Source organism: Drosophila subobscura, chromosome U (assembly GCF_008121235.1).
Source record: "Drosophila subobscura isolate 14011-0131.10 chromosome U, UCBerk_Dsub_1.0, whole genome shotgun sequence".
Lineage (NCBI taxonomy): Eukaryota > Metazoa > Arthropoda > Insecta > Diptera > Drosophilidae > Drosophila > Drosophila subobscura.
Window position 1 is genome coordinate 13661433 of NC_048534.1, and position 129790 is coordinate 13791222.

Here is a 129790-nt window from a genome sequence, read left to right on the forward strand (position 1 = left end):
TTATTCATTAAATATTTATTGGCGCGGCTCTTCGCTTTGTATGAAAACAACAATGTGTTTCATCAGGGATCATGTTAAAAATCTCAAAATAAATCACATAAATCCGTGCGGCTGAGAATTCTGAGACGATGCTCCTCACAACTATTTTCAGGAAAATACAAACGAGAAATCAAGACATTTTTTATGTACACATGTATGTACATACATACATATGTACATATGTATGTTTGTATGTAATTCTAATTTCTAAACAAATGGCACATTCTCAAATAATTTAGTCGAGGCCGAGAGAAAAATGTTAAAAAACATGATTTGCTCACTCATTTCATTCAACTATATTGCCGATCACGAGAGCTAAGGAATCGTGTTTAATTCTTTTTATTTCTTGGGATATTCTTAAAATGATATTCATAGTAAGACATTCAAAAATTATATCTGCTTAGCTACATACATATGTACATACACATGTATTCATATGTATGAATGTAGGTATATCCATAATAAATAAACATCTGATAACGACGTAGATATGTATAAATGTATATGTAAATGTATATGTATATTCTGTTCGAAATTCTCTATTAAAATGTTGTTTGTTTTGTTTTTTTAAACAAAAGAACTTTATACGAATTTGGAAGCTTTCTTTAAATTATTTGTTCTTTTCAAATTTTATTTATTTTCGAGGCAGATCAAGATGCAAAACAAACTCGATCTACCTACTCATCATAAAAGTCGGAGTCTTAAAATGTAAATGATCACGTGAAATTCAGGTATTTATTCTCGTATTGACAGACAGACTAATATCTAAATGATGAGTTCCCACTTAATTTGTACATAATGTGGAACAAATAACACGTATGGAGATAATATTATTATAAATGATTTGCTGACCTTTATTCAATAATATTAGAGCCAAACTGGTTATAGATTCGTACTATGTAAGCATGTAATAGGATCAAGCACTACTATATGTTTAGCAAATTAGCTGTCTATTTGCTCAGGCTGGTCCAGCGGATTAAGTTTTACCGTCATGAATGAACTTGTGTTAAGAAGACTTTTCATCAACCATCAAAGCGATTTCCACACCATCAATTAAATTGAATACGACTTGGACTTGTAATTGTAGTTGGCTAATTAATTCAACTGGCTTTCCTGCTTGTCTACAGATAAAACGAAAAGTCTATTGAGTTAGATCAAGTTCAGACCAGACAAGTTTTATGATCACGTTTCGTTCACACCCCAGTCTCCAGAGTGCAAATAGGCGTGAATCTTTATCCTATTTCTCTTTGGTCGATGATTGGTTCGATTAAATCCAGTCGAAAGGGTAAGCACCCATTAAGTGCTTGCACTCATCGGAAACTACACTTTGAGAGGGCAAAGTTGAATAATGCAAATTTACGACTCGGGAAATGTCCCAATGGATCATGGTATAACGTGTCTTATACTGAAGATTGAGATAGGAAAGAACTAGTTTGAATTATACGACTCCCAAATGTTGTATCTTTATAAATCATTGGCAATAAATTCAATATATATTTCCCCCAAATTCTCATATTGTAATTTTAAAGGGAAAGTGTTATCTTCCGTAATTTTAAACTTGAATTATTCAACACGGAAGGTTCATCTAGTTTTAAATAAATACCCAACCAGGTTTCTCCAATATGATCTAATATCTTAGCAGCTGTTCATAAAGTGATTTATTATTCAAACAACTTAGAGTAAAAGCTACACTAAATTCGTTAGCATTAGATTAATAGCTCATGAGACAAATCGCACTCTAGCTGAATATAAAATTTATCAAAATTAGTTATAAGTAAATCCATCATCTCTAAAGGTTGTGTACAAGTTGCTTTATTTTTATTTTTAAATATAGATTTCTAGTCGTACTTGGGCCGTCTGGAGCATACTACGGCGGTTTGGCGGAACCGCAGTGCTGCCTGTAATGCCAGCCAGACTCAAGAGTAGGCTGTAATTAATACAGTTGATTCTACATCATTCATTTTAATAAGTGCTTTTCCTCAAACACTGTTGTGTATCACATTAATCTCGTGTCGCATGTCAGGCAAAACAAACGTTATTTATTAATTATGGATGCATGGGATTCTAAGGCGGAAAGATTTCTTCAAATAAATCTCCTAAAATTTGAAAATCTCAACAAAAATGTATTACAATGCATTGCAATGGTAGAAACGATGTGTGGAAATATTCTGAAACTACTTATTCAGATATTATCATGAATGTGGCAACTCCAGCTTGGTGACTAATCCCAGCATATATTCCAGTATTCTGGTTAAAACAAGTGGGAAACTAACGCGAAGCATTCCCACTTTTACCATCAGACAATAACCTAGGGCAAACCCACTTACGTTTTTAAACGAAATACTGGAAAAGAAATATCCAAGTTGTTCTAAAAATATAGCTTATTGAATCTTATTTAATTGAATTCAAATGCAATGTTTACTGCAACAGAAAATAAAGCAAAGAATGGTATTTGTGATCTTTGACATGGGATATTTGTTCAATGTTCTCCCTTTACATCTTCTTGAGGAATATTGTTATCATAATTTGTGCGGCAAGTCACGACTAGCGTTTAAACCTGAAATACAATACACGTGATTATAATGTGTGCATCTAACTACATATTTGTTCCCATATCCGGCTAAGGCAGATGCATCACATTAGACTATAATTTACAATCTTCGCCTATCAATTGAATGTACACAGATTTGTAAAATGTTGCCCAGTACGAAAATCTGGCAGTGACACAGTTGTACTTCGTGGACCAAATTAAATTGAAGCCCTACTTAAGAATAGACATTAAACCAGGTGGTTACACCCAGTAACAACAAGGTCTCTAATTAAAATCTTTATGGGTTAGCAGATGAATTGTTTGTTTCGCATTTTAATTACACGCACACAGTTGAAGGTTTTTAATTATTAGCTTAAGGTTGATAGCATTAAGATAATTGTCGGGCATGTCAGAGTAATCACACTTTTGGTAAAATTATAATGCAGCATTTAAAATAAGTAATTTAACGCGCAGAAACTGACGGACGTCATCCTCCCATCACCAATCACTTCAAGGATCTATTCTATCGGCCAGAGTTGGGAAAAAACAAATGTTAATGCACTCCACGGCTGATCGAAACATTTATTCAGTTCCTGTATGAGCAATATAGTCGTTGTAGTCTCTGCTTCTTTTTGCTGCAAAACAGATGTTACTTTATATTATACATATGTACATTTATTTGCACTCTAAAAGTAATCGAGTTCAATTCATTCAGAAATTGTGGCTAATAGTTTCAGCCGACTATTTGCATACGTGACTGCCATACGAATTGAATGGTTGTAACTATTGAAAATCAGTCACATTTACGAGTATGTTGGTACGTTGCCCAGGTCTAGAACACTTGTCAGATCATGTTACCTGACTGGCAGTTTTAGCTGTCTTCGATTGCATTCAAACTACAATTACTTACACGTAATGCACTTACCATATTCTACAATCAATTTGATCGGCTCCAATCACAATTGATTTGGATGAATGGCAATTGCTTGACTTAATGACGATTACGGTTAAAAGGAAAAGTGAGAACTTGACTAAATCAATTATCAATAAATATATTTGGATTTGTTTGTTTGGTTTGTAGCTGGATAAAATAAATGAGGCGACGTATTTAAAAGTGATCATCAGCTTATGGAATTCCCATCGCTTCCATTTATGGTACACATTAAAAACTAGTTGGATTTACAAGCAAAAAATCCAATGAAAAATATTATAAGAAAGTGAATCAAAGAAAAAGAGAACCAGAAAACCAACACACAAATCAAAAGTTGAATCATTTTAAAACCGGTTGCCAACAAAGTCTCTGCCTAATCGGATGTCTAATCACTACGTCATATCTTTAAAACCGTCGAACTTATGGGCTCTAAAACACTCTAATTCAATTAGCAAGTGATTCTAGCGGACTTTCCATTTCCTGATCGAAGTCTTGCAAGTTCTATTCAAACTAACATTTGATAAACAAATTGATGAAAGTATAAAAAGAGTAGATATACAGAAATAATATGTAAAAAACCAGTCTGCCTCGTTTTAATATTTTTGTGGCCGCTACTTTCAGAGTACAAAGGTACCTCTGGCATTTTATTCGACTTGGAAATGTATAAGGAAGATTTGCTGAGCCCAACTTACCACTTACACCACATTGATTAATAATACATTTACTTGTTTTTCTTAAAAGAAAAAGAGTTTTCGTTTGGCCAATAATAAAAGATCAAAGCATAATAGCATAATAAGATGTACTGACCCGGCATAGGTGTTATTCTGATCAATTGAGTTTATTTGCTTGCCTTGGGCTATAAAACTTGATACAGATGGAAGTGTTATAGATCTCGTTCGCCTTGATGCTTGCCATTTATGCTGATATGAACTAATTGTTTTATAACCGTTTCTGTTTCTTTCGATTCGTGAAGCCCGTTCGTTTTTATGCGAAGCAGCTCAATGAAATTTTCATCTAATGTGCGCGAATGTTCGATTTCGCCGAGTTCAGTCAACCGTGACGTGCACACATGTCCCAACCCGGCGCACATACAATCCCCCCAAAGGTCGCACAAGGCGTCATCGAACGCCCCGTAATAGAAAAGGTGTTTGAGGGAGTAAGACACAACACAACACACACACACAGTGAGTACTTGATGGCAAGGGGATCTTGGCGGGGTCATCGTCAGCGCCATTCCCAATGAGCTTTTTCAGGTGGTCAGCTTTTTTATGCTCCGCTTTTCGAGTAGCTGTTGGATGTCGCTGCCGCTATATTCGGTTTATTTAGATTCAGTAGGCTAAGAAGGCCAGCCGGTTGTGTTCGTTTCCATAGTTTTGGGAAGGGGGAAGAGACAAGACAACTTCTTACAGTAGTATTTTGATTGTTTTTTCATCGTTGCTTCTGCGCTCATAGCGTGTTTGTATGCGGCGTCCACGGCTTACGATGTTCGGTTTCAATGTCAATGTCAAACGCGATCACGATCGCATGCCGGATCGAAGCACGCAGCGAAGTAGTCGCAGTCTCAGTCGCTAGCGGCTTTTGGTTGTCTCTACTATTTGATAACCCATACTTACATATGTACAAATCAATATATATGTATGCACATACATACACATAAGAAAGAAGGAATAGAAACCACATGCATCGTATACCTATAGTCTCGAGTCTGGACAGACTCAGGCAACTTGATTTGTTTTATTGGCTTCAATTAGCAACAGGTTTCGTTTGGGTTTTGGCTAGTTCTGCCAGCTGCTTTTTCGCAAAATCTAAAAAATGAATAAGCCCAATTTGGGCAAAAATAATAGATTCGAATAGAGTAATGATTTGAAGCGATAGCTGGAAAGATGCAACTTTAATATTACAGATTGGAATTGTAAATACAAGAAATTATTACAAAAACTTGAAATTACATTAATGTGTAAACAATTTGTCCATATAACAATATTTAATAGAAAAACCTCTTCAATATGTACATATAAAGTCATCATTTAATTGAAAAAGAATCTCCATTGAATCCTCATAATAAATTAGTTACAAAAAACCAGCTACAGATGAGTGCTTTGCCGGTGAATTGCTTTAATAACCCTAGTGGGTTTTGATGAACAAACCCCGACAAAGCAATTAATATCGTCAATGATGTAATAGAAATTGGTCTATCAATCAAGAATCCCGGCGATCAAACAACTATTTATTAAAAATGCCACAATACAATTAATGGATTGAAAATAAATTAATGTTACGTCTGTTAAAAGTGTGAAATTCCTCAGATTGCTTGATAGAAATGCATTTCCATAAATTCTGTATGTTGATTTATCATTTAACTTAAAATTGATGATTGCACAAACAGGAAAAGTGATTAGAGTGCAAATGTTCCAGCAAGAGGGTTTATTTAATTCTGCAACTGACCTTTCTAATATAAACTTGTGTAGATCCAACTAAAATTTAAGATAATTCTAATTCAACTTTAATCAACTTAAAATCATCAAAAAATGTCAACGTACACGTGCCTTGCGTGTAATTGAAGCTCAATTATCTCTCCCATTTTAATATGTTCATAAAAATGATTCAATACAGTGAATTTAGAAAAATGTAAAATTCAATGATCATTAGTGTCCATTTGCTCATTAAGCATTTAATAAAGTTTTTATTTGCCAAGGCACAAATTGACTTTGATAAGACTATCAGCTATCAGTTGACGCACATCAACAATCCAATTTACTCTTAATCCGGAATGCAGTGCGTTTCAGAACTATAAGACTCAATATACTGATTAGGCTGAACAATTTCTTACTCAGTTTCATCAATAATGAAGACGGCACACAATTTCCCACCTAATAATGGATAACAATGAAAAAGTTAAGGAAAAAGGTAGAGCTGTTAGAAAATCGTGAGAATAATTTATGTTAATTTGGTGAACCTTCAAGTTGTTCCAGTACTCAAATTTAATTGCTTTTTTCCCACACTTATTAGCATACAACGGGCCCAAAGGAAGTGCGCACCAAAACGGTGACTACGCTGAAAGTTACAGTCAATTGCTTAACAAATCAATTAGCAAACTTTTAGATTATCAATTATCGATCATCGGCTAATATAATTGCTGAGATTGAGAGGTGAGAAATAATTTCTATCGAGTTATTTGAGTGGCGTACGTTCATTAATGGATTGTATCCACAATTACAGGGAAAATCTTCTCCAGTATCAGCCCCCACACAAAACAGAAGTTAAAAACAACTCTTATGCCAATATTTAGAAAGAATTCCTCTCGATGCGCAAACACGATCCTCAGCGTCTGTTGGCACTATTTCTGTTATCAAACAAAGAAAGCTATAGCTGTGGATGATTCGCCAGGGAAATGACCCTTACCCACACAGCCGTATTTGCATAGAGATTAGCCAACTCATGGCAGAGCTTATTATAATAATAAAAATAGGTTTCCATTGTCGCCAAAGCGTTTGTCACCTAAGTAACTGTCGGGGAAAACTATATCAATTAATGGATTTTCTACATTATCTATTTGTGTATGTATAACGCATGATAAGGGCATATATTCTGACTAATTTGTGGGTGATTTCTGATAAGGCTTACAGGGTTTTCCAACTGCTACTTCGTACAGGTACAGTCCCTGATCTCCTCCCCTCCTCCTCCTCATTATTTATCAGAAGCTGCTAGTAAGGACTATACATACATACATATTTATATATTGAAAAGAAAACAACAAACTAGAAAGCATCTCCTGGGTAGGGCGCATGCTAAAGAAGCTCCCGGATAGAGCGGCAACTTTAAATATGGTTGGACACCGATGACTGGTAAAATTAAATCAAAATACAAGTCAGCGAAATACGAAACAAGAAAATCGAATATGCAATTTGCACATTTTCCTACACAGATAAAATGTACAGTACAGCACAGTGGAAGGTATTTTGGGGAACTGCATTCTCAATCCTTTCTTTCTGTCATAGCGAACGCTCTCGTGTCCTTTCGGGAACACTCTATCACAGGCATGGATGCAGCTCGAATATAATTGGCCACACACCAAATAATTATTTGGTATAAACAAAGATCCACTCGTCTTCTCAGATACTGATTTTATTAATAACATTAGAAACAGTGGGCCCTACGAGCGTTCGCTCGGTCTCGTTCTCGGTCGCGTCGCTTGTCGGGGGCCGTTTCCCGTTCCGTAGTCGGCTGTCGCTCTCCAATGCGATATATCTACGGTGGGGCCGGCAAATGCTTTTTCAAAAAATAAACTATTCGAGCGCTCTGCGCTGTACTTAGCCAGTCGCTGTCTGAAAGTCGCCTCAGTCTCGCGTCGCAATTCGAGCGATTCGGAAGCGTTTTTCCCCCACGTTCAAGTAAAAGAAACACAATATAAAAACATACATACTCGTATATATGCGAATACATGCATAACCGTATTTAAGATCTGAAACAAATGTATAAATTTGGTTCACAGACGCGCGTGTTGCAAATCAAAAATTGTGCAGATTCCCCGAAATTATAAATAAATCTCCATTTTTTTGTGGGAACCAATTAAGTGCAAAACTGTGCGTTCCGTTGTCTGTGTTCTGGGTGTGTGGAAGTCTTCAGAAAAGCATCTTTCAACTCAAAGATTTCAAAATTCGGTGTGTTTTTCACGATCAAGTGCAAATTGTGTGAGTCAGCGTAAAAAGGAAAATTAACCGCAAATGGCAAAACGAAATGCAATCGGGGCGAACCGAGTCGAATCGAATTGAATTGAAGCAAGAAACCAATCTAATCGAAGCTATGTACATGTTACAGAAGTCGACACCGAAGTCGAATGCAAAATGCAAACCGAACTGAACTTTGTTATAAATTTGCTTTAATTTCCAGTTGTGTTCTATTTCCCCTCTGTGTATTTTTTTTGGCACGTTCTCTGACTCTGCCTCGGGTTTTTCGGGGCCAGTTTCTGGGTCTGTGTTTATTGTAATGAAATCATACAGAAAATAGAGCACGCACACACTGCCGCAGATATGTATTGCACATCAACAGAACAAATTCAGAAGAGCACAATTTATTCTCGGCAGTCTTTATAGATCAAAGTTCGGTTGAAGATTATTTTGGGGGCTGTTCGTACGCGAGTGCGCCCATGGGAAATATGGAAAAACTCTCCGCCAATCCATCCTAGATACACGAAAATTTTCCCCATTGCGCATAAGGCCTTTGTACTGTTAGATGGACTATCGCTGGCAGCAAATATTTACCACATATTTGGAATGGTTCGTGGCCTTTTCCTTGGCGTCGTGATCAAATAAACTGGAGTATTTATTTACATTTTATTAGTCAGCGATTATGCCTTGCCAAATTGTGATGATATCACCCGCCCACCAGCGGAGACATGGACATGCTCAGACCACCAACCACTATCATTGTCACATTAATGGCCAGAACAGGGCTCGGACCACTTGGCCCTCGAAGTGGGTGTGCAAAAGTAGAATTTGTAATGCAATACCCTCCGGTTCTCAGCCCAATCTAAAGCAAATACAAACGGAACCGGAGCCGGAGACAGTGCCAGTCCGGGACAGCTGGGTGCGGCTATGCCAAAGCTCCAGTCTGACCCTCCTTATCATGTATTGGGGCATACAAATGACTTATCGGAGCCCCAACAATCGCGAGGGGAATTGGAGTGCATTGCAACCAAAAAATTTACATGAATTGAACACGCTATCTCAGTCTCAGTTTTGGAACGTTCGGCCTTGAGTTCCGAATATTCTAATCAGTGACACAGATGATCACGAAGCACGAGCTCGAAACATAATTTGATTCCGTCCGACCTTGCCTCCACTTTAACCACCATGATATCTCTCGTCGGCGATTGTCTGAGCGCCTGTGAGTGTGTGTTTGTGGCCACACGTGTTGATATCTTTAGTTCGGCCACAGGAGAATTCTATTTGCGGAACATAAAAGCATGAATGAGTGTCACTCAGTGACTTACAATTGTCTACAATTGCATACAAATTCGCCTCGTTCTATCTAGTCTCGGAAATAAAAGTTTTCTTTTTCAAAAGACTTATCAGAGTGTGACCCGCTTTGGCTATTTGCGCCTTTGCTTTGTGTATGAGATACAAATGAGACATTATTTCGATTTGGATTAACAGTGGAAAAGTTTTTATTAATGTACTTAGAATGCTTAGGGCTTGGCTCTAAATTTCTGGATTAAGCTATCAATTCTCGTACATCGTAGTTACATTCATGTGCTTGTGCCACAGATGTACGATCAATTTAGCAAAATAATAAGCTTCGTCCGGGAAATTAATGCCTTATTAGAAAGTGGAAAAGTTAGTTTCAAAAATCTCCCAGAGCAAATGAATTCATTTTTGCGTCTCTCCACATCCACCAACCAACAGTTGAAAGTTTATTTTATGATAGAAAATACTTACATAAACCTTATTGGTGTGAAATATTTGCACCAGGCACTTACCACTGTAGTGCTGCTCTAGCCATAATTATTTTATGTTCACATTCCACATTTACATACTTTCAGGAAGTGATTCGTAAATCCATTCTAAGAACTTGTTATATCAGCTTAAATTTACGACGCCGAACAGCGAGGGGGAAGAAAACGTCAGTGGAACCGATGCCTCGAATACACTGACAGTTTCATAATAAGCTCAAGCGTTCCCATAGTGAACTACATACAAAAATATATTTTGCTGCCTGTAGCAAGATCGTGAAGGGTTCATTGCCCATACATAGTCTCTGCAATTTTGCAAGCTTTCAAAAAACTTCAAAAACAGTCAGAAATTATATTATGCTGACAGAATCGGAGAGAACTTGACACTTTTCCTGACGCTTTTGACAGGTGATAATTGAAGTGGCTTCGAGTCTTCTTAATGTAAACGTCGCATCGTGTCAAGACCGTTGTATGAATGAGCTAATATATACGGTTATGTTATGCAAGCTGCTAATGGAATGCAAATCTTGGATGCTAAATCACTAAAGGCTGCTGGGCTAAATTTGTGCGCGTTTATGGCATCAGCTTCTGCGATTAATTATGTCTTTTTACAGCACAGCGTACAGTGCCACAACAATATTACACAATTGATCGCGTACACGTGCATCGGGTTCAGGAACTTTTTTCCTATCTGATCGTAAAACGCTCAATTCCATTCCCGCAAGCTATAAAGCGATTGACGAGCGATACATTTCTCCTGCTGGAAACTTATAAACATGTACACACAAATGTATAAAGTTTGTTTACACGATTAGTATTGTTTATGCCAGAGACTGGTGGTAGAACGGATTACGACTGGAATCTGTTTACTCATCCTGAAATCGCAAGCAACATTTACTGTGGATTTTGCACGTGCAAAAGGTTATGTTAGGATCAGAAGCTGAGGACTTGCTCCCATGTCCGCCTTTGAGGTTAGGGAAACCTTGACAATGATTAGCATAATTAAGTGTGTTCGATTATCATTACCTAATGACACACATTTCCTCTAAAGATTAAATCAGTCAGGTTGTCGAGCCTTGCATTACTTGCCCGTGTGCGGCTGCGAGCGTGTCTTATCAGTTGAATATTTTGTTTTTAATTTAATTATTATTATCTACGTTCATACGTATGCAGAAACATATGTATTGCGATTATCAGACAGACGTTACTCATCCATTCCTCATGGAACCAAAATCACAATAAATTATGTGTTGAGACTCTGAGCGGATTACCACTTAAAAGGGAAATACCAACTTGAACCCCATGGCGTCACATGTACATACAGAATGGAATATATTTATTCTTGATATTGATGAAAAGTGGGCCACTGCCAAAGATGAGAAATGCCATAAGCCTGAAGCTGCGCAGTGCGCACCTGATTCTTGTTCGGTTGTGAAGTGACTCAACATAAGTAATTGTTTATACAAATATTCAAAAATTAGTTGTAGAAAGATTCACCCAGTGAAGTGAGTCAATTCAGATGGGGAAAAGTCAAAGGCAATGCTATTACAATTTATTTTAATTGATAGCAAGTGGCATTCCAGAATGCTGAGCTCCGAGCACAAGTGCTTGCTTTCCCAAGATACGAAAACACTTCAGAATGTTGTTGTTGCTGTTGTTGTTTTTGTTTGGCACGAGTATTTGATATTTGTTATTGCTGTTTGTAGGATAGTCGGGTTGCATTTGTAATTCATCGTCGAACCCGCAGGTCAGCCGTGGTGGCTCTTTGCCTCTGCGGCTCTACGTACGTGGAAAGGTAGCCGCAGACTTAATTGACATTATTTACAAAGCAGCAAAAGATAGCTGTGGGAACTCTGACAAGCCGCTCAATGGCCGGCAGCATATCGTAATAATGATAACCTCGTCCATAGAATGAATTTCTATGAAATATTCATTCGCTGAAGATTGGACTGCGCACTTTTCCGACCGCATTGTTTTCACCAATGCGAAGGTCCCTCTGTGCAGCGAACCGCTACACGAACATCTTCAGCCCTTAATTCAGCGGTCACTTACTCCTATTCCAAAGCCCATCCAGCTGTAGTAGCGCCAGAGCCTGGCTCGGGTCGGGCAGGAATTATGTACGAGTACATTGCGCAAGCGACGTGTAATGAGAGAATTAAAAATACAGAATGCAGAAGTAAATGCATTGACGCTCTGCCCTTCTGTCTGCCAGACGCTATCCGCTATCCGCTTCCCCCTTCTTCTCCTTCTCCTCACACCACTTCAACACTCTATTCAGATTCAATTTTTGTTGCTACCGCTGCCGCTGCCGACGCAATTTTGACGGCCGCGACCGACTCTCATTAAGCGCCGCTTGAGCGCTGTTTACGCAGCTGCAGTACAGTGGATCCTCTCCCACACCCACAAAAGTTCGCCTTTGATAAGCCTATACAAAAATGCTGATTCTAAACCCAATTTGAAAACTATTTTAATATATTCCATCAGTGGTTATGTTTAAAAGATCTTGAGAGATCTGACAAGCTTAAATATAAAGTGAAATTTAAAGGAAAATTTCTGAAAAATCTGATAAAACCGTTAGTTAGGTTCGACTTTATGAATTTTGACTGTAATTGTTCTTGTTTGCGTTGACCGCCGCAACGTTCTATTATTTTTTTTTGCCGGCTTCAGCTCTTTTTCTATGTTGCAATTTTGTATGTTGAAATTTTCTGTGTTCTCAATCTCGTGCAACTGTTTGTTCTGTGCATTTATTGAAGTATGTAGATTTTATCACCTGGCGCAATCTTGGTGAATGTTGGGGTGGGGGGGATCGGTCGGCAGTGTTTGATGAATCAGCCTAGCGATAGAACATTGATCTATGGGAGAATAAAAATTTGTAGAAAGGGTAAATGACGTGATAACTTAGTTCTGCGTATATAATTCAATCGTTCGAACATTATATGCATACTAATGGTATTAGATATTGCTTAGATAAATTTCCCTACGATTTTCCGCTTTATATGATTTGATTTACATTTGAATCAGCCTGAAGGGAGGAAACGATCCCATCATTCCAAGAACTAACTTTGAGACACACAATGACGAGAAAAATTATATTCACGATTAAATATTTATAAGTTCTGTAATTTTCAAAATTGTTCTGTGGCAGAATACCAATTAGCGGGAAAATGTTTAATGATGAATTTACTTTTTTCTCCTGATTTTGCGTACTCTTTTGCGGCTGAAATTATACTACGAATGCATACTAATATTTACGTTACTTACTCAACAAATTTCCCCAAGAACATCCGCGGTAATTACATGACACTCAAGAAAAAAAATGTGTTACCTGTGTCTTTCCTAGAAATGACTAATAGAAGTTCTTCATGGGAAACTTACATGCACAGCGGAATTGGGTCCAAGATATTTGCCCACGCATTTACATGATATTATCGCGTTAGATATTCTTTGCTTAATCATGATAATTCTAATATATTTTCTTCCATGGTTGTTTTGCTGATCTCAATCTCGATATGATCTCAAGGTCGTTGTTCGTTAACGCATATGGGTCGCACACCTTATTGTTTTTATTGTTTAATAATTATTTGGGTTTCAATTCTTTGTCGATTTCGTTGAGTCACACTTCGAAATACACCCCAAAAGAGAGCCTGTAAAACAGACCCTGCACAATAGGTTTATTAGCGACGCTTCTTGGAGCTTCTTGGTGATGCCTCAGCGGATTCCTTCATTGGGTAAATGGACCCATACCGAGGTTAACGACGACTACAATACACACCAATAAACTCCCATCGGTAGAAAACGTACCGTTTAAGAGCACAACATTTAATTAGCGTGACTTAAACTTGAAATCGAACGCCGCTCGGTCAGTCAGCCCCGAGTGTTGACTCCGTTGCGGCGTGCATTGCCAAATTATACGAGTATTTGATATGCGAATGCGTGTATGATTTTTGTTGTTGCTGCTTCATACATATAATTAATGGTGTGCCCGACGCGTCGACGCTCGTTTGTCTACTTGGCCAGAACCCAGCGGCTCCAACGTTGTCGCCTGCGCAGTTCTTCCGCAGTCGTCAGGTGGCGGTTTAGGCGAGCGTCGGCGCAAGCGCATGGGCAAAGATTTTACAAAAGTGAAAAGAAGACAACAAAAGTACTCGAGCATTTACTATAGAATGAAGATAAGAGAAACCGCAGAATACTATAGACGAAAGGGCGAATAAGTGTGTGTGTGTAGTGCCGTACATTGACGCAGTTCTGTTTTGCTTTCAGCTTCGTCGCGCAGTTCCGTTTTGGGCTTTGCATTCGCAATTTGATTTCTTGTGCAAGAAGCTCATCTCGGTTCGCTTCGGTTCAAGACGCGCTCTAATTGTAACTTTGGCAATCCCATGGAGTGCTGTGATAAAACCATTTTAATATTCCCCCTCCAATTAAACATTTAACTATTTGCCTTGAGGGGCACAAATTACGCTCCTGACCCCCGCACCATGATATAAACAGAAACTGAATTGTTTTGTTTTTTGTAATCCCTCGAATGTGAATTATGTTTATGTGTAGTAAAGTCGCCGTAAAGTGTTATTGAAATTCATTTGTTGTGTTAAACCAGTAAACAATACTAAATAATATTTTTTTGTTATACAGCAAAAAAATAAACAAAAACATTAAAACTCTCTGCTGTGCTTGATATGGGCCTGGAAATCCTACTCCTTGCCAAGCACACAAAATAAATCTAGAGTCTAAAACAAGAAAGTTCGTGAACGTAAAAGAACAACAAACAAAATGGATAGCAGCAAATTGTTAAAGAACGTCTACGGCATCGACATCCGCTTCGAAGATCTCGTCTACCAGGTCAACGTGCCCAGACAACACGGTAAGCATGCTCCACCCACACCCAACCCAAATCCAAGTGCAACGTGGAATTCTCATTGTGCCGGCATGTTCCCCCCTGGGAGCCACAGGTGTCGCAGCCTTTTGTTATTATTATTTTTGCCAGCTGTGCGTGTCGCATTCAAGACTGCCATAAGTGCCGCAGTGCGATCTTTTCGGTGATTGTCGTATCCCTGCTTTATTATTATAATGTGACTTATGTGACTTAGTCGTGGTGCCATTTAATTGAGTTAATGATAATTGCGCTCGCGATGTGGAGTTTCAATGTTTTAAAGGTTTTATTGGTTCACCTTTCGTCACTTCTAGCCTGTCGGCCTCGAAACACATAACTTAATTGCTATTACACTTGAATATTTAATAGGTTTAAACGAGATTAATTTACATAAAATATGTAAGAATGGGTACAAGTTGGACAGTCCAACGATCTGGCGAAAAAGTTCAAGCAGCTCGAAGAAGTTAAGCCGCGGAATGCGTAGGCTAAAAGTTCAAAGGTCCAGATGGTTGGCTATACGAAAAATGACTCAAAACAACTCTTAAGAAGTGTTCAAACAGTGGAATTCCGAGTTGCCTTGAAAACTGGCATTCAATCTTAGTGTCTTCTTTCGTACACATAAAATATATTTACTGCAGATACTAATTCATATTTATTTCTGTCTACACATTTGCCTTTGCAGAAAAGAAATCTGTGCTGAAGGGCATCACAGGAACATTTAAATCTGGCGAACTGACAGCCATCATGGGACCCTCGGGTGCCGGCAAATCTAGTCTAATGAACATCCTGACGGGCCTCACAAAATCTGGCGTCAGCGGGAAAATAGAGATTGGCAAGGCACGGAAGCTGTGCGGCTACATAATGCAGGATGATCACTTCTTTCCCTACTTCACGGTGGAGGAGACGATGCTCATGGCGGCCACACTTAAAATCTCCAACAAATGCGTCAGTATGAAGGAGAAGCGAACACTGGTAGGTGGATGGACAGCAGATTGACAGTTGATAGATCGACTAATCAAATCATTTGTTGTTTTTGCAGATTGATTATTTGCTGAACTCGCTAAAGCTGACAAAAACGCGGCAAACAAAGTGCTCCAATCTGAGTGGCGGACAGAAGAAGCGTCTATCAATTGCCCTGGAGCTTATAGACAATCCAGCAGTTCTATTTTTAGACGAGCCCACAACGTAAGTAGCAGAGGACCCAACCAGACCAGACCAGCATCAGTGATGCGGTCGTGGGGTGGGGCAGCAGGGAGCCAAACCAGTTGCTGACTGACATTCCACAACCTTGAACCATCCCACAGGGGCCTGGATAGTTCATCCTCCTTCGACACGATCCAACTGCTGCGAGGCCTGGCAAACGAGGGGCGCACCATTGTGTGCACGATCCACCAGCCTTCGACGAACATCTACAATCTCTTCAACCTGATCTACGTGCTCAGCGCCGGTCGATGCACCTACCAGGGCACGCCCCAGAACACTGTCATGTTTCTGAGCAGCGTAGGACTGGAGTGCCCGCCCTACCACAATCCCGCCGACTTCCGTGAGTAGTGTAGACAGTGCCCTTTCGCCAATTAGCACCACTCATCCATCACCATCCCAACACTTCATTTGCAGTGCTGGAATGCGTCAACGGTGACTACGATGATCACACCGAGGCTCTAGCGGAAAGCGCCAAGGACAACCGTTGGCGCTACGATCAGCAGCTGATGCAGGGCGAGTCAGCGGAGCCGCCTAGCGAGGCCCAACTTGCCAAGTTCAATGAGTCACAGTCGCCCGGGCATGTGCACAAGGTTGAGATACAAAGCCTGGACTCCTCCAAGGAGCTAACACGGCACACATACCCGCCCGCGGAGTGGATGCGGCTGTGGCTGCTCATTGGACGCTGCCATTTGCAGTTCTTCAGGGATTGGGTAGGCTCAAACCTACAAGAAAGCTCTTGACACAGCGAATTATATTAAAATATCTTTCTTACAGACACTCACATACCTCAAACTTGGGGTGCACATAATCTGCGCCGTATTGATTGGCCTTTTCTTTGGCGACTCTGGCAGCAATGCCACCAAGCAAATCTCGAATGTGGGCATGATTATGATCCACTGCGTCTATCTCTGGTACACCACCATTATGCCGGGAATACTGCGATGTGAGTAGATCAAACTGCTATCCATGCATTGACTTAACGTTTCGGGTAACCCTCCAGATCCATCCGAGATAGAGATCATCAAGAAGGAAACCTTTAACAACTGGTACAAGCTGCGAACCTATTACCTTGCCACCATAATCACTTCCACACCAGTTCATGTAAGTTTTCATGGTATCCCTTCTAATCTGGCTCCAATTAATGAATATTTTTTGTTTTTAGATCATCTTTTCCACGGTATATATCACTATAGGATACCTCATGACCGAACAGCCCGTCGAGATGGATCGATTTGTAAAATATCTGCTCTCAGCCGTGGTGGTTACCATCTGCGCCGATGGTTTGGGCGTGTTTCTGGGCACCGTGCTGAATCCAGTTGTAAGTTGGGGAATCGAGTCTCTAGGGGCCCTTTTTAAATTGCAAATTTCCACTCTTTTCCAGAATGGAACGTTTGTTGGTGCCGTTTCCACGTGCTTCATGCTGATGTTCTCCGGTTTTCTCATTTTGCTGAACCACATTCCCGCCGCGATGCGGATTGTCGCTTCATTATCACCGTTACGGTATGCCTTGGAGAATATGGTCATAGCGCTTTATGGCAACCATCGAGAACAGCTGATCTGTCCACCCACGGAGTTTTACTGCCACTTCAAGTGAGTGCAAAAAGCAAACGATTTCTGTATCATATATTAATGTGACCTTATCCGTTTAGAAACGCCGTTACTGTGCTGCGTCAGTTTGGAATGGAGCAGGGCGACTTTGGCTACAACATCATGATGATTCTTGGCCAAATAACGCTGTTCAAGGTGTTGGCCTACTTCACGCTGAAGCACAAAATCAAAAGGATTTGAACTGGGACTACTTGATAGTGAATGCTTGTAGTATTGGGCTTAATATGGGCTTAATCGAATGTGATTTTATGTTACTTATCGCTTAGTTGCAAGTAAACCCAACTCTTTTATATCGGCGTGTGATACTTTAACAAATGCAACGAACCCCATTGCAATGCTAATGCTAACTGTTGCTGCAAACAAACCCCCTAAACATAGCGAACCATAGTTTTTATACTGTTTATGTATGGCTTAACCACATCTGTATGTATGCTTATGTATGTTTATGTATGTAAATGTAATTATCTGTCTAGTTAACCTATTATTTAAGCGCGACCTGTGTGAACAAACGAAATAAACTATATGTAAAACGATTCTTGATGTCCTAAAGTAAACTTGTTTGATTGGGAAAGGCTCAACATTTTTATCGTTGATTTATACACTAGTGTCATGCGAACCACTCAGGAAATACCTTTTTCTACAAACCATTGGAGTTGTCAGTTGGGAGCTAAGAACCAATCCCGAAATAAGTAGACTGCAGTTCCAATAAAATATGCAATTAAAAATAACGTACATTGAAATGACAACGCGTTAGTGTATTCATCGGAGTACTTGTCACTCATACTTGCGTATCGATAGCACACGAATCGAAGAGCAAGATTTTGAATCTTCCTATAAAACATGTTCATATATTAGCTGAATCTGGTTGTCTAGCAACAATAACGTTATATTCCGAACAAACTTACCATTCATTCCGTGCCCTATTACATTGTTGACTGTTTATGGTATATTATGTATATACGATGCAATATTGCCGTATATTTCTGAAGGTATATTTTAATGATACATCCGCGGTCACACTGGTGGACAAACAACAAAAAATAAATAAAAACTTTGAAAAATTCAAAAATTGCGATACACCCATTAAATAATAGAAAAACATCGACAAGGGAAAACAGATAAAGCACAAAAATCATGTTTCGATCGAGCTTTGATAAGAATTTAGGTAAGAGTTTACATAAAAGCAGAGAACAAGTTAAATGAAGCCAGAAAAAGTGACTCATCAGAAAAGCAAAAAAAGAAACGAAATTAACAATAAAAGCGAATGACCTGCCAGCGCTTTTCAGTTGTTAAGATTGTGGTGCTAGTGCGCAACGCCTGACTCTTTTTTTTATGTTGCAGAGAGCGCCACGAGCCATCTACGCTTGGAGCCAGACTGGCCCTCCATCCTCCTCATCTGCGATGAAATCAATCAGAAAGATGTTACGTAGGTTGAGAACACCCATTGGCCTGTTATCTGATTCCTCTTAATTGCAAAATTCTCCTCCCGCAGACCGAAGAATGCCTTCGCCGCGATCAAGAAGAAAATGAACTCGCCCAATCCGCACTCGGCCTGCTATTCGCTGCTGGTGCTGGAGAGCATTGTGAAGAACTGTGGCGCACCCGTGCACGAGGAGGTGTTCACCAAGGAAAACTGCGAGATGTTCAGCAGCTTCCTAGAGTCCACACCCCACGAGAACGTGCGCCAGAAAATGCTGGAACTGGTGCAGACCTGGGCCAACGCCTTCCGCTCGTCGGACAAATATCAATCCATTAAGGTACGCCAAGCGATGATTCATTTATTATCTTATCTGGTCAATCCAACCCCACAAGAGTATCGCAACGTCGACTTGCAAACATCTGCCTTTGTTCGCTTTTTATTCTTAATTTATTTAGTGACTAGCCTCCGTTTGTGTTTGCTTGAACGCAGTGCAAAAATGAGCTCCGAGGAGGAACTTAGCTTGGAAGAGGCATCCCCAGTAGGCAGTAGACAAGCAGTTGAATATCTCACCAGTAATATTTCCTACCTTGCAGGACACCATGACTATCCTGAAGGCCAAGGGACACACGTTTCCCGAGATGAAGGAAGCCGACGCCATGTTCACGGCCGACACGGCGCCCAACTGGTCCGACGGCAAGGTCTGCCATCGCTGCCGCGTGGAGTTTACCTTCACCAATCGCAAGCATCACTGCCGTAACTGCGGCCAGGTGTTCTGTGGCCAGTGCACGGCCAAGCAGTGCCCGCTGCCCAAGTACGGCATAGAGAAGGAGGTTCGGGTGTGCGATGGCTGCTTTGCAGCACTCCTGCGTCCGGCTGGGAGTGTCGCCGTTGCCGTCAGCAGCGCCAAGCCTGGAGCACGTCCAGCGGATAGCGATTTGCCGGCGGAGTACTTGAACAGTTCCTTGTCGCAGCAGGTGCAGGTTTGTCAGTCGAACGAAACGCACACAAAAATGCTCATGAAAAAGTTGTTATTTTATTTTTGCAGACGCCCGCCCGCAAGACCGAGCAGGAGCTCAAGGAGGAGGAGGAGCTGCAACTGGCGCTGGCCCTCAGCCAGTCCGAGGCCGAGCAGCAGAAGCAGAAGCTGCAGCAAACGCCGCTGACATCAGCGGCAGCCGCTTACCGCATGCAGCAGCGTTCGCCCAGTCCAGAGGCGGCGCAGGCACCCAAGGAGTACCAGCAGGAGGAGGCAACCAACCCGGAATTGGCCAAATACTTGAACCGCAGCTACTGGGAGCAGCGTAAAATCAGCGAATCCTCCTCCATGGCCAGCCCATCAGCCCCAAGTCCCATGCCGCCGACGCCACAGCCGCAGCAAACGTTGCCCGTGCAGCCCAAGACCGCCGATGAGGTGCAGATCGATGAGTTTGCCGCCAACATGCGCACCCAGGTGGAGATCTTCGTGAACCGCATGAAGTCCAACTCGAGCCGTGGTCGCAGCATTTCGAATGATTCCTCTGTGCAGACGCTGTTCATGACGCTGACCTCGCTGCACTCCCAGCAGCTGTCGTACATCAAGGAGAAGGACGACAAGCGCATGTGGTACGAGCAGCTGCAGGACAAGCTGGCACAGATCAAGGACTCGCGTGCCGCCTTGGACGTGCTGCGGCAGGAGCATGTGGAGAAGCTTCGTCGCATCGCCGAGGAGCAGGAGCGCCAGCGTCAGATGCAAATGGCCCAAAAGCTGGAGATTATGCGCAAGAAGAAGCAAGAATATCTGCAGTACCAGCGCCAGTTGGCACTTCAACGCATTCAGGAGCAGGAACGCGAGATGCAGCTGCGCCAGGAGCAGCAGAAGGCTCAGTATCTCATGGGACAATCGGCGCCTTTCCCTTATCTCCCAGCCAGCGGCGTAGCTCCGCATGGCTCACCGTCGCATCAACCGAACAGTGTCTATAATCCGTATGTTGCTGCTGCTCCAGGGTATGCAGCTCCTGCTCCCAATGGCCACGGACAGTTCCAGGGCATTCCGCCGGGCATGTACAATCCGGCCATGGCCCAGCCACCGGCAAATGCAGCACCTCCCGGCATGATGCTGCCCCCGCACTTACAGCAGCCGGGCAGCATGATGCATCAGCCACCGCCAGCCAATGCGCAGCTGCAACATGCGGCACCTCAACCACAACAGCAACAGCCACAAATGGGTCATGTGATGCTCCAGCAGCAGCAGCTAGTTCAGCCTCATCCCCCGCCTCAGGTACTAGCCCAACCACCTCCCCAGGCAATGCATCAAGCACCCGCACAGCCACTACCCCAAGCACCACAACAGGCACCTCCCCAGGCACCACCGCAGGCACCACCAGTCAACGAGATCGCCAACAATCAAGTTCAGGCCATTGCTGCGGCACCCGCTCCCCCACAGAATGAGCCAGAGACGAAGCCGAAGCCCGTAAAAGCAGACGAGCCAGCCACAGCCGAGCTAATAAGCTTCGATTAATGCGAGAAATTCCCCCAGAGTTGAACGAAATATATTATCATATGGATCTTAAGACGAGTGAAGTTCCGCAAAATCCTATGCGAGATCAACAACTCATTTACCTAATTTTAGCCGCACTCATGTTATTCCACAATAAACCGCACTGTATTGTACATTATTTTAGTAGCAGTTAACAGCAAACGTAATGGACAAATGTAAACAGTTGGATTCAAACTGTTAAGTTGGTCGTAACCCAACAATTAATTTAGGCATCGGACAGCGCTGCCACACCAGGCAGAATCTTGCCCTCGAGCAGCTCCAGTGAAGCACCACCGCCCGTGGACACATGCGACACCTTGTCCGCGCCACCAAACTGCATACAAGCCGTGGCCGTGTCTCCGCCGCCAACGATTGTAGTGGCGCCACGTGCGGTAGCCCCAATGACCGCCTCCAACATGGCTCTGGTGCCATGGGCAAAGTGTTTGTTCTCGAACAAGCCCGGTGGACCGTTCCAAACAATCGTCTTGGAAGCGCAAATGGCACCAGCAAATATTTCAATGGATAACTTGCCAACATCAAGACCCATCATATCCTTGGGTATACCCTGCTTTGCATCCACGGTCACGATTCCGTTTGGGCTGCTGTCGATTTTCTTGGCGCACACAAAGTCCACGGGGAGGATTATGTTGACATTTTTCTCCTTTGCTTTTGCCATTATTTCGGGCACCATGGCGGCACCTTTCTCGTCGAACAACGACTTGCCAATCTCCATGGAGTCGAGAGTTTTCAGAAATGTAAAGGCCATGCCACCAGCCACAATCATGACTGAAACATTATTGAGAAGATTCGTTATGAGTGGGATTTTATCAGCTATTTTTGCTCCCCCTAGAATGGCCAGGAACGGCTTGACTGGTTCCTGCAGCGCCTTGGCAAAGTACTCGAGCTCCTTGTCCATCAGCAACCCGGCAGCTCGAGCTTTGTAGCCCTCACCCAGCATGGAGCTGTGGGCACGGTGGGCAGTGCCAAAGGCATCATTCACAAAAATCTCCCCCAGCTGGGCCAACTTGCTCCGAAACTGCCTAACCTTCTCAGGGTCAGCCTTGATCTTCTTTTTGTTCTTATCCTTAGTGCTGCCCGTCTCCTCGGCGTAGAAGCGAAGATTCTCCAGCAGTAGAACGCTACCCTGTGGAGGATTCTTCACCGCATCTAGAGTGCTCTCCCCCACACAGTCGTCGAGAAAGCACACCGGCCTGCCCAGCACCTTCTGTAGCTCCTTGGCCACCGGTTCCAGGCTGAATCTTTTGTTCTTTTTCCCCTCCGGACGACCCAAATGCGAAGCCAATACCTGATTGGATTATTGAGAACGATAATGAACGTTCGCAGTTGAAGATCTACTCACCAGGCACTTGCACTTCTTGTCCAGCGCGTACTTGATGCTGGGCAGAGCCGCGACTATGCGCTGATTGTTAGTTATTTGGCCATCCTTCATCGGAACATTAAAGTCCACCCTGTAAAGCAACCTAAATTAATAGAGTTTGGGAATTTCATTTGGAATATTCCTTACCGCATGAACACACGCTTGCCTGCCACATCAACGTTCTTGAGGCTCAGCTTTTTGGTGGTTTGCTGCTAAAAGGTTTGCCAGATGCAAATTTGAGAAGCGAACGCCCAAAAGCAATCATTTTCCTTTGCTTTGAAATAAAACGATAAGTTAACTGTCTATTGATATATCAGCTAAATCAATTTTAATGTTTCAGTTTTTGGTTTTTATAAACTTTAATATTTTTTACCTACTCATCTTCATTTGTTCTCTACCACTGGCTTTAACGGTGATTCTTTGATTTATAAAATACAACTATCGATTGTTGAAATAATCGTCAGCGAGAGAATCGCACCGATATCATCACATGTTAAAAAAACATCGTACACATCGATAAGAGAATGCAAAACACAACAATAGCGTTTTATTAAATTGTTTTGCAGTAAATACACAGAAATATCTCAAAAATGGGTGGTGGTGATCTGGTAAGTAGTGCTTCTATATATGGGAACGTCAAGAATCATTGGAATTTCCGCACAGAACTTGAAGAAGTCATGGCATCCGCACACAATGAAAAACCAGGAGCGGGTTTGGAAAGCCGAGGAGCAGGCCAAGATGGAGGAGAGAAAATTACAAGATCTACGCAAGGAAATCCACGAGGAGCGGGATCGGGAGGAGCTTAGACGCTTGGGCGAGAGCTCTGGTGTGCTGGCCAGCAATGGAGGAGCACCCGGCGAGGCCAAGCTGGAATGGATGTACAAAAGTAAGTCCTGCCCATGAAAAGCAGCATAATTTACGACCCTATACTATGTTGCAGACAGCACGGAGCTAATCAACCGCGAAGAGTACCTGCTGGGCCGTAAGATTGACAAATCCTTTGAAACACTGCAGGCCGAGGAGCGGCAACAGGAGCACGGCACAGTGGGCGTCAAGCAGTCCATCAATCATGTCGAGCACGAGTGTGTGCCCTTTTCCATACGTGCGTACCGCAACCTGCAGTCCACGGAGCAGGTGGACATGCAGCGCAAGACCATGGAGGACCCGCTGATGCTCATCAAGCAACGAGAAATGGAATCCCGACGAAAGTTGCTAGAAAATCCCGTCAAACTAAAGGAAATTCATCGTATCCTAAAGACAGAGCAGGACCTGAAAGCCGCCAAAGAAAAGAAATCCAAAAAGAGTAAAAAATCCAAAAAGAAGAAACACAGCAAGAGGTCCAGCGATGAATCAAGCAGCAGCGAAAGCGACGAGGATCTGGACCGAAAGTTGGCACGACAAGTCAGCAAGCTGAAGGGAGACGCGGGGAATGAAGACCTAAAACTGGACAAACTATTGGACGCCAAGTATCGAACCATATCCAAGCAGCTGGACATGGCCACAAAGCGAAAGAAGAGCAAAAAATCAAAACGCAAACGCAGCGACAGTAGCAACGAAAGCAGCAGCGATGAACACTCCCGAAGAAGGGAGACTGAGCACAGGAGAAGGGATGAGCGGAATGGGAGCTCGAGGCACAGTCCAGAGGAGCCGAGAGCACATCGTGGTGGCAGCAGCAGCCGCAACTCACGGCGAGAACCGCAGACACAGCGTCCAAGAAGAAGCCCGGACCGAGGGAACGCACGCAGGGAACGAGATCGAAGGGACCGCAGCAGCAGGAATCATCCAGTTCAAAGAGAACGCAGCAGAGACCGCAGTCCCATCCGTCGCCGTCGCAGCCCCATCCACAGTCCGCCGCCGAAACTAGCTTCACCCCCTAAGCGCCAGGCCGGCAAACCAAAGCTCAGCGAAGCCGACCGTGAGGCCCGTCTGCGAGAGATGATGGACAATGCCACATGGCGAGAGGCTGACCGCACCCAAGCCGTGCGAAAGCACCGCGAGGCATATGCCCGAGAAGAAGCGCAGAACAAGGAGCGCGACTTTGACAAGGAGTTCATCAACAAGGAGGTGAAGAAGGCCATTTCCAATCACAACTCGATTGGCGATCGCATTCGGGCCAACCTGAACAACATCCAGCGCACCTCCTCCGCCATGGATACGAACTTTGCACGAAAGTAGAAGCCACGCCACAGCCGTAAGCTAAATATTCCTTTATTTGCAACAAAATGATTCAACTTTGTGTGTTTTGTGGGACTTACAAGATAAACGACGCGATTAACATACATATTCGGAGAGTGTTGCCAGATGGGCAGAGTTTAGGCGTTGGAGAGAGCGGCAACGCCGGGCAGTGTCTTACCTTCCAGCAGCTCCAGGGAGGCACCGCCACCGGTGGAGACGTGCGAAACGAGAGCTTCAGTGTTCCATTTGGCGCAGCACGAAGCTGTGTCGCCACCACCAATGATGGAGACACAGCCGTTCTTAGTGGCTGCCACAACGCCGTCCATGATGGCCTTGGTGCCATTGGCAAAGTTGGGGAACTCGAACACGCCGGGAGGTCTGCGGGACAAATTGGAGTTGCAAAGATTGTAATTCAGAACTGACAACACTTACCCATTCCAGACAATGAGCTTGGCGCGTGCCACAGGTGCCGCAAAGAGCGCACGGGTCTTGGGTCCCACATCCAGGCCCATGTGTCCATCGGGAATGCCACTCTCGACGGTGGCCTCGCTGACGGCTGCGTTCTCAGCGAACTTGTCACCGCAGACAAAGTCGACGGGCAAGTGCAGCTGAACGTTGTTCTTCTTGGCCTTTTCCACTAGGTTCTGGACAATCTTGGAGCCCTCCTCGTCGAACAGGGAACCGCCGATCTTCATGTTGTTGAGGACCTTGAGGAAAGTGAACGCCATGCCGCCGCCAATGATCATCTCATTGACCTTGTCCAGCAAGTTCTCGATCAGTTGGATCTTGTCGGCAACCTTGGCGCCACCCAGGATGGCCAGGAAGGGATTTGGGGGCTTATCCAGGGCCTGGGAGAAGTATTTGAGCTCCTTGTTGAGCAGCAGGCCGGCAGCACGCTTTTCGAAGCCATCGCCCATCATGGAGCTGTGGGCGCGATGGGCTGTGCCGAAGGCATCATTGACGTAGACATCGCCCAACTTGGCCAGGCTGCTGCGGAAGTCCTTGACCTTGGCGGGATCGGCCTTTACCTTGCCGCCGCTGGCGTCCAGGCCCTTGCCCTCCTCCTCCACATAGAAGCGCACATTCTCGAGCAGAATGACGGAGCCAGGCGCGGGGTCCTTGCAGGCGGCCTCCACCTCACTGCCGACACAGTCGCTGAGGAATTTAACATCCTGTCCCAGCAGCTTTTTGAGCTCGTCGGCCACGGGGGCCAGCGTGTACTTGATGTTCTTGTTGCCATCGGGACGACCCAGATGAGACATCAGCACCACGGACTTGGCCTTCTTGGACAGGGCCAGCTTTACGCTGTCCAAAGCAGCGACAATGCGCTGGTTGCTGGTGATCTTTCCCTCCTTGATGGGCACATTGAAGTCCACACTGCAGGGGAAGAGAACGAAACGGAGGTTTATGCAACTCGGGGGCCAGACACAGGATCATCTCTGCTCCACAATTACCGCATCAACACCCGCTTGCCCTCCAAGTCCAGATTCTCAATGCTCAGCTTATTGAAGGCCATTTTAATACGGTTTATGGTGCGTGCAAAAAAACTTATGGGATACTTTTTACCACTGGCTTGGCGAATGTTCGCTGTATTCAGTATTCAGTCACAGCTGCTGTGCGGCAATGTCAGCGCAAGGTCATTAATGGGTCGGTTGATTAGGGTTGCATGTTGTGGCTGTAACGGCTCCATATCAGCCAGCTTTGTGCCGAAAGAAAGGCTGCGCATGGCAAAAATCAGACACCCTAATCAGAAAGGTCAATTCTTATTAGATTGTGTTGTATCTGAATAAACATTTTAACAAATTCGTATTGAAATGCAACTCTGACAAGTGGCGCCAATCAGTGCTGCAAAATGGTTTCTAGCCAGTGCTAAAAAGAGCGCAGGCGTTGGAAATTGCCGGTTTGTTTTAAAGTTTATACAATTTGAGCTAATCAAAATACATTATTAAGCCACGTGTATGGGATAATCAAATATTTGCTGGAGGTACTGAGGCAAATCGAAATGTGTACATAAACACATATCTAAATAAATCTGTGAAACTGCAGGCCAATGCAACTCAGCCGCTTGACATATCAGTGTTGAGGAATACTGATGTGGCCTTAGCGTCTGAATTTAAAAAGAAACAAAAAAAAATTATAATAAATAAATTTAGCGACGATTATATGACCATTCTATAAACACGTACTAAAATATTAATTTCTGACTCTAATAATCTCCCTGGGAATACCACACCGATCAGCATCTGCAGTTATTGAATAAAAAAAATTCTTTTTTAACCCCAGCCAAATAATAAATTCGAGTATCCATGAAACCATTTACATATACATAAATAAATGGGTTTTCAGCTCTGGGCGATTGGGCATACAGTTTTTTTTTGGGATGTTCAGTGACCACATCCATGTGTAAACAGATGCCCCGGCGCACACAGCCACACTCAGGCACGCAGACACACTCACACACTTACAGGGCAACGCAATCTGCCAATGATTCCAACATGGCTCTTCCCCAATGATTCATGCCGCTCACTCGCTGCTGACACTCTCTGCCGCCGGTCTCTTCGGCGGACAGTTCAAGCAACAACCACCACGAGACATCACCCACCGCCGCCTCCTGTAAGAGCACCACCATCACCCACCGAACGTACCCAGTGCAGCAAAATGCATGACGCAGATGGCAACAACGGCAATAGGGTAAGAGAGTGGATGAGAAAGAGATGGAAGGAGAGCAGAGTAGAGCGTGGCGTGGGCCTATTGAAAGCATTTCAACCACAGCACTGCACCATCGGTGGAAGAATGTGCACGACACTTCGGGATGGTACATAAACCATCTCTTTTTCCCCCATCAACCCATAGAAACGTCATAAGTGCAGGCCCACCACAGAGGACAATCTCACAATGAGCTGCGAGTCCCACCGTCCAGCCGCAGCCCGAGCCCCATCCTCAGGTACGCGTACGGGTAATATTGGAAATCGAAGACAATGGGACTGGTAAATGAAATTTTAATAATTGCGTGTGAAGTGCCCGTTGACGTAGGACAGCTGGGTATCGGGGACTAATCGCCGCACTCGTGTGGAAACATTAGCACACGCCAGCCAAACGCGACCCGAGACCGGAGATGAATGTCTGCCAGACCCGGTCCGGGCCACTCGACCAAGCGAGTCGCCTATCATTCTAACAGCCGCTCAAAACGACTTGTAAACCTGTTCTAATGCTGTTCTCCCGAACGATTTCAGTTACCTGAAGAGAACGGCAATCGCTATGCGGTACAGTATGACCTACAAGTATGATTCAGGTTCAAACGCAAGAAGATAACAATATATCAAAGATTCTAATAGATATTCCTCGTATAACCTCGTTATCGTAGTTCCATTACAGATCTATTAGCAGCGAAAACTGAAAAGACAACTTAACGCTATGAATAATAGGGTGTCAATGGTGTGCCATCATGTACGTGCACATATGTATGTTTATATGAATGTATGTATGTACATTATGTATGTAGAACCTACATTGTAGATACATATGTATGTATGAGGGGACAGGTATCGATTGTTTGCATTAAGATTTGTTCGCACCTCTTTGCTACAAAAACTTTATGACGCCATGCGTGCATATGTACATATGTACTTACATATGTAAATACAACCATATGTGTACATACATATGTTTTAATATTAGTAATGAAGGAGATTCTGAACTAAACTAAGCAGAAATCTTGGGTTAGGTTATGGACGAACTTTGAGGCAACGAGATTTTTTTATGAGAAACACCGAATGGCAGATGTTGTTACAACGTATTCCTGGAAATAGGACCCCTCTGCAAGGGTCTACATATAATCAACTTCCTGCCTGCCTGGCTATCCGCGACTGCCACCTTTCTTATCGCCAATGATCCTCCATTTTGAATCACGAACTAACCTTGGCATACGTGTTACCGGTCAAACCTTGACGATATCTTTGCGGTGTCCTCTTGAATCTAGATACAGCAGCCTATTAACCGTTCTATCGTCCAAAGACTTTCCGTCAAAGGCCCCCACACGGCTGATGAGAGCCACCGACTCATATTAAAACAATGCGCGAATGCCCCACGAACGACATGGCGTGCCACTCCAATGGGTACTACTCGCAAGAGCACAAAACCGCACCGCGTGGCGGCTCGCAAAACGAAGACGCAAATCGTCTTATCGTCAAAATTCAGGCCCAAAGGCAGCCAAGAGTCAGAGTTGTTTGTCGCGGCTGCCGACGGCGCTGCTGCTTAAATATGATAACTCAATGATTGTCCCACGATTACAGGTGTTTACCACGAATGCCTTCAACGTGAGCGGGCGAACAGGTTCGCTGCTTTTAATTAGCGAGCTGACTGGCGGCTGCTCTGTCGTCTCCCGTATTATTCAGATTACGAACTATAGCTACAGCTACACATGTATGCACGAACTGTACACACAAACATAGTCTGTACATATGTATTTACTATTGCTTATGCACGAAAATAGTTGAAAACAAGAACTTTTCAAGCAACAACCACGACTTATTGGTACCCAGTAATCGTTTCCTAAAGGAATTCAGCAGAGAATTTCTTACTTTTACTATGTTAGCAGCATGAGTAATGCAGACACAAGGCGACAAATTAATCAACTAGGTTCTCCTAGCTCTAGACAAATTCGTACAAATTCATACATACATACATGTATATGTACATACATATCTATTATGATAAATACATAATGTACAAACATATGTACGTACAAATGTATCTACCCAAACGAAATATACCCTTGTTTTGTTTGGATACCAGGTGTAACGGCTGCGACACGGACCGAAATAAGTACGACTACAATGCCAATAGCTCATCAGCCAGTTCCTGAACCAACATGGTTCGTGTAACGAACAGAGCCAGCAAATTGTCGAACCACAAATGCGGGATCAACGGAAGAAATGGCACATAAGAACAAATTAAGGGTGGACCATGCTCGAACGTAAGCTGATAAGCGACGATGGGTTCAATATGGCAATTAGAACCTGGAAATTTATTGGGGTTGTTATCCCACTAGTCATTGCAGAACGATCCGAGCAAGGTCTGGGCTGTGTCCTGAGGTGGATGAATTAATAGGCCCCAAAAATAAACGGCTGCCGAGCACCTTCTTCCACCACTCACATTGCTAATCAATTGACCCCAATACGCGAACATATTACGGCCCACGCTGGTCCACTCTATAAATACAAGCACTACCATCCGCCCAGTATGAGGCGCTATACACACATCTGCATCAACGGCACTGCAGCAACACTTCCCATGAGCAACAACAAGAAAGGGGAGCGACGGACAAGCGGTCGGTCTCACGCACGCGTCGAATGGCGATTTCAACGGACCGTCGGAGCAACGGAACGACTGCACCACACCCCCAATCCATGCCGCCCTAGAGTTCGCCAACTACATCGGCCGGCAATTTTCAAATTTAGCGCCAAACGTGCCGGCGACTGTACTCACGGAACCCAAGCAGATTTTGTATGGAATTAATCAAGAAACCCACTCATTTTGTCAATTCTGGATATAATTTTGATCGGATCGCCTTCGAAAAAATACCAAAATTAAGGGGATTGTTAGAAGTAGCCCCTCGACTTGTCCCGGATCCGATCTGAATAAAGGAATCTGAGAAATGGGCGAAAATATCGGGGCACAACTTTTTGTGAAGAAGAAGCTAGCGGCAATTTGTTAACGCTGCCGCGCGAGCATGTTCATTCTTGTTCGAGACTTCAACGGGTACATATCGTGGTCAGCAAAACAGAAAATATCCAGAGACAGAATACCCAGCAGTCGGCAGTAGTATCCTTCTTCCATGCAAGATGAATACTATCTGCACGTCGCAGGGACGCTGCACTGCAAATACTCTATTTAATACTTGATTCAAAATTATTGCAAAATATTTGAAAAATCTCTCGATTGCTTGGGCGCCAAGTCTGTTGTTGTTGCCTTCTCTCTACGTTGCTGTCGACTGCGGCTGTACAGATGCCGCAGTGGTTTTTCTTCAGTGTATAACGAGGGAGAGAGGCAACAACCAACCGACCGTGTGATAAGCCGGCCAGAAAGAAAGCAAGCGAGAGAGGGCTAGAGAAAACGAGAGCGAGAGTGTTATAGTGTGTGTGTGTGCGTGTGCGATTTGTATCTGTGTCGAGTCACCGCTTCTCTTCCGCTGCTTAAATACACTGGACGTACCACAAATCCAAACACTGTGTTTCTGTTCTCGTGCGGTGCGGTTCTCGTTTTCTCCCCTGACTATTTTGCGCTAATTTTTGTCAACAACCCACATTTTCCGAATACAGCAATAAAAAGAAATAAACGGAGTATACACACAAGGAGCATCAATCATTCAGCTAAAGCCCATATAACCGTTAAACGTTATCTAATTTACACAACTAAGTTTTTAAAAAGACTACAAAAAATCCAGAAACAAAATGTCTGCAGCCACAGAACAACAGAATAACGGTGATGTTGCCGTCGAGAAGGTGGCCGTCAAGGACGATGTCGCCGCGGTGAAGGACGATCTCAAAGCCAAGGCAGCCGTTGAGGATAAGGCAGCAGCCGATGCCGCTGGCGACGCGGCCGCTGATAACGGTACGGCAAAGGACGGCGAGGATGCTGCCGATGCCGCTGCCGCGCCCGCTAAGGAATCCGTGAAAGGCACCAAGAGGCCAGCAGAAGTAAGTACCCCCGTCCACCAGTGCCTTCCAGTGCTAGAAGAGGAGATCATCTTCATTGTACAGTTTCACGTTTTCCGTTTGTGCGCTTCCCAACACTTCACTCCTCCTGTCGCTATCGCTATCGATCGCCTTATCGATTGCCGTTGATTTTTGTTTACGCGCTCGAATTCCACGGTACCTAGTGATTCATTTGAATTCGTGAGTTCCACTTTTCAAATATTACAAAACGAAGAAAAGTTCTGGAAATAGATATACACACGTTTCCCGATTTCAAAGCTACTTCTGAGAGCGGGATTTCTACGCGCAGAGAGTTTGCTCTCAGGCGTTTATATACCACCGAATGAGAGAGAATGTATATACATATATATATAAATAAACACCATATATATATATATATTTATACAGAGAGAGAGAGAGAGAGAGAGCGTTGTTTACGATTAACCAAGATGATTGTCGGTCGGTAATCAAAGATTATTGTTGTTGGGTTCAAATCCAGGTTAGAGGGCCCATCCACACCACTCGACATCGGTACTGATGATGCACTCACGGTACAGTTATGGCTCAGATAGAGACATTCCGCTCCCGAGCGAGCGCGAGAGCGTGAGCTAATGTATTTTTAATAAACTTAACCAAATCAGATGAATACTAGAACAGGTCATTAACATTGACGTGAGCAAAGGAAAGACGTAAAAAGCTTAGCCGATAAAGAGAGCGGACAAAAGATTCATCGAGTATCTGAGATATGTATGTATGTATGAACATAGATAAATTGTAAGCGGCCTTGCAACACCTACACTGCATGTCAGTGTTTCTGTGTGTTGAGTTCAGAACAATAGATGCAATAACACTTCATTATTTGCACACTTGGCCTTATTCATCATCGGGGGCAATGCATTTATTGCGTTCGAAAAAATATTGGCAACGCCGCAACAACAATAACAGTAGTCTCTCTATCTCTCTCAGAAAAAACATTGCCGGCCGGCGAATGGGAGCGCGCGGTATTTAAACATCTTTGGTACTGTCTGTCACATTCCATTCTGCCTTTCCCCCTTTTGGGGCCATAATCGAAAAGCACATTTCTGATAAAAATAAAAGCCATGAGGTAGCACGCTAGTGAGGACTATAAATTGGCAAATCAAACGATTTGACTCGAAACGAAAATGTACAGTAACGGGTTCTCTCTGGCTCTCTCATCATTTATGCGCCTCTCTTTCTCTCTGTCTCGCTCTCTTGTAATTGGTTATGCATACACACACACACATTCATGTGTAGGATGTTTGTGTTTGTGCTTACATTTATCTTTCACTTTTCTCCCCTCTCCCGTTTATGCGTATTTATTTTGGTACATAAAACAAGGCCTGTACAGGGTGTCAAACTGCCGTTGTGACGTTATATAAGTGAAGTTTGGGTTTAAACAAACTTTTAGATTAGCCGTTACAGGGTATCGCCAATGAGTTTTTGGAAAGGAGCTGGAAGTGTTGTTTATATCATCCTTTTAATTTGGAGGCAACTGTTTTGTTTTGAAGAGGAATTCGAAAAATTTGACTCGAGAATGAAAAGCAGTAAACATGCACAATCAACAGTCAGTGTAACAAATAAGTTCCCACAGAATTCCATTGAAATTACCCTCTCTACATACAATCCTTTATGACCCTGTTTTATCCCATTTTATCTATTTACATATTTCGTATTTCTTTTGCATTGCACATTTCTCAAGTGCTCTGTCTCGTGACTTATGTATGCATGTTGTCCTCTAAAGAGTGGGGGAACGTGGGGATACGTAGGGGCCCACATATCCACATTGTAACAGTCGGCTTCGCCTACTAAATGTATGTACTACGGGTTTTTTTTGGAGATGGAGACAGCTTATGTACGGGGGCTTGTTGTTGGTTGGTTGCTGCTTACCGAACGTGAACCCACGCATGCGACGCTGACAGAGACGCTGACGGTGGCGTCGACGCTAGCGCACTCTTCTGCAGCAGCTGTGGTCTTCTCGGTGTGTGTGTGTGTACGAGAGACATTCATTCATGCAACTTTGTCGTTACGCGTTCTCAGGTACAGTTCTGCCTCGTCAGCGCGGCTGGACGCCCTCTCTCTCTCTCTGGCGGTGTCTTTTTCCCTCTCTTTCACGGACGCTCTCTCTCTTTCCCACACAGCTGCTGTGTGTCGAGCACGCTTGGCTTGGTTGTCGTATCTCTCGGATACGGATACATGTGCTTCTTTGACGCCAGCGTCGCTGCCGCCAGTCTTATTGTTTTTTCGTTATGTGTTACACACGTACGCACACCACAAAGAGAGGAGGATGATACATACGAATATGTAAAAGAGAGTGCACTTGTAATTTCCTGCTCTCTTTTCTTCTCCCCCTCTCTCTTTCTCTCTCTCGCTCTACACAACTGATTTAGCCGTATGCGTGCTTGCAGCGAATTACATTGGCGCGCGCATTTTTCAAATGTTTTTTACGGCGAAAATAACGATTTTCCCGCTGCTCTGTCAGAAGACTAAAAGAAACGAGCAGGGAAGCGAAGAGGTTTCCCGTTTTGTGGGCTGAAAATATACTTTTTATGGCCATGTATAGTGTGTGAGGGGGCATTCGATGAAGCTTTTGCTTTGCCCTTGATCAAGGAGATGTGTGGGTTTGAGTTGGGCGCACAGGACCAGAGGAGGAATCCGATTCAGAACCATTATGCTCATTCCTCTTCTCTGTTTTTCCAGGCCAAATCCGCCGAATCAAAGAAGGCCAAGAAGGCCGCTGACGGTGACTCCGACGAGGAGGAGGCTCTGGAAGAAATCATCGAGGGCGACAGTGAAATTGAGAGCGACGAATACGACATACCCTATGATGGTGAGGAGGATGACATTGAATGTGATGGTAGGTTTTTATATGGATGGGATTTTTCCCCTAATATTCGTACTAATCATAAATTTTCCTTTCGAACAGATGATGATGATGATAATGACGATGGTTCCGGCTCGGACGATCAGGCGTAATAATAATGTAGTCAAAAATACAACAAAACAAACAAACAATTTAAATTAATAATAAATAAAAGTTACAAGCAAAAACAAATAAGAAAAGCAACCAGAAAAAATAAACAAACAACAACCAACAAAAGAAAAACACAAAAAAATCGCAAAAGTATATAATTTTTATGTTTAAGGAATAATTTTTATTTCTTACTTTATTTTAATTGTATTTTATGTGTACTTTTTTTATAAAAAAATACAAAAACGGAAAAATTGTAATTGAGAAAAAGTTCGTATGGGATGTGGCGATCTATACGAAAAGCACGAAAAGAAAAGTAATCATCCCCTATATACACTAAATACGGCAAGAAATCCACAAAAACACAAAAAAAACTAAACCAAAATCTTTCTTTCCTTTATGTATAAGTACTAATTTATAGAAGTTTATGCTTAAAACAAATATACAAAGATTGAACATGAAGAAGCGTAAATCTATACAGACACACACATACACACACACAAACAAAAACTACAAATAATAAACAAAAAACTCATTATAAAAATTAGACGTTACATTTATGAAAGAATGAAAGAGACAAAAATACAAAAAATTGAAAAGAAACAGCAAATGCAATTAAATACAAAACAAATAAAACATAAAAATTGTATTTGATTAAATCGAGGCACTATTGAAAGCAAATTTCGACACACTTCGACACTCTCAAGTTTTACATATGGTTTCAAACATTTTGCGCCCTCTGTGGGCCACCAACACCTACATCATTCACACATACACCGACATCGACAAACGGTACTCAGCCACGCAACCCGCAAGGGGGAGTGACTCGACTCCACTTGACTCGACTGTGTGGGAGGTTTTTGATCTAGGGCGCGTTCGAGCAACGGGAAGATTGAGATCTGTTCGAGGTCCCCCCCCAGAACGGGGGAGACTCGGAGAGGCTTCTTTTGTTTCGTTTCAGCATTTAGCCCTAAGCCATGACTAATCTTAAGTATTTATGTCAGTATTAAACACGAGGGTTTACATTTTGTTGAGAAAATCGAATAAACGAAAACCCAATTCATTTGTAAATTGTATAAACAAAACTCGAGAATCGAAATATGGACAAGAATAAACTTTTAATGTTACATACTCGTACGTATATCTATTAGTGAGGGTAGGGCCAGCGCCTACCCAAAATACAATATACACAAAACATGCAATAATACCAAGTTCTGAAAATATAACGACTGATATTTGACAAAGAAGTGCGCACAGTTGGTCAATCAAAAGATAAACCGAATAAACCTAGCCTACCCTACCTAACCAATATCCCCTAATTCAACCGACACACCCACCCACTGACCCAGATCCTACAGCAATAGACACTTAAGAGCTTTAAGCTTAAGTTGCATACCAACAGTTGACTCAAACACATGCATACATATATCTATGTATGTGTGCCATTTGATACCGATACCACAGACCATGAAGAATCAAGCGTTTTTTGTAAATACTTACCATATTATATACTTCAATAGATCTGAAAAATTAGAGCATCAACCAGAATAAAATCAATAAAAACCCAGTAGTAGTGAAAGGCAGGCAAACAGAACCACTTAAAAAATAAAAAGAGAAGATTATTAAGAATTTTTGAACGATGAAATAAATTATTGTAATTACGTAAAAGCAAACAACCATACTCATGCTTGTGCATCCATCTATTGGCATTTCTCACATGTCAATAAAAAGTTTGTTTCAATTGGGTAGGCGAACGGGAAGTACTACATTGTTTGTGAGTGGAAAAAGAACCCCTAACTGGGATGCGTTGGGGTTGTTTAGTAGGGACCGCTCATGGGTACATAATTCATTGAATTCCCTCCTAATACACATGTGCGACCGATGAACCATTCCATTAATATTCTTGGATTGCTTAGAGGGTTGTCATTGCTGGCGTCTAGATTCTTTCGAAAGAATGGATATATGGATCCGCCATTAAGCTGTCCACATATTTAACTAAAGGGGTGTTCATTGGGTTAAGCTCGGTTTTTTTCTGCGGTACATGGTATTTTTGGAAAATGAGTTTAGTTTTAACCTTATTTTGCAATCAATCCAATAAAAACAAGTCATAAAAACCAGCCAATCTTGAGGAAAATTTATTGATGAATTAGATAAAATTCTAGTTTTGGCGCTAATAACTCTAACTAGCTAGTAACATCAAATAGAATAGCAACATAGAGGAAAATGTTTTATATTGTGCAGGTATATTTCGATATATTTTTTGGGTCATGCGGTATATTTGATCGATAAGTCCGCGGTCAACTGTTGATGTAAACATAAAACATTGTTTTTACGAATATAATTTTAAAATAATGAGCAAACCCCAATGCTGTATTGCCACATGTTACAAGTCAAGGCTCATCGCTTCGAAATTAAGATTATTTGAATTTCCTCCAGCATTTACTTACCTTGGTCAAGTCTGGCGCGAGAATTGTGGTCTACCGCGGGAGGATAAACAAAGTTTCTTCATTTGCGAACTTCATTTTGCTAGCCAATGGTTGGGCCCAATCAAATTGAATATGAATGCGATTCCCACTTTAAATTTGGATGGAATCGTGAACGCAAAAGAGTAAGTAAGAAATTATGCTGCTGGCTCTATGACGTTTCTATATCCCTTAAATTTGCAGTCAAGAGGATGTGCATGTGCTGGAAAAGCTACAAATGAAGTTAGAAATAGATGAGCTGCAGGGGGAAAACAAACGCCTCAGTCAGGAGGTTCAGCAACTTCGTACAATGACGAAGACATTCGATAAAATGCTTACAGCATCGCAGCTTAAGCAGCTTTCGAGCGATGGTGATCGTGCCTGCTGGAACACAGAAGACAGTGTCTATGCAGCCTGCCTACACACAGTTGGACTGCGTACTCTACAGCTCTATAAGAGCTTCCCACTACCCGACGAGCACAATTCACAGACAGCGCAGACAACCGCCGGCACATTGGATTTTGTGCTCAATCTTTTGTCCTACTCTGTGGGCTTGGATGATGAGGCTACAATTTGCGTTCTCTCTTTTGACAAGATGAGAGTTGATTCTGAGCATAAACCAAAGTCCAGGAAAGGAACTGTTCCGGCACCAGAGAACTATGTCCAAGTAGCTATGGTGCAGGGCCTAAAGCAGCCATGGAAGCAGCCAATCTACTTTGATTACAACACATCTATGACAGCAGAGATTCTAAATGAGCTCATCCGAAAGATATACACTGCAGGATACACTGTGGTGGCAGTGGTGTGTGATGTGGGGCCAACGAACTATAAGTTGTGGTCAGCACTTAGGATCTCTCCTGGTGAGACCTCGCAAATTTGAAGCTTTGTGTGACTCCTGTACAGATATTTCCTTTCTTTTTGTTCCAGAGAAGTCGTGGTTCCCGCACCCAGTCGATGCAGACTTGAACGTTTTCGTGTTTGCCGATGTGCCCCACCTCTTAAGCGACTTAAGGTTTCACTTTCTCAATTGTGGGTTTATGTGGGGCGAGAAATTAATTGGTGCCAGAGCCATTAAAGAAACGCTGCAGCATTTTTCACATTCGGAGTACTCATCAAGTTGGAAGCTGAGGCGCGAAGACCTGACCATCAGCGGACCAGAGAGGAGAAAAGTTGAATTGGCCAAAAAGTTGCTGTGCCACACCACGGTTTTTGCCATCAAGCGCTGCTTATGTCTTAAGCTTCATGTGAGCAACGGCGCGGAAACAGCAGAGTTTGTCGAAATGGTTTACAACTGGTTCCAGCTCTTCAACTCAAAAGTGTCCACCTCAAGCTGTGTGCTGTGCAGTGTCCTACAGCAAATGTCCGCTTGGATGACAACCCGCATTAAGCCAGGCCCAAAAGCCGAGCGTTGGCCCTTTCAAGAGGGCATTTTAATCAGCAATTCGTCGCTGGATGTTTTTCGAGTGTATTTAGCGGAAAAGTATGACATGGAAGACGTCGAAACCAGCAGGCTGTCGCAGGACCACCTGGAAGATTTCTTCTGTGCCATGCGTGCGGATACAATCGGAGATCATCCCACGCCCAAGGAATTTGAAAGTCGCCTCCGCAAATACATTTTAGGTAAGGAAAACAAAGTTTTGTCATAATTGGTGTTTAATATTCTTGCAATCTTCGCAGACAACACAAGTGTCAGAATTTTGAGGACCTTGCCCACTGGATCTATGGGCATCTATGGTACCTGAACACCTCCAAAACGTTAAGTCTGAGACGTTAAGGATAAAACAAGAAACTGTGAAGAAGATGTACATATAAATGATGCAGGATGTGCAAAGGAAACTGCAGGAAATGTGAATGCCATGACTATGATATTACTTTGGTGCCAAAACTTTAATGTCTTCCGTTGGCCAAGCCTTTGATTAAAGATTAATTATTTCAATAGTTGTCTTGACTTTGCTTTTGCTGTGACATGAATAACCAAAGAACTAGCAGACAGTTTAGGTTTGCTACGACTTTTGTTATAAACAAAGAAGTTGCTTTCGGCTCCTAGATCTGACACTGCACAGCGTCGAAATCTCAAGTTCCACGCAACAAAACATGTAAAAAGATTGAAAAAGGAAGCAGAGCCTATTTGTAAGTTTCAATTATGTTTCTGCAACTGCTGTTCTTTTCATTTTTTCAATTATATTGTTGTTTATACACCAAACAGAAAAAAAAATAAATATAAATTAATCGCGCCAAAACATTCCCCAGCTGTTCGATTGTATTTTCTGCTGCGGCTACCAACACTAGTTTATTGCTGCACCTCCCTTGTGTTGTTCTGTGCATATTTTCAGTCTAGTCACCAAATATTTGTTGTAACTTGTCTCGTCCAATAATTTATTTATAAATACATATTTGTTAAGCAAAACAGAGTTTATATTATTATGTGCATATGTTTACATATGGTGTCTTTAGGTGCTTAGCGTGCACTTACAGAATTCACTTGTGACAATTTTCATGACCAACTCATGACTCTGTCGACGTCGGCAGAATGTAGTGCAAATGCCCAACTTCGTTGAGAGAAAAGAATATAAATGTTGGATCTCTCTAGATTTGACGTTAAAAAGTAAAAACCGCCATGAACGCAGCTAGACAAGACGACCAGGAGATGGATGATGAGCAGCCGCCAGAATTGTTCATAAAGTTTGAGGCAGAGGAGGACCGTGAGTTTCTGTACATATAAAAAAAACGGTTAATAAATTGATATATTTTTGCAGCACTTCAGCAGGCGGACGATCCTTTGATTTCGCGTAAGCAAATTAAATTAGAATATGCAATTGATAAAAGTATATTTAATGCCACAGACTCGGCTGAAGAGCGCATTATCAATATGCTCAAAGGTGGGTTATCATAGATATTTAATCGCTCAAAAATCTCACTTAATAAATTGTAAATTAATGCAGAAATTTCCGAAGAGAACAAAGGACTGCGCGAGCAAGTTCAGATCCTTTCTAAAAAGCTCGATGTAATGGCGGACAAATTGTCGGAGGTATCCGCTGCTATGAAGGTCCAGGTTCAAAATGAGGCAGAGGATGTCAAATTCCCATTACAAACAGTCATGGAGCTGGAGTATCTTGACTCCTTACTAATAACTAAGGAGGTGTCGGATATTTATGTGAGTAGTAAGCTCCTAGCAAGGGGTCTATTTGTTCTCTAGATACCTAAAAAACTAAAATATTTATTTGTTTGCAGGTCAAAAAGATATGGAGTTTAATTGCATCTTGTAAATTATCAAAAAGTATAAAAAACGTAATGGAAGAGGGACTGATTTTATTATTTAATTTGGACGGAACAGCGGGCAAGATGTCCCTGAAAAGTTATAAAAAGTTTTACACTGTCCTCGAAAGTAAGTCTGAACTAAGAAACATAAATTCAAATATATTTATTTATTTCTTTAATTTCAGTGGCGACGCGCATGAAGTCACCCGGTGACTGCGCCGAAAAGGCTCTCCGAAAGGCCATACTAAATGTGAAAAATAATACGTTCCAGAAGAATTTGAGAGCCAGGACTAATAGTTAATAATAAACGCACCAACCATGAGGGTCTAGGAACGAGTCCATATTAAATTTAAAAGTTCTTTTTTTTGTGGCTGGGTTGCCCCTCGAAAATGCCAACCAAACCTTTGCAGAACAAGAACAAATATTTATTGCTAAAGTCATGATGGCATTCTGGTTACTTTTAATATGTACAAATATTCGCCGGGAATGCGCCGCTCCATGAATTTGACAGCCTTAAAATTTAGACTCTCCAATCGTTTGATTATTTCGTCCGGTTTGTTCTCTCGCAGCAGCAGCAAATAGAGAACTCCAAGCGGCGAGAGAATGTCATCGAGTTGCTGTAGTAGAGTGTCGGTCACGCGACGGCCATCCTTGCCGCCAGCCCACGAGTAAACCAGATTGCGCTCCGTCGATGGGTTGCTGCCTCCTGCGAACATCTGGCACTGCAGCTCATCGTCGCTGGTGACAACGTAGGGCGGGTTGAAGAGCAGCACGTCCACCGATCGCTTGCGAAGAACATCGGCCAGGTTGCAGCGCAGGCTGTCAACGCGAGCTTCATTGTGCCTTGCCGTGCGTCTGGTGGCGTCACACGCCTTCAGATTTATGTCCGTGGCCAGGCAAAGGGAGGTGTTGGCCAGCTGCTTGGCTAGGGCGGTAATGATGATGCCCGAGCCGGAACCAATCTCAACGCAAAGACGTGGCTGCAGCACATTCAAGAAGGGCAAATCGGCTTCCAGGGCGTCGAGCAGCAGAAACGAATCCTCGGCTGGCTCGTAGACGTGCTCATAGTCCTGCGCGGTGAGATGGTCGAAGTGTGGCGTCTCCATGCCTACGATATGTTGGTACTCAGTGCTGAGTCTAGTAGGGCCTGGCGCCTCCGCTGCTCCTTCTCTATGAGCTTGTGCAGCCCCGTCAGTCGCTCTTGGCTCGTGCACAACACGTTGCTGATGATTGTCACCTTGTGCTTGACGTTAAGCAATTCCTTTACCTTGTCTGCAAACTCGGGTATCTGATGCTGGGCCTTCTCGATGTCACGCAGTTGAGCGGCGAGGGCGTCCAGCTGGCCACGGAGCTCTGTCTGCAGCTGAATGGTGGACGCAACGCGTTCGTCCAACTTCTCGATGGTGGGCTTAAAGAGGTTGGTGATGCCCTCCGCCAAGACGTCGCGTGTGGGATTGGTGCAGAAGTTTTCTGTGTTCTCGTCCAAAGATGTGACAGTGCTATCAGAGTCCTTGTCCATTGCAAAATCTAATCGAGTTGAACATGAAATTTTTGCACTGAGCAGATCTGGTGTGGTATAGTGTTGCAAAACGTGAAGGCGAACTTGAAGGGTTGAAAAGTGCGCAAGTCTCCATGGAAAATAATCAAGTATAAAAAGCATATAAATGGATTCATTTAAGTAATAACAATTTAGTTAACTAAGAAATTAAATTTAGATACAGGATGTTATAGCACTAGACTAGGACTCCCACACACACAAACACGACTCACGCACATCTCTAGCCACCGATGCTGTTTCGATATATGGGTGCATCCAGGCCATCCATCGCTAATAAATTATAATAATAGCAAAATAGCACCGATTACAGCAGCCGGTGAAATGGATACATACTCAGTAGACGTAGTATATCAAGCAATCAGTGCACTCTTTCAAGGCAACAATCCCAAGGAGCAAGAGAAGGCCAACAAATGGCTGCAGGAGTTCCAGAAGTCGGTGAGTATCGGGTCTGACCCACCCGATAGTATCCGTGTCCAATGCGTTTATTTAATCTAATATTTATTTTCTATGTTTCCCTGTGTAGATATACTCGTGGACGATTGCGGACGAGTTGCTGCACCAGAAGCGGGATCTGCACGCCAACTACTTTGCGGCCCAGACGATGCGGAACAAGATACAGAACTCATTCAGTGAATTGCCCCCCCACACACACGAGTCCCTGCGGGATTCGCTGATCACCCACATCGGGCAGATTGACGCGCAGACGGACATTGTGATTGTGACGCAGCTGAGTCTGGCTGTGGCTGATCTGGCCCTGCTGATGGCCACCTGGCAGGAGCCGATAAACGATCTGTTAACGACTTTGGCGCCGCACCCGGCGGCCATATGGCCACTGCTGGAGGTGCTCAAGGTGCTGCCCGAGGAGATCGACTCACGTTATCTGCGACTGGGTGCGAACCGGAGGGAGGAGGTACACAAACAGCTTGATGCCAGCGCTGAGTGTGTTCTAAAGTTTCTCTGCATGTGCCTGCAACGAGAAGACCTCGACCAGCAGCGCGTATGGAACGCTGCCCTGCGGACCTACAGTGCCTGGATGGTGATCCACGTTTTCCCCATCTCCCACATCTGCAATAATACTCTGACCCAGCTTGCGTTTCGACTGCTCAACCAGCCCGAGACGGCTGGCAAGCTCCATGACAATGCCACGGAATGCGTTTGTGCACTGCTCTCCTGCATGACCACGCGCCATGGCAGCGACGCCGCCAACGATGCGCCCGTGGAGGCTGAAGTCTTCAGTGCCGTGTGCATGCTGGAGACACCCTACCACCTGAGTGTAGCGCACGAGGACACGGATAAAACTATAAACTATTGTCGCATTTTCACTTCACTCTGCGATGCTTTCTTCTATAAGATGCTGTCGGAGCAGCAGACGCCACACTACTCAATGAAAGGCTTGGATCTGGTGCTGCTGTGTGTCGGCCATTTCGACTACGAGGTGGCAGAGATTACCTTCCATTTGTGGTACAAGCTCAGCGAGGATCTGTTTCAGCGCTACGATGACAAGTTGACTGCGAAATTCAGGCCACACATCGAGCGACTGATCAGCGCGCTCTACCGCCATTCGCAAATGGAGAGTGACCACGAGGGGCTCATCGAGGAGAACAATAATTTCTATGTGAGCATTTAAGGGGAATTTCCCATGCGTTTACTGATTGTCTTTGATTTATTCCCAGGACTTTCGACGAAAGGTTTCAGACCTTATCAAGGATGTGGCTTTTATAGTTGGCTCTGGCGCGTGCTTCAAGCAAATGTTTATGATCCTGCAAGCACCAGAAACGACTTGGGAGTCCACAGAAGCGGCGCTGTTCGTCATGCTGAATGTGGCCAAAAATATATTGCCGTAAAGTTGAAATCTCCCTTAAATAATATTTGATAATAGTTGATAAATTCTCATTGCAGTGACGAGAACGATGTGATACCCAAGGTGGTGGAAGCAATTCTGAATATGTCGGAACAAACGCACATTGCAGTTCGGTACACAGCCATCCTGCTGATTGGAGAGCTTTGCGATTGGATAGAGAATCATCCGGAGTCCTTGGAGGCCGTTCTAAACTTCTTGCTTTATGCGCTGCAGCAGAAGAATGGCCTGGCACCAGCGGCGGCTATAGCGTTGACCTCGATCTGTGCGGCCTGCAGGCAGAAGATGGTGTGCCACATCAGTGGCTTGGTGGAGATTGCACGCAGCTTGGACAGCTTTCAAATCAACAACGATGTGGCCATTGGACTGCTCAAAGGTATTTCGTTGATCCTTACGCGACTGCCTCGCGAACAACTCCAACCTGCGCTGAGGGAGATTGTGGGCTTCCAGTTGCAACCGCTCGCGCAGCTGCTGGAGTCGAGCAGCGCCAGCGTGCAGAAGGGAGAGCGTGAAGATCCTGTGTATTGGATAGACAGAGCCTGTGCCATTATAAGGCACACAAATCCCGACGTGCCTGACAATGTGGAGCATCCGACGGTGGCCATACTCAACGATGCCTGGCCGCTGATATCGCAGGTGATGAGCAAATTTCAAACTGATCTGCGCATCATGGAGAGAACCTGTAGGCTCATACGCTATGGCATCAGGATGGTCAGAAAGCAGGCCATGCAGCTGGTGGAGCCGCTGATCAAGCAAATGGTCGTTCTCTATGCGGTTCAACATCACAGCTGCTTCCTCTATGTGGGCTCCATACTGGTTGATGAGTTTGCCAAGTCCAGCGAGTGCATTGCCGGCTTGTTGGAGATGCTGCAGGCATTCATCGAGCCCACGTTTGGTCTGCTGCAAATGGAGAATGGACTGCGCAATAATCCGGATACTGTGGACGACTTCTTCCGTTTGGCCTCGCGCTACCTCGACTGCTGCCCGCTGCAGCTGATACAAAGCAGTCTCATCACCCCGATCTTCCAGTGTGCCCTGATCGCCTGCTCCCTGGACCATCGCGAGGCGAACTCCTCGGTGATGAAGTTTTTCATCAATCTACTCGTCTGGGGACGCACCACGCACAGCAGGCATGCAGAGTGTCGCCCACTGGTCATTGATCTGGCCAGCCAGCACGGTGGCGCTCTGGTAATGAACCTCATCCAGGCCTCCGTCTTTCAGCTGCATTCGTACATGCTGGCCGATGTCGCCGAGGTGCTGAATGAGTTGAAACAGGTGGTAACCAATGAACAAATGCAGCCCTTTCTGGCCCATGCACTGGAAGCTTTACCCAAGAAGAACAGCGGCGGTTATGTGACGGTCACTCAACAGCAATTGGATGAGTTCAGCAACACGGTCCTGAGGTGAGTCCTCCACTCCCATTGATGCTTCCAAGCAGCTCTAACATATCATCTTTTATTCCCTCACAGGGCGGACACCACAAAGGCCATTTCCCAGGCGTTGAAAACATTTACGCGACTCTTTCGTTGAAACGAATCGGCTTCGATCCGTAGTGGGATCTGGGCTGTGGGAAAGCAACTGGCAATGATGGTAATGATTTGTACATTCGAAATGATGTATGTATATTAGGATGGGCGCAGTGTCACAACTGCTGCAGCAAACAATTTGTTGAAAACTCACGTACCCTTCTACACTTATTATAGTTGAATCAATTGTGTGACGTCTTAAGTTATAATTTGTATTTTATAATACTGAGTGCGGTCACGAGATCCTCACAAAACCCTAGAATTAAGTTTATTGCTAATTAGTGCACTCTTAGAATTAAAGTTCAGCCCCCCAATGACTCTGAAAACAAAGAAAAAACAAACCATAAAATATAAATCAAGCAAAGTTCAATGACAGAAAAGTGCAGTATCAGTATGGTATTTAATCATGGTATTTACTTATGAGTATGGTATTTAATCATGGAGAAAACGAGAAACAATTCGATAGCGGTAGGCCAAAGCCGCAAAACAAACAAAAATAAATAATTATGGGAGCTGTGCTTTCAATTTTACATAGAAATGATATTGTATGAGGATCTCCTTTCTGATATGATGCCACCAGGCACGTCACTACAATTTTCTTTTAGTGGCTAAACAGATTGAAAACTCGCACAACTCCACTTGGGACGACACAACAAGTAGACATCTAAGACATCAAACGTGCGAAAACTACGACTCAAAGAATCATTTTACGCTTAATACTAATTGCACATGTTGTCTAATTGCACTTTTCGCTTAGCTGCTACGGGGGAGATTTAAATGGTTTCGGTGCGCGGATCTATCTTGTGTATAGCCTGCATGAGGCTGGCTGTGTGTGCAGTGTTGATGCCCTGCTTTGACATTTCCGTTAGTCGATCGGTAATGGGCTTTTGGTCCTGGCCGCGTTGCCACCTGCAAAGAGAGAAGTACAGTCTGGAGTGGGTCAAATAGTTTCATAGTTCACGGCACTCACCACAAATGAGCACACGTGTGGAGCAGGGGGATATAGAGCGGCAGCAGATCAATGTCGCTTACGGTCTCAAAGCGACTCAGGGCCAACAGAGCCCAGCGCTCGGCGGAGTGGTGGGGCACTGGCGAAGAAGTGCAAGCCGCCACCAGGCGGCAGAGTATCAAAAGTACTGGACGAGCACGATTCATGTAGATTTTGTTCAGCAGACGAAAACAGTTCTCGAGTATGGGAATGGCGTTCTCGTGGCGACGCTCGTCCAAGAACTGGCATGCCCGGCTCAGCTCGTCGTTCTGCAGAAAGTGCAAAAAGTCGTCCGAATCGCGCAGCTTGGAGTGGCTGGCCACGTACTTAAGGAACTGCTCAAAGGCAGCGCTTCGTTCGCCAATCAACTCGGACTTGAAGTTGCCCATGAGCACCTTGTTGGGGAAGTACATGTTCGCCATCTCGGCGGGATGCTGACGTTTTAGTCCCAAATACAGCTCACGAAAATCGGTATAGCGACGCTCGACCTTTGCTGGCTGTGCGTCTTCTTCGGTGCCGTCCTGGCGCACGGTGAGCTCGTAGACCACATAACGCTTTATTTTAACATCCTCCCCGTCCGGGGGCATGATATGTGCGAGCAGAATGTCAAAGCGCAGCACAGTTCCTTCGCTGGGTGGCTCATATGTGGTGGTCGATGAGGGACGCTCCCATAAACCTGAGAAAGACTGCGTTAGTCAGACCAACTGCTTAGCGTGCACACTTCGAAGCGTCAAACCTTTTTGAAGAGCCTTATCTGCTACTTGCGGGGGTATGTCTAGGGCCGCCGCCTCTATGGCTGGGCTGTCCAGCTCATCGGGACCAGCCCCCTCGAACGAGGGTTCATGCGGCAGCAGACGTTTGGCCATCACAGCATGCACTGAAGAAAGAAATAAAAGGTGAGCTCTCGTCTTCCACAGTTGTGTGCTAATTGGAGGTTTTCTCACTCATAGAAATGGGAACAGAAGAGTGTTGCCCGCAGCTGTGCTTGTGCGATTTGCTTCTGGGTATGGAATATTACTTGGACTGCATGTTGTGTGCGGGAGAGTGCAGCTGCGTTGACTCAATATTGCAATGACTAATCCCGCCCCAAACAAAACTGATGTCTGAGTGCGGAGAGAGGAAAGTGGGCCGCCTTTGTCTTAATACCAGAAAAACGAACATGGCCGACCAGGAAAACACTCTGCAATACCAAGACTTTGTTTCAAGTTTGGCACTGCAATAGAGTTAACGTTTGCATATTTTAGTTGCATGCATACAAATCAAGTTTATAAATAGTTAAAAATGAACATGTAAATCCAAGAAAAGAGCAGCTGGGCAAAAAAGATTTATAATATCATTTAAATAGGGTATACACTTGTGCTCATGGATAAACCGTTTTATCCCATACACTCTTTCCTTTTATGCATGGGACGTCTTTTTAAAACCAAGTTTTAGAAATAATCTATTGAAAAAGAGCCCTCAAAGCTAGCCACCCTTGTCGAAAATTTAATTGTCTATTGTATAAAATTATATTTTAAGTGCTGAAAGTCCTAGATAGCTGGCAATATTCAACCGAATATCAAATTGATTTCCGAAAATGGACAGGGAACCCTTAACCCACTGTCGACCACTGGTTATTTTATTTTACAAACGAATATTGAAACTTGAAATGTTTTAACGCATTGCAGGAGAGAGATTTCACAATTTTAAAGATGAAAAGAATGTATGAAATTACAAGTATATTGTTTACCTTTTTAACTCAAGATGTTTAACTGTTTAAACAGAGCGGGCTTAAGTGGGCTAAGTTCGTATTTTTCTCGGTATATTTACGGGTTAAGGTATATCTCTGAGGGTCAGTCACAGTGCAAAACACCCACGACTGGGAGAAAATATAAACACAAGATTTGGAAAAGATGACTCTGCCCGAGTTTTTTGGCTGCACTTTCATTGCCTTTGGCCCTCCATTCGCGCTGTTCGTCTTCACCATCGCCAATGATCCAGTGCGCATCATTATACTAATTGCAGCGGCATTTTTCTGGCTGCTGTCCCTGTTGCTCTCGTCGTTGCTGTGGTTCGCCATAATTCCGCTGCGCGATGTCCTGGCATTCGGCGTGTTTTTCTCGGTGGTCTTTCAGGAATGCTTCCGGTACATAATTTATCGCATCTTACGCAGCACGGAACAGGGCTTGCAGGCCGTGGCCGAGGACACCAGAGTGACGGACAACAAGCACATTCTGTCGTACGTCTCTGGCCTAGGATTTGGAATCATTTCCGGCATGTTTGCGGTGGTCAATGTTCTGGCAGATATGGTGAGTGTGTTTGCACAAGAAAAAGCGGCTTTGGTTTTCTAATATAATATATTTAAACAGAGTGGACCCGGAACCATGGGCCTCAAGAGTGGCACTGAGCTATTCTTTGTCACCTCAGCAGCTCAGGCACTGTCCATCATCCTGCTGCATACATTCTGGAGTGTGATCTTTTTCAACGCTTGCGACACGAACAACTATCTGCACATTGCCTACGTCATAGGCAGCCATCTGTTTGTGTCTCTCCTGACCCTCCTCAATGCCAGTGAGCTGTACACGGCTACTTTGCTGACCAACTATATCATCACAATTCTCACGGGCCTTCTGGCATTCCGAGTGGCAGGCGGCACATCTCGCAGTTTCAAGAAATTCGTAACATGCCAATGAACAAACTTTTAGTATTAACAAATTAGATGTTAGCGTGTGGATATTATTAATTAAAGAAGAATCTGTTCTTCGACATTTGACTAAAACTAAAACAAAGTTTGAGTGAATTTATCACTGGCTGTAGTCCATTTTGCGCACATTGATGCCGTAGTCGGCCAGTGCTGGCTGCAGATCTTCCATGGTCAATGTAAATTTGCGATCCTTGGCCTACAAAAGACGTATAAGCTTTAGGAAACAAAGATCATTGGGCAATGCCGTCGCTTACCTTGGATCCACCAGGGGTGTTGGTGGTTTGCATGTGCGTACGCGCTTTGGAGTTCTGCAGAGCATCGTCCACAATCTCCGACATGTATTTCTGGGCTGCAATGCTAATGAGACGTACAATGCGTTTGTCGTCCGCGTGGAATCCACTTGAATTCAGGTAGTGCGCTGCCACGGCATCGGGAATCAACGGAGTGTAGTCTTCCAGCTGCAACATAAAGTCGCTCAGATGGGCTGCGGTTGAGAGGCGGTCGCGTTCTGCGGCTCCTCCACCAGCAGACATGCCTGCTCCTCCCTGCCCAGGTGCACCTTGGTTTGAAGGGCCCGTAAGTCCGTAGATTATGCCAAAATTGGATCCAACCATTTTATTATTAAGAAAAATACACAAAACGCAAACAATTGACTATTGGTGTGACCAGTGTGACAAACAGGGTGACCGTTTACGGTCATAAATTTGGTATATTTTCAAGTCGGAATTGAGGTGAGGCTATATTTGTATTGTATTGGTACATTTATTTCAATAAATTTCATAATGATGTAATGATAATGACATATGTACCACAGTAGCACCTGATAAAATCAGAGGAGCTTTGTTTTTTTCGCACCTTTTAAAGTATTTTTTAGTATCTTCCCGAATGCAAGGGATGGCAGCGCCATCAGCGTTGTTTCTGCATATCGTCTGGCAGCGCGGCCGTGTCATCATAACAAACAAGAAATAAATAATAATAAACAATTAATTATGGCTTCTGATGGAGAGGATATGAATGTAACACCTGCAGAATCTCTGGCCTCTGCGACTGACACGGAGGATGAGGAGCCGCCGTTAAGCCCCAAGCATCTCTCTGACCAGGAATCGGAGGATGACTTGGAAGTTGAGGAGGGGCCAGCCTCGTCCGAAGAAGCTGATTTGGATGAGCTGCTCCGACAGCTAGAGGATTACACGCCCACGATACCCGATGCCCTGACGGTCAACATGCTTAAATCTGTGAGTGCTCGAAAATGGGATTAATAATCGTTCTTGACTCTATTTGTGTGACCGCAGGCTGGATTCGCAAAGGTGGACCCGCAGATTGTGCGTTTGGTGTCTGTGTCGGCGCAAAAGTTCATATCGGACATAGCCAATGATGCACTGCAGCACTGCAAGACCCGCACCACCAACATTCAGCACTCCAGTGGACACAGCTCCAGCAAGGACAAGAAGAACCCCAAGGATCGCAAGTATACATTGGCCATGGAGGATTTGGTTCCAGCTCTAGCCGATCACGGCATAACCATGCGGAAGCCCCAATACTTTGTTTAGTTTATTGTACCTAATATATATGTATGTATTTAAGTGAACAGTGAATTCTAATAAATTTAAGTTCACAACGCATTTGTGAGCAACAACAAATCCCTACTGCGTTCATGATTGCTCCGAGTTGGCAGTCCTACTTTCGATGAATTTAGTTCGTGTTTTCAGGTAAGGTTATTCCCATTGGTTTTTCTTAAAATTCCAAAATCATTTGACCGCAATTGGAATTGACAATTCACAATAAACAACAAGTCGGCAGTCCGAGTGTCTTGCTTTTTTTTCGTGCTCTCGGGTATGGGTTGCTTTTCAATCAAGTGCAATCAAATAATTAATTTCTTTTGTATTTTTGCAGCTCTCGCACTTTTGCTACAACTTTTGCCAGAATGGCGAGCGAGGTAGATAAGGCTCAAACTGCCTCGGCAAGCGAAGACACCATTTTCGGAAAGATTCTACGCAAGGAGATACCTTGCAAATTTATCCACGAGGATGACAAGGTAGGTTTGGGTACAAAGTGCAGTCCCATACGCAATGATAAATAGTAGCCGGCTTATGTATATATAATGTGCAACCCTAGTGCGTGGCCTTCCATGATGTGGCCCCTCAGGCTCCGACTCATTTTCTGGTGATTCCCCGCAAACCAATTGCTCAGCTCTCCCTGGCGGACGATGGCGATAGCGAGCTGCTGGGACACCTCATGCTCGTGGGCCGCAAGGTGGCCAATGACCTGGGTCTGGAGAAGGGCTACCGCGTCGTCATTAACAATGGACAAGACGGAGCCCAGTCGGTTTACCATTTGCATTTGCACTTTCTCGGCGGTCGTCAAATGCAGTGGCCCCCTGGCTAAGAAGCTGCCCCCGAAGGCGATCAAATCTTAGCCAAAAGCTTCAATCAAATAAACATAAAATCTACTAAATATACATACATATATTATGGCATAAACATCTTAAAGTCTACTGCTCTGTTCAAGAAATTGCACACTTTTCCGTGATTGCGGGTTTTTTCATCTAATGAATGAGGATCCAGGCAATTGAGTAACATCTCCTCGGCCCCCAATTGGTGGGCAATAGTTCCATGGCGACGTAGCGGACGTTTGTCCAGCCTATCCAACATGGTGCCCACGACAAGGATGGGCACATGATGACGGTCAAGTAAACGTTTGTGTTTGCTGTGACGGTGCTGGCTAATCTCGAGCAGTGGGCCGTACATCCAGTCGTGCAAATGGTCCTGCGACTGCATGTCTTGCATATTATAAGCCAATACCATACCGTCTATATTCTTATATAAGGGATTTCTGTCCACACGACTCTTGCTTATTGAAGAGTTCTTATCATAGAATTCCACGAAATAAATCACTTCCGAAACGTGCGGTGGCTCTCTCGGGAGCTTCCATTGTATTGACCGCTCCGATGAGGAGGGCGACGTCCACTCCGGTGTGAGTGGAAGGTGTTCCATGATGGGGTACTTATGCAGACGCGCTTGAACGGTCCATTCGCTGTTTTCAACGGATCGGGAGGAGCGTGTTGGCGTGATGGCGCTGTTGGCAAGCAAGTTAGTCAAACTCGTTTTTCCAACACCTAAATATTTTTTAAGTTAATATCTTAATTCACCATCTACTATCGTCTATAGATTCCTACCTGGATCGCCCAATATCAGAATCCGAACCGTGCGCACGTTCCCTTCAATCCTCTGAAATTCCTGGAAATGTGTCATTGTAGTCCAATTTTTGGCTGTGTTTTAGCACGAACTGTAATAGTGGCGTGTCGGGAATATGCAAATGGAGCTGTAGTGCCAACCAGGAATTGAATAGTCGCCTACTTCGATTATAATTTTTGCCATTGCATTTTTCAAAATGACACTTCATTTCCTGTTGAATCTAATTTGTTATTTTATATTGTTGGACAACAAAATGTTTATTTGAGTTAATTTAATCATTTAAATTGTTCAAAGAATGCCAAAGGTACGAGCAATCCTATTTCACAATGCATCGAAAAAAGGTACTCATTGACTCCTAATGTCCTAATTTTAGTCTTGGATAAAGTTAAACAAGAAAACAATTTAAATTAATATAATTTACAAACCAGTGAAGTGGGTTATTTAATGCACATATGTACATATGTATGTACATATGTATGTATTCTGCATGGTGTCTGAATTTTTGTGAAGTACAGATACAGAAGTACGCTCTAAGACAGTGATTGCAGTTCGTGTCAATCGGATCGAATGAGCTCCTCTCCACTGCGGCCTAACACTCTATGACTTTGACTTCAAAATGTACCCATAAATTTAGAACGCAGAATCTCAATCTCGCTTATCAAAAACAAACATTCCGTGCAGTGCCGCACAGTTTTGCTAAGTGTCAGCATTAATGGCAAACATAATGAGAGTTTTTATGGACTTGAGCGCGTCTCTTGCTTTACAATTCAAAATAAGTAGATAACAGAATCGTTTAGCCATTGTTAGCCCTTAAACAAACGTATTAGGTTTGCCGAAGTATCGATTTGATAAGCCAGTAAAATGGAGCTCTAATATATTTAATCAAGATTTGTATGCCCTGATTTTCTCGCTCTATGACCGATGCCTTTGGCTTAAGCTTATTAACTGACTCCCTGAAAGCACACATAAAGATGCTATAGATGCATCTATATTTGATGTTCTCCAGAGCAACTCGTTTTATATGTAATGTATATTATATGTACATACATATATCAGCAATAAAGGGTCTCAAAGGTCGAAAATGCAATCAGATAAGATACTCTCTCCAGTGAATCAAAATGAAATTAAAGGCCGCTGTTAATAGTTTTCAAACATTTGTTTATTGTTTATAAACATTCCTCGTTTCATTTCACATATGTTAGTTCTTGAGTTTCTTGTGTGAGGGGGTTACATTGGTATCTTGCATTGCATTTGATCTTGGCACGGTGCGACTTCTGGAACCGTGTGTGTTATCGATCAGTCGATCGGCCGCTTACCGCTTACCCTAATACTCGTATGTTTGTAGGTGTGTGTATCTATAGGTGTGTGTTTGTGTGTTGGCCTGTGTTAAATTCATTTTGCCTTTGAAATAAAATGATATACTTGTCTTGCAATACAGTTGCATTTTAGTATGTTTATATATATGCAGTTTATTCAGTAATATTCATTCGTTCGACGCTTCCCGCAAAAGCCTCAATTCAAGATTCGTTTTTGTATTAGCATTTAAAACATACACACATACATTGCTATCTCATATATGGATTCGCACGTATTGTTTTTGCTTAGGTATTATTTGCCTTTGCCATATAGTAAATATAATTTATTTAAAATTCAAAAACATCTATAAACAGTTTATCATAAACAACAAAACTCCGCAAAGAGTCATTAAATGATATCCGCGTGGGTGAGTGTGGTGCTGAGTGAGTGTTCTAGGTAGGTATTGTGGATTCTGAACTGAGAATTGGCCTACTCTACTCCCCAGGTGGAGTAGTACTTGGCATTCATAGCACGAGTATGTAGTATGTTTATTGTTTATTTATGTAATTATTTATATATCGTATGGTAACTTCATACTATGCGGTGCTCTTGATGGTTATGTATAAATGTCTAGGGTACTTCCTACTCCCTGCTGCTCACCTGGCATACTCGTATAAAATGATTATGCTGGGGCTATTCTTCTCCTGGGAATGTACTCGAATTGTATGTACCATGTATACTCGTACATACATATACATATGTATGTATGCATATAATGCGCACGCTATGTGGCCAGATTAACTCATATCAACATCAAACATTGTCCTATATTTTAGGTGGCTTGTACCTATAACGCATATTTCTATATCTTGTATTTGTCGCTATTCATTTTCCTACACAGACACGGCATGTCTGCCCCAGATCCCCCTCTCGATCGCTTTGCTCACGTGCGCCCTACATAGATTCATATGTATGTACATATGTATGCATAACATAATAGTGAATACCCTTGAGATGATATCGATCGCTCCTGTTCAATTGTTCAGGTTCCCCTGCTATCCTCAACGATCGGTTTATGCTCTGGTTATGGTCTGGTTTCTAAATGCATTTATGCCTGATTTATCGATATAAATTACATACATACATATCTATAAAATAAAGATACATGGACTGCTACATTATCTTTATGGTTTCATCTTTTTTTTTTGTTATTGTTACGTTACCTATTTTATGTTAGTTTATTTTCGTTTTGTTTACTTGTTTTGTTTAGCTTCATTTCGCTTTTTCTACTGATTTGTGCTTTTCGTGATGGCTTTTGCGCTGCTTTTGAATGCTGCTTTGATAACGTTTATTTCGAATCTCTGCTTTCGATTTTAGGAAATAATAGTACAAGTACATATACACATTTTGTTGTTGTACATATAACTAACTTTATAATACATTTAAGTGTACGACTTGCATTTTGGTCAGTTCGTGTGGTCAGTAGTTTCAGTGTGTCTGTGTTTGCGTCTGTGTCACTGTGTGTGTGTATGTATGTACGCATGTTTTTATGTATGTACATCCGGATTTGAGAGAGGGTCACACTTACATTGTCGCACGTGGGGTTCGGGTTTGTGTGTGGCCCAGTGTAACGCTGTGCAACTAAAGATACTTAAACTGAAGAAAAACACAAATGAAATTTTCTGCTTTTGTCTGGTTTAATATTTATATATATGTATGTATATATATATATGTATAGGTGTATATATAATTTGTTTTATTCACTTTCTCAGTTTAAATTTAAATCAATAATCAACATCATTTCATATAATTTTTCATATAATTTGTTTAATACGCAAGTATATGTATATAGTTTGTTTCTTTGTTTGTTGTTGTTGTTGTTGTTCTTGTGGTTAGGTTATGTTTTATTTGTTTAAGATTTATTTCGTGTCTTTGTGTCTTTGTTCTTGGGTTTTGAGATAATTTACAGTAACTATTTGGAAAAGCAAAGTACTTTATTTTTTTATTGAAGAATACTCGTAATTTTTGTTATATCTTGGTTTCCTGTCTTTCATCGAGTTTTCCCCCGTTCGAGTGTTTAAATTTAGATGAATTATATTACATAAATATTTGTGGTGTTTTCCTTGCATCCTTGCATCTTCGCTTTACTCATATTTTATGCATCTCTGTTGCTTCGGTGAACATAACTACAACTGTGTAGGTGTGTGTACAGGGGATACACCGATCCCTAACTACGCATTATCAATACCATTATAATATACCATTTACAGGACAAAAAACATCTAATTTATTAGTGGAATTTGTTTACCTCAATATGGAAAAAATCAGAAAATTATGGCTCATCTCTAATAAATCTCCTTTAATGCCCGATTTTCGCTTGGAATGCGCTGCCCTTGCTTCCTATTCAACTTTGAGACTTTTTCTATAGGAAGGTAGAAGTGTTTTTTGTTTGCGATCCATATTAAAAATTCCGATTTCTTAGTAGGCTTGTGCAGCAAGAGCACTATGTTATATAAGTATATATATAAATGTATATTGTTTAGATGTCGTATATATACTTGAATATAATATAAATAGTAATAACTATTATTGTTCTTAATATTTCTTTTTCTGTTTTAACATTTTGCCATAATCATTTAGTTAGTATGTATATTTTCATTAGGTCCTAATATGATTTCTAAATTATTGAGTGTGGTAGAGTTCAAAACGAAAACAACGATCCGTAAATACATAGCTGTAGAAACCTCAAGACTTGAGTCGAGAAAGCAAAACAAAGGAATAGATTCTAATCGAAAATAAGTAAGGAGATAAAGAGAAGACAGAAACAAAGAAAAAAAAGGTAAAAGTTTGCATGAACAAATGAATTTTCTGCATTGAAACTACCGCTAACAGAACTGAGCCATTACTCTGCTCACATTCTATATTTGGCCTAAAATTATCCGAACATAAGAAACACAAAGATTCCAATCTGATCCACAGTGCAAAATGTTCGATATTTGTTTTAAAGATTAAACTGATGATATATTCCATTGAAATCACGCTTTAAAGTTTAACTTTTGTTATTTGCTTTTGGTTTTGGGGCTTCCTCTCTACTTACGAATATACGTCTGATTTCGTTAGGTCTTCAAAACTCAGATCTGTGTATACATACATAACATTAGTCTATGCAAGGGTTACATAATATTTTATATATAATATATATAATTTTATTATTCTGCTTTCATTACTCTTCTTCATATGTTTGTCGTGTTTTTTATCGTTTACATATCCTTTATCTATTATCCATATATGTTGATTTATACTTACACAGTTAAGTACATTTTTGTAATGCTCAATAAGTTAAACAAATAAATAATTTACATAACAGTTGTGATGCATTTATGTTCATTAGTAATATTATTCGCTAGTAATCCTTCAACAGTTGAAAAGCAAAGTGAAAACTGGTTAGATTCCGACATTCTGTCATTGGACTAATTTAAAATCGAATGAAACTTAACTTTTAAAATGATACTCCATAACTTTAATATTTTGTTTGTATCAATTTATCCATACATTGAGTATGTTGAAAGTTTCCGTATTCATTTCAGCGTTAATTTATTTGGAAAAAATTGTAATCAGTGACAACAATAAAGTCATGGACCTGGAAATTAACACTCGCATGAATACTTATAAGTGTGTCAAAGCCACATAATTTCAGTTGGTTAATTCATTTTATTAATTTGTGTGGTCTTCGCCATCGTTTTCATTTAAATTTCCTGTTCAACCAATGAGATAAACTTATTATCCTAAAGTTATTATTAAATCGGCTTTGATTCTTCTGTGTGTTTTTGGTATGTGTTGGGATAACTGCATAGATGAACAATTTGCTTTAACTACGATATTTCATTTGATTGTTGTTGTCGTTCCGGGTGAGGATCAGGAGGATCTGTAAGATCAGTTAGAGCTGATGATGCATCGATTTCTATGTTTGACGGCTTTCTTAGGTGTTCTTTGGTTATTTTCATACGTTTGATAGATGTGCTGCAAGTCTTTAATTGGAAAAAGAGAGCAGAGGAATATATTAGCATATTAAATAAAAAGTAAGACTCGAATGTTCGTATAGGTTGAAGCCTGTTAATCTGAAACATTTTCCATCAATTTAAAAAATTAATTATCTTAAAATACTATAATATTTTGAGGTTCTAATATAAATTCTTTTGTTCTCTTAGAACAATATGTAAATATGTCTTGCTTACCTGCATTTGTCAGCCATGTAGCGCCTTACTTCATGTTCTTCAGTATCTCGTCGGTTTCCTCGGGGTCCTTGAGTGTGTGCCACTGGGCAATGGGTCGACGCGGGGAGGCCAACATGTCCGACCAATGGCGCAGCTCAGTTCCGGTGCCCATACAGCCGAGTATGCAGCGTCCAATGGGCTCAGAGGTACCAATACGATCGTAGTCCACAACGGTCACAACGAGACAGATTTTCTAGATTCAAGTGTTAGCGGAAAGTGTTCAAGGGGAAAGTGTAGGCATTAGTATAGGGTATTTCGCTTTAAGTTGCTTCAACGGTCTCTTTTTTTTCTGAGGGGAGTGGGTTTTCACTTTTGATTAGAAGAACTTTTTGTTATTTTCGATATACGTGTTCTGTTTGGTTTTGTTGGTTGGGGCTGGGGAACAGGGGAGCTGTTGTTTGGTTAACAGGCAGACACTACAAATGCTGTTTTGGGAAGCAAGTCATAGACAAAGGTCGTATCTACGTTAAGTATTTCGTGGCGATTGAGTGCTGTATAAAAGATATTGTGCAGGCTACTTCAGACTTGAAGTTTTGTTGAGATCGTTGAGATCATTCGGTGGGGAATTTCTTCATTCGATGACTTTTTGCTTGCACAAGCTTGGGATTCTTTGCTTATTTTTTGGTTAACACATCTAAAGGCTTTCAAGCATTACAAAAAGCTCCTTGAAACGGAAATGTTTGCTGTGGAGTATATATTTTTTGTTGTATATTTTTTGTATGGTATTTTGGTGGTGAGGTATCAAGCAGAACATGCAAATGTCTAAAGCTAAGGATGAGCAGTATAAAACAACAAATATTTAAAACTCAAAACTAATTCCTAAAAGCTTTTGATCAGCGTTAAGGTGAGAAGCAAATGAAGCGATTGGTTGTCGAAGATGATCTGTTGGTAGATAAGAGTATAAATCTTTTCTTTTTAACCTTGGGGACTAATGAACAAATTACTTTTCTTTGAAACTTGATAGCATTTCATTGAAGCTGTGGCAAAAAGAAAAATGTTCATTAAATACGTGTAAACGAAAATGTATAATATTCAATCCCATTCGTCGTTGTTTCTTTTGTCAGCATGGGGGGTCCTACTTATAGAGGGGAGTTTCTTGCACAAGCACACGTAACCGAAACAGAGTTCTCCCTCGAGATTTTGCGGATCGTTCCAAATTGTTTGGCAAGATGTGGTTTATGATGGTTCTTTTTTTTTTGTTATGGTGATACGCTATACTTCTCTGTGGTGGCATTTGGTATTTATTGTGTATTCTGTATTTGTACTGTAGCTGTTGTGGTGCGATTGGTATTCGATATTCAAATCAGAAGACAGTGTCAAAATAATGTACCCACTTCGCTTCTGTGGTTTGGTGGTGCATTATTGACGCCGCTGAGTTAGGGAGTTTGCGATAGTTTGTATTATGGAAAGAGTAGTTTAAGTAAGTATTCATTTTGTATGGTATTCTTGTTGTTCTTGGAGTGAGCGTAGTGTGTGGTGGGCTCGTGCACATTCTTGCTTGGCTGCTTGACTGCTTGGCTGCTTGACTGCTTGAATGTTCGAGTGTTCGAATGCTCGACGGCTTGGCTGAGGGCGGCTCTACACGAGTCGTGAGAGCGAAGCGGGCACACTACTTGCTTGCTCTCCATTCAACTGTGTCTAGGACTGTGTGTACGAGGTTGGGCGTCTACAATGCTTTTAGAATAGAACCTAGACCTAGGGCATGCCTGCATTTCATTGCTACCAGATCCTTTACCAGATTGTCTTTCAAAAACACATATTTATCAACTAAAACAGAAAACCCAATCGGCTGCTCTAAGCACATATCGAGGCTGATACAAATCTAACAAAAAAGTTGTTTTTAAATTAATTTCACCAAACTACTCAAATTAAAGCATAACAACAAATTTTCAATCCGTTCTTTTCTATTTTTTTTTGTGTATGGATTGGTAATAAATTGTTTTTGTTTTGTTTTTTATATTTACAACCGTAAGAAAAGCGTTTTAAAAATAAAAAAGCTTAGAAAATTTTGGTTTAAATTTTAAATTACAACATTGAACATTGAATACGTTTTTGATAGGTCTTATAGAACACAAGGTTTTGGTTAAGTTTGTTTTTTGGGGGGAATTAATAGATATCTTTATGGGTAATACGAGAAATTGGCACTAAACGTGTTCGGTTTGTTTGTTTAGAGTTGTTGGTGTTGTTGTCTTTTGGAATACAAGTATTCAATATATGGATATCGTATATATATTTATTATATACATATAGTATAACGATAACAACAACGATTGCACGTAAGAGGCTGGTGTGTGTTGAGAGGGAGGTTGGGTACTCAAAACTCGGTTAGTTTGGTTTTGGTTTAGTTTGGTTTGGTTTGTATGATAGATAGTTCAGAAGAGGACAGCAGTAACAGTAGTAGTAGTAGTAGTAGGTAAGTTTGTATAGGTAGTAGTAGTAGTAGTAGAGTAGTAGTAGTAGTAGTTGTGGTTTTTTATAGGATAGTATAATACATTCTCGCATACTTGTATTTGTTCAAATGGTACTTCAAATGAGAACGACTCATTATAGTAAGGGTTGAGGGTGCATTTTTTGATACTTGTCTTCTTCTTTTTCAAACGTTTGCCATTTTGCATGATTGCAATTTTCACATATGGATCTATAATATAGGAAAGAATTGAAAGAAAGAAAAAGAAAACATTTTTTCGTTTTTATAACAAAGTAAAATTTTTGCAACAATTTGAGGAGCACATTTTTTCTTGATTTCTTATTTTTGGTTTTGCTTTACACACACATATAAGAAATTTACACAAAAACTTCGGTTAATTATATACGTGTTACATATAGAATAGGTTTTTGGCAATTTTTTACTTTGCAAACACAAAACAAACGAAAATAACAACGATAATACGTACGAGAGGAACAAACCAAAGCTAAAACTTTTAAACCACAGACTTTAGCAAACACTTGTTCACTTTTTTCATTAACGATAATAGCTCGTCAATTGTATGGGAGTAAAGTTTCCCTTTGGCTTGTTCTCTTTGGAAATTAATTCTCAAATTTAAAATCATTTACATATACTGTCTTTTGGAAACGTTTTGGAACACAGTAACTCTTTGAACTCAAAGCATACAAATGTGTTCAATTGTAAATTATAGAAAAAAACAGATTTGTTCCTTACAAATCTCATGACTAAGAATTTTTGACTTGGAATCCGATTAATGTCAGAGCATTTAAAAACATATTGGAAAATGTTCTGTTGTTTGTAAAAGCCTAGAAGAACTTTAATTGTTTGGATATATTTAGCGGCAACGTTTTTCTTCGGTCTGGAGCCACTCAGGGTCAGTCCGAGTGGCCCGAACGATGTCGAGTGTTAAGTTGAAAATAATTGTTAGTTTACATGCAAAAGTGAAGCTAGAAGCAAGCGAGATTTTGGTCTTGTCTTTTGTTTGGCAAGAGCTTTAATTGATTTTGGGTTCTATTGTTTGCCAGGCATACAAGTAAGTAAAAATTGTGCGAGATATCGGTATGGAAACGTTGCCGGGCGAAAATATATCCACTGATTTTGATTTGAGAGTAAATGAATTTAGTTGAATTTTAGCGTACGCGATTCAAGACAAATACGGGAAAATATGCAAGTCGAGAAAGTTGGCGCTATTTGATAGTTGAAAAGTTGACAAAATATTAGTTGGAATAAAATTGGTTGGACTTTGCTCTCCGAGCACTTTATCTGCGAGCAAACGTTGCCTTGGCGTTTTCCTTGCCATGGACGTTTGAAAACAAATGGGAAATCATTAACTAAAAAGTAAAATCAAACTAGGAACAACTCCACACATCTAAGTAATTACACAAACAGCAATAAAAACGCTGCCAGAACCGCCGGGAACCCAACAAAAACATCTTTGGCCCTGGCATCAGTCCTGACAGCGCATCGGTAGCACTCCATATTACCAGACAGTCCGCCCACGTCCATCTTCTTCAGGTTTTTGGCCTCCAGTATGACGACGGTTAGCTTGCCAGCAGTAGGAACGTAGCGCAGAGAGAAGCAGATATCTCCAAGCTTTTCCTGTGAGACGAGATCCGAAGAAGAGTTAGGAGAAACGAGAGTTGGGTGTGATTAGTAAGTTTCGCTCAGGGCTGGTATGGTTTGCAACAAGCAACATTTCACATAAAGACTAGAGATACAGTTACATACATATCCACATAAAAGTATACATATAAGTTTATAGTTTCTATATTCGTTTGGGTCTGCACTATGGCAGTGTTCAAACAGATGGACTTTTACTCCTTCCTATGCAGATTTTGCACTTTTATGTAACGTTTAAGATTAAACTCAGTTTGGTGTAGAAACAAATGGAGAAAACCCTACGCAGATCGTATAGGATCGTTGTACTTGGGTATTTAGATATAACCAAGGAATAGGAGAACTTGAACGGGTTTCAACCAGTTCATGTCGGTAAATTTGATTTCATTGTCAAGATATATTTCCTGTTACACATTTAAAGTTTACCAACTAATTTAATATCGATTTATACAGTTACACAATATCAAGTATATAAAAGAAATAACCAAGTTTATCAGGTAAAAAACATTAAGACACTTCATAAACACGAAAATCAGGATAAACCAAACACACTTCGTATACCATGAAGTTATGTGGATTTTGGGGGCAGGGTGAACAGTACAGTACAGTATATTATATTAATTTATTCGATTGGTAAGCAAATGGTACGTAAGGTTTACGGAAAGTTCATGGTTATATCGACACAAAAAGAAAACGCCACAAAAAATTACATTTAAACATTTACTGCACGTTATAGAGCTTCGATTCTGGTAAGTGTAAACATATATCTATATACACGCGTGTACGAGTATATATGTATTGGGGTATCGAGAGAAGAGTAAGAGTATTGTATCCAAACGAAGAGTTAACGAACCAAGGAAAATGATTCAACTGAAAGATAACTAATTCATTTTGTTCAAGTGTTGTTTCCGTTATTCTGGGGATCTCTTATTAATGTTTTTGTTTGTTAGACGAGTATGTTTGCATGTGTATATTTATAACCATACCAAAACTTACAGTTTTTACTTTGGGTTATAGTTTAATCAAGATTCTTGAGTGTCGTATGTCGTTGGTCTCGTTATATTATTTAATAACACCCAGCTCAAAACCGACTGCACAAAATGCAAAATTATTTGGTTTCAAAAATTTTCTTAGACATTATTGATATGAGATTAGGAGAAGATAGATAGAGAAGATAAAATAGTTGAAGTCAAGCATAGTCGAACCGATTTTGTATGTACAATAGAAACTAATTTGGGGTTCTAATGGACCCGTTTCGGAGGCATATCAAAAAGAGTTTAAAAATATATGTATATAGAGAAATAGAGTTGTGGATTCTTATGTACATGAAGAGACATACCATACTCTCATATCTTATAAATGAAATTTCTAGCTAGAATATTCAGAGTTCTACGAGTATATAAACATATATAAGACCCTAGGCTGGTTCGAACCACTTGCAGTCGCAGGTATTCATAATTTTCTTGCTTCTTTTCTTTCGACTTGAAACACAAACCAATTCAACTGCCAATTGCTCGTGCACCTCTCCAAGGTCCAAACTAGCCCGGGCAATAAAAATGCTAGTTGCTGGACTATATTTTTAGCTATACGGTTGTGGTATGTGGTTGAGTGTAGTTTGGATTACGATTATTTAAAAAAGTTTCAAGACAGAGCGAGCGAGCGAGACAGACAGAGAGCGAGCGTTATGGTGAAGTTATAGATTTTATATCGGAGTCACTTACCGCAACTGTTTAGGGTTTTAAATAGTTAGAGTCTTGGAATTGGAATCATATTCTGATTATTTTTTCTTTTCGATTTGATTTCTGGGATTTTCCAAATACGAGTTGTTGAATTGTTAAATGTTGGGTGAATGTTAAATGGAAACGAAAATGTACATATGTAATCATAATTGAAAGAAATCATAAGAACAACTGGAAAAACATTGTCGAGCATTTGTTGTTGAGGTATTTGACTGTCATCGAAGCTCTGCTTAAACATTACAGCACACAAACAAGTCAAAATGCAACCGAAAACATAATTACATAATACACATATCGGGCGAGACAGTGACAGAGAGCTAAGCACAAGAGTTTAGGTTCAAAGAAGCGTATTATATGTCCTTCCGCAGAAGGAGCAATCAGGATCCTGATTTGGATACCGGTAAATTTCAGATACTTTTGCTGGTCGAACAGAATTGTAACACAAACACAACGAACAGAACTGGAAATACATTTATGACGACAACAACCAAAGCAAATAACGATAATTATGAGTTTCTTCTCTCCATTCGTATACTTACATGTTTCGGGCCGATTCAGGTTTCGGTTTGATTTGATATCCCCATGGCATGAGTCAAAAATTTCGAGTTCGAGTACAGTTTTGGGAATTTTAAGTAATCGAATTTTGTGATAACAGATTTTGATTTGATTTTTTTTGGTTTTTAGCGGTACGTTCAAAAACAATTAAAGAGAAAAATGAAGAGCATATTAAAAATTTTTCAATTCCATTTCCATCACAATTTTGATAAGTACGAGTATTTCTTGTGGATTTTTGGCAAATGTTAAAAAGTAAAGGTATTCGTATTTTCTGTAACCAATTGCTGGTCGCGTGTCCGTGTTCAGGTTGTGTTGAGGATTCGATTCTAATACTTAGTGTGATTCATATATATGTATTATTAAGTCTTAAGCAAAAGGAAAACATGCAATAGGGTAATAAATGGTTCGAAAGGTATTTTGCAGTGTTGCTAACTAGTTATATTGTAGATATGTTTTTATTTATTTATATAGAAAAAAAAACAATTGTTATGGCTTTTTCTGGCCAGTAAAGCTGAGGATTGTTTTTCATTGTACCGCAAAATGCACTGAGAATTTACTTTATTGTAAAGGTATATCCACTTGCTGGATTCTAAATACATTCATTTTTAAATGATATATGTATGAGATCAGGAAATCGAATCCAGTAAGATTATATTAGTGTCGGTTTTCCGAAAAACAATATTATTTTTCTTGGTTTCTTATTAATTTCAATTTTATTTTCCAGTCTGGCATTCACAGGCGAAAATTTCAAGCTTTTGCTGAAACTTTGTGTGTGTTTCTGTGTGTGTAAGTGTGTGTGCTGATTGAGTTGTGTATTTGTATGTGTACTTGAATTCGTACATATATGTGTTCTGATCGTTTTTTTGTGTGTTAGTGTATTGTTTCCCATATTTTCAAAGCATTAATTTTATCACTGGACCAATTCAATTAAATCAATGCAAATATTTTACAACATTTCAATTTAATTATTTATTTCGAAGATTCTTTTGTGCGTGACTGTGTGTGTTTTAGATAGAGAAATATAGGGTGTCTGAGTGTAAGTATCAGTGTAATAAAAGTTTGACGGACTTTATGCAAAGAACGGGGGGTGCAAAAGTTGATACTACTTTAAGAAAGATATGCAAAAGTTTCCAGTATTTTCGGCGTTAAATTGTTCCAATCAAAGTGCAAACAAAAAGTATGTGATAGGTGTTCGGGGATACTTTCAGTTAGTTTCAAGTTAGATCAGCGTTGCAATGATTATAGAACTTGGGCCTCAATGAAGGCAATAAGATTTGGGAGAATGAGGGAAGATTGAGGGGGGTTTTGTGGAAGAAAGTTGTGTGGTTTGGCCACGCTGATTTTTGTTTTTTCTTATGCCACAGATTTTCTCAGCAAAATAATATTGCAGTGTGATTATTTGCATATGGAAATGTGAAAACATTTATCAAAAAATGCCTTTCTATTCGTTAGTATTTCATTGCAAACAAGACAGCTCAAACATAGATAAATTGCTTATATCAATACAAAAATTCAACTACAATATTAATGATGCGAGAAAGAATGCAGACATAACAATATATCAGGATATATAAGTATGTGTGTATGTATATATAGAGAGAGAGAAAGACATGGCAAGTCGAAGAACAATCGCTCAAGACCAAAGTGATTGATTATGATGATCAGAGGAATAAGTTTCGAAGTTTTAGTAGTAGCTTTTAGTATTATTAGACGTTTATTACGAACGAGTATTGTTATAGACAGATTTCATGTACAAGAGCGACAGTTCGGAGAGAAAGAGCAGGTTATACGGAGGATACAAATGATAAACTCAAATCAAGTATGCAAAAGTGTAATAGAGTTCTCTTTTGTTTGGTTTTTTGTTGTTGTAAGATTTGTAATCATGTTTTGTATTTACCTTCTACAAAAGTTCAAGAAAACAAGAGATTATATGTTTCGAAAACAATTATTGTTTGTTTTGGAGTGGGGATTGGAGAAAGAGAAATTTAGAGTTTTATTTTTTGCTGTAGTTGTGTTTACGTAAAAGAGAGAGAGTAGAGAGGGAAATAATAATGCTGTCAGAGAGTTGGGGAGAAGCAAATTCAGTTCTGAAGTTGATTTTCCCCACTGTTTTTTCTGTGGATTTTTGTTGTTGCGTTGATATTGAGTATTTTTATCTTTACGAGTAAATGGTAGGCAGATATTATTTACTTTTATTCATGTTTTTATATTTGCATTTTGAACTGGGTGTGTACAAGTTTCATAAGAGATTCAAAAAACTTTTGCTTGTCTGTTCCGCGAAGTTTTCATTGTTTTGTTGATATTGTTTCTGTTCTGGAAAGTTTTCTTTGTAATTGTCTTTGTTCCATGTACTTTAAAGAGGGGCGGGACGGGCGGCAAATACTTGGATCGTCGACTCGAAGGCATAAAAAACAAACAGTGAGTGGATATCACAAATGCTTTGATTGCTTTTTGCTGTCCGATATTCTATATCGGTTTGGTCATTGAAATTGCAATCAAAATACATATACACACAAAACACAATCATTTTAAGAACAGAAGTCATAAGTATCACACGACTTCACCGCTTGCTCAGCCGTCACTTTCGAGAAGACTTGCATAACTTAGAGAACAAAAATATGAAAAACCCAATAAATCATAAAACACAGATAACATCGTTTTTTAGTTGGACAAAAAGAACTTAGTGGCACACTGAGTGTTATACATAGACAGAGAGAGAAAGAATTACAGATAGTCTGCATAGATGTGGCCTAGCACCTCGACTGCCTGAATTGGTTGCCGTTCTAGCTCTACATACCTGTCCACCTTCACCCTCAACGCTGACCAGGTCGCGCCACTCCTCGATGGTTTGCGCCAAATCGATCGTACAGAGAGGTACCTTCACCTCACCGATCTGGTCGTGCTTGGAGAAGCGATCAAAGTCGAAAATGGCAAATACGAGCGTTTTGTTCATGGCATCGGCATAGGGTAAACTCTGCAACAAAACCATTAAATACACACATCATCTTAAGGAATTTTGTATTTTCTTCCCACCTTAAAAGTGAACGTCTCATTGAAGACCGGACTCAACGTTTTGCGATGCACTTTGGTCTCAAACTTCTTCTTCTTGTCCGGCAGCAGGTAAACCTTGACATAGGGATCCGAAGTACCGCCCATGTCCAGGGCGGGCAGCTCTTCGGCCTGAATAACCGTAACAGCCAAGCTATTCGAATTGAAGTCGTATTCCAGCTGCAAGATAAAACATCGAAAGGGGGCGCAACAGGGGATTTTGATATGGAGACAGAGGAACAAAGAGATTATGTTAGTTGGAGTTTGATAAATACGATTTTTATTTCAAATGTGCAGGCAGTTTCAGTCGAATGTAAAGTTTGTTCACACTAAGAGATATTCCCAAAGGCTGCTCAGAAATACTTCATGGTGCAAACATCTAATTTTGGTCTAATCTAATGTTGTTTTGGTGGGTGAGTTCGAGTGTAATTGAAACGTAAAGTTATACTTGTAGGAAGCAAGAGTTATAAGAGTGATAGATAGAGTCGTATTTCTGGTCCTTGTACTTTGTGTGAGTGTTCCTGTGCACACATTGACACCTATCTGAGTTTGGCTTTGGTTAGTTTTGTATTGGGATTAGTTAAGAGTGGTGGGCTCTGGGGAGTGATTAAGGAAACCCACCTTGAAGTTGAGGCGACCCAGCTTCTGCTCACTCTGCTTGTCCTCCTCGTCGCCCTCTTCGGCATTTTCGGTGAGTTCCTCCATATCAGGCTGAACCTATGGCATACCAGAACCCAATAACTACTAATATTTGATGGCACCTCAGATACTTACTTTCTCCTTGTATGCCGATCCTAACAACTGTACCGATTTCATATCGACACCCTTCTTACCCTTACCATCTTTGGTTCTTCGCTTCTTCAGGAACCTCCGAACACAGAAGAATATTATACCAAAGACGACGAGGAATACGAGTATTATGATGGCCACCACGCCCCATGTGGGCAGACCCGTGCGCTCCGCAATCGCCTCGGTGACAACTTCGCCGGCATGCTCAATCTTTTTGATGACTGGCAAGGAGGTGGTAGTTGATTCTGCAACATGGTCCGTATATAGCTCTGATTCCTCTATATTCTCTCCGGAGAACTCACCCTGAGCCTCTGTTGTTGCGCTCCTTGTTGTTGTCTCCACCTGTGCGATTCGTTGACTTTCGGCGGCCGCTGCCTCCTCGGCAGCCGACTCCTGTTCCTGCTTATCCAGCTCGCGGAATCTGGAGTGATGTGTTTCTTCCAGCTTCTGGTCCACGGACTCTAGTTCTGTGGCCGATTCAGGCGCTGGCTCCTCGTCCGGTTTGGCGTCCGTCTCCGATTTTGCATTTGGCGGCATTTTGTTGTGTTTTGGTTGCTGCAAAAATAAGATACAAAACAATAATGTAGTTGGTATTAACAGATATATATATATATGAATGTGTTTACTAATGAGATTCCTAAACAACTTAAATTCTTTCCTGCTACCAATTATACAGGTTCTTAATTTAAGTAAATTACATTCATTTTGCGTATTATTTTCATTAAGATTCTGTAAGCTTTAATAATTATTTAAATTATGCGCGGTCAGTTTCCATAGGGTATGCGTTTTAAAAATAGCCGGAAACTCAAAGTATTCACAAAGAAATCCCGCAAATGTCGCTATGAACTTTTCCTACACTTCTGTCCTTGAAACACTAGAAATGCGCTGACGGCGTCTACTCAGTGGAGGTGGTGGGAGAGAGCTGGGATATAACTCATCCAGTAAAAGTGCTTATCCTTAGCATGCCAAGGGCACGCACTCTGTACCACATAACGATGTAGATATGTATATGTATGCGTAGCTACGTGTGTATGTGTGTAAAAGCTTACATTAGTGCGGGTCTACACATTGTTCTTATTTCGTTCTTTCGCCTTTCTAATTTTCCCTTCTTTTTCTTTCCTTTTCTAATTCAATTCATTAATATTAATCTGCTTTGTCGTCCCACGTTGTGAATTTCCTCATATTTCATTTCAATTACTTTAACAATTTGAGCCTTGTTACTTGTGCATAATGGGAATCTGTTTGAGTCGGGTCCTTCGCTTCCACGCTATTTTTATGGTTGTTTGACAACCATTGACCCTAAACCGCCATTGTCGGGATACGCACCCACGGAAGGTTCGGTTTTTACTTGATTGACAATAAGCTGTCACTGATTTCGCTGTGGGAGATTGAGACTTTTGCTAACCCATCATACTCGTAAGATGAATGACACCTGTCGGCCCGAGGGTTTCATGAACCCTATTAAAAATGATTGGTACACCAGAGCTTGGAGCTTTTAGAACATTATCTGAATTGTTATGAATGGCATGGTCAAATTTGAATTAGTTTCTTACAGTTCTCGAAATGAAAAACGAGAAGGGACGTGTGAGACGCTTCTTACGCGTCACAACTTTTATACCCGGCACTCTGTACTACATCTGCACTTTAGCGGTTATTTGTCCAATTTTACATTTTTTCTTCATCTGTCATCTACATCAACAACACTACTCACGCCAACACGCTCCTTTAGCTCGCCACCCTCCCCTAGAAACACACACTGCAGAGTCAGGGCAGAGGCAGCGGCAGAGGCAGAGGCAGTGACGTGTCAGGGGCCAGGCCATAAACAGCGCGAAGCAGAGTGTGAATGCTGCGGGACGGGTTTGGCCACTGAAAATTTCTCCATTGTGGCTATAATAATGATCCAATTGGATCCCAATTTGGTGATCTGATAGATATGGTCATTCCCTACGGAATGGCGTTGTTAGTTTTTTGTTATCTTCAAAATTGTAGATTTGGGAGGTTTTCGCCCTTTTGCGGGGGCGAAAGGGGGCGGGGCTCATTTTTGAAATACACTGGTTTCAGTGTGAGCATACAGCCGTCTGGTGCCAAAATTTGGTGGCTCTAGCTCTTATAGTCTCTGAGAACTAGCCGACAAACAAGACGGACAGACGGACGGACGGACAGACGGACAGACAGACATGGCTCAATCGACTCGGCTATTGATGCTGATCAAGAATATATATACTTTATGGGGTCGGAAACGTTTCCTTCTGTGCGTTACATACAACCGTTATCCGCACAAATACAATATACCCTATTTACTCTTCGAGTACCGGGTATAATTATATTCGAAAAATCTAAGAAATTAGGGTAGAGAGAATAGAAGATATAGGCATGATTTATATCTTTATTATAGTGCCTCTATTAAGTGCCACAGGAAGAGTATAGAAATAATTGTTCAACAAAACATCGAAGAGGAAAAAAAGCAGGAATTCTTCTAAAACGGGTGGTCAAACTAACTGCTACTGTTCGTTTCTTAGCATTAAAAGCGGCTTCAGTCTTTTTAGATTAAAGTCTTTTTGCAAGCGCTTGAGATTAATACAAAATAGTAGTCACTGTTAGAGGCTGCTACATCCACACCTGCTGCAATTATTTTCTGGGAAGAGTGGCTTTAGTTTTTCATAAAGCTTCGCCCGCACAAGATAAATTATAATGGCCACCCACTTAGCCCCCCACTGAGAGAATAAAAGAGGAAGCCAACATCAAATGGGGATAAGAGCAATTTAGGAGCAAAGTGACTTCAAATTGCTGGCAACCGCGAGAAGCTGCTGCTGCTGCTGATGCCCGACAATTGTTTACTCGGTAAATGACGTCAAAGGACATATACTCGTATACCCTTGCTAAGCCCCTGGCAACCATCACACACACACAGATGCACGTATTGTATACGAGAAAAAACTCCGAGAAAGCTTCTTAAATGGAAATGCCCAAAGCAACTTTGCTCGACCGACCCCACAAAAATGCTTAAAATTCAAATGGTGCCACGTAGAAAGTCTAACTATGGGCTGAAAAAATGTGTTTATTTAACAAGAACTTCCTTCGAAGGCGCCCCTCGCAATGGGTGCGAAAAAACTCAATTTGCATAGAAAAATGTGTGAAATTAAGTTGTTTGCGCTTCATATATAATTTATGAAAATGTGATATAATTATACTGTTCAAAAGAGATACTGACCACGCCTTTAAGCTGTGCGAAGATCAAATATACGTTTAACAAAAAATCAATAAGAACTTTTAAATTCAGATTAAACAAGCTAAAAAGCTAAAAAATCCACTTGGGATTTGATTTTTGGATTTACTGAATTATGTTTTACTCTGGGGAAAACAATTACACGCGCTTTCTCTCCACGAAAAGTCCTGAACAAATTCGGGAGAAAGGCAATCAGTGTAAGCGCAGGACACCAAAGCCAGGATATTCGCGTCATATTTTATTAATGCACCAAAAAACTCGAGCTAAATAATGCCTTGTCATAAACCCAAATGTAATAGACGGAAATTGCAGGTTAATCAGAGCAGAGAAGAGCAGTCAGAAGTACAAAAACATCTCGAGGCACACACATAGCATTCCCTCTGCGGAACGGGCAGCAATTTTGTCACTCTGCCAGTTCTTGTTCCACTCGCTACCCACAGCTCAAATAGGTGTGTAGTTGGCGAGAATGTATTATTTTTCGGTGCCCATACGTCTGGGACCCAAGTTGCTCTCGCTCTTTGATGTTGTTGTAAGTCCTCGTTATGAGGACCTGTAAAAGAGCTTAAATGTCCTCCGAGTTTATTTCTGAGCCCAAAATTGATGGTAAAACATTTCCCATTTCCAAATTGGGTCATCAAATTTGCAAAATGCATGGGAAATCCTTATTGGTATTTGGAATTGTACAGATGATGGGCTTGCCATGGTTATAAAGACTGCAAATCTTTATTGTTGTGTACTTGGTGATGTTCCCATTTGCAGAAGGCAAGGAATGGCATCCAAAGGATTCATTCAATAACTTACTGTGAGATGCGTCATCTACATATCTATTCACCAACTTTGATACAATAGATTTCAATGTAAATATAGATTTCCTTCCAGGAGGCACGAAGTACACAATCTTCAGGTGACCTTTTCCAGCTTTTATATTACAAATGTCTAATGAATTACAAATGTTGTTTTGATATGGAGTTCTTTTAATTTAAAATCTCATTTTCTTGCATCCGTTGAGTGTTATCACAGTGAATTATTTTAGAGGGGTTTTTCTATCACTATGCGTAATAATTTCTGCGCTTTGACCTTTCTCGGCGTACTAAAATAGAATAGCTGTCTGCTCCGTCGCTGGTAGGGGGAGCGTACAAATGACAGATGTGTTGTCGGTGGGCGATGAGAGTGCAGTGAAAAAAAGGTACTAATACAAGCACTGCAGTGTCACCAAGACACATAGCTATATCGAAAAAATTGGCTGTTATTTTACGAGTAGATTAGGAATAAATTCGTTTAACGATAAGATAATTTCACCTCATCAAAAATTCGGTAGATAAACGAGCCCGAAAGCCCATCAGGGCAAAACACAGAGAAGGAGAGAGAATGTGTGTCAAGAGCTGACAATCAAGCTGTCAAAATAAATTAGAGAGCACTGACAGGATAGACAGCCGGCCACAACCTGCAATGGATAAACAAAAACAAGAACGAACTCCAACATGAAAAAGGATTTACATCTATGGGTAACATCTGTGAAACCCACGCATGTTACATTCGCACAAAAGAACAAAAATGAACCAGAACCAAACGGAAGGAGGCCCACGGTCTAAGCTTCCCTCGAAGTCATTTGGCTGAGCTTCTGAGCAGGAATCGGTTAAACTTTCGTGACGAGTCAGAGCGCGTAGAGGGCGGCCGCTCTCCGTGCTACTTTTCTCTCTCCTCTCTCTCTCTTTCTGTGGCTCTCTTCTTCCTCTACTGCGCACATAACCCAGAGAAGGCAACAAAATAAAAACTCTGCACAAAAAATAGGGGAAAATGGCAAATAGTAGGAATAAACCGAAACGAGAAGGAGAACAAGACGAAGCTTGTAGTCTGGAGAATGGCTGAGACATGAAGAATGCCCGAAGAGAAAAACCAATTTTCCACATCATTATGCTTTTCGCTTTCATTGAACAATTGCTTTTCCTTTGATAAAAAATGTTTTTAAAAATTAAACATTCTTTGCAATCATATTGTAAGAATAGGAAAACACTACAATCCGAAATCTCTCCGTAAAGGGTCAAAAGCGTGGAACTTCCCCCATATCGTCTCCTACTATGTCTGTGTGTTGAGTGGGGGATTGGCTTAACTTGATTATTGGCTATTATGTGCGTTTTCTATACTTCGCTGGAGCACTTTTATTGCATGGTTTGACCAATCCTTCATCCCCTCGGGGTCTGCATCACCTACATACCTCAAAATCTTATTTCCTCTCCTTTTGTCTGCCTGTCAAAGCTAATTAGCGAAAGAGATGCTTAATCAAGTTTAGCTGGCATAAGACAGAGATAAGAGCCACATAATGAATAAGATACGAGTGTCTTGTTTAGGCTTGAATGTTGGAAGAGGACGTGAGAGGTGTGCAGAGGAGAGGAGAGGAACTTTGATGGAAAATTCTGACTGCTAAGTAGAGGGAGGCGGACAATGAGTATCGTTTTATATTTTATTTAGTTTTTGGTTAACTGTAAAACTGAATAAACAAAATAATTAATGGATATTAGTGTAACATTAAATATTAAATACCAAATCATGACTTTTTCATGCAAATCCTACGCTAATCTTTCTCAACATTGATTTTGATCTTACGACAAAGTTCAATCTTATTTAAGAAAGTGACATTAAACCCTACCAAAGTGGATGTAAAAAATACGTTCGTGTCTAACTTTTGTATAACATTAACCTACTAAACCTACCTTCTAGTCAGACAATGTGGCCGCTCTTACGATTCCTCTCACCAATCTGAGTGTGAACCAATGTTTATAGCTTCCCGTCGCTTTACTTTGGATTGAATGTTCCTGTTTGTTGGTTAGATGATTAGATGATGGGTTTAGAGCAGCGTCTATCGAAGTGTGACTCCGGGGTAAGGGCGGCAGCAGTGGCGACGACTTGGCAGGAAAGATGGCGATGAGGGTCCTTGTCTCCTTTGTTGAGTGTGGGTGCGTTCTGTTGCTCCTGCTGCTGCTGATTTATTCGTGGCTAGCTTTGGCTAGAGGCCGCGGCTTGCAAGTCTCACATGAATTTTGTATAACTCTGATTTGTATTGAACACGATTTGGATTTAATTGGTTTTAAGTTTATTTTGTTAATTTATGACCATTTTGTGTATTTTGCACCAAACAATGGGAGAGGACCAAACAGTAAGAGAGAGAGAGATAAAGAGAGAGAGAAAACGAGACAAAGTAAGTACGTGTGGGGCAGAGTAAAGGAGCGAATACGTAATATCAAAATACAATGGTATGCGTAAATATTGATAGAGCGAATCTCGCATGTGTATGTGTGTGTGTGTGGGCGGGTGTGTATTTTGTCTCTTTGCTCAAAAGGTTACGTGTGTGGGTGTATGTGTGTAGGGTTAAAAAGAGAGAGAGAGAGAGAGGTTAAGTTGGCAAATACGCTTTTCCTTCAAAGACGACGTTGAAGGCAAATTCAGGATAGAGATTTTCTTAGAGCCGTAACGCCTGAGCTTTCCTCTTTTCTTTCTCTGGCACAGTCACACACACACACCCACTTGAAATTTATAAAGAACGCTCTTAGTTTTCTTTTCTTTCCGTATTATATTTAAAAATTATTATTATTATATTATTCTCGCTTTCGATTTACAACGATTACATTTTTATTAAATGTCATCTCTTTTCGCACTTAGACCACACTGCCACAGAAATCATGTGGAAAAATCAATAACCCAGCAAGTGGCTCATATGCGTTTTCACTTTCAATGATACCCCATTTAATATATCTCCTATATTTTTGCATTCCACATTTCAATTTTTAATTATAATCTCCGTTACACAGCTTCTAAATTAATTTTTTCTCGTCAGTTTACTCAGAATTTTTGCTTTAGCAGCACCGAAAAATACTGATACACAAAAATTGTTCTGCTTTTTCGTCAGCGCGTGCAAACACACACACATTGACAGACACACATACACACACACGCGCACAACACTTTTCGGTGCTTTCGATGGAACTTCCTTTTATATAACCGTCGTTCATCACTTCTCAGTTCTTTATTAATTTGTTCACCAATTATTTCAATAATTTTACTTGATTATTTCATCATTTATTTAAATTTTTCGGTTGGATTTTCTATGCGTTTCTCTTGTGTAGAATTTTCCTTTTCTCATTCACCTTCAGCCTAGCGCTTTGTACTGCTGCAGTCAACTTCCACGGTCGATGTTCATTCGCGTTTTGGCCCACACGTTCAAGGAACAGCGAGGAAAAAAGCTGCTGGCCATTGGGCCAGCCGGATAAAGAGCGAACCGGTTGGGCATCGATTTTGGGTTGTCGGCTGGCGGGTGGTCGGGGCTCTGTGACGGAAACAGAACTTTTGGAGAGTGGAGACTTCAGAGGAGAAAGTTTGGGCAAGGTAGTTGTTTTAGATCCCTTACAGTGAGTGATTTGTTTTTTGTATAACACGGATCAACACAGTTTGATTAATCGTCTACACTTTATATGTTAATTTATAAATAAATACATCCTAAAATGAATATTTTAACTTGGATATAAAATTATTTCAATTTTTATGCTAGCTAAAATTATATATTTTAATTTTACCATTTGTATTCCAAAACCTACGCAAATGCTTGCCATTCCGAAAACCTTCTCAGCCTCGTCCTTCGGTGAACATCTGACATGCAGCCACATGTTACGGCGAAAGCTTCCGCGAAACCTGCGCGTAGAGACCCTGTCAGTGCATGCGTACTGGTGTGGAATTTTGTCAATGACAATATTATACAGGTTTCTGCATGGCCCAACAAGGACATTACAAATGTCTTAGGGGGTTGAGTACATGAAAAGCTCACTCACTATAAGAAATCTGTTGTGCTAAAAGCTGCTACATAATGTTGAACTATAGCTTTCAGTGCGAAAGTTTCGATTACCGTTAAGCGTTAGTACAGTCAACGGCTGTGCAGGGGGACCCAGAGTGCAACACCTCCCACAGCTCGCAAACTAAACATCTAAACAACATCAAAATGCATGGCCAGCATCATTAATGGCTGCTCTGCACTTCCGGTGCGCAATTACGCATGGCAAACAGAAATCAAAAACCGAAATTGTGATATGAAAATCATGTCGGCCGTTTGTCCGGCAGCAAGGCACGTGATCTTCCCCGAAGGATAAGCGTCAATTATAAATTGCATAATCAAATAAATTCCCCAATATTATTTAACTTATTTATAAACCAAACACAAACCGAACGGGACCAGACCGGACGTATTTTCAGGCTAAAACTTTTTGCCAAACGAAATGGCAGGACACTCAGACACGCGTGCACAAAATAGTACATCTACGAGTATGCACAATATTTACATTTTATGAGCAGGACATTGGTGTTCTGTCAACAAAATTCAAATCAAATAAACTATAAATGGTCGTGGGACTGGGCCACATCGCAGCTCTGCCAGGGCCTAGCTTGAGCGCTGGCCAAAGGAATTGATATTCCCTTTGCTGCTACTGTGTTTGGGTTCGTGCTGAAATCGTTATCCTGTTACTTGTCATTAATTCGAACCTCCGTGCATATTGTTATTCCTGTCATTATTGTTGTGATTGTTGTTCCTCCTGTTGTTACTGCTGTTATTGTAGCTCTGCCCGACGAGCCGTTAAATTAGCCGCTTATCAATTATGTATTTGAATTTAATTGCTCAACTACACAGCTCCTGGGACCTGGAGCTCCAGGGACACTCCGCTGCTCATCCCGGCGCACATCTGACACTGATTTGTCTTACTTGCTTTTATTTTAAAATAAAAAGTCAGTCTGTGCAACTACTCCCACCCTACCTTGGTCTTGAATTCGCCAAAATAAATATGTATGTATATCAATTTAGCTGTAGGAGATCAAAGACTAATAATTTACTCAAACATTATAATTCTAATAAACATTAATGATAAATATCCCAAAAAAAATAGTTCCCATACATTATACCGACTTTTAACTGTTGCTTAAAATAAACTAAATGTAAAGATTATGTATGTTTATCAAAAAAACACAGAGAAGCAAAACAAATATAATTAAAAGCACAATAAATGCACATCTGAGAGGGGAAAATAGATAAGGGCGAAGGCATGGGAAGCGAGATCGAAAATGTGTAGACAAAAAAAAATAGCTGCAAACCTGCACTTGCATAAAGATACCCTCTATTTTGAGTGGGAAGGGTATATGTGTTTTGGGCTTAGGCTCTCCGTTTCTTCTTTTTTTTTTCTCTTATTCTTTTCCTCTATTTGCCTTACTAATGGAGCATTGCACCCAAACAAGAAATAATTTCAATTGTTCATATATAATTACTCACAGTCGGTACTCCATCGTCGAAGCGCTTCCGATTTCGGCCGTGAAATGAAACACCCAAAAAAAACAAGAACAACAAAAAAAAAGAACATTCAGCCGCACCACACACAATTATGCACAAACAAAATTCGTCTTGCGGTAAATCAGTGCAATAAAATTGTTTGGTTTCTTTCTATCCACTTTTGCATGTCTCAATTTTTTTTTTCCTCTTGCCATCTGTTCGATCGCCATAACGGCGATCACCGGTACATTTTAAAGGAAGGTAGAAAGAGAAAGAATAGAAATATTTAAAATTACGGAACACTTAAATAATGCATTTTAAACTATGATTAACCCTATTTATACATTATTTGGGGTTGTTTTTCTTCTATTTTTAGAACATTTTTTCACTTATAAAGTGGGTGTGGCTGTAAGTGTGATTGAAATTATTCGTTTATTCCCCTCCCTTCCCGAGGCCGCCGTCTGCCTGGTACTGTGCGCCTTCTTCCCTCTCGCTTGCTTGCTTGGCTCAGCGGCGCTGAGCTCTCAGTCGCTCCAGCTGACAAATTTAAAGGGACGAGCCTCCTCTATGGCTTACTTATGAGCCTGTTTTCGGTCACCCCAGCTGGTAACTTACAGCGGGCGAGCCTCCTCTAACGCTTATCTCAACGTACATATGCATAAAAGTGGGCAAATGTTACTCAGTATCACCTTTTCTTATTGTTTTTCCACCGCTTCCCTTATCTAATCGCTGCCTTGCGGCTCTCGCAGGCTAGTCGATCTAGCAGATCGATGCAGTGGTCCAATTTGGCGGTGTAAATTTCATTTTAATTGCACTTAGACACTTGAAAAAACTGTCTTGGCCTCTGTACTAGATGTATTAGATCGAAAATGTCTAATGGCGTCCTGCCGACCTCTATTTAAAGCATATCTCTATCTCTCGAACTCGCTCTCCTTTTGATTAACTTGTCTCTGCTTTCTCTGCACTCCATATCTTTGCTAATTCACTTCCTCCGCTAATTTATAAAGAGAACTATGCCCGTATTTGTACGCCTGGCAGTTCCTATTTTTCGGCGGATCCCAAAAACAAAACTTTCCCACAAAGCAGCTACACGCCTCACCGTACAAATATATACAAAACATTGAATATTTAATTTTAATTAAGCCAAGGATCAAATTCAATTAAGGATAAATATTAATATCACAACAGGCCTTAACTATTCCCTCTAGGTGCTCAATTTGTAAATTGTTTTCCTTGACCATCGTTGAATTTCTCATGTTAATGTCAGGACTGATATAGAGCCATTTCCCTCTGAAACAGTTTTAGATACATATGTACAGGGAATGCAAATTTTGGCCAACAATTGCTATAAATTAAATTGACACATCAGAATTGAGACAGACCGCACTTCAATCAAATGTAATGGGAATGCGATTTGAAGAACAGCTCAAAAACTCGATCTTGATGGCTTTGCTGGTTTTTTTTGGTTGCGGCTTGCAGCAATTGAAATTTGTGTGATTTTGGTTATTTGTCGTGGTTATTTGGACGCTACAGGGCCCGGCCGTGTGATTTATTCATTAAATAATGTGCGGCGGGTAAGCCCAGGGCCCACTTGGTCGTCTGCGCCCTCATGCGTCATGATTTTCTACAAATAAATTGATTTCAGTTTTCAACATTAATTTAATAGTTGTTGTTATGGCCGACCGACTGGTTTGGCACTTTTTATTGTTACGGTCGCTGCCATTGTTGTTGCTGGATCTGTGTCTGTTTCTGTTGCTGTTGCTGTTGATGGTTACATTTTGTAATTTCATTTCTCATGGATCCACGGATCCGCGGATTCCGGCAATTGAGCATTATGCAATACATTTGCATTTCCATATACGAGTATGCATGCAATCGTTTAATTGCAATTCAGGAGGTTTTTCTTTTCTGATTTGCCTTTTAATATTTGTATTGTTTGCGACCAATTTGAAATTGCATTCTGCCATTTACATTTCTTTCCTCATTCGAACGGCTTGAATCCTGGCATCCCTGATCATAATCGTAAACCGAGAAGCATTTCCATTTACGAATTTTGCGATTTTCGATGTTAATAAAGCATAATATGTTGACCAGGGACTGCAACAGTCCAACCCATGACTTTCATCCCAGTTTCGCTCCGGCTTCTGTGGCTTGTGGCCCTCCATAAGGACTGAGAGCGGTCCTCGACTCCCGTGCTGTTTCCCAACCACAGAAAGCAATTTGCATTTGCACTTTTCGCATTTTGCATTTCGCATTTCGCTTGTTTATGGCCATTTTTGATACTATGAGCTTGACGAGTCCTTAGTGAAATGGATCGGGAGAGATTATGGCTTTTAAGGGGCTTATTTCGGCAATCGAAAGAGCTTAGGAAGGGCTTAAGTTAAATATGGATTCAAACTGATAGGTAGATATTAAGTTATTGAAATTTTGTCTAAGGTCTTGAAGGATTTGGCGTAGCCAATTGACATGAAAATGCTCATACATACATTTAACTTAATTCCCTTAGCCCCTGTTACTACCACTTCCCCTGTCAATTTGGCTTTAAACAATTTGTTTTGTATTTTCTCATGAATACCTTGAGGCTAAGAAACAATTTAATCAATCACTGGGGCTGCGTATCCGAACAACTAGTCGTATAAACAGGCACAAACGAAAATCTGTAACCTGTTTGACTTCCGAAAGTTCCATTGCGCAAATTGATAAATCCTTTAATGTTGCTCCGGAACACACGGGACCTAGTAAAAGGCGAATGGCAAAGGGCTCAGCAGGGGTTCGACACAGTGACACACAAATATACTCGTACAGAGGGGGAATCAACTTTCGATTTCGCCGAAATAAATCCACTTTACAGATTGAGACGACTCTGAAGGAGACGTGTGGGAATTTCTATTCCTTCCAGAACGAGGGGGCCAAGTCAAACACGTGCGCGGTTTGAGAGACAGAACGATGGAGCCGACAGAGCCGGGAGTTTGTTGTGCTCGAATAATTGAATTCATCAAAGTTAACTCGCACAATTGTTAACTGGTTGGACGGAAAGCACTGCCATCGTCAATGCCTCAAGCTCCTCCGTGTTGCGGATCCAGCATTGGTTCGAGTTTAGTTCTGAAAACTTTGTGTGTTTGTTCTCGGCCTTTGATGATGCCACGGGACTAAACTCGCTTAAAAGAATGGCGTCTAAAAAGATTTACGAATTGACAAAGTGCAAGTAGAACTTGGGGCACGAACATGCCAAACGAACGGGTGGAGAGCTGCCCGTATAGGCAACAGACGACTCCCCAAACGAATGTGTGCCCCTAAGGACATCCGCAGGCACGCAACGAAAGGCACACGACGACAAACATCTTGAAAATCCATGTCAGTGTCACGTAGCTGAGCGTGTCGCCCTCCCTCTTGTCGGGCCCCCAGGAAGAACAATACGAGTCGCAACACCCGTCGCAACAACAAAGCAAAAGCAACCACAGTGTGCTCAAGACAATATAGAAACGGATACAGTCAATATGACAAATCTCGGATACACTAATAGAGAGATCAAAGGGCTTTCGGCTAGATTCAATAAAAATATCAACACAATTTATTCAATAGGTTCCATTTGCATCAGCAAAAAGGAAGTACTCCGGCCAATTCGGTATGCGTGTAGATGTCTCTGTATTAATTCCCCACAAACCTCATCCATTAATCCATGTACCTTTCTGGAGAGCTTATCTTCTACCTCTATTAAGGTTCTAACTTTATCTGCTGCCCCTTCCCCCTTGCGATTTCATGGCCTTCATTGTTTTTGTCTGCTGATTGGTGTCTTTGTGTTTTTCCTGTTGTGTATCTGACGCCCCTGCTCATCACATCATCTCAGGCTTCATTGGCGTGCCATCCGCCTCAAAGATTCTCGTAGACACTTTTTGCTCACATTGCTTATACGCCACGTTGCACGCTCCCTTGATTAAGTCGTTCGTTTGGCGTGTTTAATCAATTATGCGACGTTTGCATATTCTCCTCGAAGCTCCCCGAGTTATTTGCGCTAATCACTGGAATACAATAAACATAAGCTGGTTCCTACACAGGCAAATGCCCCAAGAGATGCCGCAGCTCAGTCAAAGGCCACTTGGTTTACGGAGTCTTCAAGTGGTTTATGGACGCCGGAACACTTCTGCGTCCCCCAGTCCAGGTCATTTTTCATTTTGATGAAAATATTGATTTCCATTTACTTCCGCTCTGCCCGCTCCTCGCTCCTGGCCATGGTCGAAGTGATGTTGATGTCTGTTTGTCAGTCTAACGATTGCTTCTGGTACTGCAACCCACAAGGAAAAGAGAAACTTTCCCCGATTACATTCGTTTGCCCATCGACTGGTACGTCCCCGCGAAGATTTATGAGTTGGTCGCCTCGGAGTCGGGCCAGGCAAATGAAATATCGCCAGTGGGCAAATATTTGCGATGCGGAAGGCGCGTGATTCGATTCTGAAGCCAAACGCAACCAGGTGAGCTCCGCTCCACTGCTTCCGCTCGAAGCAAACCAAATCAAGGACCAGCCAGCTTCTGCACCTGACTGGCACAGTGGACCATCGGCTATTCGTTATTCAATCAAACACAATTTTGCATGCAGAGGATGTGTACATATCTATGTATTATGTACATTGGATATGTATGCAGCGATGGCTTACATATGTACATATGTACAGATTTTAAAGGATTCTCTCGGGTTATTTTTTGCTTTTCGCCATCTAGATTAGACGGAAAGGCCCTCGATTTAACAAAACGGATTCACAGAACTAGATAATTGAGAGCTTAGTTACGACATTATGTACTTTTGTTCGCGGTGAATGATTCTACAATCAGCTAATGAAATTTTTTCCTAACAAACACAATTCTGAACCACGGTGCATCGTTTAAATATTTACCATTGCTTAGCTCCTGGAATTGCGACTGCTGGATGACAAGTAATAAGGTCATCAAAACGCCAACGTTCGATGCGGTTCTGTCGACTGATTTATGAAGTTGTGTGGTCAGCATGCAGCTCGGTGACAGAGGAGAGCCCGGGGACACAGGGGCCTGGGGCACAGGACGGCACAGTGCACAGAGGGAAAGGAGCAGAGTGCAACCAGCCAGCCAGCCAGCCAGGCAGCCAGCTATGACAACTCAATTGAGGACATCGAGCATACGGCACGTTGTTCGCAGCTACCTTTTGGGGGCAAGGATGTGTCGCTTGGTCAGTCACAGATTTGCTTTGTGCTTGTGCTCGGAGCTTCCTCTTGTCGGTGGCTTTTTTGGAAAGCGATTTATAAACGTTGCCAGCATAAATAAACCAACATATGTTCGGGGAAACCCATAGAGGACTGACCGGAAAAATGTGCTCGGAGTCGGCCTTCGTTTTTCTCGCTGTATTTATTTACTTTTGGTCTTTTATAAAATATTTTTTAATGCAGCCACAGTGTTGCCAATTTGTGCAGATTTATAGAGGCTGCCAACGTCATCGTCCTGGGAGTAGCCAACAAAAGCAATAAAAAACAACACCAACGGTCTGGTCTGTTGACAATCGCTACAGGAAGTGGGCAAGCAAGCTGCAAGGATGGCTGCCATATAGCCTGCATGGTGCATTGTTGCTGCCCTTGCCTTGAAAGGGTCATAACTGATTGCTGCAAACACTTATGCGGCGGGGTTGGCAGGGGCAACACACGTCGGTTGGCTGGACAACACGCAGCGGCCAGACAGTCAGCAGGAAGCAGGCCCCTGGGAGCACTCGAAGGCAGGACAATGCCGCGCATCGAATGAGCATTTGATGGGTGTTCTCTACAACGATTATTTCATTAGGGTTACTCAGCAGTGGCTGGGCAGAAAAATATTTGCTGGTGGGATAAAATGTATATCAATATTTGTGTATATATTTCCACACAATTCGAATAGTCAATAGGTCCGTTTAATTTCAACTTAATCAATTTATAGCACTCCGTGAAGTGAGTACCCATAATGTGGCAGCCATGAGTCTGGTGGGATGCTGTGACTGGGGCAAATAAAGAATCGAGTCTGTCAATTTGAGGGGATAATAGATTTAGTATGTTATGCCTAGCATTTACAAAGTTGTCAGCCACTGGTTGTTGTTTCTCATGGTTTGTGCTTGTGGTTGTTCCTGTTGCTGTTGCTGTTGCATCGTCGAGACTGCAATTGAATTGCTTTTCACCCATCGCCTGATCATCCTCATCATCGGCATCGTAATCGTCATCATCGACATGGACATCGTCGCCGTCGTGGCAGGATGTGGTGCAATTTGCACTGTTGCTGCTGTTGTGTAAGTGGGCGTGACTGTCTACCAAATATGAGCACCGGAAATTAGCACACAACAGCCACGCCCTCGTGGTGCCGCCCCCGTTCCCTTTACTGTCCGGAATGAGGGCGAAAATTGAATGGACGTGGGGACAAGCCCTAACCGTATAATTACTTCTGTCCCAGAAATGGGACAGGCCTGCTGCTGGGGAACGGAGCGGCTGTCCATCTTCAATGACCCGGCCGGATCACCGGATCTAAATTAACAAAAGGACTCAAATTAAAAGCTAATCAGCCACTTGACCACTTTGTCCACTTGACCCAAGCGCAGCGCTGGGTCCGCCTCTGCGGACACAAATGGATTTATGATGCCTAGTAAACAAACCTGAAACTACTTGAAAACTTCACACACCACACAGCCAAAGCACCCATTCTCACAAGGAGCGGAGCGAATAGCTTTGCCAGCACAACTGCAATTCAGGCGAGCGCAACTTCAACTCAAACTTTTGCAATGATTCGGTTTCGGAATGCATGTGCTACGAGAAAACTCGCATATTTTGAGCGGGCATGTCATGATTATGTAAGCGTATGAACTGCGTTGGTTGCTGCTTTACTCTGAGATGCAGTGGCCTCTTTTCGTTTACTGCTAATTAGCTATTGGAAGGAAGAATGAGCACATGTCTACAAAAATATCAGCGAACTACAAAAGTTTATTAAAAATTAAGTGTGTGAATACTTTTGTTTAATTATTTTGACACCTTTTACGTTATAACTACAATAAGATTAAAAAAAGTATACTAGACATATATACATATATTCTCAACTCTGAGCAGGTAAAAAAAGGTACCCTTTTCAGAAAGGGAACAAATCGTAGCGGCTCACAAACTTTCTTCACATACACACTTACACACATGCAGCTGAGTAGAGCCTCACAAAGTAAGGGAAAAAAGCCGGAGCAGAAGCAACTTTTCTTGCTTTTGTGGTGCAACTTCGTTTGCGCACATTTGAAATTCAGCAAATGTGAGGGGAGGGGAGAGAGAGAGAGAGGTCACATGTATGCGTGCGTGTGGGAGGCTTGCATTAGCATCTCTTGTGCCGTGTGTGCTGCTGCATACATTTAGGCGCGGACAAAGAAGAAATGCAATGCACAATTGCTTATGAAATTGAGCAAACAAAATTGCGGATTACTCGTACTGTAAATGGGAGCTAATGAGCCGAGTCCCACTCAGGGGTTAATACGCAGTTGTGAAAGCCACCGCCCGAGCGCGCCTCTGTGTGTGTTTCAGAACGCTTTAAGCCTCAAACGAGCAATGACTGATTGGAGCACTTTCATACACAATATAGATGCACGTACATCGCCTCCAAAAAAACTAGAATTGAAGGCTAATATAATAACCATCAGATTCCCTTTACTAAGAGTCCTGGTGGCCACTTGCTTACAGTGGGAAAAATATAGAAGCTGATGGCTGTTGGGTTCCCAATTCACGATCCCGATTATTGCATGGCATCTAAATATAATATCATATTTTGTGCATTAGTAAAGGGCTACGCATCTCTATAATAGTAGATGCCCACAGGGTTGAGGGCACAATACAATCTGTAGTTCATGAATACAATACACCTTTGAGCTATACGAGCACCAGGTATAAAAACGGCTCTACCTTTTATGGGTTACCTGCCAGCAGGATAACTCACCATTCTTGAAGGAAACAAACTCATTAAAAGGTTTCTGGCCAGTCAGCCAGTCAACAACTTTGAGCCACAAAACAAGCCATTAAAAAATGTTTAGTACATTGACAGTGGCAGAGACAGCCACAGCTCCATCCCCAGCCCATGCCCCAGTCTCGGCAACAGCAACAGAAACGGCAACAAACTGCCAAACAAGTTCGAAGGGCAAAAAGTGTACAAAAATCCACACCGGCAACGACAACAACAAAATAGAAGGCAAATGTTTAGTGGAAGTTTAGCAGAGTTACGGAAAAAAGTTTCCCAGAAAAAGTGTCCCCAGGGCGCATTTGGCACAACGAGAAAACGAGGGCGAACTCCGCCTCCGCCTCCACTCACCTGTCACGTGTAAAATGCCGCCAGCGGCTGTTCTGACCCGAGAAGTGTGTCCTTCATCCCGGCTGCCAGTGTGTCCTTCCGAGCCCTGTTCATGTAAATTGAAAACAGTCGCCAAACGGCATTAAGAAGGCGAATGAGGCAATGAACCGGGCTCTGTCTGCCTGCCACTGTGTCCGTACTGGTGAGGAAATGTACATTAAATTAAAAATTAACTGTCGCCAGGGATAAATTCTCAAATTGTATGAACGACGCGCGGGCAACAGGCAATAATTGTTGGTTAAATGAACGATTTCTGTAAGGGCAATGCAGGACTGCGTCACAAAAGGTGGCTCATAAATGAATGACGCATGAGTTTCAATCTGAACAAAAAAATCAATTGAAAATATATCTACTCGTATAAAGAGATCTAGCAATTAAAAGGAGTATTAATATACATATGTATGTTTCGACTCGTATATGTATATATTAATTTCGTGTCAGGGTCTTTGTGGTGGAGCTCGACCCAAACGTCCCAAAATTTCTTGGAATTTGTTGCTATATTTCCTGTCCTTTAATAGTAGCATATTTATTTTATCGATGCTGCTTTGTAACATAGAGTAATGTAAATGACGCGTAAGACCGGTAAAAATGTTTATCTACAGTGGTCAGTGCAAAATGCTTTAATATTTAAATAATATATTTTCATATTTAGATTAAAAATTTGACATATTCAGAGGAGTTCCGGTTTTTAATTACCTTGCCGTTATGCGCAAAGTGTACTTTCTCTTTTTGACCGCACAATTTAGCGTGTTTCGTGCACAATTTGTTTAGTTACCGCTGTAGTTCCCGCCCGCTGTGAGGAACAAAAACTTAAATTTGTATTGCCCTGACCAAAAATGTGATTTACAAAATTCAGCAGCTAATAATAATGTACAAGAAATATTAACAAGAAACCGTTGCAGTTTAATTTTAAATACATATGTTTAAACCAAAGTAAATTGTATTCATCTTCGCCACAATTGTAGTTTAAAACCAAATATTGTAGAGTAATTAATTCGATCAATAAACCTAATCAGCTTACTACAGACGATTAGCTCTTCCGATATGCTCTTAAAGATGAAACCCCATTTATGTACATTCGAAGTATTCATTTTCATTCATATTATTCATCGAGGGCAGTGGTGCAAATCTAGAAATAAACTTCAAAGCATTTAACATTTGCTCACTGACCAAGAACGCCCCCGACTCGGTTCGCCTGGCGATGTAATCTACACAATGCCCTGGTAGAGTTTTAATTGCTATGACACTGCCAAGACACGGCTGACTGGATAATGGAAAGAAGGAGAATTGGGTTTGGGATGGGACCGGGGCTGGAGCTGGTGTCGGCTCAGGTCGGGGCAGGATAGAGTCCTTAGATGGGCATGCTGCTGCCCGTTTGCTGTTGTCGTTTTCTAATTTGATAAAGATAAAAATCATTTTATAAATGGCGTCACCGGTGCTGGAGCTGGTGATGCCGTCAAGTGAGCATTGCCCTGACAGACGCAGAAAACCGGGCGGTCACTCCTAGCTCTCGGGACACTCTCGCAGCTCGTTGGCTTCTTCTTAATTGAATGCTCATTTCAACAAGCTACGCTTCGGCTCTCTAGCGTCGCCGGCTTTAATTGCATTTTTATTTCATTTCCCAGCAATTATCGCAAGTTCGTGTGCAAATTTTATAAACTGAAGAAGGAGACCAGGACGCAGGTCAGCAGGACAGCAGGAAAGCAGAAACAAGCGGGAGCGGAGCGCAGGGAGAGCTGTCTCCCTGCCAGAAGCGTCGAGAGCTCCTCGACACCACCTGCAACATCCTGAAGCCAAAAGGTCAATCGTGTCATGAGTGTACGAGGGTATCTGTATCCGCAACCCGCTGTATGTGCAACTAGTTGGGTTTACGAGTACTACTACTCTTATGTGAGTGTGCGGTTTGTCCGATGTCCTGCAAACCGTAATTAAAGGCAGCCAGGACTTGTAGTCGACTCCTTCGTTGCTGTTACTGATATTTATTGTCGTTGCTGCGCTTTCTGCTCTCTTATTGTCAGTGCAACTCCAAGCTGCCGTTGCCGTTGCCGTTGTTGCTGCGACTTGTTAGCAAAGCAATTAGCATGAGTTTGCTATTGCAACACACGGAGCCAGAAGCCGGTACAACGTCGGAGGCGACACAGCAGCGACCTCGTCCGGCACCTGCTGAAAGTTTTCGTTACGTTACGGGCACACCAAAGCCGGAGGCAACTTACCGATGCTGTAGCCAGCAAATAAGAATTTAATTTATTTACTCTGCAGCAGGCAAAGTGTTGGCAAATGGCCATGTAGCATTTAGCACTCAGCAAACAAATCAACCGTAAGTGAAACTTATGAAACAGAGATATGTAAAGTCAAAGGTAACGAATCCGTTTTTGCTGAGATCCCCTATCATAAACAGTTTTGCTTGGAAACTATGGATGAATATCTCAATGGTTTAATTTTTGTTTTTATTATTTGATTGCTGAAACTAAAAAATGTTTCTTGAACTTTGTTAATATGCGCTAACTTGTACATTTACTAGTTTTAGCCCGTAACATGAAGTGGAAAAGGGTCATACGATGCAGGTGAATTTAATACACCTGCTGGAGGTAACCATTATTAACCCCTAACCATTATTAGTACCTTCACTTAGCTGAGGTTAGCCAGGAGTTTAATTTGAAAATAAAACCTCAATATGCATCGCCAAGTTTCTGTCCGTTTGATCTATTCTCAGCTGCTTTACATTCAGCTTTCTTACGACGTTTCTCATTCAAAGCACTCTTACCATTTTTCCGACAATGGCTTCGATTTACTACAACTTTTTCAACCTCGAACCACAAAGACTAAGCTATCTCATCACTCTCTTCTTTGGCGGTAACCTTCAACACCTTTTAAGCCGCTTGGCCTGCCCTTCGATACCCTGAAGTCCCTCCCATCTTCCCATTTTCCCGAAAAAAACTGTTTCTTTGTCCTCGCCCTCTTCTATTGCGTTTTATTCACTCAATGGGGAGTTCCTATCTCGCAAAGGATTTCGCTTGGCTGCACTTCGAGCGGGTAGTGGGTAGGGTTGGGAGTGTCTGGTATTTGGTTTGATTTTGGTGGCTGCACCTTCCCCAAAAGTTTCATCGTGGATTATGCAAAAAGTTTTTCATTAATGTAGGATTTAGATATTTTTTCACGCTCTGTAACTGCTTTTGCCTCTTCTCTGGTCCCGCTGAGCTTTACTGGTGCGCATTTTTTCCCACAGTTTCCTCGTTTCGTTTTTCCCTATTCGACTATTCTCTTTGCCTTTTTCCTGCGTTCTGGTTGTTGACAACGCAACTTTGGTCCCTGGATACGGTAACTTTTGTGCACCGCACCGCAGCGCCAAGCTCAGAGCTCCGAGCGCCGAGCGGAGTGCAATGAAACTTGGCACCACCGCAAAACACAGATACGTTTGGATGGATGGATAGACAGCTAGACAAACACTTAACAACAGAACCCATGAAGATGCCACAAAGCGAATTTGCCTTCCCAAAAGCTGAAAAGGCAAACAAAGAGTGGATTAAAAGGGAAGACTTCAAGAAATTGGTTGTATTCGAATGCAACTTTATATGTTTTTCAGTGGGTGGTGTGTGTATAAATGAGGTTAGCATAGCGAAATTAAGTAGGGAAAGAGTACAATTGATGGGTGATATAAATAAATCAAAAATACTTCAGCAAAGCTTTTATTTCATATATATTATATTTATTATATGGAATTTATATTATAATTATATTATGGATCATTGCATTTGTCTTGAACTCTTCTCCAAATGACTGAATTTCGTTGTTCAACTACTCTTACTATGCTCAGAAAAGTTGTTTCAATTTATGTAGCTTCTCCGCTGCCTTCCAATTAATTGATTATCAAATTCAAACATTTCTCTCAGTGAGCCGTAACGTGGCATTTTTGCTACATGAGTCTTTTTTTTGCCTTCACCAACATAACTTGGACTTTCTTTCTTCTTGTATATACACTCAAACCCACATACATATATGTATGTATGTACATATGTATGTATTTTCATGTATTCTTTTTCGGATCTGGTTTGGTTTTGGTGGTTGTTTCTTTGGAGACACTTTTGCCGCTTTGCAGTGCAAATTGTTGGGTTTTGCCGGTCGGTCTTTTTCCAGTTTCATTCTTGTAGATTTTTTTGTGTGGTTTTTATTTTCTTTTGTGGTGTTTTCGATTTGTCTGGCGGGAAGGACCGCAGAGCCCCTCAGCTCTTACTTCCGCGCTTCAGCATTTATTTGAGTGTGTAAACTTTTGCTACTTGCATTTTTTTGGGGGATTTTCTGTGGCAATTTCACAGTTGGATCCCCCCGTCCCTCTCAGCGGCCACGCTCCATGCCAACTTTGATAGTTTTGTCAAAAGTTTTTATTGCGATTTGCTGCAGCTGCAAGTCGAAGTCTTGTACAAGTAATGCTCATCCCAAAGAAGAGCCACAAAAATGAATACCTGAATTCCCCAATTGATATTTTTGTATGAGACAAGTTTCCATGGGTTCCAGTTGAGACCTGTATTCCGCCATCAATTAGACATCTTCTGGAGGATTCAAGAAGGGGAATCGATAGTAATACAACATCCGATATATCACCATTATCACCATTCATAATGCAATTAAATATGGAATAACCAATACAAAGCATTATTTTAATTGAGCAATAAGTCTTTAGTTGGTCAACAGACATAAATATACATAAGCAGGCTGCTCGAAACGGGCTCGGAATAAAACGTTGTTTCAAATAATAATTATAGTAGATACGAGTACAATATGTAAGTAGATTATAATAAATGAGGCATATAGAGGAGCATTTACTTAAAGTACACATTTCTTAGCTGAATCGAAGATTTTTCCTTGCCTTTCACTTGTTATCACAATTGTCGATGACCACGACGTCCCCGTAGTTGGGGGCGGCGTCTCAGGACGCGCCGCTGCTCCTTCCATCTCGTCCGTATAGAATCGTGATGTGGCCTCAAGTGGGGTGATGGGAGTACTGCGCTCCCGATCGCGACTGCTGAACAGGTTGCTGCGGCTCAGGCGACGGATCAGCGTGGCGGTGTTCTGGTTAATAGTTCGATAGTACTGAGTACGGGCCGGGCGGCCAAAAAGGCGGCTCACAAAGCTGTCCTGCGGGCCGTAGGGCTGGCGGACCACTGCGCGCGAGGAACGCTGGGTGTTGGAACGGCGTGGATTGCGAGTCCTGTGAGGGGACCAGGTGTGAATAGTGGGCAAGGTCTCCTGAGAGGGATCTAGAGCAGCTAGAAAAGGGAATATGAGGACGCTTGTCAATGAAGGCTCGGTCGATAAGTTTCGATATGGCTTACCCGTTTCACCATCGGAAGACTCTTGTGTGGATTTCTTCTTCCGCATCTCGCAGCAGCTCTTGAGGCACAGGGCGAAGGTAATGATAAATATGACCATGCAGATGCCAGTGGCACCACCCACAATAAATGCCAGCTTCAGGTCATCCGGGTCGTATGTGTGAGACCGTTCGATCTCATCTGCCAGTGGATCTCCGCCGGCAAGCAGCTGGTGGCTCACCCGCTCCAGGCAGGTGCGATAGCGCAGACAAAGCTTCTCCCGACTGCCCTCGCAGACGTCACTGAGGGCAGATTGTTCCTCCTCCTCGTCGCTGTTCTCCTCGCTAGAGTCCAGCTCGCGCCACACCGCCAGCACAGACTGCGGTCCCTCTTGGGTTGTGGCCTCTAAGTTCTCGATGCGTTCGAATTTCATGGTCTGCCGTCCCTCCAGCTCTAGCTGGACCTCCTCCGGCGATGGCTGTGGTTCCTCCTCAACGCAATCACTCATGAAGATGGCCACTCCTCGCTGACGCAGTCCGGTGGCCACTTTGGTCAAGGCGCGATCGCAGTTGAAGGGATTCTCCTCCAGATTCAGTGAGGCGAGGTAGCGAGGTGCATGGAAAACTCCCGAGCTCAGGGTGAGGAGAAGGTTCTGTGCCAGATCCAACTGCCGCAGCTGGGGAAGGGCACTCAGGAGCTCTGCTCCCAGTTGGTTGATCTGTGAGTTGCGCAAGTTTAGGGAGCGCAGCGAAGGACTCCTCAACAGGGGACCAGTACCCAGGGTGGCGAGCTTATTTCCCTCCAGATTGAGATGAATCAACTGGGCATTGGACTCCAGAAGATGTTCATCAATTTGTTCCAGGCGGTTGTAGGACAGATCAAGATGGCGCAATCTCCGCAGCTCCGCAAAGCCATCGACGTACAGGGTGTGGATGGCATTATGGGCCAGGGTGAGGTTAACCAAGTGAACTGTGCTCTGTGGGTCATTGGATAATGTTACGATCTCGATCCGAAAACTCTTCGACTTACCTGAAAAGAGTCATCGTCTATGCTGGTGATATCATTGTAGCTCAGATCCAACAACTCCACCGTTTTGGGCATTTCTATATTGGCACTTATCAAGCGTTTGGCACTGGAACAAATAAAAGAATAGGGAATATATTTGATAGAGCAATGATAAAAGGCCAGCTGGTGACAACTCACCTGCACACCGCCCGATTGCGTTTTTCGTGGAGATCACACTGACAGACTGTGGGACAGTACATCTGCAACTGGGTCTTGCTACGGCACACCTGAAGCAGCACGCAGAGCAGGAGGCCCACGTAGAGGAGTATCTGCTTGAGACCCAACCACATCTTAGGCTTGATCACGCATTGCAGAGCCATAAGTATTATTTTTGCTATTGGGAGGGGCTTCCTCAGTTAGAGCTTCGTCATTTTCGCCCTCTTGGCGCTTCTGAGACTTACGACTTATGTTGTTAATGCTCCGATTTGTTTCACTGACTGAGGGAATCGACTTTCGACTCAAATAATGACTAACTGGTGCGCTGCCTTCCAATGTTTGGGTACATGGCTTCGCCCAGGCCCGGCATGCTCTTGTACCGACAGGGCTGCCTAGGCTCTTAATGTGCTCTATCGCTGCCCTACACTTCCAGTAAGATAAGATAAGCTGCTTTGCTGTTATCTAATCAGCTGGTGCGGCTATACACGAAGCAGACTTTTTGGGCAGAGAGTGAGTGGAAATGCAAGAGTAGGTCGAGCCACACTTCAATTGTTTGGAAAATGAATACCTATAGGAAACCACAATGCAGCTGGAAATGGTAACTGATAACCGATAAGTGATTCTGGCTCTTGATATGGGCTATGCTTTACTCTCACTTACCCTCCCGAAATAATTACTTTATGATAGTTTTTTGATACTTTTTAATAACGAGAGAAAACTACTTAAAGTGCAGAAATGTGTTTGAAAAGTAGCAAATGGGTTGCGGGCTGATTGCCTATCAGAATTATAACTATTTTAACATTTATTTATAAACACTACAAGATAATAGGACACTTATACATTGTGTTTAATCGATTGATGTCCGTTTCACTCATCCGCAAGCGTTGTCCCATCAAAGACTGCTTGTCCGGCTCCAGAGCAACAATTGTTGGCTGGCCATTTTTCGAGAAACCGAACTGGCCATAGTGTAATATGCTGCCGTAGTCATATGGCTGATCGTAGTTGCCCAGCTGAGTGTAATCGTACTTCCGAAATGCGTTCTCGCGTCCCTCGGAGATATTCTCCTCGATAATCCTCACATAGTCATCGCGATCCGGGGAGTTGTGTTGGTGAAAAAATCCCAGGGTATGAAGCAGTTCGTGTTGAATAACTCCTAGCTGAAAGCAGCCTTTGTCCAGAGCTTTTGGGGTGAGTCGAAGAAGACGTTGGCCTGGCATATAACCTACCATAGAGGTGCATCCCGTCTCACTGGTGCTTACGAAAACATAATTCTGCTCCTGCTCATCGGCAGGGACAAAGTGAACGCAGCTGGAAAGCTCAATCAGCTTCATTGCCAGTTCAATGTAGGCCACATGGGCGGCATCTAAAATCAAATAAAATCTGAGCAATCGAACTATTCCATTTGGCCAGCTTCGTGTTTCTTTAAGCAAGCCGTTACGGCCCAACTCGACCTCCAAGTCGCCTTCAAAGTAGCCAGCGGCCAGTTCAGGATCAGTCTCTTCACTAGAATGACTGTAAGGTGCTCCAAAAGCACAAGAGCAGAGACTGCTCAGCAAGAGCAAGTGCATAAACCGCGCAAACATGGTCGACTGATCGAAAATATAAAATTGCTAACAAAAAATCGAAAGGCGAGAAGTTACGAACAATTACTTAAGACTAATTAGCGATAAGATTAACAGAAACTAGCCCAACCATTAGCCTTGAGCTTTAGCTATGTAGTTTCTTGGACAAACCATTAGCATTCGTCGCGGAAGAACGTCAATCAAACACTTTTAAGTTGTCATCGTTTTTACATATTTATTCAGAATATTTATTGTACAATTTTACAATTGAATAGGACATTTGTACATGGTATTCAGACGCTGAATATCTGTTGTACTCATGGACAGACGTTGCCCCATCAAGGACTGTCCCTCCGGCTTAGTGGCCACAATAGTCGGCTCGCCATTGACAGAAAATGCCAACGAACTGTAATGTAATATGCTACCATAGTCATAGGGCTGATCGTAGTCGCCAACATCGGTGTCCTCGTACTTGACAAAGTTTTTAGCATGACCCTCAGAGATATTCTCCTCCACAATCCGCACAAACTCGTCTCGATCCGGGGAGCACTGCTGATGATGGAAACCCAGAGTGTGGAGCAGCTCATGCTGGATGGTACCCAGCAGCCCTTGTCCAGCACGTCCGGCTTCAACTTGACAGTTCTTTCGCCAGGCTGGTAGCCAACCTTCGAGCTGCATCCTGACGTTGAGGTAATCACAAAAAGATAATTTTCTTCTAGCTCGCTGGCGGGCACGAAGCGAATGCAAGAAGATCGCTCAATAATCTGCATTCCCAGCTTAATAAAGGCCACTTGGCCAGCATCTATAATCAGGGGGGTCTGACAAGTGGTTTCTCTGAGCTTTGGAATCTCGCTTACCGAAATCCTCGTCTATCCTGTAGGGAACCGTTGCATTCGGCCAGCGACGCGTTTCGCTCAGCTGGCCGTTCCGCTCAAAGTCTACTTCCATATCGCCTTGAAAGTAGCCAGCCGTAAGTTCAGGATCTGATTCTCCATTGAAATTACTAAACGGAGCTGCCAGGGCACTGGAGCTGAGAGTGGCAACTAAGGCCAAGTGAACCCAAGCCGCAATCATTTTCGACTGAGCGAAAAATATTTGATTCTGCACTAATCGACTGTTAATATGGTACGTAATCGCTGGATAAGGAATTATAAAATTAAAAGTACCTACATACGAGTATGTTCGATTAGAGCTATCAAAATTCGCAGCACTGAAGTTTCTTTGGCCATCACGGCGATGAATATTGTTGCATATTTGTGGGAGGGCGATGGCGAGGGCTGTGACGAAACTTTTGAAACTGCTATCCGCTATCCATTCACTCTCTCTGTGGGTAGCGAAACACTTTCATCCGCTGCAACTGCATCTCCCAACAGACCAGAAAAATGCTTCAAGTCCGGCCTGGGGCCTTTTGACCAACAGTGCAAGTTGATCGTCAACCAGAACAGCGAAGACTCGAGGCTACTTAACAGCCCAGCTTGCGCTTCCGTTTCTGCAGCTCAGTCCCAGTTCTAGTTCGAGTCCCAGTCCCTGGCCAAGATGTAATGGATAGAATCCACTTGTCCGCTCCCCTTCCTCCGCCAGCTTACGACTGAGCTTCCGCACTCGGTTTGCTGCCTTTACTCGTAATTTATGGCCATGGCCAGGCAACTACGACAAGGACCACGATGGCGCCTTCTGTCAGTCACAATGGGGCGTGGCCAGTGGCTGGCACTTCCGCTGTTTTCTCGGCCTTCTCGGATCTGCCGCTACCCAAGTACCCCCATCGAATGATCACCGCAATGTGCAACAAAAATGAAAACTTTTTCCCACACATTCGCAGCTCTGGGTTTTTTCGTTTTGGCGAGCAGGACCGTCGGAAATAGTTAACTTTTATATGCATTTCAAATCAGAAAGTTTTGCATTCAAACTTTATTAAAATTACGCTTGAAGCTCGGCCAATGGTGCCCGACCAGCCAACTCCAGGACTGGACGAATCCATAGCCTTGCTATTTGATTTTTTCAATTTTAATTGTTAGTCCAAAATGTTGGTCGCCATCTTCATGGCCACTGTCGTGGGTTCCCTCGGGGGTTTCCGTTTCATTGTTTCTAGAATTTTAGGAGTGCAGTAAATTTAAAAGGGAATAAAACAATTGTTTAAAGCCCATTTTCTAGTAGTTATCTATATAACATCCTATATAATCCCTATCCATATTGGGAATAAATAGTTGGATTTGGTATGGTTGGAATTATTAAGAAAATTCTTTCAAGTTCAAAAGGCAGCAAAACATCTTCAATATTTCGTAGTTATCTTAGTATAAGTGGATACTTCCCGACTGTCTACCATGGGGTAGTGTATTCCATCTTCTTCCAAGTGAAAGGAGAAAAATTTCTAGTTTTCCTTTCTAGTTTTTGGTCGCACATTTGCATTGTTGTTGTGACTGCTGGCGCCTTTTTGTGGTATCTTCTCCTCCCCTTCGGCCACTTTGTCCTTATCCCATTTTGCGCCCCTCCTCTCTCTGGGCGCCCGCACTAATGACCGACATTGCTTCCTAATTACAAAAGTTTTGCATGCACTCGCTGCACTCACAATGGAGGGCTTGGAGGGCACGGCCAGGACAGCTAAATTTCTGCCAAAAAACAAAAAAAAGCGAAAAATGTTGGAGTTTATTTTATTTCCTTTATTTAATGTTTGAGCGCTTAAAGTTGAGCTTTTCATTTGGTTTTTAGTGGCACTAACTAACGACTCCATTAACCCAACGCGGCTCGAAGCCCCGTCAGACGAAGGCAGCCGCAATACACATGTTTCGACGGTCAAAAGACCATGAAAACAACAAAAAAAGAAACCAAAAAATGTTGCTTTCAGGCTGGGGACGACTCTCTCTCAGTATATTCCAGTTACACATATGTCATGTGACACATGGCAACCCCGCAACACGACCAGGCCCAGGCCCAGGCCCAGAACCAAGCCTAGGCCCTCGCCCAGGCCCTGTCACCCACATCGCGTTCTGGCCTGCTCCGCACTTAATGATAAACAATGCTTGCGGTCAGTTTAACATGCCGCGCTATTACCCTGGCACTCTGCCACTCTTTCGGCACAGCCAACGCCGACCAACTCCCAACTCCCCTACATAACGAGAGGACAATTTACACGATGAAACTGAACGAGGCGACGAACGCCGCTCCAGGGTGGGGTGTTGACTTCGGGATACCTTAGATGTTTGTCGGAAACATCTTAGGATGATGGACAATAGTTTGTTTTTTTGGTTCTTACGGAACATCGATTATTGCTTCATTAAAGTCTTTTTGGTTGAGCTTTTAATGAAATATTTTGCTGCTTATATTTGGCGTTGATCTCTGAGGCTACTCTTCTCTTTGTTAGAATCTGCTGCTGCTCTCTCCTTTGCCTAGGTCGTTTGCTGTTATATTACAACAAAATTTTTATTTAATAAATATGGCATTGACATTAATTAGTTGTACAATCTTTTAAGTTCGCCATCTTTTTTCGGTAAGCAAGTCTGCGGAAAGCTGTCTGATTCCTTCTGTTTTCTACTTCATTCTCAACCCAGCATCTCTTAGTTCTTCAGCAGCACAACAATACCCTCACATATTCTAACATACCCCGGCTAACTCAATTCTCAACCGACTAGGTATAACTAGCAGCATGCGAAGGATAAGAAGCAGCAACAAAAACGGCATGCTTAAAAGAGCAGTAAATGAGAATTTATCCACTTGCTGGTCAGCGCGTGCCCCTGTCGCTGCTCCTCTGTCGTCACACACACACACACCACACTTACGAACACAAACAGACACAGACAGAGAGAGAGAGAGAGAGAGAGAGAGAGAGACACGAAAACAGAGAATGCGTCGGTCAGATGGGGGCCAAAGAGGAGTACACGCACATCGTAAAGTTTTAATCGGATGTTGTCCAGCTTTACATGACGCCATCTACTGGCTTAGAGTGCAATATCCTGTGGCACGCGATAACATCGGGCAAAAGAGTTGCTGGCCAGGAAGCGGGGGGAACAAAGCGGAGTCCTTGTTTATGTGAAGCGCCCGGGCCAACGCTTCAGGCCCTCTGGTTTTTGATGGCATTTCGCATGGGATGCCCACGCACAGCGACGGCAGGGGATACGGCTACCTCACAGCCCCAGCCCTAAACCCAGCAGCCAACAGCCAACAGCCAACGGCCGACAGCCAACAATTCCATCTACGAGCAACAAAGAACAGTTACAGATGCCGACTCGATGCCAGGGCAAAAGCAGCAACAGCCGCTACAAAGGCTTAAAAAGCGCTCAACACGGAAGCACAAAAAAAGCGGAGAACAAGGAAGCCGAATGAACAAAAGGATTCATTTGGTGATGTCGAAGCATTTATGCCCTCTACACTTTGATGTTGAACAAATACAAATACAAGAGAGGTAAAAACAACTCAATCCAAGAGATAATATTAAAGTTTTCTTTCTCTTTCAAAGATTTAAAATTAAAATTATTACTATCAAAGTTCGGGTCTGCATGCCAGACGTTTGCTATCCAAAGATTTCATTCGTTAAAGGCCTGTGACTTTGCGGATCAGCAAAACAAATCCATCTTACCCTTCCAACAGACTCGCAGTGAAATGTGTTGTTCCTGTTGTGGGACTCCGTTTGGTCAGCCACTTGGCTAGACCAAACAGTTGCTCCGCGCACTCTTGGCTGGACAGGATGTCCAGAGCGGAGCCCACCAACCCACAAACACGCAAACACACACCAAGCAGCCAGCCGACCGACGAACGTCGTTGTCATTGTCGTGACAGGAAATTAAGATGAATGTGGCGAGCAAACTGCAGTTTCTACGCCGAACACCCGCCAGGCCCGGAGTTGAGGCCACTCCGTTCTCCTCTGTTGTGTTTTGCTGCCTTATTGTCGTTTTTCTATTCGGTTAGACAGGGGCGGGATGACTGCCCCTTAAAATATTCATAACACAAACTGTTGCCACTATCTCCAGTGCAGACCACAGACGCTATAGGGGAGCTCTGGACTTGATGGGTGCAGAGACAAATGGCATCGCTGGGAGACACTCTGGGAAAAGCTGGCAAAAGCTGCGAAAGTTGCGCGTTTGAATTAATTGATTTTTATGAATTTGTTAAGTGAGTTTTTTATGCCCCAGAAGCAGAAGGAGAAGCGGCTATGCAAATGAATGGAGGATGTAAGAGAGAGGTGGGAAGTTGGACACTATATCATGGGATGTTGTGGGTTGCTACCAGAGTGCTAAAATATGTTTGATAATTATAGTAAACTTTATGATTAGTGCAAGAACTACAAGGCACTCCGCTATACTTATAAACAAGAAAGCGACCTTGGGGTATGTTATGGAAATTCCAACACTGCAATTAAATAATTTTTTGAGCTGGCCAGTAGGATTATGTGGAAGAGAACTGTTTTTAATCCTCTTCCAAAATGTGTATTTCTCACGTTGGAATGTTTAAGAAATTTAATTTCGATTTGTTAATATTTAATATAAGATTTACAGTTGTTGCTTTTCCTGTTGTCAGTTTTCCGAGTTTGTTTACTTTTGTTGACATGATTACCTGGTTTTCATTTCCGTTAATAGTTGGATTTCCTCATTTCCCCATTGCCTTACTGCCAGAAGGCAGACTCAAATATCTGAGACCAAGCCATTAAATCGTAAATGAGGCAATATTAATGTAAAACTTTCAAATGCTCCCGTTCCACTCGAGAGTTTAGGATAATAACTTAATTGAGCCGTTGCACGCATGGGAGAGTTCATTTAAAAGTTGGGAAACTGTCATCGGGGCTGCCTCTCAAAGTAATCCTTGATGTTCGAGCATATTTAAGCCGGAGAGGTGGAAGCATTCCGTCGCAGTCTTGACTCCATTATGGTTCGTTACGTGCCTCGTTTGGCTGATGGTCACAGGGTAAAGCTGGCCTGGCCATTGGCTCTGTTTCGGCTGAATCATATATTTTGGCCACTGGATCCTAGTACAGGAAGGTGGGGAGGTATCTGGACCGTGTTCTGGCTGTGGTGGGTTGTTTGCTCTTTTTGCAGCATAACGATGCCGAGCTGAGGTATCTCCGCCTGGAGGCGTCCAACCTCAATATGGATGCGTTTCTCACGGGAATGCCCACTTACCTGATACTGGTGGAGGCTCAGTTCCGCAGTCTCCACATTCTGCTTCACTTCGAGGAGCTTCAGCAGTTCTTGCAGCGCTTTTACTTCACCATTTACATTGATCCCAGGAAGGAGCCGGAAATGTTCCGTCGGGTGGATAGAAAAATGCTTGTTAATCGGATGGTCTCCGCCATGTATGGAGCCGTTATCTCTGGCTACCTCATCTCTCCAGTTCTATCCGTCATCAACAGGCGCAAGGATTTTCTGTACTCGATGATATTTCCCTTTAATACAGAGCCGCTGTACATATTCATTCCACTGTTGCTTAGCAATATCTGGGTCGGCATTATAATTGATTCCATGATGTTTGGTGAGACGAGTTTGCTCTGCGAACTGATTGTTCATCTGAATGGGCGCTACCTCTTGCTCAAAAGGGACTTGGAGGAGTCCATTCAGACGATCCTGGAAGATCGACAGCGCCCACATATGGCTAGGCAGCTGAAGGAGCTGATTATCAAGACACTGCGCAAGAATGTGGCTCTGAATAAATTTGGAGAGCAGCTGGAGAGCCAGTATACGGTGAGAGTATTCATCATGTTTGCCTTCGCAGCGGGCCTGCTGTGTGCCCTGTCCTTCAAAGCCTATACGGTGGGTTGTCGTATAGCAGATGACCTTGAAATTTACACGGTTTCCTCTGCAGAACCCCATGGCCAACTACATTTATGCCATTTGGTTTGGGGCCAAGACAGTGGAACTGCTATCATTGGGCCAACTTGGGACAACTTTGGCTTACACGGTGAGAAGTTCCACAGCTACCTCTAACATGATCCCAACTATTATCTTTCATGCAGACGGACTCCCTCAGCTCAATGTACTATCTTACCCACTGGGAGCAGGTGCTCGAACACTCCACCAATCCCCAGGAGAACCTGCGCCTGCTGAAGCTCATCAATCTGGCCATTGAGATGAACAGCAAGCCCTTCTACGTGACGGGTCTGAGATACTTTCGTGTTAGTCTCCAAGCGGGCATAAAGGTGCGTACCATAAAACGCCACCGAGTTTCGTTATCCTTGACAGCTTCATTTCCGCATCGCATCGCAGATATTGCAGGCGTCCTTTTCGTACTTCACGTTTCTCACCTCGATGCAGCGTCGACAAATGAGCAATTAAATAATTCACAGTTGTTAATGGAGCTCAATTCACAATTCTGAACCCCTCTAGTCCGCTGATACAAATGATTGCATATTAAAAGTCAATTATTGGTGAATTAATTTTAATTAAATTAAATTGATAAAAGGCGCTGGCTCACACGCATCATTGACTTTTGCTTCTTCTGATCAGTTTGTGCCTGGGAATTTGCAATAAAATATTCATGACTTCTGTGCAGCAAAAACTTGCAAAAAGTTAATAAAACTTTTGCCTCTGCCTGTGGGTAATGAAATTAGAATATTCGCTGGCGATGGCAGAGCCCCCCCACAAAAGAGCATGAAAAATGCGGATTTTCAGCTTCCATGTTTTTGCATCTCTTTAAATGATCAGCGGCCATTAGGTTCGGGTTGGAACCTGCATCAGACTCGGAGTCAGCGTCGGCGTAAGCGATAAATCTTTAGCGTCTGCGGAGCCCTGCCTATCGCTCCTCCCAGTATGTTTCAATTTCCTCTGGCACGAACATTTTGGTAAATTAATCCATTAAAGTTCCGCCATGAAAATGCACAAAAGTTTTCACATAAAAACACCGTGCATCTCACTCGCTCCTTCCCTGTTGAGTTTAGGCCGTATTTCTCTCTCTATCTCTTTGGCATAACTCCATCTGAAAAGGAAGTCGAACTTCGTCAGGCGTCGAGCTCATTGATAATTAGGCTCCGTCGACGCCTGCAACTCATTCTCCTCTCGACGGGTTTCGACCCGCCCCATTAGCCAATTTGTACTTCATTAGCGTCGTGTTGTTCGGTCGAGACATTGGAAATGTGTGCTCGCCATAGGAATGGCTTGCCTGGATCGAAGATTGGCTAATGAGTTCGGGTTCGCCATGACTGGATATGGTCGAAAGGGGCATCTACTCATTTTATACAAAGAACTGATGCAATTCCCCGTATGGCGAATATATGTACGATAGGCGAGTATTTGAATAAGTGGATAGTTGAGTAGTTTTCAGTCAAAGGACTGATATGTTAATAAGCATTGACTCTTTATAACAGTGCTTAATGGACGAACATAATGTCTGCCCTGCACTCAGAATCCTTATCGTTCCCTCTAGCTTTGCTGAACTTTTGTGCTAACCGCTGAAAATTTTATATTTATGCTTGTGTTGCCAACTGAAGCTAAAAGCAAATACACAAACGGATAGGGGAACACAGAGCAATGCGGGAGAGTAGAAGGGAGGGAGCTAGCGAGTGTAGGAAAAGTTTTTAGCTTGTAATTATCATTAGCGATATTGTGTCTAAACTTTTCAAGCCGCGTATGAAGCGCAGGGGAATGGGGTGGAAAAGAGCTTTTCACACCCCAAGAACTTTAACTTGGTTCAACTTTGATTTGAATGCTGCTACCGAAAAGGGGGGTCTGGCGCTAAATCAATTACACCGAAAAAGAAGAAACTTGTTAATTGACAGATAAAAGAGGAACGGAACGCTTCCTATATTTCCTTGCACTTCGTTCGTTTCGTGTCATGCAATATACTTTTTCAGCTCGACTGGCAGCGCCTAATTAATTTTAAATGCTCTTTAAAAGTTTCCACCCCCCGCGAGACCTTACCTTTGCTGGTTTGGACTGTGGCACGGCTTTAAATCAACTTTCGCCTTGTCCCGAAAAAGTAAAAATGGACTAGACCAAAAAAGGTGGAAGAGCAAAACCTGGAAGAATGCTCATTCATGTGTGACTGCATTTGTCAGTCCCTGACTCTGGCTCTGACTCGAGCTCAGAACCTGTCTCTGTCTCTTAACCCGCTCTGAGCCAGGCTGTCATGTGAGTTGTGTGTGTGTGTGTGTAATTATGTCTGAGATTATGCCCACAGTCATGGCGGTGCTCCTACTACAGCTGTCTTTAATATGGCACCGCAGCCCTCATCCTGTGGCATGTCCCCATGGCATCCCTTCCCTTACCACTCCCGCACTGTCGACAACGTCAAAAGTTTCTGTGGCTGTCCCTGCCTCTCTCCGAATCGCTGATGTGTTGGCATTTGCTTTTGCTTTTACTCGCTGGCTGCTTTAAGTGGAGGTCTTGAGATATTTTTCAGGGCTTGCCTTCGCCACGCTGTTCGTATGCAGCTCTTCTGATGCACTGAGAGAAACTACCAGAAATTCCAGTTGAAATGGATTCAGTATGTATCTTTTCCATTCGATTTTAATTTGTAATATTTATTTTTGGTTTTTTTTAGTAATTTTAAGGAAGTTTTTCTTGAAATAAATATCGTTATGAAAGCGAAACTGTTTTGCAGTGTAGTTCTGCTCAAGTATTCTTATACCCCTGTAGTTGCTGTTGTTGCTCTTGTTACTGCTGGTGGGTTTTCGGCTTTTGCCTTGGCTCGTAAAGTCGCAGGAAGTTATTATCCTAAAAACTTTACCCCTGAGGGCAATACAAACAAAGGCGTAGCAGGGCAACAAAGCGCAGCATTCATGTCTGACTATGAAATGGCTATGGCTGCACTCGCCCAGACCTCCACCGAGTGTATCCCGCCATACCAGACCTCCGGCCCAGACCCCCTTGCTCCCCCACGCACACACATGCGTCTGCTCTTCTATGCATGAAAACAGAATGTCATAAAATTAGAACGATCATAAGCAGGGCGGATGGGCGAGGAGACAGGCCACAGCACAAAGAAAAGACCAAGGAAAAGAAAAGCTAGCCGAGCTGGCTGACTTTTTTACTGCTCTTGGCGAAAAGTTGATGGCCAGGCGTCCTAGTGCCCGCCTTAACCCATTAAATCCTCTTTATTATTGCAGAAATATTTTCTTAAAATAAAAAGCAAAGAAATCCCCAAGAAATTATTACTAGAAAGAGTGATAATCGCCCTGGGATGCTGGCCAAGAGTGCACATATAAAAAAGGAAACGTTTTAAATATGTTGAGTGTGGAAAAAGGGAAATGTGTATAGAGCGACACTCTTAAAGCATTTCATGGATGCACAAATATTCCAACACTTTTAAGCAGTTTGAACAAGATATTGTTAGTGCTACATTATTGCATTAGTATTCATAGTTTTTTCTAGGGGAACTCCGGTTATAAAGCGGACAATCTATCTTAATTGAACAGTTAAACCCCTCCATATAAACCTAAAATGTATTCTCAGCTCTTTCACTTTCTTTAACCAACAAAGAAAATTCGATCAAGGCCAGCTTAGTGTCCCAAAGCATTGGCGTTAATGCAATCCATTTGCCTTACTGATAAGGCACCAGAAACCCAACTAACAATCGTACCGTAGTCTTCGCAAGCGTTCCCTGGCCAACGATATTAGCCCATATTTAGTTGCAGCTAAAAAAGCGAATGCATTGCTTGCATAAATTAAATGTTTACGACTTCCGTTTGGTGTGCAGGTAGCTCTGGAGGAGCTTTGGCTTTACTACAATTTGTGCCATTAAAAAACCAAATATATGTATATGCGAGTCCTTGTGTGAAAGGGAAGAGAAAGGGGCAGAGGATTCACCGGCATACAGGAGCGAGTTCGCAGATAGTTGGTGGTCCTGGGATTACGAGCCATGGCTGAGGAAACACACCGGCTTGCTGCTGGCAAGCAGCCGGGTGGCAGTAGCTGGCAGGTTGGTTAGTTGCCCAGCGCGCTAATTTTTAATTACGACCACTAAATATTCAATTTTTAGTTGCCGGCAAAGGCAAACACTTCCTTTACCATGGCTAGAGCTTTTTGTTTTGTGGATTAACGGCGCTGCCAGGGAGGAGGAGATTCTTGTTTCCTGTCAAGTGCAACAACTCGTTGGAATTGCAAATGTTGCGATTACTTGGAGAAAGGATGCGGTCCAGCAGTGTGCGGCTGTACATACATACAGACATATAGGACTATTGTTGCCTTTTGCTTCCCTGGCAGTACATGCGGTTAAGCTTCCTCACATCATTTGCGCTCAGTCCTTTTGCCTGCCCAATCTTGACATCTTTCTGAAGAGGAACTATCGTGGGTAGCCCGTTCTTGGAGAATGCATACTCGCCATAGTGCATAATGCTTTCATAGTCGTAGCCAAGCTTAAAATCTGTCACTTCGCTGGCCGCGATCAGTCTAAAGTTGTGTTCGTAGCCGGGCTTCACGTTCTCCGTGTAGATCTTTACATACCGATCGCTCCTCGGGTCGCAGTGCGTGTGAAAGAGACCCAGGGAATGGAGTAATTCATGCTGAATAGTTCTGGTAGACATGCAGCGCTCGCCAAGATTGAGCAGCTGCTGCTGTCTGCCCAAGAAGCCAACGTATGACCAGCAGCCGGCTTCCTTTCTCTGGATGACCACCTGCAGATCCCTCGCATTCGCTGTTTTGCGAAATCGGACACAAGTTTGGGATGATATGGCTGCCATGGCTTTTTCGATAAGAGCGGTGTCCCAGGAAGCTATGAGAGTAAGCAGTCTTACAGGACTTTTCATGGAATACTCTAGGATACATACACAAGCCTTCACCAAAACTATAGACAAGAGTGCTGCCCTTCCAATAATATCCAGACCAGGAATAAGCTATGCGAGGGCCTCCGTTCAAATTCAAAAGCTGCATCTGCTCTGGTGTGAGTCTCATGTCATCGTCAGCCTCAGCTGTGGTCGGAGGACGAGCATGGACAAGGAAACCAATCGAGAGAAGCAATCCAAAAGTAAGATTGTGCATTTTGGAACTGTCTCCAGAGTCTTAAACGTGTTGGATTTTATACGGATTGAATGGTACACAACATGACAATTGAACTCGCAATCTACTTAATTTCATGAAGGCGATAAAATACTGGTGAATGGAATGGTAGTAAGGGTATTGACCCACGAACTCAAAGATTTCGTAGAACCCTTTATGAGGAACTGAATGTTAGTCAGGTGTGAAAGACCGATAAGCTGCGTTTCATAAATCGCTACAAAACCAATAATAAATCTTTCTGTTTCAAAGTTCTGTGTCGTTGTCAGATTTTGACATAAATTGATAGATATGATACTACTTCCTAATACCTTATCAGCTAAGCTCCTGAAAATGTAGCAATAGTAAGTCATTAGATAAGAATTATTTGTTAGGCTGCAATAATTTAGGCTGAAGTCAGCCACGTGTACCATATAAAAGCTACAATATAATACTACCTTTGGTATCACCTTCATAAACACGGATCGTGACCAGCGACTAGAGCTAAGTGAAACGAACTTCAAATCGAACGCCATGTAAAACTGTCCAACTAGGAAGCAGCTAAACTGAGTCATACTCATTCCGTTCATTTTTCGCACCTTTATTTCGCATTTTGTTGTAATGATGATAAATGTTATTTTGTTATTGCTACCTCGGGTCGACTTCTCCCATACGAAATTATAATCAGTTTATTGTGTTGAAAAATTCAATTAAGTGTGCGAACATCACTGTCATTGGGCTTACAGTACGGAAGGCATTAAAATTGTAGCTTCTGGGACAAGAGCTCAGTAAACGATTGTGATTAGGGGGCTGTAATGGTTTGGGCTTCTTCTCTGTTGTAATATTTGGCTGAATGAAAGTGATCAAAAGGAATCACAAGTGAGGAGGTGTATGAGGAAATTGTAACAAAGAATTTGGATGTACACGAACATGTCGAAACCCGGAATAGGTGACTTTGCTTTCCTAACTACATATGTCAAAGCAAGAAACGCGCAAAAATTCTCTATGCGTAGTCGTCGAATTCCAGGTCTCTCAAAAAACAAAATTTAGTTAATGGAAATACCTTAAATGCCTAAATATCTTATAGATTACGCAGATAAGCCTTATTTATAATAGTTTCGTGTTATGCGGGCCACATCTAACGCTGAGATAATTCTTAGCGGTCACTGTTGGTCAATATAGGTGGCTGTAAAATGTTTATATTGGCAATAAATTGTCCATCGACCAGAAAGACTACTTCGAACCCATGTCGTTGTCCACCAAAACAGTTTCGTCGCAAACGTCCACCGAGCAGTATGAAGGTTCTGGCTCTAACTTTTCTGCTCCTGGCCACCAGCTGCTTGGCTGCCCCGGCGCCAGAGAAGAGACTGGAGACCGATCCCGAGCTAACCGCTGGCTACATTGAAGGGGACATGGTGCCCAGTCCTGGGGCCAGAAACGGACTACGCAACGAGACGTTCCGCTGGCCCAATCGTGTCGTCTACTACTATATCAATCTGAATATCGGTAAAGCCTCCCAAGCAGAATTATTAACGTGCGAGTTTGTCTGATAAAAGCATTCGAAATTAGATACTGAGCATCGCAACCACATTCTTCGCGGCATCCGTTTGCTTGAGCAGAATTCCTGCCTGGTGTTTAAGGAAGCAACGACTGACCAGGAATACTACGTAAATGTTACTTCCGAGGCTGGTGGCTGCTTTTCGTATGTGGGCTATCGCAATACGGTCCAGCAGCTGAATCTGCAAAACTATGCCCTGGACACAGGCTGCTTCCGCATCGGCACCATTGTCCACGAGTTCCTGCATGCCCTCGGCTTCTACCACCAGCAAAGCACTTGGGATCGGGACGATTACGTTCGTATTGCCGAGGAGAACATTACCCCGGGCACGGAGAATAACTTCAACAAGTACGATAGTGACACGGTTGAGGACTATGGCGAGCTATATGACTATGCCAGTGTCTTGCACTACACGGCCTATGCATTCTCAAAGAACGGAGAGATGACCATCATTCCTCTGCAGGAGGGAGCCGAAGAGAGTATGGGACAACGTCTGCAAATGACCCAGTCAGATATTAACAAATTAAATGTAATGTACAAGTGTCCCAGACAGGTCTAAAAGTACCTAATGAAAGGTCATCAATAAGAGCATTATATTATCTATTGTCTAAATTATTATCTAAAATTGTGCGTCATTGGAAGAGCTGGAATTTTTCTGATTTCTAATTTGAATACTTCATTTATTATTTTTATTTATTTAAGTCGGGTAAACAACAAACAAACAAATTGTATAAAGAAATGCATCGACGAATGCAGGCATGACGAATGAAATAATTATGGCACTAGGCCATGTGTTGAAGTTCTTTCCGCGCCAGTTTGAATATTAGCTTGCAAATGATGAATACGTTCGCCCTGGCTCTGTCCTTGCTGCTGGCCAAGCACTCTCTAAGTGCTTCCTTAACGGATTGGCAAAGGGATCCTGAGCTTTTGCCGAACTTCTTTCAGGGTGACCTCGTAAACAGGCCCAGTATAGCGAAGTGGCGGAGAAATGTGATAAGCAACACGATCTATCATTGGCCAAACCGCACAGTCTTTTACTTCATTGAAAATGGCACTTTTGGTAAGCATTAAGTGCACATAAATAGTTTTATGAGGTGCAGCATATGATCCGTTTCACATAGATGAACCCCATCTACAGTATATCCGTCGGTCAATGCACAGAATAGAAAAAATATCGTGTGTCAAATTTGTGGAAGCGTCCAGTGATCAAAAATATTTTGTCAATATAACATCGGATGAGGACGGCTGCCATTGCGAAGACATTGGCTGGAGAAATCATCGCACAAAAGTTAATCTTGGGGTAGGCGCTTTGGACCAGGGCTGCTTTCGCATGGGTTCCATAATCCATGAGCTCCTGCACGTCTTGGGCTTTGAACACCAGCACGTGGCCCAAGACCGAGATGAATATGTGCAAATTGTATGGGAAAATATTAGTCCGGAAAATATAATAAATTTCTTCAACAACGAAACATACATAGGCTGGAACAACTACGGCGAGGAATACGACTACGGGAGTGTAATGCACTACATTAGTAATGCATTTGCCAAGAACATATCGCAACCAACCATTGTAGCCCTGAAAACAGGAGGCTCAAAGATGGGCCAGCGTCGTGGATTGAGCAAGACAGATGTTCGCAAACTAAATAAAATGTACAAGTGTCCTGGCTACGTATAAACTGTAAATGTTGAACTACAAAATAAATATAAATATCAAATAAAATTATAATTTCACGGCACACTCTACATTAGAAGCATGGAAAATGAGATATTTTTCAGACGGAGTAGTGGATCAATTGGAGAGTCAGTTATCGAGTAACCACCCATCCATCAAGACTATGAATTTGATGTACGTGCTACTGGCCATATTTATCTTTAGGGAAGCTGCGGCAGTCTGCTGCCCGGCGTCACCTATCTGCGGTGACGGCCAAATGGTGGTCGGTGCCTATTGCGGCAACGGCAGGTGCAACGTATTCGGATGCAACTGCAAAGGTGGATGCAGAAAAAAACCGGAATAGGATGTGAACGAAGCTTTTAGCTTTTTGTGGTCTTAGATCCTGCATAAACTTCTTGTCAGCGACAATAAAACTAACCCCTACAGAATTCTCTTTTCAATGGATGTTTTTTCTGGATATTAAGTATTTGTGGGAATCTCGTGGGCGAGACAGTGGATTTCACAAATTGGATCACCTCAAGTGGCACAACACACGGCGCCCAGAAGTATACAGCACCCCGACATTTTTTCAACTTTCTTATCGCTCTTTTCAATCTTTTCGTTTTGATATCGTTTCACAGGGTAACCCACCAAGAGAGAGTAGAACCAATTGTTAAAGAATCGTAGTACCGAAGTCCGCCCGATCCACCATTTCAAGCAGCTCGCGTAAGAGAAAAGAGAACTCAAAAGTATTTATAGTTTCTTGATAATTTTCAGAGGCTCGAATTGGCCATTGCTGTAGTCCGTGCAATGGAGTGTGGAGGACCATTCGCCGGACAGATAAGACCCAAACTGGTAAAAGACAAACGAACACTTGTGTTAAGTAGAACGATTACTCGTGTATTGGTTGTTGGGAAGTTATCAGACATTGCTGACGATTTTCAGCCAATTACTCATCGTGGCGGCAGCGGTTTTAATTACTTTTTCTGATTCTGTCGGCCACTTGATATTTCAATCAGTTGGTGGTTTTATGTCATATGCGTAGGTCCGTGAATGGATTTCCGCAGTGGACGGGGAAACCTATTACGTTTGAGATGTGTATCAAAAATTTACATGACTAATGTGCTTTATTTATTGTACAGTGGATGGGCGCCGTGCTGGACATGACAACTGCAATAAACCTTGATCTAATTGGTCGTACCAGTTTTCATTATCAATTTGCGAAATACTTTTTTGCCCGTTTGTATCTAATCTCTGTTGTGCGGTTTCGTTTCGATCGTACTTATGAACCGTACGTTTCACGGCCTGGCCGTTAGTTTGCGCTGAGATACAAAGCAGGCAAGATGTCGAAACTTGGCCTTATAGTTATCCTACTTGTGTCAGTGAGGCTTAGCCATGGCAAGCCTTTGCCACTGCCGGCGGGAGTGTATGATCCGGAGGAGGCAGGTGGCTTCGCCGGTGGAGATATGATTTTGACCGAGGAGCAACAAGCGAACTTGGAGTACGGACCCAAGGGACGCAATGGGCTCACCAATACGGAGAGGAGGTGGCCCAACAATGAGGTGATCTACAAAATTTCGGACGACTTTGATGCCACTCACAGAGAGGCGATTCTGAAGGGCGTGGAAACCTTGGAGCAAAACTCGTGCGTCAAGTTCAGAGAAGCCACCGACCAAGATACGGCTTACCTGACAATAACAGCAAATGCTGGAGGGTGCTACACCGATGTCGGATATCGCGCAGCCACGCAGCAAATGAACTTGGAGATCTACCCGATTGGACAGGGCTGCTTCCGGCCCGGAACCATCCTGCACGAGTTCATGCACGCCTTGGGCTTCTACCACGAACAGAGCTCTACGATACGCGACGATTACGTGAACGTGGTCTATGACAACATAGTGCCCGGCAAGGAGTTTAACTTCCAGAAGTACTCCGCCGCTGTGGTGACCGACTTCGATGTGGGCTACGACTACGATAGCTGTTTGCACTATCGTCGTGGTGCCTTCTCCATCAACGGCGAGGACACCATTGTGCCCCTAGACTCCAACGCCGTGATAGGCCAGCGCCTGGGTCTAAGCGCTAAGGATATTGATAAGATCAACATCATGTACAAGTGTCCCATTCTGCTGTGATCCGGAATGGGTTAGACGTTGTACCAAGTGATATTGTATGGTCAATTGTGATATGTATTTCACCGGCTGAGGCGATTAGATCGGTTTTATGATCCACGCTGTCATTGTCAGTGCCATTGTATTTATAGAAATCTTAATTAAAGCTATAACTCTCTATGACATATGTTTGTACTTGTGCTCCCAAGTATGTCGCGTCCGTTGCGGTAGCTCCGCCTGCTCGCCGCTGATAATTCCTTATCGCAGGTGTGCAAAATTCCGCCGCGAACAAAAACTATCAGCGTAATTGTTTATTGGCGGCTCTGTGGCGGACACGGCTACCAATGCACCCTCAATGTGGCCTCAACTTTCTGTTTGGACCACGAGTTCGGGCCCAACCACAGGCCCATGTGTCGAGAACTCGTAATTGCGTGCTAGTAATGCGATTTATATGCGAGATGCAAATGTCTGCGAGGCATCTGGGGCTCCCGCAATGTTTGGCAAAGGGTTTGCCAGAGGCCTAGAGCCTAGGACGCAGCACCCAGCACCCAGCAGACAGGACCTAGGAGATGGAAGCTGGGAGCTGGGAGCTAGGAGCAGGCACTCAATTCTCACATTTTGACAGCGCTTCTTAGACCATAAATTCGATTTTCGTTTCGACGACATGGTTTCACGCTGCTGCCGCGCTGTCCCCTTGCAAACTGTTGGAATATTTGGCAATGTCTTCCTGTGCGAATTGCTTCATTCGAAATTAAGAATGGGCTTCCATCACACACACACACAAGGACCGGTTGTAGCGGTGTGCGACCATGTTTGCGAAAATTAGCATAGACCAGAGAGAGGCGAGAAATTTGGTAGGCACAGAACAATTTTACTCGTTTATTCAGAAATTGGCTGGCAGAGGAAACGAAGGAAAATGGTGATAGATGTGATGGCAGCCAGATGGGGCCCAACTACCAAAAATATAAGTATTAAGTCGTATTAAGTTGAAGGAATTAAATTCGTAGATTGCCTTGATGGGGTTCCTATAATCCTTTTGCTTATATTACCTCAATGAAAAGTATTTGGTCAATTAAGGCTTAACTGATCGTCCCAAAAAAGAGTATGAGCTAATGCGCACAATCAATTTTTAGTCCATAATCGTTTCAAATCTTTTTGTGATTACAAGTTATTAATGTTCTTTTTTGCCTGCAATAATTTTCGCACAGTTCAGACGTTCACACGTTTTAATAAAGCTTACCAGCATTTCATAATTTTATAATTTTCAAAACTTTGATTCCTGTTTATTTACTGTTCCGATTGGGAACTCAAGGGGTAAGATACAGAGTAAAATAAAATAAGAGCCCGCCGTCAGTCATATAACTTTGATAAAGCCAGAGCCACTTCATTAATTATAGCTAACAGATTTCTGTTTACTCTCAAGTAAACAACTATCTCTTAGTGGATATCGAAATAATTAGACTGTTAAAAGTTACATAAACTTTCTTCATATCATTGGATGACAATCGGTCACTCACGTGGTGCCTAGGCAGAAATTTGTGTTAATGCCAAATGCGACATTTCATTGGACTTTCTGACCGTTTATTAGTCGGTCATTCTCCGATAGGAGAATTTCATTCCTTCGCCAGCTGTATATTATAAAGGCTTTATTGGTCAGTGAACGATCTATGATCATGCACAAAAACCAACTGACATGAATGGCTTTTAATCAGGAAGACACTGTGTAAGGGAAATTCTAAAGACTGACTCATTTAAGTGTCCAATCAATGCTTTTTATTTGGTCATGCTGAACAATCAATCGAAGAATTTACTGCCTTATACCGAGGGAAGAACATACCTATATTGACTCATACAAATTTCACAACGTTTTTATGATGGGTTATTGCGCGAATCAGCTGGAAAGTATACAAACTTTTTAGGTAATCTTGGTGCCATCGTAAGGCACTCCACCTAGAAGTAAGCAGTGGAAAAATGAGGTCATGCATGGAGGAGCCGAAGCCACCATTCTAGGAACTAAAAGTTACCACAAACCATAAATAAGAAAGCATTTTTCTATTGCATTCTATATGCAAATCAGCTCGAAAAACAATTCCGGTGTCATTGATCTTTGAGGGATTCGGCGTATTGGCGATTGCCAATAATAACTCATGCGAAAAAGAAAAACGCGAGCGAACGAAAGTCCGTGCCCACAATCAGAAGCAGACGGGGAAACACCGATACAAAACTCGAAGCCACATGAAATATGAAACGAATTGTAGCAATTTCCCCAATGACGGCAGCCAGACAAACGCAAAAACGCATATGTGACCGAGTCCGAGACCGAAGCTTTGGGATGTGGCCGGAGCAGGAGGTGCGGATGCAGAAGCTTCCTTGGAATGATGCGATTTATTGCTGACGAATGCGTATTCAATTTTAAGGCATCACAAAGATGATTTATACATTTAATATTATTTTGCGTGCCAAGGCTTCGGCTTTTGCAGCCGCTTAGCGGAAATGGGAAATCACTTGCAAGGACCACATTGCCGGTTCCGGACTTGCATCTCATCCTCGCCTCCACTTCCACTCCACTCATTTTTTACGATTCATGTTTGGGGCCAAATTTCTCATCGTTCATATTTATGACTATGACGTCGTAAAAAATTATGCTTTAATTTGATTATGGCGTTGAAAAGTATGTTTGTATTGGCTTGACGCTGCATTACGCTGCGTATACGCAGTCTGCCTTCTTGAAAATGCTTTAAAAACTTATTGAGCGAACGCATGAGCGTGTCGCAGTCGTGATTTAATTTTTCGGGCACTTTGTCGCTAATCTCAGTCAAGCTGACTTGCCGATGAGGTTTATTGGTCTCGAATGAGCGGTTTCTGGACCCAGTTTAAGCGGGAGTTGGGATTGCGTCAGATTTGGCTTCATCTATATTCGTAGAATTCTCAGAAATCTGTCAGTGAAATGCTTTTTAATATAATTTAATGGCAATTGTAGTGGTGACATCCGCTTGCATGGCATTCAGAAATAAATAGTTGAATGACTTATTTGGCCATTCTGATGAAATAAATTGTTGTGTGCTGTCTGCACACTCGTATGCCATTGACGGCTCTACTTTCCGTTGCGAAAACATTATCGGGACAAACGATTGCACTAAGCTACTTAGCTGTGACTCAATCAAACGGCAACTAATTAATTTGCATTTGCATTTCTTTGGCATCGTTTTAAGCCAGCCCACACCATCCCAGCCATCGCAGCCGCCCCGTACCGTAATCCACTCAGGGCATACTGCCACATACACGCTCACGCATACGCACACACAGACACACACACACACGCGCACATACATAACTGTTATTTTGGAATGGCCGCCTTTTGTGTGAACATTAAAATCTTAATTTGAATATGTAACCGCTTGTCTATTCTATGCCACTTTTAATCCTCATTTGGCACACTCCCCACCAGGGCTGCAGCTGGATTGCGTCAGGTGGTGGAGCATTGTGTACCCGACACTACTTGTAGTCCGTGTGGGGTACGACGGGTAGCATCATGTTCATTTAAAAAGGTAATTTCGGCACTGAGCTTATTATGCTCATTAAGTCATCAGGCAGAGGCCGAACCGAAATCGTGCCAGGACCCGGTCGCTTGGAGCCGGGAGAACATTATAAAGTGCACAGCCAGGCGACCGCAAACCGTGTGCATTCATTTGCCTCTGTTGTTTAGCCCGCTTCCACTTCCAGTTCCACTCCAGGCTGCTCCTGGTTACTCCACTACACTCGGATCTCCCTTTCCATATCTTTTTGGCCGGGGCCAGCACATCGAGCGTGAATTAATTTTTAATGATGTTGTGTGCGGCACGGTGAGAACAACTCCCATTTTGTTGCCGTTGCAGCCGCCGCTATCTGTATGCGGCGTACAGAGTGCGTGCCCTGTCCTGCACCGGATGTGGGTCATTTCAAAAAAATTGTTTGCTTTAAATTGCATTTGCGTTGGCCATGCGCTGACATGATTCACTATCCACCAGTCGCCCGCCAGCCACAAGTGTTTTTATATGCAGCGCCCTCGGTGATGCTGGGATGCTGGGATGCTTTTGATGTGGATGGGGCAGGTGAGCTCAACCACCAAGGCGTGTGGACCACGGAACCACGCACAACCGTGTCACATGGCGGAGCCGGCTCAGTGGCAGATGGTGCTTGTTTAGCCATTAGCGAAGAGTAGGATCCTGGCAAACACTGTGAGTGGGTCAAATGCCTAATTAAAAATATTATTCTCCAAATGCTTTATGACACCTTCTCATTTCTGTTTTTCCCTTTCAAAGTGCTTAATCCCTCAAAGACTCGAATACTTACTGCATCCGATTAACCTCCTGCCGCCGTTTAAACCCTTATACCCATCTTGATCTGAGAATGCACTTAATTTGTTTGATCAACTTCTGTGTTTAACATTCCCTCGGCCGCTCTGGCTCTGGCAAGCAATTAAGCGATTAATTCGCATTCATGCCACACAATCCCTCTCCTTTTCATATGACACATTGAGTATAAATCAAAAAGGGATTTTTATTGTGGCAGCCGCCGGCTATTGCCAACAGTTTGGCGGCCATATTATTGCACGGCTTTCGACTTTGTTGCCGTTCTTTATGCGCTACTCTTTTTGTTCTTCGGCTACTTTGCTGCGCGGCGTTGATTCAATTGCAGCCACACACACACACGACACGGTCTCCTCGGCAAAAGGTTTATGCAAATGCAATAAATTACATTTTATTATGAAAATTTAAATGCTTTCCTCCCCGTGGACGGGCGGGAAGCACTACAACCAGTGAGCTGAAGTGACAATAAAAAGGGGCTCTTAAAAATTCAATTAATTGTTATTTTATTTGTTTATTGTATTGTGATTACGGGGCTAGCGATATTATAGCATGGAGTATTTTCGGGTTGAACCCGCCATTTGATTTATTGGAAATTTGCAGGACGTACATTTATAATTAAATTAAAACGCATTTTATTAAATATTGCTATTTGATTGTTATTTTATCTTTATTTTGTATACTGCATCCCTCCAAGGAGCAGCTCTAACATTTGTATCCAGCTAATTGCTAGCTGCATTCGAAAACAAATGATGTGGTGCTCCCTTAACTCTGACCACAGACCCACCTGACAACTCACTTGAAATTCCAGGAGAACGTTTTTACGGGTGTGCATTCCTTCATTTGGCTTGTCAGTTTCCACTCATTTATCACCGCTAAGTGTCTCGTTTCTGTATGTATTTATGCCGCTCCATGGGGACAGCTTAGGGGAGTAGGACCTGGCCGAGCAGGTCCGTGCAAAACGTATGTGATCCTTTTCCCGTGAACCCCTGTTCGGATGACAAGCTGGCGGAGCAAGATAAATTATTATTTTAATTGCATTTAAATTACACGTTGAGTTGAACGGGGCGGACCTATGTATACGCAATATTCTACAAAAAGTCAAGGCTTGTACATTGCAGGATGGTGGCAGGACATGGGTGGCGGCCGGAGTGGATCTGGTCTCCTGATGACCACCCGCTGCTAGATTACCAGTTGCCCATGGCGAGGACACTTGACCAGCTGTATTGCTGGGGGGTCGTTTGGGGGATTTATTGAGACACTTTTATACTGAGCCTTCATTTTTAAACACCCTTTCAATTGGGTATCGGAAAATATTTATTGAAATTGGATAACCAGCAATTTTTATGATTTTATTTAATGAGATTTCTTAACGATAAGTTTCTTTCTCTCATAATATTTTGCTATTAAATATTTCAAAATTAAGTAAGAGCATTCCGGGAACGATTCTCAAAGCTCTTAGTGCTCATTTGATATATGACGGCCCCTGAGAAATCGCGCAGCCTCAAGCAACATAAATAAATGCTGGCAATACTTGGGTCCTTAAATCCCGATTCACCTGCGCCGTCTGCTGCTCGTACTACACATTTTTTGTGTATTGTAATTGCCACCCGCGGCGACTTCAACTTTTGCGTACAATCTCTTGAGAGGTTGACTGCTTCTTTTTGGCCAAAAGTGAGGCGGCAATTTATATTCATGAGTCGTTGCGATGCATGTACAAGTTGTTGGCGTTTCGGCTGGTGCGGCTGGTGCCGCTTTCCCCCAGAGCATGCTTATTGTTATCCGTGAATTAACTTCTCTTATCGCGATGCCTGTTCCCTGCTTTGATTGTCGTGTCTGACATGCGGTTTATGCTCGAATATTAAGCCCATTAGGGTCGTACGCAAAATGGCTTTAATTAAAGCTGTCTCGGTTTCTCCTTCTCCCACTCCCACTCCATCTCTCTCGCTTTCTCTCTGCATAAGTCATCCACAAATCTGGTGCGATTTTACATTCTGTCGCTCATGTGCTCACGCAGGAAATAATTGCCAAAATATAAACTAGTTATAAATTATTAGCCAGGCACTGGCCCGAATTGTCGGGCGACCGGAGCCAAAGCTCCAAATGACAACGGCAATCACAGAGGCAACAAGAGCGGCTGCACATCCTGTCCAACAGTTAGCAGCAGAGACAAGCTCAAGATGTAATGGATAAGCAAAGACACACAGACACACAGAGCTCTTGACTGGCATATTTTATAAGTCTGGGCTGGTCTGGCTGTGCGGTTGAAAACTGTAAACAAAACCCAAGCCACAGGCTCACACGAGGAGCGGATGCAGGCCAGCGCCTCTCTTAGGCTATTCCGGAAATTATGAGAACCAACGAAGACTCAATACACTTACTTGTGGGCATTTAAGGAGGGGTTTTCCGGGAGCATGGACCGGCAGAAAGTGTAAGGATTTACCTATCCGATTGGTATCTTCCACTTGGGTACCTATGCTATGTCTTTTAAGACGTTCTTCCATTTAATTTCTGATACCCTACAAAGCGGGACTAAGAACCAAACGGAATAGGGAAACGCATCTACACATTAACTGGCTTTCTTGGTGCAAACGATGTCGACAGCAACGCATTAAAGCATCTTCATTGTCCTTGGCTGTTCTTGTGCGGAATATGAGTACGGGATATCACTGGAAGTTGTGTGAGTGTGTATGGAGCTTGTAAGCAGATAAAGTCATTTGCTTTGATATCTTTTACTAATTATTGCCAAAGCGAAGTCTAAGCCAGTGTCTTCTCCAGCAGAAGCAGCAGCAACGGGCATAATAAATGACAACGATTCCAGCTAACTGTGGCTGCTTGAATCCTTTTTTTCCGAAAGCGTACACACCCAGAGACAGGCAGCCAGCAGACCACAACATCCTTGCCCGGAGGAGGAGGGAAGGGGTATCACATTAACAGCATATTATACTTCTATGGATACTCATACAAAACAAAAGCCAACGAAGCGTAGACCCAGACCCAGCCAGGATGGGGCTGTGTAGGTTTTTACAGGGCTGATACGATTGAGTGTTCCTGCTGCTGAGGCTGCTGTTGTTTTTAAGGAAAGTGAAAAATATGATGAAATTAATTTTTGTGTGTTCAGACTTAAGCGATTCCTGCTGAAAGGTTGAGAGGAGGGCCGAAACTCTTTCAGATTAAATTAAAGCCTGCTGAAACGTTGTCATTTATAATTTCGCACAATTGCCGCTAATCAAATTGTTGTAGCGAGGAAGAGGCTAAACCGGATTCCGTAGAGCTTACTCCCCCACACAGAAAGGGATGTTTTTCGTAAGCTTTTTGCGGGCTTCCCTTTTTAATATGCCATAAAATCCAATGGCTGGCTGAGGGGAACTTCACTGCTCGGCTCCTCTGCTCCTCTGCCTCTGCTGCTGTTTCTGGTAGTGGCAGGACTGGGCGATAAAGTAGACAAACCCCAAAACAGCACGCTGTGCCCCCATGCCCAATCCCCAGCCATTTATTGTACGAATCTATTAACTGGAAATTTATTTAAGCAAAGCAAAAAAGTCTGTGCCATAAAAATGTTTCTCTTTTTCTGTGCTGCTGTTGTTGCAGCGGCTTCTCCAGTACGAGTAAGTATATAAAAATATTAAAAAATAGGAAAAAGGCTTCAGCGGCAGCCAATAATGGCGAGGCGTTTCCACTTCGGGTGTATCTGCTCTATTTTGCTGCCGTTGATATTTTTATGGCTGTGGCGGCTTAGGTTTAGCAATTTTCGCTTCAACAATTCGACTTGATTCCCACTGAAATGTGCACAGGACAGCTTTGTTAACCCCATGAACTTCCTTGCGGTCCACAGAGGCAGAGTGGAAAGTGGCATTTGGATGATGGGTCCCTTTTCAATTTAGCATAAATAGAAAAACAAAGTGAACATTTTGGTCTTTCGCTATCATACTCCAGTTCAATCCAAGGTATTCCCGTTGCTGAGAATATTTTCTTGGCTCATGCAGACACACTTCGAAGCAGTTTAAGAAATATCCCATCACAATTACGCATTAAAAATTTTACTCTTTGCAAAACTTTAACATTTTCCCCTACTGCAGGCCTTTTCTCTTTCACGACTCCACGGTCCAACGAGGTAATTTTCCCGGAAAAGGGGGACGACAAAAAGGACATCCACGGTCCCATCCTGAAGCCTGTAAGTGAGAAAGAGACAATTAAAAATCCATTAATTTGAGTAGCGGCAACCATGTAAAGCTACTTACATCGCCTCCCAGCCAACCACGCCGCTCCCTACCCACCACACTCATGCCCGAATGAAAATTTACATTACATTATACTCGCATTTAAATAAATTTTTGCAAAATTAAAACGTAATGCATGGACGAGGGCGCCCAGTCCTGTCCAGAGTCCTGGTCCAAGGCGAAACTTTTCGACACGAGAGCCTGCATAGAGACGGTTGAGTGCACGGGCGAGGTGAGGCGAGGAGTGGCGAGGCGAGTGTGACTGGGAGTCACTGTATGCGAGTGCATTGTTGATGCATTGACCGTGCATGGCCCGGTCCATGGCACTGAAATTATTTATGTGTCGCACATTTAACTTGCGCATTGCAAAATATATATTCTGTATTTACCGAGTGCACTTCCATCATTATCCACCAGGGGCAGGGCGGGCACGGCACCCACTCAGGATCCCAGCTGAAGCCTGACCGGATGCAGACACAAGAGTCCGTCTCTGCATCATCCGCCTGCCCTGCCCTGCCCTGCCCTGATCCTTGTATTGTTTTTCGGCCGGTCCGGCCCGGAGTGTCCGGCGGCCCAATCCAGCCTGCGGATTAAAATGCATGGGTTCATGAAGTGGTCATCTGTCATCTTTGCGGTAGGAAGAACTTCGCATGTTGACATTGTCGCAACAGTTTATACATACATATGTATATGTACATATGTATCTACATATACATATGTATGTATACTCGTACACCCTTACATATGGAGTGTATACAAAGAGGCGTTCAGCTACGATGTCGGGTGCCTCAGTTTGTTATAATTTTTCTGACAAGCCGTAAACGAGGTATGTCGAGTATGCTCATCATGAATGTAGTTTTCACACAATCTTTGAATTTCGACCAAATTTAATTTCCGTATTCATTTGAATAACTATATTCAAATCATTTCATTCGTAGTTTCTGCCTTCAATTAAATTAAATTGTCCACATAACAACATTCTGCCATCGGTTTAGCTTTGTGTACAATGCAATTTGATTCCTGCAGATTGTAGAACATTTTTATAGTCGAACCCTTTGGTTTTTACATCTTACTCATTGTTATTTATATTGTTGCTATTTTGTTGGCTTTGGAGAAATGGCTGAAAGGGTAACTGGTGCGCAGTTCCCTTACAAGCCGGATTAAATATGGCTTAAAAGTCAGTTGACACGAGTTTGCCATTTCTCGCTGACTACTTTTCACTCATCCTCCGGCACCTCGGACTTCTCATCCTCATCCTCGCTTTGCCCTGGGTGCCAAGAGGACAGTTGTTTCTTATGGTGTGAGATAATAAAATATTTATGCAGAGAGCCCAGGCTCAGAGACTGGCAACAATCATTGGCATGAAGTGGAGCTGGTGTGGGATGGTAAAATGAGGAGAATGTCTTTTAGATGTCATTTAAATTAATTGCTATGAAAAGATTATTTAAAAAGAAGAATGATTAAATGCTTCTGGCGTCTGCTTTGTATACAGATGTGAAATATGTACACATACATACTACAAATACCTACATGTGGCTCGGTATGAATCGGTGTTTTTCTACTTGGAATGAATTCAGCCCATCCAATCTTATTTTTCAATTACCAAGTCCAGTTCCTGTATTCCTGATGGCCAGGAATCGAGCTGGTGGAACCTGGCATGCCAATTAAATCACTTTTAAATGCCCAAAAGGGAAAGCAGACAGCTGCTCAGGCAACCCTCATCTGGCCAATTATGAGTGGCCAGTCGGCAGGAAATATTCTCAGAGATTTTTTCTCGGCCTTAGACTCCCCTTTTGTATAATTGCCTGACTATTTATTGATTTTTGCAAAATTAAAAATAGGAAAAAACCTCTCAACCAGCCTCAAAGGAAATTGCAAAATATACACATGGCTGTGTGGTAAGGCAGAAGGTTTCCCCTAGGCAGATATTGTTCACGAGAATCCGAATTTTTGCTCCATCATGACACGAGCCTGAAATGAACTTTTAGAGAAATGCTTGGAGTGAGCTCCTGATGTGTGAAGCTCCGGAAATTAGCTTGATTAGATTGTCTGATGACTTCATTACGCTGCAGACGCCAAAAGATGAGTGAAAGATGCTTTTTATCCCATTTTTAATCAATTAAAATACTAGTTGCTCGAAATTTAATACTGCTGCTGCACTTACTCAGAGCAAAGTTTTTATTATGACTAAATATATTGTAGAAATACCATTACGATTGTGTAACAATGTCCCCTAAAGTGATTTAAATATAATCCTAGTAATATTGATTAGATTGACCTTTTGCATGAAATCTTAAGCTGTTTTCCCTTGATACGCGAGCCAAATTCCCATTCATGACTTGTGAGTTATCCTTCAAGCCTTCAATCCAACATCTTCTCGGTGACCAGCTGCCTGGCTCCTCCGCTTGCTCCGCCCGTGTTCATCCTGCATGTCACACAACTGTTGTATTACATCCTGACATGCAACATGAATATTCACTTTGCACTTTGCGACCGCACTGCCTGTGCTACGGATTTGGGATACAGGTGTTTTGCTAGTCTGCCCCGGGTGCCGGCCCAGCAGGACGATGGTGATGGCCACAACGATGGCGACGGCAACGGCAACGGCGACGAGGCTGATGTTGATGTTGTCCTGGTGCCCAAATTTGCATCTTAATCTCTGCCGTCAGCGCCATTGCTGACAAGCAGCTGGGGCAGAAGCAGGAGCAGGAGAAGGAGAAAATCGCATGCTTACGCATGAGCTTGCAGGACACGCATCCATGGGAGTGGTCCTGTGTGCCTAGGCCCCTTGCTGATTGCTGTTTAGTTTTGCAATTTAAATCAGAGTTTCAGGTGCAATGCTCTCGCAGGGCGCATGCAGCGTGCTTGGTCCTTAAATTGGAATCCCCCTAAATTCCCCAAATGGCGTACTTATCACCCACACGGATCACCAAAGGAGGCCAGACGGACCAGTCTGAACCAGTCTCGACCAGAGATTCCAGTATCAGCAGCCGCGCCAAAAGCGTTGGACCCTCATAATGTTCTGGCCCTGCCCTCCCCTCGATGAGATGGGGTTGGGGATGGCTAGTTAGCTTTTTGTTTTTGTTAGGGAACGAAATCAAATGAAATGAAATGTAGATGCATATCCTTTTTTCAACTGAAAGTCGTATCCTTATGTGTGCGCATGTAAATTGTATAAATGTGCGCATAAATTTTCGTAGGCAAAATTTGAAATTCCGATTTTCAACCAGATTGGTAAACAATTTATGTAAGCAACCAAACTGAGCCGAACACATTGAAAATCTGGTCAGAAGTGTCCTCTGGCTTTGTTTTGCTAGCCCTGTCCTTCCACTCACTCCCGGGTACAATCAGGCAGCAGCTACACACAGACGAAGGGTGACTGGGAAACGTGTAATTGTGTAACCCTTTCGATAATAGGACCCTTGAGTACTCGAACATTGTGTGTTGGCCCTGGTCCTTGGTCCCTTGCCTTGCCTTGCTTATGGTTATGGCCGCACAGACACCAACAGACAAACAGGCTCGTCCCACCACTTGGCCATCACTTTTGCTTATCTTAAGTATTTTACTTATGTCCCTGCGAAATGTCCTGCTGTCCCATCTCCATGGCATTCTCAGGCCAGCTTTCCATCCCAAAGTTTCAATGTTTGCATTTGCACATTTTCCATTCTCCAGGCCATTCTAGCTAGGAGAGGAGCAGCCAGGCCGGGGGCAAGGCTGTTTCTGTAAACTCTTTCTCCCCAATGTGGCTCAAGTTTCCCATGTAATTTCTGAAAGAGCTTGTTCGATTTGATTTATGGAAAAACTAACCATAAAAGTAATTTTTTTGGTTGCTTTTCGTGTGCTTTAAGGAATCAATTCCGCCCTACTTGGACCACTTCTTTGGAGGGTTTGTGGAGCGAAAACAGGAAATAATCGTAATTGGAAACATCTTCTTTTCAGATCATCTGCATTCGGTCAAAGCTTGTGTCTCTCTCTGTGTGTGTGTTACATTTTTTTAGGCTGACTGGGATGCCCTAGATCTGTTGTTGGACTTGGACTTGGTTGAACAGCTTTACGTTCTCGACAATTTGCCATTAATTGAAAACAGATTTGCCGCTGAGATTGCATTGTCGACAGCCATCTGATTTCCGCACAAATTAATTATAACTGCCATTGTCATGGCCCAGACCTCGATTGGCAATGGCCCATCGAAGGCTTGGTCTCCAGTAGAGAGCCGCCAGCTGAGAGTCGAGACTTCGCAGCTGCTGAGGCCTGGCTCCACATTGATAAGGCCAATGCTGGGATTATGTAGTTCAATTTTATTGAGATTTATTCAACCATATGTAAGTGCAGACTAGTGAAATGGAAGCGAAAGTGAAGTGCCATCTTTTTTCTTTCCTATTAAATGACACATTAAATTGCCCGTGTGCAATATTTTAGCTTCAACTAAATAAAAAATGTCATAAAACAAGCGTCAGACGGAAACGGATATGCCAGAGTGCCAGCGGAAATCTGGTTCTCTACGCGCGGCGCACAGGCGGAGAGGAAAAGCTCGTGCGTGATATTATCAATTGAGCAGACACACATATTTCTGTCATTTTTGTAAGATGAATGAGCAACAATATGATTGTTGCCAGCAAGACATATGCTTGATTTTATTTATGTGGTTCAGAAGGCCCATTTTGCTGCTAATAAATGTTAATCATTTTAATATTTTAAAGATAGATTAGATAACAAAAGCTGCACATTTGGTTATGTTGTCGCCTTGAACCCAACAAGGATAATTGGATGCATTTATTACGAGTCCAGTAGATCGAGAACTAAACGAAGCTTTTATACGATACACACTTTCATATATGCGAGTATGATTAAGAGTGTAGTGTGCATTAAGACAGATAACACCATTTAATTGGCTAAAATTGCCAGTCGGTCTCTTTAGCCATGACCCGAGCAGCCAGTGCTGTGCGAGGAGTTTAAAGCGAGCCAACAAATTAGTTTTATGTTAAGTGTAATGCAAATAAAATTATCGCTCAGCCTGACACTTTTGGACCGTTGAATGAAATGGATAAAATGCTTGAATAGACAGCTGGATGGATTGATGGCTCTACACATTGATTTGTTTGCCAGCAGCCGTCCATCTCTCCATTCGCTCTGTCTCTTCGGAGTGCCATTTCAATTATTTTGTTTTCGCAAAGCATCTGTGTATTTTCTGCTGAAATGTATGCACTCGTGTGAGTTAGTATCTGTGTGAGGTTTTAATTAAAAATTGATTTAGCGAAATTTGCATAAATTATGCACGGCTCGACGGTAAGCCAGAAAAACATGCAAGCGCGCTCAAAGCCGGTCTGCATTTGTGTCTGTGTCAATAAATTAGAAAAGATTAATTGGAAATTATATAAATACATCCACGGAACGGCCACAATAAACGTTTATTCTTTTATCTGTTCTGCATTACTATTGCAATAATTAAAGATTTATCGAGAATATTTAATGTATTTATGTATAAATTTATCTAACACGTGACAATAAAATTACAAGCTTGCAATTGTTCAACGGAACCTGTTCAGCATAAGGCTTCAGTCGCTAATGAGATACAGAAAATTAATTAAAAATGTGAACAGAGTACTTATGGCATGGCTACATTGATCTTAATTTAATTAAATCTTAATAATTTGATTTTCTTTTTAAATATTTAATTTTGCATCTTTTCAAGTATGCCTAATATTCCAGGAGCGTAAATTTTGCGAAATGTTTAAGGAAAAAGTCCCTCAGCTCGGGAAATATTTGAAGAATTGTTTTGCGAGCCTGAAATAAAACTTAAATTTAATTGCGAAATTTCATTTACCATGAGAAAATATTTACAGACACCATCCTACGTAAATGTTTGTTTTTTATTCACTGCTCGAGGTTTATTGATGTTTTTATTTTTCCCGTTCAAGGAAACATAACCTGTGGCTCTTTATGCCAAAATACTCGACCACACCCGTCCTCCTCTCACATCCGCAAGTGGCTGCATGGAAATGGACTTTGTTAGTTTCTGCCACTTTGCCATTTTGCTCGGCACAAGCTTTACGTTCATCGATGGCAAATCCAATTTAAAATCAAATTTCCCTCATCGGCTAGTCAGAGAGTTGGTTGGGAGCGGAAACTTTCAACATTTCTTCAAGTGCAAATTAAATAAAATCGCAAAGTGGCAGGAAAAATGTAGTCCATGGACGTCCAATCATCCGCTCTATCCCTCTGCCTACGTTTGGCTCCCAATCCAGACTCTCTCCAGTGGCTGTTGTTGGTCGGAGCTGATAGTCTGTGATTGATTTTAATCGCCTCAAGTGATTTCACTAAACGATTCAACTTGGGAATTGGTTACTTTGCATTGTGTCCGTGTGGAGGATGTCTGCACAGGAGTGGGTGTATTTTTGCATACACATGTACATATATGCATGTGTGTATGTGTATTGCATGTGTGTGTTTGGCTTACTTTTGGCGCTGAGTGTGGCGCTTTCGGCAATTCTGGTTTGTTCATCGAACAACATTTGCTAACTGGCCGCAACACGTTTGCTCACATCAAATGTTGAACAGGGTCCCGGAAGGACTGTTGGTATATGGGTTAAAGGTGGCCGGGCTCGAGCATTTGAGGCCACAGTGTAGTCCAAGTTGAGGGGCCAATATTTTTGTTGGGTGTTTGCTCTCGTAACAATTCCATAAAATTCAATTTAAATGCACACTTTCTCGCCCTCAATGTTCAAATAAATTCGAAGCGTAACAATTGCACTTAGCCTTCAGCTAGTTTCGTTCTGGTTGGGCTGAGTGGAGTTCTGTTTCTCAGTCTTGGGTTGACACTCTTCCGCTGTGGATTATATTAAGCTCTGCGAGCCCCATTTTAGTCGTCAGAAAGTCGAGAACAAGTCTTTGAAATAGGCCAACAAAATCTAAAATTGCATTGAAGCTTGCTGCATAAGTTGCATAAAGTTTTCTGCTACAATTTGACTTTATGTGTTTGGCAGTGGAAAACGAAAGCTCTAAGAAACTTTCAAAGAGGCAACAAGGCACAATAAACAGGCAAGAAAAAGCTATGTTAGTCATTCCGACTTTAAAATACCCGCTACTCACAGTTATGGCAGTTTTTCGCCGCTAAGTAGAATAAAGTTAATTTGATGAACAAATTTAAATATCTATCAAGCACATGGAACACTTCTTTGCCTTTTTTTGGTGGATAGAAAGAGAAAAGGGATTTGTTTTCAATTCATTAGCCTCGGAATCATAAGGTGATACATCTGAAAGAAACAAATAGAGAAAACCCTTCGACTTTCGGGTGAAAAAAGGTAACGCACGAGATACGAACGATGCACACGGTTCGAGATTATCCTGTTTCCGTCAAACAACAACAATTTTCAAGTGCAACGCTGGGCCGTGTAATCCCCTTGAACCTTCGGCATCCGTAAGCGCCGGCGAACAGGTTGCCCCTGGCAATGGGTTACGGCAAAGGAGTGGAAATGTGCCATAACATGGATTACTAACCCGTTCCAGTTGCAGCTTCAAAACCGCTAAGCGCTCAGTCAAAGTTTTCATTAAAGTGGCTCCAGCTTGTTGTTTGCTTTTTTGCTTCTCTTCTCGACTTTTGGGCTTTGTAATTGCTCAGCATTGAGAAATTGGCAGCGCTACGAGCTTAAGCTGGTTCGGGCTGGCAGATGTTGGCTGTGACTTGGATTGGAAATGGACCTATACCGACGCTGATGGAAGCAAACTGGGGGCTAGCTTCGATGGAGGTAATATCTTGCGACACTGACATGCGACCTGCACAATCTCGAAACTCTTCAAGCTTGAAGCTATAAGAAAACACGAGAAAGGTGAGCCTTTAATTTAAACATGCCTGAATATATATAAATACATAAAATAAAGATAAAACATTAAAATAGACCGTTTGAGTACATATAATGATAAGTATTTCAACAAGGGATAACGTAAATATACATAAATATTTACGTATGTACATATGTACATGCAATGTATGTACAACTTTTTATTAAATTCAATTATTGCGGAATTAGCCAGAAAATTACTTATTTCGTTTTATAGTCTAATTCATATTTAATAAATTCGAAATTTAATTAACGTCTGAAAGCACATAGAAAATTATTGACTTTCATACTCTCTGCGATCTTTCCCCACCCTGTTTCAGTGTGCAACGAAAAAAATATAAAGTTTAAATTTTCCTCCCATTTCATTTCCGGCTGCCAAACGAAGGCAAGCTATCCTTGACATTTTTCCAGCAGCGCGCAGCCATTGGCACTGCGATTTCGCCTCGTTTCGGTTTCGGTTTTGCTTTTTCGGTTTGTTCCTTTTTGGTCGCTTTGTTTAATGAATTATCAGAGCGCTCATTACCAGCACTTAATGGGCGGCTCTGGGGAAAGAGGCGTGGCAGTGACACTGCTCCTTGAGTTTGCTTTATGCCGACGCTGTGTCCATGGCGCTCTTCACCGCAGGCAGGCGCACGGAATGGCACTCGCTCTCTATACCCTATAGAGGATTATTTGACATTGATGCGTTGACTTGTTGAACTTGCGGCTGAGAGGATACCAGCTGCTGGCTGAGCTCAACACACACCATAATACAAAAACGAAAAACGAAACACAAGGCATGCGTTTCTAAATTAAATTTTGCGAGTGCGATTGCGAGCAGGTTTGTGCACTCTGCTCAGCTAATCAATAAATGCAATTGCCATTAACTTTCTGGGTGCAACTTTTTGGGTGCAGCTCGGTATGTTTCGCTCTTGAGAGGGGGACAAAACTATTTTTCAATTTTCGCTTGTGGAAAAGTTTCTGTTCCTCCAGCTGCCACGGAAAGTAATGCAACATCCATTAAAATGGACGACAGCAGCAGCAGCTGAAGCAAGGCAGGGCAAGGCAAGGCAGAGGCAAGGCAGAGGCAGTTGCAAAATCAGATGCTGTAGCACGTTTAGCAGGGTGCAACACGCAGCTACCATATCGATTGCAAATATCACCAATTGTACGAATAAACGGGAGTCATGGGGCCTTCTCTTCCTCTCGCTCGAGGCCATTAGACGGCGGAGGAGACATTTTGCGGCTGGCTGTGGATTCGCGCGACTCGAATGGTGACTCATAGATCCAAAAGCAATCAAAACTCGTACTTCCCCCTGGATCAGAGGATGTGCAGGCAGCAATTGCTGGATGCTAAAAACAAACAGACCAAAGAGGAAGGGCTGCAAAACTGAAAAAGTGAAAAAATGAAACAGGCAGCAGGCAGCAGGTGCCTGGCGCTAAAGTGCCAACTTATGCCACAAAAATGCTTGAATATAATGGTCGTTGTGGGAAGCATGAAGAATAGCTGGTGGGTGGGCGGATGGATGGATGGATGGTTGGATGGATGGTTGGTTGGTTGGTGGGCGGACACGGGCATGCATTTGTGCGATGCCTCCACAAAGGCCGCCAAGACGACGACGACATGCAAAAGTGGAACGAGAGCTGCTGCGTTGGCATTAAGTGGCATGTGGAAGCGGCTACAAGGACGCTGATAATGATGGAAAAATTCCCTGGGCACATACACATAGCATACATTGCTCCGTTGGCTTTGCTCATCGCTCAGCCCCCCCTGGAGCCGCTGGAGGAGTCAACTAGTTGATACTTAGCTAAATGATATTTGCCTTCATCGCCATGGTGCGCCATGGGGGAACGTTTACTTCACTGCATAGATCCCACAGAATCATCGCCACATAGCGTATACCCGCAATGCCTCAATACCCCGCACTCGACACACATAAAATTGCACTGGCAGCCGCAAGACAGTGACAAAAAGGCACTTGCCGACCTTCCTCCTGGCCCAGTACAAGCACCTGCACCTGCACCAGGTCCTGACAAGAGCACGGCATGGCAACGCAGAAAGGCAGGGGGAGGCAGCAGTGGGCAGAGCAGTGGACGGAAAACGAAATCGACCTTGACTGACAGCTTGACATGAACTCGGCTGCT

The 129790-nt window shown here is 42.6% G+C and overlaps 25 protein-coding genes and 1 long non-coding RNA gene across 35 annotated transcripts; 14 read left to right on the forward strand and 12 right to left on the reverse strand.

Annotated features, from left to right (window-relative positions):
• Positions 1 to 14580: 14580 nt before the first annotated feature.
• Positions 14581 to 17950, forward strand: LOC117900058 (ATP-binding cassette sub-family G member 1). Its single transcript, XM_034810260.1, has 10 exons — positions 14581 to 14809; positions 15501 to 15790; positions 15858 to 16003; positions 16123 to 16361; positions 16436 to 16731; positions 16796 to 16964; positions 17022 to 17122; positions 17184 to 17339; positions 17403 to 17611; positions 17671 to 17950. The coding sequence occupies exons 1-10, from the start codon at positions 14719 to 14721 to the stop codon at positions 17807 to 17809; spliced, it is 1836 nt and encodes a 611-aa protein (XP_034666151.1). The 5' UTR covers positions 14581 to 14718; the 3' UTR covers positions 17810 to 17950.
• A 692-nt stretch (positions 17951 to 18642) lies between these two features.
• Positions 18643 to 21698, forward strand: LOC117900056 (hepatocyte growth factor-regulated tyrosine kinase substrate). Of its 3 annotated transcripts, none has more exons than XM_034810257.1 (5): positions 18643 to 18794; positions 18971 to 19055; positions 19122 to 19386; positions 19643 to 20029; positions 20095 to 21698. In XM_034810257.1, exons 1-5 carry the CDS (start codon positions 18764 to 18766, stop codon positions 21544 to 21546), a joined length of 2220 nt encoding a protein of 739 aa, XP_034666148.1. In that variant the 5' UTR covers positions 18643 to 18763; the 3' UTR covers positions 21547 to 21698. The 3 variants fall into 3 exon arrangements, with proteins under 3 accessions (XP_034666148.1, XP_034666149.1, XP_034666150.1); XM_034810258.1 differs by having other exon boundaries at positions 19643 to 20023; XM_034810259.1 differs by lacking the exons at positions 18643 to 18794; positions 18971 to 19055; positions 19122 to 19386 and adding an exon at positions 19510 to 19587.
• A 72-nt stretch (positions 21699 to 21770) lies between these two features.
• On the reverse strand, positions 21771 to 23429 carry LOC117901273 (phosphoglycerate kinase). The gene is made up of 4 exons (XM_034811967.1): positions 23421 to 23429; positions 23090 to 23154; positions 22925 to 23033; positions 21771 to 22870 (listed from the first exon to the last, which is right to left on the reverse strand). Exons 1-4 carry the CDS (start codon positions 23427 to 23429, stop codon positions 21791 to 21793), a joined length of 1263 nt encoding a protein of 420 aa, XP_034667858.1. The 3' UTR covers positions 21771 to 21790.
• A 3-nt stretch (positions 23430 to 23432) lies between these two features.
• Positions 23433 to 25168, forward strand: LOC117902654 (pre-mRNA-splicing factor CWC25 homolog). Its single transcript, XM_034814182.1, has 3 exons — positions 23433 to 23550; positions 23606 to 23828; positions 23883 to 25168. Exons 1-3 carry the CDS (start codon positions 23533 to 23535, stop codon positions 25115 to 25117), a joined length of 1476 nt encoding a protein of 491 aa, XP_034670073.1. The 5' UTR covers positions 23433 to 23532; the 3' UTR covers positions 25118 to 25168.
• On the reverse strand, positions 25111 to 26740 carry LOC117902655 (phosphoglycerate kinase). The gene is made up of 3 exons (XM_034814183.1): positions 26572 to 26740; positions 25550 to 26494; positions 25111 to 25495 (listed from the first exon to the last, which is right to left on the reverse strand). Exons 1-3 carry the CDS (start codon positions 26631 to 26633, stop codon positions 25255 to 25257), a joined length of 1248 nt encoding a protein of 415 aa, XP_034670074.1. The 5' UTR covers positions 26634 to 26740; the 3' UTR covers positions 25111 to 25254.
• Positions 26741 to 27814: 1074 nt separating this feature from the next.
• On the forward strand, positions 27815 to 30766 carry LOC117902657. The gene is made up of 2 exons (XR_004649415.1): positions 27815 to 28061; positions 29912 to 30766. It is a non-coding gene; the product is annotated as an uncharacterized LOC117902657 (long non-coding RNA).
• A 57-nt stretch (positions 30767 to 30823) lies between these two features.
• Positions 30824 to 34885, forward strand: LOC117902656 (bacchus). 2 transcript variants are annotated; one of them, XM_034814185.1, is made up of 4 exons: positions 30824 to 30889; positions 31438 to 31815; positions 34531 to 34687; positions 34757 to 34885. In XM_034814185.1, exons 2-4 carry the CDS (start codon positions 31570 to 31572, stop codon positions 34804 to 34806), a joined length of 453 nt encoding a protein of 150 aa, XP_034670076.1. In that variant the 5' UTR covers positions 30824 to 30889; positions 31438 to 31569; the 3' UTR covers positions 34807 to 34885. The 2 variants fall into 2 exon arrangements, with proteins under 2 accessions (XP_034670076.1, XP_034670075.1); XM_034814184.1 differs by lacking the exon at positions 30824 to 30889 and having other exon boundaries at positions 31339 to 31815.
• A 4696-nt stretch (positions 34886 to 39581) lies between these two features.
• On the forward strand, positions 39582 to 40876 carry LOC117900225. Of its 2 annotated transcripts, XM_034810509.1 has the most exons (6): positions 39583 to 39965; positions 40020 to 40052; positions 40107 to 40142; positions 40206 to 40417; positions 40495 to 40648; positions 40707 to 40830. In XM_034810509.1, the coding sequence occupies exons 1-6, from the start codon at positions 39881 to 39883 to the stop codon at positions 40820 to 40822; spliced, it is 636 nt and encodes a 211-aa protein (XP_034666400.1). In that variant the 5' UTR covers positions 39583 to 39880; the 3' UTR covers positions 40823 to 40830. The 2 variants fall into 2 exon arrangements, with proteins under 2 accessions (XP_034666399.1, XP_034666400.1); XM_034810508.1 differs by having other exon boundaries at positions 39582 to 39965; positions 40020 to 40142; positions 40707 to 40876.
• Positions 40877 to 40924: 48 nt separating this feature from the next.
• On the reverse strand, positions 40925 to 41649 carry LOC117900226 (methyltransferase N6AMT1). The gene has a single exon (XM_034810511.1). It carries the CDS (start codon positions 41625 to 41627, stop codon positions 40959 to 40961), a length of 669 nt encoding a protein of 222 aa, XP_034666402.1. The 5' UTR covers positions 41628 to 41649; the 3' UTR covers positions 40925 to 40958.
• On the reverse strand, positions 41607 to 42093 carry LOC117900227 (SNAPIN protein homolog). Its single transcript, XM_034810512.1, has one exon. The coding sequence runs from the start codon at positions 42038 to 42040 to the stop codon at positions 41630 to 41632; it is 411 nt and encodes a 136-aa protein (XP_034666403.1). The 5' UTR covers positions 42041 to 42093; the 3' UTR covers positions 41607 to 41629.
• A 186-nt stretch (positions 42094 to 42279) lies between these two features.
• Positions 42280 to 45784, forward strand: LOC117900223 (transportin-3). The gene is made up of 5 exons (XM_034810506.1): positions 42280 to 42514; positions 42603 to 43694; positions 43753 to 43919; positions 43979 to 45340; positions 45407 to 45784. The coding sequence occupies exons 1-5, from the start codon at positions 42401 to 42403 to the stop codon at positions 45465 to 45467; spliced, it is 2796 nt and encodes a 931-aa protein (XP_034666397.1). The 5' UTR covers positions 42280 to 42400; the 3' UTR covers positions 45468 to 45784.
• A 60-nt stretch (positions 45785 to 45844) lies between these two features.
• Positions 45845 to 47597, reverse strand: LOC117900224 (sorting nexin-21). The gene is made up of 4 exons (XM_034810507.1): positions 47396 to 47597; positions 47188 to 47328; positions 46434 to 47127; positions 45845 to 46372 (listed from the first exon to the last, which is right to left on the reverse strand). Exons 1-4 carry the CDS (start codon positions 47397 to 47399, stop codon positions 46237 to 46239), a joined length of 975 nt encoding a protein of 324 aa, XP_034666398.1. The 5' UTR covers positions 47400 to 47597; the 3' UTR covers positions 45845 to 46236.
• Positions 47598 to 48280: 683 nt separating this feature from the next.
• On the forward strand, positions 48281 to 49196 carry LOC117900812 (gamma-secretase subunit Aph-1). The gene is made up of 2 exons (XM_034811303.1): positions 48281 to 48739; positions 48800 to 49196. The coding sequence occupies exons 1-2, from the start codon at positions 48344 to 48346 to the stop codon at positions 49121 to 49123; spliced, it is 720 nt and encodes a 239-aa protein (XP_034667194.1). The 5' UTR covers positions 48281 to 48343; the 3' UTR covers positions 49124 to 49196.
• LOC117900814 (transcription initiation factor TFIID subunit 10b) lies at positions 49130 to 49785 on the reverse strand. The gene is made up of 2 exons (XM_034811307.1): positions 49389 to 49785; positions 49130 to 49330 (listed from the first exon to the last, which is right to left on the reverse strand). Exons 1-2 carry the CDS (start codon positions 49746 to 49748, stop codon positions 49235 to 49237), a joined length of 456 nt encoding a protein of 151 aa, XP_034667198.1. The 5' UTR covers positions 49749 to 49785; the 3' UTR covers positions 49130 to 49234.
• Positions 49786 to 50062: 277 nt separating this feature from the next.
• LOC117900813 (transcription initiation factor TFIID subunit 10) lies at positions 50063 to 50717 on the forward strand. The gene is made up of 2 exons (XM_034811304.1): positions 50063 to 50369; positions 50427 to 50717. Exons 1-2 carry the CDS (start codon positions 50124 to 50126, stop codon positions 50682 to 50684), a joined length of 504 nt encoding a protein of 167 aa, XP_034667195.1. The 5' UTR covers positions 50063 to 50123; the 3' UTR covers positions 50685 to 50717.
• A 23-nt stretch (positions 50718 to 50740) lies between these two features.
• LOC117900815 (histidine triad nucleotide-binding protein 1) lies at positions 50741 to 51614 on the forward strand. The gene is made up of 3 exons (XM_034811308.1): positions 50741 to 50843; positions 51028 to 51169; positions 51250 to 51614. Exons 1-3 carry the CDS (start codon positions 50821 to 50823, stop codon positions 51517 to 51519), a joined length of 435 nt encoding a protein of 144 aa, XP_034667199.1. The 5' UTR covers positions 50741 to 50820; the 3' UTR covers positions 51520 to 51614.
• LOC117900811 (rab-like protein 3) lies at positions 51582 to 52537 on the reverse strand. Its single transcript, XM_034811302.1, has 2 exons — positions 52310 to 52537; positions 51582 to 52249 (listed from the first exon to the last, which is right to left on the reverse strand). Exons 1-2 carry the CDS (start codon positions 52383 to 52385, stop codon positions 51603 to 51605), a joined length of 723 nt encoding a protein of 240 aa, XP_034667193.1. The 5' UTR covers positions 52386 to 52537; the 3' UTR covers positions 51582 to 51602.
• A 1248-nt stretch (positions 52538 to 53785) lies between these two features.
• Positions 53786 to 75523, reverse strand: LOC117900055 (synaptotagmin 1). Of its 5 annotated transcripts, none has more exons than XM_034810256.1 (11): positions 75461 to 75523; positions 74030 to 74366; positions 68395 to 68647; positions 68078 to 68337; positions 67925 to 68014; positions 67289 to 67483; positions 67053 to 67229; positions 61829 to 61937; positions 60403 to 60536; positions 57860 to 58091; positions 53786 to 57652 (listed from the first exon to the last, which is right to left on the reverse strand). In XM_034810256.1, the coding sequence occupies exons 3-10, from the start codon at positions 68627 to 68629 to the stop codon at positions 57885 to 57887; spliced, it is 1407 nt and encodes a 468-aa protein (XP_034666147.1). In that variant the 5' UTR covers positions 68630 to 68647; positions 74030 to 74366; positions 75461 to 75523; the 3' UTR covers positions 53786 to 57652; positions 57860 to 57884. The 5 variants fall into 5 exon arrangements, with proteins under 5 accessions (XP_034666147.1, XP_034666145.1, XP_034666146.1 ...); XM_034810254.1 differs by having other exon boundaries at positions 61829 to 61943; XM_034810255.1 differs by having other exon boundaries at positions 67925 to 68020.
• Positions 75524 to 90595: 15072 nt separating this feature from the next.
• On the reverse strand, positions 90596 to 92781 carry LOC117901761 (leucine-rich repeat-containing protein 24). The gene is given in 5 exon segments (XM_034812649.1): positions 90596 to 90879; positions 90882 to 91232; positions 91299 to 92250; positions 92304 to 92406; positions 92478 to 92781. Coding segments are annotated over 5 exon segments (1632 nt in total). The 5' UTR covers positions 92660 to 92781; the 3' UTR covers positions 90596 to 90835.
• A 529-nt stretch (positions 92782 to 93310) lies between these two features.
• Positions 93311 to 94078, reverse strand: LOC117901275 (seminal metalloprotease 1-like). The gene has a single exon (XM_034811968.1). The coding sequence runs from the start codon at positions 94076 to 94078 to the stop codon at positions 93311 to 93313; it is 768 nt and encodes a 255-aa protein (XP_034667859.1).
• Positions 94079 to 94283: 205 nt separating this feature from the next.
• Positions 94284 to 95131, reverse strand: LOC117901276 (seminal metalloprotease 1-like). The gene is given in 3 exon segments (XM_034811970.1): positions 94284 to 94659; positions 94662 to 94859; positions 94915 to 95131. Coding segments are annotated over 3 exon segments (756 nt in total). The 3' UTR covers positions 94284 to 94318.
• A 4779-nt stretch (positions 95132 to 99910) lies between these two features.
• On the forward strand, positions 99911 to 101313 carry LOC117901288 (odorant receptor 35a). Its single transcript, XM_034811982.1, is given in 5 exon segments — positions 99911 to 100028; positions 100031 to 100791; positions 100844 to 100939; positions 100995 to 101177; positions 101245 to 101313. Coding segments are annotated over 5 exon segments (1227 nt in total).
• Positions 101314 to 104874: 3561 nt separating this feature from the next.
• LOC117900862 (zinc metalloproteinase nas-13) lies at positions 104875 to 105962 on the reverse strand. The gene is made up of 2 exons (XM_034811384.1): positions 105741 to 105962; positions 104875 to 105685 (listed from the first exon to the last, which is right to left on the reverse strand). Exons 1-2 carry the CDS (start codon positions 105949 to 105951, stop codon positions 105150 to 105152), a joined length of 747 nt encoding a protein of 248 aa, XP_034667275.1. The 5' UTR covers positions 105952 to 105962; the 3' UTR covers positions 104875 to 105149.
• A 1249-nt stretch (positions 105963 to 107211) lies between these two features.
• On the forward strand, positions 107212 to 108078 carry LOC117901832 (seminal metalloprotease 1-like). Its single transcript, XM_034812765.1, has 2 exons — positions 107212 to 107451; positions 107515 to 108078. Exons 1-2 carry the CDS (start codon positions 107241 to 107243, stop codon positions 108060 to 108062), a joined length of 759 nt encoding a protein of 252 aa, XP_034668656.1. The 5' UTR covers positions 107212 to 107240; the 3' UTR covers positions 108063 to 108078.
• Positions 108079 to 108321: 243 nt separating this feature from the next.
• LOC117901831 (seminal metalloprotease 1-like) lies at positions 108322 to 109193 on the forward strand. 2 transcript variants are annotated; one of them, XM_034812762.1, is made up of 2 exons: positions 108322 to 108563; positions 108625 to 109193. In XM_034812762.1, exons 1-2 carry the CDS (start codon positions 108338 to 108340, stop codon positions 109176 to 109178), a joined length of 780 nt encoding a protein of 259 aa, XP_034668653.1. In that variant the 5' UTR covers positions 108322 to 108337; the 3' UTR covers positions 109179 to 109193. The 2 variants fall into 2 exon arrangements, with proteins under 2 accessions (XP_034668653.1, XP_034668655.1); XM_034812764.1 differs by having other exon boundaries at positions 108640 to 109193.
• Positions 109194 to 110466: 1273 nt separating this feature from the next.
• On the forward strand, positions 110467 to 111445 carry LOC117901880 (seminal metalloprotease 1). The gene has a single exon (XM_034812837.1). The coding sequence runs from the start codon at positions 110498 to 110500 to the stop codon at positions 111284 to 111286; it is 789 nt and encodes a 262-aa protein (XP_034668728.1). The 5' UTR covers positions 110467 to 110497; the 3' UTR covers positions 111287 to 111445.
• Positions 111446 to 129790: the final 18345 nt, after the last annotated feature.

Coding starts and splice junctions, on each gene's coding strand:
- LOC117900058 (XM_034810260.1), top strand. CDS start 14,719: ATGGATAGCAGCAAATTGTTAAAGAACGTCTACGGCATCGACATCCGC. Junction 15,791..15,857: donor TGAAGGAGAAGCGAACACTG/GTAGGTGGATGG, acceptor TTGTTTTTGCAG/ATTGATTATTTGCTGAACTC. Junction 17,123..17,183: donor TCACTTCCACACCAGTTCAT/GTAAGTTTTCAT, acceptor TTTTGTTTTTAG/ATCATCTTTTCCACGGTATA.
- LOC117900056 (XM_034810257.1), top strand. CDS start 18,764: ATGTTTCGATCGAGCTTTGATAAGAATTTAG. Junction 19,387..19,642: donor ACAAATATCAATCCATTAAG/GTACGCCAAGCG, acceptor CCTACCTTGCAG/GACACCATGACTATCCTGAA. Junction 20,030..20,094: donor CCTTGTCGCAGCAGGTGCAG/GTTTGTCAGTCG, acceptor TTATTTTTGCAG/ACGCCCGCCCGCAAGACCGA.
- LOC117901273 (XM_034811967.1), bottom strand. Junction 23,034..23,089: donor GGCAAGCGTGTGTTCATGCG/GTAAGGAATATT, acceptor GTTGCTTTACAG/GGTGGACTTTAATGTTCCGA. Junction 22,871..22,924: donor ACAAGAAGTGCAAGTGCCTG/GTGAGTAGATCT, acceptor TAATCCAATCAG/GTATTGGCTTCGCATTTGGG.
- LOC117902654 (XM_034814182.1), top strand. Junction 23,829..23,882: donor GCTGGAATGGATGTACAAAA/GTAAGTCCTGCC, acceptor ACTATGTTGCAG/ACAGCACGGAGCTAATCAAC.
- LOC117902655 (XM_034814183.1), bottom strand. CDS start 26,633: ATGGCCTTCAATAAGCTGAGCATTGAGAATCTGGACTTGGAGGGCAAG. Junction 26,495..26,571: donor GGCAAGCGGGTGTTGATGCG/GTAATTGTGGAG, acceptor CTTCCCCTGCAG/TGTGGACTTCAATGTGCCCA. Junction 25,496..25,549: donor AAGCTCATTGTCTGGAATGG/GTAAGTGTTGTC, acceptor TTTGTCCCGCAG/ACCTCCCGGCGTGTTCGAGT.
- LOC117902656 (XM_034814185.1), top strand. CDS start 31,570: ATGTCTGCAGCCACAGAACAACAGAATAACGGTGATGTTGCCGTCGAG. Junction 31,816..34,530: donor GCACCAAGAGGCCAGCAGAA/GTAAGTACCCCC, acceptor CTGTTTTTCCAG/GCCAAATCCGCCGAATCAAA. Junction 34,688..34,756: donor GGATGACATTGAATGTGATG/GTAGGTTTTTAT, acceptor CCTTTCGAACAG/ATGATGATGATGATAATGAC.
- LOC117900225 (XM_034810508.1), top strand. CDS start 39,881: ATGAACGCAGCTAGACAAGACGACCAGGAGATGGATGATGAGCAGCCG. Junction 40,418..40,494: donor AGGAGGTGTCGGATATTTAT/GTGAGTAGTAAG, acceptor ATTTGTTTGCAG/GTCAAAAAGATATGGAGTTT. Junction 40,649..40,706: donor GTTTTACACTGTCCTCGAAA/GTAAGTCTGAAC, acceptor CTTTAATTTCAG/TGGCGACGCGCATGAAGTCA.
- LOC117900226 (XM_034810511.1), bottom strand. CDS start 41,627: ATGGAGACGCCACACTTCGACCATCTCACCGCGCAGGACTATGAGCAC.
- LOC117900227 (XM_034810512.1), bottom strand. CDS start 42,040: ATGGACAAGGACTCTGATAGCACTGTCACATCTTTGGACGAGAACACA.
- LOC117900223 (XM_034810506.1), top strand. CDS start 42,401: ATGGATACATACTCAGTAGACGTAGTATATCAAGCAATCAGTGCACTC. Junction 42,515..42,602: donor TGCAGGAGTTCCAGAAGTCG/GTGAGTATCGGG, acceptor TTCCCTGTGTAG/ATATACTCGTGGACGATTGC. Junction 43,695..43,752: donor AGGAGAACAATAATTTCTAT/GTGAGCATTTAA, acceptor ATTTATTCCCAG/GACTTTCGACGAAAGGTTTC.
- LOC117900224 (XM_034810507.1), bottom strand. Junction 47,128..47,187: donor AGATAAGGCTCTTCAAAAAG/GTTTGACGCTTC, acceptor AGTCTTTCTCAG/GTTTATGGGAGCGTCCCTCA. Junction 46,373..46,433: donor CACACGTGTGCTCATTTGTG/GTGAGTGCCGTG, acceptor CTCTCTTTGCAG/GTGGCAACGCGGCCAGGACC.
- LOC117900812 (XM_034811303.1), top strand. CDS start 48,344: ATGACTCTGCCCGAGTTTTTTGGCTGCACTTTCATTGCCTTTGGCCCT. Junction 48,740..48,799: donor TCAATGTTCTGGCAGATATG/GTGAGTGTGTTT, acceptor ATATTTAAACAG/AGTGGACCCGGAACCATGGG.
- LOC117900814 (XM_034811307.1), bottom strand. CDS start 49,748: ATGGTTGGATCCAATTTTGGCATAATCTACGGACTTACGGGCCCTTCA. Junction 49,331..49,388: donor ACACCCCTGGTGGATCCAAG/GTAAGCGACGGC, acceptor CGTCTTTTGTAG/GCCAAGGATCGCAAATTTAC.
- LOC117900813 (XM_034811304.1), top strand. CDS start 50,124: ATGGCTTCTGATGGAGAGGATATGAATGTAACACCTGCAGAATCTCTG. Junction 50,370..50,426: donor CGGTCAACATGCTTAAATCT/GTGAGTGCTCGA, acceptor GTGTGACCGCAG/GCTGGATTCGCAAAGGTGGA.
- LOC117900815 (XM_034811308.1), top strand. CDS start 50,821: ATGAATTTAGTTCGTGTTTTCAG. Junction 50,844..51,027: donor AATTTAGTTCGTGTTTTCAG/GTAAGGTTATTC, acceptor GTATTTTTGCAG/CTCTCGCACTTTTGCTACAA. Junction 51,170..51,249: donor TTATCCACGAGGATGACAAG/GTAGGTTTGGGT, acceptor GTGCAACCCTAG/TGCGTGGCCTTCCATGATGT.
- LOC117900811 (XM_034811302.1), bottom strand. CDS start 52,385: ATGACACATTTCCAGGAATTTCAGAGGATTGAAGGGAACGTGCGCACG. Junction 52,250..52,309: donor TCTGATATTGGGCGATCCAG/GTAGGAATCTAT, acceptor AAAAATATTTAG/GTGTTGGAAAAACGAGTTTG.
- LOC117900055 (XM_034810252.1), bottom strand. CDS start 68,629: ATGCCGCCAAATGCAAAATCGGAGACGGACGCCAAACCGGACGAGGAG. Junction 67,230..67,288: donor ATGAGACGTTCACTTTTAAG/GTGGGAAGAAAA, acceptor GTTTTGTTGCAG/AGTTTACCCTATGCCGATGC. Junction 61,944..67,052: donor TTGAGGGTGAAGGTGGACAG/GTATGTAGAGCT, acceptor CTCGTCTCACAG/GAAAAGCTTGGAGATATCTG.
- LOC117901275 (XM_034811968.1), bottom strand. CDS start 94,078: ATGTTTGCGCGGTTTATGCACTTGCTCTTGCTGAGCAGTCTCTGCTCT.
- LOC117900862 (XM_034811384.1), bottom strand. CDS start 105,951: ATGCACAATCTTACTTTTGGATTGCTTCTCTCGATTGGTTTCCTTGTC. Junction 105,686..105,740: donor TAGTTTTGGTGAAGGCTTGT/GTATGTATCCTA, acceptor TTACTCTCATAG/CTTCCTGGGACACCGCTCTT.
- LOC117901832 (XM_034812765.1), top strand. CDS start 107,241: ATGAAGGTTCTGGCTCTAACTTTTCTGCTCCTGGCCACCAGCTGCTTG. Junction 107,452..107,514: donor CTATATCAATCTGAATATCG/GTAAAGCCTCCC, acceptor ATTCGAAATTAG/ATACTGAGCATCGCAACCAC.
- LOC117901831 (XM_034812762.1), top strand. CDS start 108,338: ATGATGAATACGTTCGCCCTGGCTCTGTCCTTGCTGCTGGCCAAGCAC. Junction 108,564..108,624: donor CATTGAAAATGGCACTTTTG/GTAAGCATTAAG, acceptor CGTTTCACATAG/ATGAACCCCATCTACAGTAT.
- LOC117901880 (XM_034812837.1), top strand. CDS start 110,498: ATGTCGAAACTTGGCCTTATAGTTATCCTACTTGTGTCAGTGAGGCTT.